General features: G+C 47.8%; 9 protein-coding genes across 19 annotated transcripts; 8 read left to right on the forward strand and 1 right to left on the reverse strand.

Moving 5' to 3' along the window:
* The first annotated feature begins 978 nt into the window (after window positions 1-978).
* On the forward strand, window positions 979-9,044 carry PROCA1 (protein interacting with cyclin A1). Its single transcript, XM_079905263.1, is given in 6 exon segments — window positions 979-1,345; window positions 1,349-1,367; window positions 5,091-5,177; window positions 7,313-7,448; window positions 7,728-7,884; window positions 7,888-9,044. Coding segments are annotated over 6 exon segments (1,212 nt in total). The 5' UTR covers window positions 979-1,279; the 3' UTR covers window positions 8,635-9,044.
* An 809-nt stretch (window positions 9,045-9,853) lies between these two features.
* On the reverse strand, window positions 9,854-41,575 carry SUPT6H (SPT6 homolog, histone chaperone and transcription elongation factor). Of its 2 annotated transcripts, XM_079903639.1 has the most exons (37): window positions 41,424-41,575; window positions 32,768-32,909; window positions 31,830-31,988; window positions 31,655-31,731; window positions 31,133-31,325; window positions 30,809-30,893; window positions 29,685-29,958; window positions 29,108-29,209; window positions 28,744-28,860; window positions 28,305-28,394; window positions 27,961-28,103; window positions 27,144-27,292; window positions 26,889-26,987; window positions 26,295-26,424; window positions 26,058-26,208; window positions 25,731-25,885; window positions 25,335-25,530; window positions 24,785-24,924; window positions 24,555-24,672; window positions 23,564-23,640; window positions 23,169-23,304; window positions 22,739-22,876; window positions 22,493-22,660; window positions 21,315-21,442; window positions 19,981-20,188; window positions 19,304-19,451; window positions 18,727-18,869; window positions 17,665-17,805; window positions 15,918-16,113; window positions 15,279-15,517; window positions 14,610-14,723; window positions 14,313-14,437; window positions 12,466-12,578; window positions 11,987-12,064; window positions 11,724-11,890; window positions 11,066-11,253; window positions 9,854-10,805 (listed from the first exon to the last, which is right to left on the reverse strand). In XM_079903639.1, exons 2-37 carry the CDS (start codon window positions 32,874-32,876, stop codon window positions 10,619-10,621), a joined length of 5,181 nt encoding a protein of 1,726 aa, XP_079759765.1. In that variant the 5' UTR covers window positions 32,877-32,909; window positions 41,424-41,575; the 3' UTR covers window positions 9,854-10,618. The 2 variants fall into 2 exon arrangements, with proteins under 2 accessions (XP_079759765.1, XP_079759766.1); XM_079903640.1 differs by lacking the exon at window positions 41,424-41,575 and having other exon boundaries at window positions 32,768-34,429.
* Window positions 41,576-41,799: 224 nt separating this feature from the next.
* SDF2 (stromal cell derived factor 2) lies at window positions 41,800-50,134 on the forward strand. Its single transcript, XM_079903641.1, has 3 exons — window positions 41,800-42,093; window positions 45,800-45,996; window positions 49,121-50,134. Exons 1-3 carry the CDS (start codon window positions 41,943-41,945, stop codon window positions 49,406-49,408), a joined length of 636 nt encoding a protein of 211 aa, XP_079759767.1. The 5' UTR covers window positions 41,800-41,942; the 3' UTR covers window positions 49,409-50,134.
* Window positions 50,135-51,915: 1,781 nt separating this feature from the next.
* BLTP2 (bridge-like lipid transfer protein family member 2) lies at window positions 51,916-79,376 on the forward strand. 7 transcript variants are annotated; one of them, XM_079906034.1, is made up of 39 exons: window positions 51,916-52,256; window positions 53,117-53,240; window positions 53,760-53,809; window positions 54,107-54,254; window positions 54,440-54,558; window positions 54,791-54,851; window positions 55,035-55,224; window positions 55,818-55,941; window positions 56,102-56,226; window positions 56,466-56,533; window positions 56,640-56,785; window positions 57,748-57,866; window positions 57,978-58,141; window positions 58,301-58,559; window positions 59,067-59,272; window positions 61,194-62,286; window positions 62,720-62,911; window positions 63,053-63,255; window positions 63,402-63,520; window positions 63,642-63,862; window positions 64,179-64,369; window positions 64,503-64,602; window positions 64,734-64,936; window positions 65,820-66,114; window positions 68,769-68,926; window positions 69,202-69,408; window positions 72,579-72,678; window positions 72,912-73,094; window positions 73,594-73,715; window positions 74,192-74,347; window positions 74,439-74,551; window positions 75,127-75,307; window positions 75,879-75,965; window positions 76,164-76,274; window positions 76,409-76,544; window positions 76,649-76,779; window positions 76,965-77,066; window positions 77,648-77,782; window positions 78,216-79,376. In XM_079906034.1, exons 1-39 carry the CDS (start codon window positions 52,189-52,191, stop codon window positions 78,396-78,398), a joined length of 6,693 nt encoding a protein of 2,230 aa, XP_079762160.1. In that variant the 5' UTR covers window positions 51,916-52,188; the 3' UTR covers window positions 78,399-79,376. The 7 variants fall into 7 exon arrangements, 6 of the variants coding, with proteins under 6 accessions (XP_079762160.1, XP_079762161.1, XP_079762159.1 ...); XM_079906035.1 differs by having other exon boundaries at window positions 55,074-55,224; window positions 74,430-74,551; XM_079906033.1 differs by having other exon boundaries at window positions 74,430-74,551; window positions 78,216-79,332.
* A 34-nt stretch (window positions 79,377-79,410) lies between these two features.
* RSKR (ribosomal protein S6 kinase related) lies at window positions 79,411-84,595 on the forward strand. Its single transcript, XM_079906039.1, is given in 13 exon segments — window positions 79,411-79,491; window positions 79,861-79,907; window positions 79,909-80,122; window positions 80,218-80,301; window positions 80,434-80,502; window positions 80,847-80,916; window positions 81,152-81,256; window positions 81,438-81,478; window positions 81,735-81,762; window positions 81,873-81,962; window positions 82,050-82,138; window positions 82,265-82,375; window positions 82,813-84,595. Coding segments are annotated over 13 exon segments (1,230 nt in total). The 5' UTR covers window positions 79,411-79,434; the 3' UTR covers window positions 83,038-84,595.
* A 5,464-nt stretch (window positions 84,596-90,059) lies between these two features.
* SPAG5 (sperm associated antigen 5) lies at window positions 90,060-109,676 on the forward strand. Its single transcript, XM_079905705.1, has 24 exons — window positions 90,060-90,282; window positions 90,542-90,667; window positions 94,402-95,492; window positions 95,582-95,756; window positions 100,993-101,067; window positions 101,316-101,408; window positions 101,504-101,638; window positions 101,851-101,970; window positions 102,093-102,185; window positions 102,288-102,401; window positions 102,747-102,840; window positions 103,000-103,147; window positions 103,227-103,329; window positions 103,517-103,650; window positions 103,859-103,997; window positions 106,840-106,951; window positions 107,119-107,205; window positions 107,467-107,587; window positions 107,704-107,815; window positions 108,197-108,277; window positions 108,439-108,594; window positions 108,675-108,749; window positions 108,880-108,960; window positions 109,199-109,676. Exons 1-24 carry the CDS (start codon window positions 90,232-90,234, stop codon window positions 109,268-109,270), a joined length of 3,588 nt encoding a protein of 1,195 aa, XP_079761831.1. The 5' UTR covers window positions 90,060-90,231; the 3' UTR covers window positions 109,271-109,676.
* A 198-nt stretch (window positions 109,677-109,874) lies between these two features.
* Window positions 109,875-113,645, forward strand: ALDOC (aldolase, fructose-bisphosphate C). Of its 4 annotated transcripts, none has more exons than XM_079905859.1 (10): window positions 110,050-110,131; window positions 110,733-110,783; window positions 111,217-111,338; window positions 111,425-111,636; window positions 111,750-111,804; window positions 111,899-112,059; window positions 112,181-112,264; window positions 112,508-112,682; window positions 112,823-113,022; window positions 113,152-113,645. In XM_079905859.1, the coding sequence occupies exons 3-10, from the start codon at window positions 111,227-111,229 to the stop codon at window positions 113,245-113,247; spliced, it is 1,095 nt and encodes a 364-aa protein (XP_079761985.1). In that variant the 5' UTR covers window positions 110,050-110,131; window positions 110,733-110,783; window positions 111,217-111,226; the 3' UTR covers window positions 113,248-113,645. The 4 variants fall into 4 exon arrangements, with proteins under 4 accessions (XP_079761982.1, XP_079761985.1, XP_079761983.1 ...); XM_079905857.1 differs by lacking the exon at window positions 110,733-110,783 and adding an exon at window positions 110,804-110,889 and having other exon boundaries at window positions 110,090-110,131; XM_079905858.1 differs by having other exon boundaries at window positions 110,091-110,131; window positions 110,730-110,783.
* Window positions 113,646-115,355: 1,710 nt separating this feature from the next.
* On the forward strand, window positions 115,356-126,890 carry PIGS (phosphatidylinositol glycan anchor biosynthesis class S). Its single transcript, XM_079904677.1, has 12 exons — window positions 115,356-115,440; window positions 115,721-115,860; window positions 115,945-116,056; window positions 119,268-119,357; window positions 119,778-119,869; window positions 121,329-121,536; window positions 121,819-121,961; window positions 122,679-122,793; window positions 123,689-123,834; window positions 124,390-124,490; window positions 125,280-125,490; window positions 125,849-126,890. The coding sequence occupies exons 1-12, from the start codon at window positions 115,407-115,409 to the stop codon at window positions 126,122-126,124; spliced, it is 1,668 nt and encodes a 555-aa protein (XP_079760803.1). The 5' UTR covers window positions 115,356-115,406; the 3' UTR covers window positions 126,125-126,890.
* Window positions 126,891-127,521: 631 nt separating this feature from the next.
* Window positions 127,522-134,113, forward strand: UNC119 (unc-119 lipid binding chaperone). The gene is made up of 5 exons (XM_079904992.1): window positions 127,522-128,238; window positions 131,745-131,858; window positions 132,372-132,474; window positions 132,584-132,756; window positions 133,022-134,113. Exons 1-5 carry the CDS (start codon window positions 128,016-128,018, stop codon window positions 133,132-133,134), a joined length of 726 nt encoding a protein of 241 aa, XP_079761118.1. The 5' UTR covers window positions 127,522-128,015; the 3' UTR covers window positions 133,135-134,113.
* The last annotated feature ends 2,411 nt before the right edge of the window (window positions 134,114-136,524 follow it).

Below are 136,524 nucleotides of genomic sequence, written 5' to 3' on the forward strand. Positions count from 1 at the left end.
ACTTTTTTCATACTCTCCTGGAATTGTTTTTCCATCTCTGTTCCCTTACAGGACTGTGATCCCCAACTCTTGCCTTACACAGAGTGTATATGTGTGCGTGTGTGTGTGTGTGTGTCCTGCACCATAGTACTGTGGAGTGTTTGTGTTGTGTGGAGTGTGGGCAGCAGGAGTATGGGTCTGTGTTCTGGGTGGTGTATGTGAGGGGCGTGTGCATGTGTGTGTGTTGCATTGGTCCGTGTGTGGTGAGTAGATTTTTTTACCTGCGCTATGAGTGTGATACATGCATGTGCAGTGTGTATACTATACTTAAGGGTGAGAGGGCTGTGCGCTGTGAGGGGCGTGTGTAGTAGGTGACTATGCGTGTAGCTTGCCCTGCTCCGCGCATGGGGCAAGCCTATGGAGATACGACATGAGGTTGCAAGAGTGAAATAAAGCACTAACGCACAGGAAGAGCTCAAAAACCTTAACTATTATACTAAATATTTGGGGGAAGAGTGACCACGATTCTTTGGCTCTATGTTGACGTCTATATTGGGCAGTATTGTCTCAATACAGGGTGCCCCATGGGGGCTAGGAGGGGGCGCTGTGGGTGGGCGCCGCACGGGGGGGGCTGCGAGCCGACATCACGTCTTCATTAGCTGGGCTCCAGTGGAGGGGCCTGCGGACGGGGAGAGAGCGAGAGCGAGCCCGGCCTCCCGCCAGGGAAGGAGGGACCTTGGAAGAGCCAGGATGGCTGGTTGGAGTTTAGTGGGAGTAGCTCCCTAGGCAAGCGGGCAGGGGCCCGAGTGTAGATTGGGGGCGGGGCTAAGGGCAGCTGCTGGGTTCCGAAGGATTGGGAGGGGCCCGGAGTTTGCGAGAATGGCTGGGGCGGGGCTAAGAACGGGGTTAGGGGCGGGGCTAGGGTCTGGGGGTAGGACTAAACCTGGAGCAGATCTGGAGAGGAACTAGGGATGGGATTGAGGGCTGGGCCTCAGCGGCCGAGCTAAAGTTTAGACCTGAGATAACGGGGAGGTGCTAAGGTTAAAATGGAACAAAGAGGGAGAGGCCCGGAATGAACTGGGAGGACCCGGATGAAGAGCGCAGCGGAAGCTCAGACTTGGGCTAAGACAACGCCTAGAGCGGAGGGAGGCGGGAGACTGGGCAAGCACGAGGCGGAGTTAAGGGCTGGACTGGGGCGAAGCTGAGATTGGGGTTTACGTTGGACTCGGCCAAGCTGAGGTTCAGGGTTGGACTTCTGCGAGGAAGAGTCTTGTAGAGACGAAGAACTAGGCTGAGAGATATGTCGGTTAGGACGACACTGAGGACTGAAAGGTGGACTAAGGAAAAAACTGAGGACAATGCCACCTGATGGGACGACAGCAGCACCGGTAAGGAGGGGACGTGGCAGCAGATTAGGGGAGGGCTTCCAGCTGGGGGCGTGGCATGGGGGCTGGCTTGAGAACCCAAGGTGGATGTGGAACCTGAGAGAGCCCGACGAAGGAGGCGGGGTCAAGGACTGGCTGGGGCGGAGTTAGGATCTGGGGGTGGGCTCACGTCGAGACATGGACCAATGATTGAGGACTGGGGTTCTGAGGACCTAGAGAACCGCCTGCGCGTTCAGTTGGGGTGGTCCGGTTGAAGCCAGAGCTGAGGCCTCTGGCTGTAAGGCTGGAAGGCATTGCTGTGCCGCACCGGGGGCCCAAGCCGCTGCCCAAGAAGTGCGGGGCTTGGCTGGAGCCCATGGTCCAGCGGCCAACTAGTCGCCGGGGCCGGGGCGGGAGGTTTCATTGACTCTGGGGCAGGAAAAAGGCTGGAAGTTCCACAGGTGACATCACAATCGCCTCCAGATGTGGGCGGGGCCAGGGAGGCATTTCCAAGGAAACGGGAGCTGCCCTGCCTTGCTCCGTCCTCTTTCCTCCTTCCCTTCCTTGGTTACTCCCTTCCTTCCTCCCTCTCTCCCTCCTTCCCCAGTTCTGCTGCCCGGGTACCCCACCTGAAACCCTACCCCTTGTGCCGCAAGGTCGGGGGGAGCGCCTCAGCTCTCCAGACTGGGAGGATTCTGTACAAATGAGCATCACCTGTGAGTTTTGAGTTAGGCCCCTGCGCCCAGAATAATGCCCTACTGAGAAAGAGACCACAAGCCTCCCTCTTCCTTTTAAGCTATCACTCTCATTCATTATGAAGTCGCCCCTGTGTCCAACTTCAATCACTTCTGCTGAGGAGCTCTGGACTCTGCTTCAGTCGGAAACTCCGACTGAAGATCTGAGGAGAGTTATTAAATCCCTCCCCTTGGCAGAACTGTAATTGTCAGGGCTTCTTGGGGGTGTCAGGGGAGTTAGTCAGTGGACCCTGCATATAAGCCTCTTCCATGGTGACTGGAGAGAGCAAGCAGAGTTTGAATCCTGACTCTGGCTCGCACTCCTCTGGCCTGACCTTAGGGTCCAGGCTGGATATGGGAGGCTGTGGAGTCAGGACTGAGTAAAACCAGAGGGTGAGGAATTGGCTATATTAGAGTTGAAAAGCCGGCGTAATGGTAAGTGATAGCTGGCAGGGCAGGTTTTGGATAGGACCATAAGTAGACAGGCTGAAAGAGCATAGACTATGGAGCCAGGAAAACAGGATTTGAATCCTACCTCTGTCATCTGTTAACTTGTGTCTTTGGACAGGTTACTTACTGTAAGTCTCTGTCCCCATCCATAAAATGGGCTTTGGTGAGGATTTAAAATCAAAGGCATATTTTAAAAGCACCCCCCCCGCCCCGAAATAAAGCCCAGCACAGTGCCTGATATTAGGAAGATGCTCATCCAAGGTCAATTCTCCTTCCCTAGAAAAGTCCCCAGGTTTGAACCCTGAGCAGAATCTCCAATGCCATAGCTTCTTTGTGGCTCCAGTAGGGGCTTTATTCTCTTCTACTCATGTGTTCATTCAATCAACCAACATTTACTGAGCACTTTCCATGTTCCAGGATCTATAGATACAGAGGTGGATTAAATATAGGCCTTTTTCTCAAGTTGCTATAAACACATGAAGTACATTGGCGTAGGGTAAAGGGGCAAAAGAGAAGTGTGACCCATTCTACTTGGATAGCATTGTTCTTTCCAAGATGAGCAGGTGTTCCTGGGGAGTGGGAGGCAGGAGAGAAGGAATGGAAAAGGGAGGGGTGGGAAGAGGGATGGATGGACAAGAGGAACTTATAACTGAAGAACAAGGGCCTGGGTCCTGGGGACCAGTTCTGTCCTGATAAGGAGTTCTTACCTCATCCTGAAGGCAGTGGAATGCTATTAAAGAGGAGGAATGTGCTGAACCGGTTTGGCTGCATTGTGAGGGCTGGATATGGGTAGTGAGACAGAAGTCAAGGAGGCCAGGCAGAAGGTTACTCCAGCTGTCTTGGTCAGAGATAATGAAGGTCTAAACCAAGACAGAGGCAGATATGGGGGCAGGTAGGCATGGCAAGACTTGGTCATCAGGTTGGTGAGAAGTGAGGGAAGGAATGATCCCTAGATTTCTAGCTGAGGTGTCTGTTGCTCTCTGAAATGGAAGATACAAGAGGAGGTGGTTCATGAAGGGTAGGGAGAAGATGGTGGGTTCATATGGGACATGCTGGTTTGATGTTTTGGGAATGTCCAAGAGGACATTGGCTACATGCTCAGGAAAGCAGTCTGAATTGGAGACCCAGATTTATGTCATTTTATTAGTGGATGTTGAAACCATGGAAGTGGATAACATTATCCAAGACAAGCCTGTAGCTTCTTCTGAGAAGGAGACCAAAGACAGAACCTTGGTAATCACCAATTTAAGGGGTACAGCAGAGAAACAGGGGACAGCAAAGGAGTTAGGAAAGAACTAAAAAGCTGGGAAGGAAGAGAGATGAGAGGCGTCTGTCATGGGAGCCAAAGGAACAGTTTGCAGAAGAAAGAGATTGGTCAACAGGGTCAAATGAGATGAGACTAAAAGAAGGCCACTGGGTTTGGCTATTAGATCACTGGTGGCCTTTGCCTGGGCTATTCTGCTAGAGGGGCTGGGATGGCTGCCATGCTGTAGGTGGCTGGAGTAGAAGAGAGAGGTAGAGACTCTGAGCTCACTAAAGTAGGGACTAGGCTTCCTTCACTGGTGCCTAGTAAAGCTAATACATCCGTTAAATGAGGGAGTGAATAAACTTGGATTGAAAAGGAAGAGGGGTGGGATATGCAGTGGCAGAGTGAGAAACAGAGTTCATAGAGTGTTTTGTTTGAAGATGTTCATAACCTGTAGGGAGGAAAAAAACCCCAAACACTAAAGAGGCAGAAGGCGAGAATTCTGGCTGGGACCTAGAGTTCAGGTGCTTGGGCAGGAGGAAGGAGGGCCACTTCCCCAGGCTGGAAGTTGATGAGGGTGGGGACAGCCATAGATAATGCTGGTGAAATTTTGTGCTGAGAGGAACAGAAGCAGGGTAGGAGTTTCCAGGAAAGTGCTTGGAGTTTCATTCATTCATTCCATTAATTTTGAGTACTTCCTGTGCTGTGGAAAACAGAAGGAGCTCACCAGGGACCAGTAGAAGGATGACCGAGTGCCACTGAAAGCCCAGCTGAAGTCCCCAAGCAGTCAGCTACCTTCCTTAAGCAGGATTCAGCTCCAGTACCCCAAAGGACAAAGCTAAGTGGCAGAAAAAGGAAGCGGCAGAGTCTACCCTGTGGTTGCTGATGGAGCTGCTGCCGGTTGGAGTTGTCTTTGGGAACACCCTGGGACAATTCCTGGAACCGTCCCTTCTTGCCTAGACTCTGGCTCACTCCTATTCATGACTCCAGATTCAGCTCCTATTATGCTTCTTCCAAGAAGGTCACCCCATCCCCATCTCAGTAGGTGTCCTTGTTCTGTCCTCCCACAGGCCTTTGTCCCCACCATTTCCCTCCCTATCAGTGTCTGCCGCACACTACTGTCATGCACTGTTCCACAGACCTCTCCTGCCTCTCCCCTCCTCATGCCCTCCCCCAGCCCCTTGACAGCAGGGACTGTTGTGTCGTTCTTTTAATCTCTGCATCTTCTGGGGACTGCACCTGGAGCTTCTCAGGAAATGTTTTTTGAATGAATGGTATGGGGAGGGGGGCTGCTGTTACCTCTCTGTACTCTCTCAGATAGAAACAGGTTACCCAGCTGGGAGAGAGGACATCTGCTGGCTGGTGTAGCGTCCAGCACTGACGCATCTACCTTCTCCTCTGAAGGTGGGTCTGTCTGGGGGATCTCTGGCCCCAGGGGTCCCCACCACCCCTCACCTGGTGGTAGGCAGGAGGGAGGGAAGTGTTTGGTCCTGAAGGGGTCACCCAGCTGCCCTACCCTGAGACCCCTCCTTGTGCCAGACAGAGAGGGCCACCCCTTCCTGGAAGCCACAATCACCCCTTTCCTTTGTATGGCACTTTATGTATGGTGCACCAATATCTTTGACACATGTAAACTGAGTCCTCCCAACAACCCTGCAAAATAGGTATTACCGTCATCCCCATTTTGTGAGTAAGGAAATGAAGGCTCAGAGAAGTAAAGTAACTTGCCCTAGGTCACCCAGCTAGACTTGGACCCAGGCCTGACTACAAGTTCAGAGCAGTTGCCACCCTGCTGCCCTTTGCTCCAGTTCAGCCGTGCTGGAGAAAGCCCGAGGTGGTGGTGCAGGACTCTTACTCCCCCTGCCTCTTATTTCCCTGAGATGGAGAAAGGGCATGGGAGGAAAGGAAGCAGAAAGGGAGGCCACTAAGTGGATCTGGGGTGTATGGGGGACTCAGGCCCCCCAGAGCCTGGTGGCGGGGGAGGGAAGGGGAGGAAGAATGTAGGGAAGGCTCAGACCAAGCTGCTGTCTCATCTCTCAAGAACTTTAAGGCCACTTGGAGTAACACACCCCCAGCCTGATTAGCTACTAGCTGGTGGCCAGTATGAGGTCTTGCCCCAGTTCTACCCCTTGTAGTGGCTGGATAAAGGCACAGTCCTCCTGGCCTGTTTGGAGGGAGTTAGCCAGCCATAGCACCCCAAGCTGGGCTGGCCTGGAACTTGGGAGTGCCCGCCCCCTTTCTCCAGAGCCCCCTTCCTCCTCTGGGAGCGGGCGGAGCTGGAGTTCAGGGGGAACCTCCAGGAAGGTGCCTTGTCCTCTCGGCACAGGGAATCACTTCCTGGGCTTGTTTTAGATGGTGGCCCAAGGGGAGAGCCATTGGTAGACTGGGGCCTTAGGCAGGGTCAGAGGTGAGGCAGTGAGGGTGGAGGCTGGGAGACACCAGTGTGTGCACAGGGCTTGCATTCAGCTGAGCAAAAGAGGTAGGAACCTTTCTTCAGGCCTTTCCCCTAATCCCCAGGCCTCTCCCCAGCAGCTTCTCCCCTGTGCCCTGGGACACGGTATCTGTGTCGCCTACAAGCGGTGGACTGTTTTGAGTCTGTGGCTCTAAGACTGGGGAGAGAGAATGGATGGGGAATGGGAACTTGATGAGTAAAGAGAAGGGAAAGAATCAAGAGTGAGCTTGGGAAAGGGGAGAGAAGTGAGAGTGAGAAAGGTGTCAGAGGGAGAAGAGAGAAGGAGGGAAAGGGAAGAGTCAGCGGGAGCAGCCAAGGAACATGACGCACTGGAGGCTCAGGCCTAGCTCCCCTCCAGGCTTGAGCTGTCATGCTGCAGCAGGCCCTGGGGATGGAGTGGCTTCAGAGGCTGTGAGCGGTCGGACACTGGCCTCCTGGGCCTGTGTGGGGCAGGCGTAGGAACTGAGGATGCTGCTGCTGCCAGGTTTAACTGCTGGGGACTCTGAAGTGGTGCTCCCGTCTGCCATGGCAAGAGGGCCCTCCCTTACCCAGGTACTCTGTGCAGTGGGGTAGCTGACAACTCCGAGCACAGGGTGAGGGGCAGGCAGGAGTCAGCAGAGGGCCCTGGGAAGGAAGGTAGGCTCCCACAGAAGGCAGGGGAGGGGAAGAGGCAGGTGTCACAGGACAGCAAGGGGGACTTGGTGAGACACTGTCCTGGGAGTCTGCGAGGGGCAGGCAGAGTCACACGCAGTGGACTGGGGAGAGGAGAGCGCTGGGCTGAGTTGTTACTACTCAGCAGTAGAAGCAGCTGTGGGGGGAATCCTGGCGGTCCAATGGTTAGGACTTGGCACTTTCACTGTCGGGGCCCAGGTTCAATCCCTTGTTGGGGGAACTGAGCTCCCACAAGCTGCATGGTGCGGCCAAAAAAAAAAAAAAAAAAGAAACAGCTCTGGGGGAGGGAGGGACGATGGTGGCAGCAGGTGAACCTGGTGAAGCCTTTATATTGAGCTGTGGGAAGGGAGATCCAGGTATGTTGCTGCTGCTGCGCAGTACGACCCACTCTCACCCCAGACTCCTACCCTGTCAGGTGAATTCAAGGACACTGACAGGTGCTGCTGGAAACACAGAAAGTGCACCGGGCACATCATCCATCCCTTCACCTCTGACTATGGCCACCACGACGTGCACCTGCACTGTATCAGCCACTGTGACTGTGATTCTAGGTAAGGGCCCTCCTCCTTGGGAGACCCACAGCCCAGAGAGACTCCTGGGTAGAGCCAGATCCAAAATTTTCACTGTGGTTCCCTGCTTCAGCTCTGACCTGGTGCTGCCAGCCCGGCCCCAGCTTCTGTAAACCTGGCTTGTGTTCCAGGAGCCACGGGGAGGTCTTTTGGCAGACTGGGCTGAACCCAGTGCAAGCCTGCTGTCCCTCAGGCTTCTTGCTCTGGGCCCCTGGGGAGTCGTGGAGGCAGGGGAGCCAGCCTGAGTCCCCTGTGTGGCAGGCTGAAGGACTGCTCAGAGAAGACATATAGCAGTTCCGGAGATGTGGACCTAACCTGCTCCCAAGATGTGGACTCGGCCTGTTTCAACATCATCCAGTGCCCATGCTTTGAGCTCATCCCAGAGGGAGAGTGTGTGGAGCGGTTCTGGTGTGGCTGGTGAGTGCCGGCGGGCCGATGGGGGTCACTGGCCCCCACACTCCGTCAACCATCTTTCCCTGTTCTCCTCTCCCCCGGGTGCAAAAGCTACAGGCCTGTCTCTGTGGCAGTGATCCACCATCCCATCCACCGTGAGTGCGGGGCAGATGACCTAAACCAAGAAAAGGAAGAGAAGGAGGAGGAGGAGGAGGAGGAGGAGGAGGAAGAAAGCAAGCCTCCCATCCCGACCCAGGTGGGGCCCCCTGCCCTCCTCACCAACACAGGTATGGGCATGGTCACAGGTACCCCTGACTTAGCAACTCCCATCACCATCTGGCGTTCCGAAAGCCCCACAGGGAAGTCCCAGGGCAATAAGATGATCAAGAAGATAAAGAAGAAAAAGGGAAAAGAGAAAGACAAGGAGGAGGAGACGGATGAAAAAGCAAAGGTGAAGAAAAAAGTCAAGAAGGGCAAGTTGACTAAGAAGAAAAGCCCAGTTAAATCAGAATCACCTTCAGACTTAAGCCAATCGTTAAGCCCAAGAGAGTTGGCCAGGATGTCAGAGTCCAGCCCAGACAGCTGGCGAGATCTGGACAGTTACAATGACCCTGGGCGGGAGGAACCCTCCAGTAAGGATATTGTGGAGTCTTTATCACCCAGGAAGAGAGAGAAGAACGGGGTCCAGGCCATGAAGCCCAGGATGAAGACCTCACCAGTCAAGAAGGTCAACATGAGGAAATATCCCCCAGCATCAAACCCCAATCTCAGTTGAGGCCAGGGCGACCAGGGCGAAGAATAAATACGATCAAACCTGTAGCTGACCCCCTGCTTCTCTCTCCCTCCAACCTGGCTATTTCGGGGGGGGGGGCAGCGTCTGGGCATAACTGGAGCCAAGGGGCTAAGGAGCTGCAGGTGTTTCTGAAGGGCAATCCGTCTTTCAAGAGGAAGCCCAGAGAAGGCAGGTGGGAGGGCAGGGAAGGGGCACAGCCCGTTTCTCTGTAACATCTTAGGTCCAGGGCAGGAGAAGAGCACCTCTGGGTGGGAAGGCGGCTTCCTGTCTACTGGGAGACAGGTCTGTGCAAAATCCACTTGGTGATAGGCATTGTGTGCAGTGATACCACTAATAAATTGAACCTTTTAACCCACTCTGTGCTGCCTTGCCTGGCCTTTCCCTACTCTAAGTGGCCCTGGGGCAGGTGCTGGTGGCATCAAAAGGAACATGATGAACCTTCCCAGCTGGTGTGGCCCTGCTCCTGCTAGGCCCTTCTAGGCCTTTTGTGCTGAATTCCTGTCAGAAGGCCAGCCCCTTCCCCCAACTCTTGCCAACAAACAGCCAAAGGGATCTTGAATGAAGGAAAGCAAGGCGGGAAGCTCTCCAAGTTTGGGCAGCAGTGGCCTTTTCTGACTTCTCTGCTGAGCCCCAAGCAGAGGAAAGGAAGGGGGAAAGCTTTGCTTTCCCAGAGCTGACAGGCAAAGCTCTGAGGTGAAGCCCTAGTGAAGAAACACAGGGAGATCAGTCCAGAACAAAAGAGGCAATGGGGCTGGGGGAAGCGACTAGTCAGCTCTCTTCGTCAGGGCTGTGTGTGTGTGGGACCAGGTGAGTGGGGGGCCCATCCTGGGGGAGATACACTTGACTCACGTGGAGGTACTGTCAGAGACCAAGGCCCAGCCGGCAAAAAGGGGAGAGAGAGGTGCAGGGTTCAAGTGGAGACACCCAGATTGACTTGTGGCCTTTCTCCCATGTGCCAGAAAAGACTAGAAGGCACAGTGGATGGGGTGGCTGTGTGTGAGTGTAATAGCAGCTGCTAACATTTCCTGAGGCCTGATGAGGTCCCAGGCACTGGACTTAGCACTTCACACATTCTTTCTTAGTCCTCACAGCTGCCCTGCTGAGCTAGGTATCATCATCTCCATTTTACAGATAAGAAAGCTGGCTTAGAGACAACAGGAACTCGCTCAAGGTCACAGGGCTGGGAAGTGGAACAGGGATGTGACCCTAGGCAACATGGTACAGAAGCCACCTGCTCCTCTCTAAGTCCCTGCCTCTCTGATGGCCTGGAAGAGGGAGTCAAGGGAGCCCTCAGAGCTCCAAACACTGCTTTGAAAGCTCCCCCTCAAGAGCTGGAGACTTGGAGAGAGGCTTTGCCAAGTGCTCTGTAGAAACACTGTTTATTCAAATGACGGGCAGGAAGCGTGGCAGCAGGGGGTAGGGGCAGCCAGGTGGGGCTGGGCAGGTTAGCACTGCTCCCCTACGTCCCTTGTGATCCTGCTTTGATAGCCACCCAAGCTGTTGGTATCGGTCAGAAATACCTTCCCTCCTCTCTCCTGTCCCAAACTGAATAAATAGCATTCATCTCCCCACGAGAGCTGGGGGAGACTCACGTGCTGAGCTGGTGCTCCGTCACAGCCCAGAGTCAGGTGAGAGCAGCAGCTCAAAATGGCTTGTAGGGAGTAGAATACAAAACTGTTCCACTCTCATTTTCTTCTTCCTCTTCTTCCTCCCTGCCACACTCCCTTCCCAGCCTGGTCCCAGGACAGGTGGTCGGTGAGGACCTGGAGTGGGAGTATTGTTGCCTAGCGTACACTGAGCTCAAGTGCGCAAGGTCATCCAGACTGTCACCCATCCAGGCTGACCACCAAAGAGAACGTCAATTCACTCCACTTTATGGACAGAAAAGGAGGGGCAAGGAGTGAGGCAATGGGCAGCCAGGCCTCTCCCAGCCTCAGAGGTAACCAGAGTCCTAGGAGCAGGCCCCCTACCGATCCATCTCGTCCAGGAGTGGGGTGGCGTCGCCAGCAATAGACATGGGGGTGCTTTCGATCATAGGGCTGGGGGAGGGCCGAGGTGTCAGCCGCTGCTTCTGTTTCCGCCGTTCTGCCTCCTTCTCCTGCAGCCACTGTTCCGCCATCTTCCCCCAGTCGATGGCTGCATGGCTGTTGGACCTGGGAGGGAGAACAAGGGCCTTTGAGACTGGGACTCTCTAGAAGAAAGCCTTCCCAGCAATCACTGGTGAGCATCCATTCTTGCAGAAATGGACCTCGCCTCTATGGACAGCAGCCATGGCCTGCTGCCACACTGTGTTCTTCCCTCTTCTCCCAGAAAGTAGTCCTCCTGGGGACATCACCTGGGCCATGGCTGTCAGAAGATCCAGAGCACCTCCCTCTACTAATAACCTGTTCTGTGCCACCATCTGTATACTTACTTTGGCTGCTGCTGCCGTTGCCGGGAGCTGGAGGAGGGCTGGGGCTGGGGCTGGGCAGACTGAGGGGTGGTGCTGGCCTGTAGCTGGTGGTACTGTGGTGTGGTGATGGGCTGGCTTGGGGTTGTGTAGGAGTAGCTGGGGGTCATTAGTGGCGTGGCCACCGGCTGCTGGGCTGGCGTCGGGAACACCTGGAGAAAGGTGAACAGTTGAATCGGGACGGGTTTTGTGCTTATTTGGTTTTTCTGTGAATTTCTGGCAAGCTGAAAATTTGGGCTCCATCCAGAGCCTTCCAGCTGACCCTCTCCTGAGCAGTGTGTGGTTCTGAGCAGCAGAGGCAGGCCAACACGATGGGACCTGGCACAACAACACAGTGCACCCTTGACCACTTGAGGTTGCTAGAGGCTTGAGGATTCTAAAGATCCCAAAAGACTCTGGAAAGGTCAGAACTTCTCTCATTCCCGTTCCCCTTAAATGGGCCTGAGAAAAAGGAACATCTGCTGGAGACAGTTCCTAATGCTGTGGTAGCATCCTCTCCTTAGGAAGGCCCTCGTGGTGGGCACTGCAGAGGCCAGTCTATGGACACAGGCTGGTAAAGGATGACCGTTCCCTTTCACCCTTCCCCACCCTCTGCAGGGAGCCTCCTCCCCAAGCCACGTACGTGGTAAGCGCTGCTGCCCCCTCCACTGCCGCCATAGCCATACTGGCTGGAGGCCCACTGCGCCGGGGTGGCATTAGGGTTCTGGCCTTGTCCTGTCACGGCAGCAATGGCACTGAACACCTGTGAGGTCATGTTCTGGGGCAGGGCGTTCACAGCCCGTGTCAGATCTGTAAGCACACAGAGGTGGGAGATGGGCATGTTAGAGGTGACAGTCCTTCTAGCTCCATCCCTCTTACCCCCAGTCCCCAGCACGAGCTCCTTACCTGCAAGGTTGATATTGGCTGGGGTAGCATTGATAGAGGCAGGTGTCCGGGTCCTGCTGCTGCTACTGGGGGTGATGCCTGTAAGAAATGGCCCAAATTATGTCTCACCAGAAACCTACTTCTGGTTTTACAACTGGGGGGCTGGGAGAGGTACTGAGGTGGGTGGAAAGAAGGGAAGCTGGGGGGATTCCCTGGCAGTCCAGTGGTTAGGACTCTGCACTCTCACTGCTGAGGGCATGGGTTCAACCCCTGGTCGGGGAACTAATATCCCACAAGCCACGTGGTGTGGCCAAATAAATACATAAATTAAAAAAAAATAGGGAAGCTGTACAGGCAAAGTGGAAGATGGAATAGGAATTAAGAGAACTACAATGACAGCCTAGGCCCCAGCCCCTCCTGTAGAAGGCTAGTGATTATCTTGACTCAGCACTTAGGTGTCCCTCAACCACACTCCACAAGTCAGAGAGAGTAGAACTCACCTGGTACAGGATCCTGATAATGATCCTTAAACCATCTGAAAAGGCCATTCACAGTCGGGAAGATTTGGCCCCGGTACCGGAATCCTTCTGGAGTCACTGTTACATATTCTATCCTGGGATTTTGGGAGGAAACGTGCATCAGATACCACTTGTGGCCAGCTGTAAGAGAGCGGCCAGAGCAGATTTCCACCATGTGAAGTAGCCACACTGGGTGCTGGGGGAAAGGAGAGATAAAAGAGCCAGTCCCTGACCCTGTAAAAGGAGGCTGCACTCTGGGTGAGGTGAGGAGGGCACAGCAGAGTCCAGGCAACGCCAGGAGTCAGCAGCCCCTGGTGTGCTATGTTCAGGCTGCCGGAAGAAGCCTTGCTGGGGGCTGGGCCACCGTCCTGCGCTGCAGTATGTTGGCAGCACACTGCAGGTGAGGGTTACTGAGATCACAGAGTGTCAGGGTTGGGAGGGGCCTCCCAGGGCAGCAAAGCACAGCTCCCCACGAGCCGGAATCTGGAAGTGCTTCTTGACGGTGGTTGGTCTGCCCTTATTTAACACTTTGCCAGAGCAGAGAGTGGATCAGAGGATGGGCTCTGGGTTCAGACCCAGTCCTTGTTCCAGTTTTGTCTCTGTCACTCATCACCTATATGGCTTTGTACCAAGTTACTAAACCTGAATCTCGGCCTCATTTGTAAAATGAGGATAACAGCACTTAAACCTATAGCGTGGGTATGAGGAATAAATGAGACAACACATAAAGCACTTATCACAACACTTAAAACAGGTTGTGCTCAATAAAGGACAGCTGTCAACAGCCAACAGTCAACGCTAATAAGTACGGCAATGTGCTGACTCATATTAAGCTGAAACCTGCTTCCTAGATCTTCTACCCAACTGCTGTTCATTCTGCACCACAAGGAGTTTGTACCCCTTTCCAAGGGACGCTATCATGTTGCCTCTGCTCCTGGTTAAAGTCCCCTGTTTGTTCAACTGTTGCTCATGGGATAGTTTCCAACCGCCACATGGCCCTGGCTGCCATCTTCTGGAAGCATGCTGGTGAGTCAGAAAAGGCTTCTCAGAAACAAGCACAATATTCCAGAAATGCCCACGATGGTGCAGGGTCCAGAGTCTAGAGCTTCTTGTCCTCTGGCCTCTGAGCCGCTCCTAATAGAGCCCACACTGTGCATCATGTGCGAGCAGTACAGGACTAAGAGCAGAAAGGCACAAGCTGTGGCCAAGGACCAAAGGGAGGATGGGGGAGTAGAGAAGGCTAGTATGGCTATCAGTCTGGGTAAGGGACACAAAGAAAGCAGGCCTAAGGAAATCAGACTTTGTCTGATGCAGGGTGAACAAAGGAGGGACTCCTTTGGGATAGAGGAATACCTAGGAAGGCCAGCCTGTCAGTCATACACAGAAGGGAGCGGAGCAGGTTGGTGACTGGAAGAGATGCTTTCCTGACCTATCCCCGTTCAGCACAGGCTCACCACAGCAACAGTGAGCCACCGTGTGCTGAAAAGCCCTGGTGAGGGTGAAGCAGAGAGTGGAAGGAGTGACCAGTGTGTTGGCCCCCATCTTTGCCAGTCAGGTGGAGAGAGTGTCTGGTAATTTCTATCACTCTCTGGGAGGGAGAAGAGGTGAAGGGAACTCCTTTTCACAGGGTTGATTAAAGAACCTTTCTTATTCAGTCTGCCTTTTGCCTCTAAATCATCACCCTCTTTCCCCACCTCCAACCTCCACCTCCACTCTGAACAGATAAGAGGAGAAAGGCAGTCAAGCAGAACCAGAGAGAGTACTGTTTGGGGGCCTGCTAGCCTATCTGTGGACCCCAGTGGCAGCACCTTCTCAGCACCAGTGCTCACCTGGGTTTACCCCGGGGCTGGTATCCCAGTAGGAACTTGCCGGGCAGTTCCTTGCAGGCACAGATGAAATAGGGAATGAAGGTGGGCTTCTCCTTCTTAGTTTTGATGAGCAGCTCCTCTAATTTCTGGGGGTAGAATGAGGGGGAGAGGTTGGGATAGCAGCATGCTTGGTACACAATGTCTGGCTCACACATGATGTACACCTCCTTCACCAGCTGAGCATCCCCTACACTGAAGGGAAACCATACATCCGTAAGTGACTGGGAGGTGTCATCCCTTGCAGGGCCCTGGGCTCACCTTACGGTCCCCACCACTGCAGTCCTGATAATACTTGTGGTTCAGAAGGTCCCGGGCAAAGGATGCCATAGGCTGAACATAGCGGGCAACAATCTCATCCAAGTCTTCAAATTCCTGTGGGAAGAAAAAGGCCCCGACTGTCATATCCAGAGCTGAGATTCAGCCTTTCATCAAATCCACTTGGAAGAGAACCCACTGGAGGGGAGGAACTTCCCAGCCCTGCTGCAGCCTCACTCTGCTGCAAAGTCCCCTCAATTTATCCATCTGTCTGAGTCATGCCCAGATTTATTAGCTTACAAGGCACAAAATCCTTTAATTCATAACTTTAGTTCTCCCTTAGTGCTTGGGAACAATAGGGGGCTTCATAAAATTTCTCTCCACTGAAAACAGGACAAAGAAATTTGGTGTGTGTGTGTCGTGCACGAAGCGCTTGCATGTGTATTTTCTCCTCTTCCTCCAGCGGTTCTCTAGTCTATTTTAAAATCTGGAGAACAGGGAAAGAAGTGCAAAATATACAAAACTGATATCAAATTACTCATTTCATAACCAACCTCCTGTTTTGTTGCTCTGTGTAGCTAAAATACAATGCATACCAGTAACTAAGGTGAAAGTGGTTTGTTTCTGGAAGCAGGAGTGGGGATGCTAGTGCAGGCAGGGGCTGCCTCTCACCTCACTGTTGATCCACAGGGTGGCTCCCAGGCTGAAGGCATTTTCCTTGCCCTCTTCCCGCACATCCACGTGCTGGTATATGCCGTCACTGACCTTCCAGGTCACTGTCAGGTGATTTTCACCCTTGCTGCTCGGTCGGATGATCACGTCACCCTGGTCCATGGTCTCCATCATTTTTTCTGCTTGCTTAAAATTTATATTATGGAAGGACGGGTGTGCAATCACTCGCTTGATATATGCTGAAGAGAGCAGGAAAAAAGTATAGATCAGGTGATGGGACTGGGAGCCAACATCAATGGGACAGGCCATGGCTTAATCTCTGACCCACTACTGAATTCTGAGACTCTTTCACCCTCTCTGGGCCTGGATTCTCTGATACGAACGATATGTTAACCTGGGCCCCTGGGTGCTGAGAGAATGAAGCTTTAAGAGTCACAGTGCATTAGCAAAGAAAATGTGACCCAAGAAGACCCCAGCTTCCAGCCCTGCCAATGGCTCCCTTTCATGATGCCTCTGGGTCTCAGCACCTCAGAGCTGAGCACTCACTCCCACTGGGAAGCTGAGCAGTCAGCAGTGCATCCTGCAGAGGGAGAGCTGCCAGGACTTGGGGTGCACAGGCATGGTCATGGGCACACTCACTGGTCCGCTGCTGCTTCCGTTTCATGTCCTCTTCCTGCTTGTGGTCTGCTGCTTCAGCGTCAAAGTCATAGTAGGTGTCCTTGGGCAGTTTCCACTCGTTGTTCCTATCCATGAGGTCTGAGGTGCGGCAGGTCAGGTCTGCACTAAACTTCTCGATGTCAATCTTCATGATGCGGCAGTGAACAGTCATTCCCACCTAGATCCACAGAACATTTGAGCTGGAAGGGACAAAGATGGTCTAGCCCGATGCCCTATTTTACATGTGAGAAAAGCAAAGTCCAGGCAGAAAGGTGGAGTGACTGCCCAAAGCCAGCCAGCTACTGAGTGGCAGATTAGCAGGAGTTCAGAGTTCAGTTTCGTCTGCAGACTATAGTCTGTGCTCTGTACTGATGCCTCCCACTCTAGGCAGAAAAACCAACTGAAGCCTCCTGGGACATATTCTGTCACTGGTAATATTCCCTTTTTCTCATAAAGCTGCCTAATTATTGCTGCTAGGATGTGATCCAAGTCTGGCTGCCCTTTCTGGAGGGAAAGCAAAGTAGTAGCTATTTTCTGTACTTTACCCCTGATTTGAGCCCTTCTGTCTAAAGAGTGACAAAACCCAGTCATCTGCATGGCTCTCCTTCTGAAAATCTCCCTAGCTTCATTTACAGGCATACCTTGGAGATATTGCAGGCTCAGTTCCAGACCACCGCAATAAAGCAGATATCACAATAAAGTGAGTCACAAGAATTTTTTAGTTTCCCGGTACATATAAAAGTTATGTTCACACTATAGTCTACTAAGGGTGCAACACTATTATGTTTTAAAAAATGTACATACCTTCGTTAAAAAATACTTTATTGCTTAAAAATGTTAACCATCACCTGAGCCTTTAGTGAGTCCTAATCTTTTTGTAAGACTAACATCAAAGACTACTGGTCACAAATCACCCTAACAAATATAATGAAAAAGTTTGAAATACTGTGAGAATTACCACACATAAATGTGACACAGAGACACGAAGTGATCAAATGCTGTTGGGAAAATGGTACTGATAGACTTGCTTGATGCAGGGTTACTACCAACCTTAAATTTGTAAAAACAAACAAACAAACAAACAGTATCTGCAAAGGTCAATAAAATCAGGTATGCCTGTATTCGGAATGTCTTTCCCCAGCCTTCCTAAGTCCATAGGCTCAGGGGTTCACAACACTTAGAACCAGAGAATTTGGCAGATGTGGTACCAGCTGTATCACTAACAAACCAGCTGATCCTGGAAAAGGCACTCAAATTTCTCTGAAAAGAGAAGGTAGTATTTCCTTCCCCATCAGGCTGTGAGATTTGAGTCAACATATGTAAATGTCAAGGGCTGGTATCTAGTGTGTGCAGAATAAATGGCAGCTCTGACAAGAGAATACTAGAACAGAAAGGGAGCTTAGCCTTTCTGCTTCACAGCATGTAATGCTGGGCCCTGCTTCCTGCCCGCCGGACTAAACCACAGCTTCCCACGCAGGAAGAGAGAGCCCTCTCTCAAAGGGCCGGCAATTTGATGAAATTTCACAAAGGCAGGGCACAAAAGCTGCTCCTCATTCAGGCAGACGGTTCTCGCCCTGACTTCACTCAACTGGTTATAAATCCTCCTGAAATGCTCCCCACCAGGAGCCACTGGGAACAGAGCCTAACTGCTGGTGGGGACAGCCCAAAGCCAGCCTGATTTGGGCAGCTGAAAACTGCACCAGGGGCCTTACCCCAGTCATTCACCTACCTTCACTCGTTCCTCCGGCCGCTTTACCACTTTGTCGCTGAGGAATTTGGTGGGGATGAAGCCAGTGACACCATTGTCTAGCCTTGTTTTGACACCGATGGCCTGGCCTGGGCATGAACCACTGTCAAAGTGGTTCCAGACCTAAAGAGGGCATCAGGAGAGGAGCTTGATCATTAAGATTCTGGAGATCACACATTCAGAAAAGAGCTGCCAGGAGTGCTGTAATTCATTTTACCATTGACACTGGCATCATGATGTGAGAACACAACGACTTAGTCACCCAGCAACACAGAATTTGAATATTCCCGAAGTTCCTTGACTCATAACTCATGTTTGGCACCACTGGCCATCAGACCAATTTTTTATGTTAATCTAATTTATATGTCCCTCCAGCTACAACTGAAGCCCCTCCCTCCCATTCTGTTCTGACCTAGTGGGCATCTCTGTGAAATATCTCTGTCAGTCTCCTCAGAACAACTCATTTCAGTGAACCAGGCACACCTTGGCTCTTTTATAACCTGGACAAATCTCACCAGCTGCTTTTATTGGGTAAAGTTAAGAAACTGTCTATTTTACAGTCTGCCTAAATAACATTTGAGGATCCAGAACAAGCTTTCAGGATGGCTTTTATGAGTTCTAACCATGAGAAAAGCAGATGATGTCTAGAAGAATGTGGGAAAAATTAAGATGTGTGTGGACAATGAAAAAATTGAAGGGAGCCTTACAGATACCTTCTAACTAGCATAGGGACACAGTGCCTACACTGTATGTGAGAAATACATATATCCTCTTGTCTCTACTCTGGTTGAGCTACATCCTCAGAGAATGGGAAACAAGGATTAAGGGTTGAGCGAGAACAGAAAAAACCACATAGATCATTTCTGACTAGCATACAGAGGGACTTCATGTTAGGCCTATATGCATTCCAGCCCTCTTCCTTCTTTGTGTATTCACTTGGTAAAGTGTCATCTAAACTATCCCCATTCTTGGTTCCTTTCTAGGGCACTGAGACCATTCAATAGAGGAAATTCAGAGTTACCATGGTAACAATGCAGCACGTACCTCGCTTAGTTCAGGGAAATTGTCCTGTTGACAGAAGGGGCACTGCCATAGCCCTGTCTCATCGTTGCGGATTGCCTGGTCATAGCTCTCACCCTGTGGACGCCTATGGGCGATGCCAGTGACGTTGCAGATAATGAGCTTTCCTGGAGGAAGGGGAGAGGAGGAGAGGGAAGGGAAGAAGAGAACAGGAAGCAGGCTAAGAGAACGGGAGAGGTAACTCCTTCCCACCAGCCGTTTAATGACAGAACTTCTGTCCTAGAGCATCTCCACTGATTTCCTTCACATCCTCAAAAAGGGAGATCTTCCCCTCATTTGATGACAGGAAAATGAGGCCATAAGACTGACCCCATGAAGACCCCACAGCAGCAGGTTAAAAGCATAATCTGACCTTGAACTCAGCTTTGACTTCCAGCTCAGGGCGCTATAATCTTCTTAAAAGTTTCCCTGGTCTTTCCCACCTACAGTACAAACCTGCCTCATTCTGCTGGAACTGTTGCTTGGTATGAATGTGTACAGTAAACGCATCCCCTCACCCCTATGTATCCTCCTCCAGCTAAAAAACAGACACAGAATTTACCAATGTAGAAGGTCTCTGGTGTTTCTTTGGTTAACATATTGAAGATTTCCTCTGTGTTGGGAGAGCGATAGGCTGTCCGGAGGTCCTTATACCGACAGCTCAGCTCTGCTCGGATGTCATACAGAGTGATGTGTTTGTCACCATAGCCCTGGGGAAGAAGCCCCCGTCAAGAAGAGCCTTGCAACTGCTCCCCAACTGAGCCATCAGGGGTTTCAATGAATGAAGTAGGCCAGTTGGCTCCTGTCAGGGTTTCTCTTCTATCCCCCCAACATTTACTAAAGGACTAAAGGAGGTTTTCAAACTTTTTCTTAGCCACAGAACACTGTTCTGATAAAAATGCCTCACGGAACCCCAATGTGTAAAACAGACAAATGCAAAACCGCACCACTGGAAAGGAGGAAAGAGGGCCTAGAAGGAAATCCTGCTACTCACCCCCTCCCAGCTCCCTCGCAATGTGCCCCCAACAATGACTACAGCAGTCTCCGAGACGTCCTCGGCTCCTTAATAAGCAGACTGAAAACTTCCTTGAGAAACCCAGTACAGCATGGGGAGGGAGAAGGATCAGGTCTCCTACACTAACACTATTAGGGCTTCTCTGAGGACTTGCTGCCTAAGTCTCCTCTCAACTAGGCCACTTGGGATAGTTTCTGTGCCAGGCCTTCTACACTGTCACCCACCTGCCTCTCCAGTTCTTCTGCAAAGGCATCCAAGTCCAGGTCCTTGAGTCGCTCTGGGTTTTCCAAGATCTCCTCAAGGGCCCCTGCAGGGTTGGCATCCTCGGCTGATTCATCATATTCCAGAGCATCCACTGCCATCTTCCTGGCCCACTCATAGGTCTCAGGGTGAACTCGGGAACCATCAAGGACTTCAATATATGAGTCAGTGCTGAAGGAAAGGCAGAAAAGGGGCAGGATATATAACGAGAAGCTTCTAGTAACAACCCAGATGTCCACCAATGGGGAACTGGTTAAATAAATTAGGGTACCTCCATACAATGGAATACTATACAGCCATTAAAAAGAATGAGGTAGATCTATGTGTGCTGACATGGAAAGATGGCCACAATATATTGATACGTGAAAAATGCACTGCAAAACACTATGAACCGTATGATCCCATTTTTGTAGTAAATGGGTAGTTAGTAAATGCATAGCAAAAATAAAATTTAGAAAAGTTGTAGTATACATCAACTTGTTATGGTAATTATCTCTGGGGGGTGGGATTATGGGGGACTTCCACTTTCTGCATAATATTTCTATATGTTGAATTTTATATCATGAACTTATATAAGTCTTATAATAAGATAAAACAAGAAGGGGGAAGAAGACCTTTGAGAATTTGCTGACAGCTACTTTCCCCCATAAAGCCTTCCCAGGCTGGTCTTGCCCGTGCACTCACATGGACCTATGTTATTCGTGGAGTGTTACAGCAAAGCTGGGTGGAAAATGAAGTTTTAGAACTTGAAGCCTATTTCCCCACTGATTTCCATTACTGAATGAGGAGCTATGTGCCCGTGGAAAAGATCCTCCAAAGACTGAGTTGATAACTTCTGGAGAGGAAGAGGTCAATAGTGAAGTCCAAAGTCCAAGTGAATAGAACTTTCTCTCAATAACATCATCTCAAAACATACCAAATCTCTCTCCCCCTTCCTTATGCCTCAGACCCCCACACTGCTTCTCCACTGCCCCTTCTACTCCCACCCTTATCTAGCCACAACAAACCATTAACAACAGAACAAGTATGTGTTTACTGAACCAAGTCTTATGTTTTCTGTCCTTAATTTATAAACTAAGTTGGTTCTTTTTATGTTTCTCTCACAGAAAAGCTTCACATAATTGAACTGATCTTTTCCATAGGTCAGAGGCTCTTGACTAAATAAAGGTTCCTCACCTTTGCTTTAAAACATTTCCTAATTTAAACAGCTTGTGGCCCTTTGACAGCCCTAATCCCTGAATCCCCAAAGCAAAGCCCAAGAGAATTCCTCTTGGCCCACCCAGGCAGAGGGCATCACCTGTCCCCCAGGGAGGCCGTGTCGATCTTGAGGAAGCCAGCGCAATTCATGAAGACTTTGGGACCCATGTGGCACATGGTGACCAGCTGGGTCCGGCTCTCGAGCCTGGTGTTGTTCTGTTTCAGGATCTAGAAGAGCAGACTGGAGTAAGCTGGAGCAGTAGGCAGGCCCCACCTCCCAGCCTGCTTTCAGGTCTCTGGGAAACCCTCCATGATGGGAATTTTGCCGCCACACCCCGATATCTAACTGAGCACTACACCATACTAACTGCTACTAAAAAAATTATGTTAAAAGACTAAACTATGCCAAGCGAAGATATTACATACCTAACGTATTGCTTCAAAGTTAATGATACAGTCAAGTAGCCACCCCATATTAAGAAAAAAAAAATTACAAATACTCTTGAAGATCACTACATACCCTCCTCTGTATTGAAATCTTTTTTTTCCACTAGGGAAAAACCCCCCACTATCCTGGGCTTCCCTGGTGGCACCGTGGTTAAGAATTTGCCTGCCAATGCAGGGAACACGGGTTCGAGCCCTGGTTTGGGAAGATCCCATATGCCACGGAGCAACAAAGCCCATGCGCCACAACTATTGAGCCCGCGCTCTAGAGCCTGCGTGCCACAACTACTGAGCCCGCGCGCCTAGAGCCCGAGCTCTGGAACAAGAGAAGCCACTGCAATGAGAAGCCCGCGCACCACAACGAAGAGTAGCTCCTGCTCGCCACAACTAAAGAAAGCCTGCATGAAGCAACAAAGACCCAATGCAGCCAAAAATAAATAAATAATACACACACACACACACACACACACACACACACACACACACACATATATATATATATATATGAATATATATATACACACACATATAAAAAAACAAATAACCCCCACTATCCTGAGGTCTGTGTCTAGTACACTCTCGCTTTCCTCCATCTCTTTTAAATCATGGCTCAGGTTATCTTTTCCATGAGCCACCACTGTACAGTAGTGAAGACCATGACTGTGGCCACCTGGTCTGAAGTCTGACTCTTGACTCTCTCTAGCTTCATGACTCTAGGCAAAAGGTAAAGTGCCTTTACCTCTCTGACCTTGGTCTGCCTGTCAAAGCATATTGGCAAAGTAAAGTTTCAATGAAATAGAACTTTTCTTTTTTTCTGATTCAACCCAATCCTACCTTTAGGAGATGGGTCCCTTTTCGAGGTCCCAGGCCACAGACATACTGAATTAAGGCCTGGCTGTAGGGGTGGGCAATGGCACGGTTGACATCAACTCCAACCTCATTGACTCGGTTGATAAATTCACAGTACAAGGCATTGAGCAGCTCTTCTTTCACCACATGCTCCTGTCGACACACAGCAGGCAGGGATAAGGTTACTGTGCCACTCTGTCCACTTGGGCCTATCTGTCAAATTCTACTCACCTGCAAGGGGTGAAACTTGAGGCACAGAATGTCTTCATCAGAGCTGCAAACCTGGGCAAATTCAATCAGAGGGTCCTGGATACGCCGGGCGAGGGAGACTGCCTGTCTCAGCACAGGAGGGTAATCCCGGAACTCTGCCTAGAGTCAAACAAGGGTCAGCAGGGCCATAAAGTCTCCTCAGCTCTAACAGCAAGAGGAAATCCAAACCGCCTGGCTTTTTAAGTCAATTTCTCTTCTCTGGGACCATTTTTCCTGGGACCAATTTAATCTCTGGGGCTCCCCATCTGAACCATGACTGGCACAATGGAGGTCCTCTGCATAGGTAAGTGAACAGGTGCAATCCTGTGCCCCCATAATCTTTGTTTCCCCAACTCCCTGGGATTGATAGCTCTTGCCTGTGCAGGGCCTAAGGGTGGGGCTCCAGCATTACCTCTGATTTCTTGCTGTTCATATAGAGAATGGCCAATTCATTGTCAATCAGCTCCACCCCAATAGAGGACAGCTGTTGACCTTGGTCCAGCTCATGCACAATGCGCTTCACATCCTCAATCAACATCTGGGCATCCCTGGAGGAATGAGGGGTGCTGGTCAGGGATATTTCTGGACAGTTTCTCAGGGATGAACAATCTCATGGCTGGGAGTGGGGGAGGAGAGAGCTTTGAAGACAAAGAGGTACAATATCCCCAGGGATATCCCCTGGGGATGGGGATATTACCAAGGCTCTACACAGGCGCATGCCTACTCTGTAACAGGGACAGAGCAGATTCAACAATAAAGGATGAGTGACTTTAAGCCAGGCCTGGCCCAATCCCCTGGTACCCCTACCTGTTCTCTCCTGCAACTGTCACCACATGAGGCTTTTTGTTCAGGAGGAATTTCTTTAGCGTTTCAATGTCTTGAGCCTGGAGTGAAAGAAAATTGGAGCTGAAGGACTTTGAGGATAGGGAGATTTCAAGCACTTCTCTCTCCCTAAGTAGCTTGAGACCTTACAAGACCACAGAACAAAGATGCATCACACGTTGTCAAACTGGAAGACAAAACGAGGGGACTAGGACCTCTAGTTTGAACATTGTACTTCTGTTAATATTTCCTAAGATTATTACACTTCTGGCTTATACTTGAGTTGTGGTTAACTAAACATACTTAGGTCTTTTTTTAACATAAACCACTGCCTGGCAGTCAAGACTATTCTAATCTCCACTTTAAGATTTTTCTTTCTTTTTTTAAAGAGCTGTTTGTTGAAAATTATTTTTTAGAATGGAGCTCTGTCAATAAAATTGAAAGATACCTTTATGCTAAAAAAAAATCAGAAGCATATACACGAGATGAATTCAAATTTCTCTTTCCCTGGTAGAAACACAAATGCTAAAGCAGAGAAAAGATTGGCTTAATGCCACAGTGGCTTTCAGCTCCTGGAACAAGCTGACCCAGATGCTGGTAAAAACAGAGGCAGTTATGGCAGCTCCCAGAAGCACATAAGGCCTAGGAACTGGCTTCAAGCCAGAAGGAAATTCTGCACTAGAACTTGAGTGCCATCTACTGCCTACGGAAGTGAGACTTATCCCAGGACTTAAGAGGTCAGGGACCAAGTCAGAGATAATCAGGGTCTTGCACGGGACGTTGCTTAGGCCATAAACTCTTTTTTTTTTTTTTTAACATCTTTATTGGGATATATTTGCTTTACAATGGTGTGTTAGTTTCTGCTTTATAACAAAGTGAATCAGTTATACATATACATAGACCATAAACTCTTATCCCCACTGAATTATAAGATGTGCTCAAGATGTACACTTGGTAACCTGTCCTAGTCACTTGCCTTCTTCTCCCGTTCTTCCTCTCTCCATGCAGTTCGCCGTTTGGTAAAATGAGGCAGCCGGAGGAAGTCTGTCACTTCTCCTTCACCGTTGACCAAGGCGCAGAACACAGGGTGATCTCTGCCAGCCCAACAGAAAAAGAACCGTGTGATAATCAGCAATATGAGGATATGAGTAAGAGAAGAATGAGACTAGGGAGACAGATAAGGGGTGATGCCAGACAGAAAGTTACCTGGCAGAGGAGAAAGCAATGCCTAGGACTCGGATGCCCTTCCCTTGGTTCTCATCCATAAAGTCATCATCTTCCTCTACCTGTTGATCCGGCCGGTAGGGTGCCACCCTCAACCAGTTGTAGAGCTTCCGACTACAGGCCTGGGGAGGAGGCACACCAGTCACTATGTGCAGCAGGCCCGCCAAGTAGGTTAAGGAAACAGATGCAGGCACACATTCGCAAAGGTCATATTTATATGCATGCACATTCCTAGCCCTCAGCACGCTTACAACCTGAAGGCGTACTTTGCTTTTAGAAATAGGAGAGTACACAGAGGCCAGTCGTATAAACAAAGAGTATGTGTATGCAGTGGGGGAGGGAGGGAAGAGGCTCTTCAAGTGGGGAGGTCTTGGAGTGACCCGTGACCTTGTTTGCACTGCCTCTCAGGTTATACTAAGCCTGCCCCCAGTGTTTCCCCATTAGCTACAGGACAGCTATTAAGGGGTGCCTTCACTCTCAGCTCTAGCTTGGGGAAATGATGTGACTAAAGATCACGAGCTCCTCTCCTCACCTTTATGACATATTCTTTGGCTTCGGCCAGCAGCTTGTTCTTGAGCTCTTTGGCCATCTGCACGTACAGGAACTGCTGCAAAGCTCGCTCGATGGCCATGGTCCGCTGCCGATTCCACTCCTGCACCTGGTGGCTGAACTCATCTCGGTAGTAAAATTGTTTGATTTCTTCAAAATACGTCTGGTCATTGCCATAGCTGAGGAGAGACAACACTGTGGTGTCAGGGACAGAGAAAAGGTGACGGCCAAATGCCCTTGAACACTGGGAGTGACTGAGCCAGGGATGGTGGCTTGCTCAGTTCTGAAAGTGTCGTTCACATTCCTGAGGGACCCCTCCTTCCAACAGACTACTGACCAAGCCCTTCCCAAAGAGCCCCCAGCCCAGAGCTTTGCTTACCCTTCCACCCCCTTCATGTCTATGCTGATGTCAATGGTGAGCAGCCCTTCATCTTCAGCCAGGCATATCTTGAGGAACTGGTCATCTCTCAGTTCCTTAACAGGCTTGTTCTTTAAGTACTTGAAGGAGTAAGCGTAGTGGGCTTCATCCACATCCTGTACACAAGAGGGAATCATCAGTCAACAGACAGACTGGGCTTGACCCTTGGAAAAAAGACTGACTCTCTGCTCTCAGGCAGACAGCTCAGCTAAGTGTGAAGGCAAGAAACTCAGTTCAATCAAACAGAGCTGGACCACATGCTAGATCAAAGCCCCTCAACTGGCTTACCTTTCTGCCTTTCTTGGTGGGGGTTATATTGAGCTTGGCTCTCTCCTGGAAAGTTTGCCTCAGCACCTGCCGGACAAGGGGCTCTCGGGCAATCTGCAGGGCTACCATGTAGCGGGCACCTTCCAGCACAGCTTCTGGTGTAGGGAACTGGCTGTAGGGAAAATGGAGGAGCTGCAGGATGACGACATCTTTGCCCTCAGGTCCCTCCTCCTGCCAGCCACCTACTGCAACGCCTACCTGCAAACATAATCCTTGGCCAGCTCCAAGGGCTCTGCAGGAAACTGCTCTGTCTCGTGCCTCTGGTAACTGTCCCGGAGGTTTTCCCCAAATTGCTCAGGAGTAAGCCCAAACTTTTTGGCCAAGCCATCTAAAGCAAACCAGGAGGGTGAAAGGTGAGCCAACAGCTGGGCCCAGTAAACTCTTGGCTTTCAGTCTAGAGCAGCAATTCTGGGCATTAGACTTTAAAGGGATCACAAATGAGCAGGAGCAGGATGTCTTACAGTGAACAGTGAAAACGCTGACTTTAAATTCCTAACAGGCTGTCACAAAGCAGAAAAAGTAGAAATTTTCTATGTGACTACTGGGGTCAGAACTAAGGTGGAAGTTACCGTTTAGTAAAAGAACTTCTCAAAGATAGGATGAACTCCCTCTCTCTGATCATGTGTTTCCCACTCCTTCAGAAATTATGGGAGAGGCTGGACAATTCCTGTGGCGTGGGTGTGGGTCATGGTAGCAAGTGTTAAAAGTGGACTGGTGACTCACTCAGAGGTCCTTTAGGTCCTCTTCCTACCTACCAGTGACTACTGGGGAACGTATACAGCTCGTTTTTACCTAGCCCAGCGCTCTGGCAGATGGTGTACATATCTCGGCGGGAAGCCTGCTTGAGCTCTGGCCCTCTCTGTTCCTCATCTTCTGCCTCCTCACCATCACCTGCGAAGAAAACATGAGTTAGTCTTCTGGTTTCCGGTTTCCAATCACTCCCAAGGATCTGACACATGTAGAGAAGCCCCGAAGTGTAATCGGCCAAGGGGATCCTTGGAAAGGCCATGGCCACCAAGCCTCTAGGTTTTCTTTTCCAACACTCACCTTCCTCATCTCCCTCTTCTCTTACACGCTTTAGCTTCTTGCGGCTGGCCTTGGCGGCATTCTGCATCTTGGGGATGTCACGACCATAATAAAGCAGGAAATGATTGTAGACATCTTTCAGTTCATCCATTGATTGTACATCCTTGAGCCTGGAGGGAAGGGACATAAGACCTCAACTGTCACAGAGGAAGGGTATACCCCAGTTTTGCTACAAGAGGTCCAATTCCCATGAGGCAAGATCCCAACTAGGATGAGTACCTATATTCTCCAATTATTAAAGACATGCATTGGCCCCAGACCATGACTTAACTGCAATCAAGGTATCTTAAAGGAGGAATATGTCAAATAAGTGGTGGCTGGTGGTGGTTAGAAATGGCAACAAAAAGGGAGAGGCAGATGAGGCAGCATGTCTCCGGTTCAGAGTCCTTGAGACAGTCCTTGTCCTTCTTTCCCAGGTTCATGCCGCTGGCCACTAAAATCATCTGCTCCCCTCCCACACCCCTCTCTGATTCCAGGCTCACCAAGTTACTTTCTGGTTGTAGTTTGGTTTCCCATGTAGCTTTTCACACGGGGAACATATAAATAAACAAACATGACTATCTGATCCTCTTAACCTTTTATACCAAGATGGATAAGTAACAGGAATTTCCCTGTCAGAAAGATCACTTTTGACTTGTTGCTAAGTTGGGATTCTAAGGAACGGGTCCCGTGCTGAGAATTTTGCAAGGTTATGCTGCTCTGGGGTGGGGGTGGAAGGGCAGGGGCCTGGCTTTGGTGTGAGGGCTCCCTGTAATGGAATAAACCCTGCATATGCTACCTCTCCATGTCGGTGGTGTCCAGAGCCCGGATGCCATCAGCAAGGGGCTTGTCAGGGTCAGCAGAGATTTGCTCATACTGATAAGCCTGCATCTTCTCAAACAGCCGTGTTAGGTTCTCCTTACGGATCCTCAGCTGGGTCCACTAGGACAAGACAAAGCAGGAGTAAGGGATGGTATTCAGCCTTGGACACCCAAGACCATGCTGTTCCTTACCAGGAGACCCTGGGGGAAGCCTGACAGGGTCTGGGCTGCCACCTGATATGTACAGGAGAACTTGGGTGCCAGTAGTGGTAGTACCCAGTCCAGCCCTCAACCCCTTGAGGGGCATGGATCCCTATATTACCTTTTCATCCCACTGCCACACCCTCCACAGGTCATTGATATGCAACTCGGGCTCCACGTACTCCTTCCGGTAGAAAGCAATGAAAGGCACCTAGAGGGGCAAGGAGGTGGCAGTCAGCCAGAGAGGAAAGATCTGCAAGGACCCCCTTTGTTAGAGGAATAAACAGCTCCAGGAAATTTAACAGTAGGAAGCTTGGCCTCCCTCACAGGCCCATCAGGACACATGCTCTCCCCCACCCACCCCCAACAGGAGAAGATAATGCTGCAAACGGGGTAGCACTGTTCTCTGGATCGCTAGAGTCTATGGTCCTCACGCTTCTTGAGTCAAGGGACCACTGCTGTGGACAGAAGGGGGCTCCCCACCTGACTTAGGTAGCCACCTTTTCCATCACCCCCAGTTGAAATTCTAACCAGTGGGCGACTAGAGCTTGAGGTGCTACCTCAAAATGCTGATTTCTCATGAAGCCCAGGGCCTCTTTAATCTTCTGAATTGTGCTGGGTCCTTTTCGACTGAAGCTGCTGGTTGGCTGCCCTCGGTCTAGGTAATCACAGCTTTCCTACAGTCAGAAGAAAAAAGAAACAGCAACGACACCATTACTTGCTCTGTCTTACCACACACAAAACTGCTTCTTGTCACAGGATGACCTTCTCAGATTAAATCTAGAAAAATCTCCCTCACATACCCGCACACACATGCTATTCTATACTAGGCCCACAGATGTTTGGAGCAGGGGAGAAGCAGCTCCCCATCCTAATGAAGTAGCTTCTGGTTCATGTCAAAATACAGCATCTTTTTTGGGGTACCTGCAGAGAAATGGTTGGTGTGGCAAAGGCATTCCTGTAGATCCAGTCAGCCTCTTCTTCCAGTTCATCATCTTCAGCCCCCTTGACGGAGATGGAACGGAGCTGCAGGGGATAAGGCATCAGCATGAGACTGACTTTATCTTGTATCTCACATAGCAAAAACATGCACTACTTCTGGACAAAAACGTGTGCTCCAGAGGCACACGTTTCTAGTACCCGGAAGAGTGTTGTCTGGCAAGAAGTAGGCATGTCGTGTATTTGCTCAAGAAACCATAAGCCACTGGAGAGTCTATGTTGAGCTAGACTTCCTGTACGCCTGGTCAGATGGGGTTCAAAGCCGACTTCCTGTATACCATTTTTTGGTGTTTTTTGGCTGCGCTGCCCCAACGAGGGATTGAACCCGCGCCCCCTGCAGTGGAAGCATGGAGTCTTAACCAGTGGACCGCCAGGGAAGTCCCCCTATATACCATTGTTGTTAAGATTGTTGCTAGATTGTTTCTCTGCTATAACTCTTGTACCAAGGAGGCTCAGGGCAGTTGACGACAGTTCAGCAGGACAGACACTGGTGCTTCCTTACCTGGAACCTCTCAGGCAGGTCAGTAGCTCGGATTTCATTGTCCTGATCTGTGAGGTGGCTGCTTTCCAGCTCACTGGGCTCATACATCTCGAAGATGCTCCTGCGGCTCACACGTTTCTTGGTGGTCTTCTTGGGGCGCACTCGGATCTCGCCCTCAGCCTCATCGTCCTCATACTCATACTCTTCCTCCAGTTCTTCATCATACTCATTATATTTCTCAAATTCGTCATAGTCAAAGTCCACACCAAAAATCTCCTGGGCTTCTTGCAGGGCACTGTGGGTGAGAGCAAAAGGCAGTTGGCCCAGATTCCAGTGAGAGGAGACAAATGCAGCCCCTGCAGAGATCCTGTACCTACCCCAAGGGGACTAAAAAGGTTAAGAGAAATGTAAACAAAAAAAGCATATTCACTGCGGAGGAAAGGCTTAGCTGGGGGATATTTCTGGGGAAACTTTTTTTTTTTTTTTTTTGCGGTACGCGGGCCTCTCTCCGTTATAGCCTCTCCCGTTGAGGAGCACAGGCTCCAGACGCACAGGCTCAGAGGCCATGGCCCACGGGCCCAGCTGCTCCGCGGCACGTGGGATCTTCCCGGACCGGCGTATGAACCCGTGTCCCCTGCATCGGCAGGCGGACTCTCAACCACTGCGCCACCAAGGAAGCCCGGGGAAACTATTATTTATTGAGATTAAAAAGCCCATCTTTGGCACGTGCCAGTGACAAGGATCAAACAGCAACAGGCACATGGTTTCATGTCACACTCAGTAGATCCATCTTCTGCTAAGACATTATAGTATTCCCTCAGGGCAAAAGCCTTCTTCTAACAAAATTATATTTAGAAGACTAATAAACAAACAAATGAACATGGAGCTGCAGGTGGAAGAGAGAGGCTGGATCCTTGCCTGTGTGTGCCTCCACCTTCATCCCACCACGGCCCTTGAATGCTGAGAGAGCTATCAAAGCTTCTAGAAACAGTCCGACATCACTGCCTGCTAAAGGATATTACGGGCAGGGAAGCAAAATGCTGAGAGCTGACTGTTCCATTTTTAGCAGAGGCCTCTGACCTCCTCCTTCCTGCCCGGGTCCACTCAGATGCCCTTATCACCACCTCGCACCAGACCCCACTCACGCATCAGTGTATCCAGGAAGCTTTTTCCGCCACTTAGGTTTTTTCAGTGGTTGTCCATCGTCATCCACAATGAAGTCATCAATGTCTGGATAGGGAAGGGAAAGGTTAGTGCCCAGAGGCAAGGGATGAGCCAGGACTGAATGGCTTTAGTTCCTACTGTAGGAGTGGTCGGTGAGGAGAAGGGGAGACAGAGTCCTGAAAAGGAACTTCTTTGTGTCAAATGCTGGGGGCCAGTAGCTGAACAATGGTCTCCCATTCTATTGTTCGGGGTAGGAAATCCCAACACCCCGCCCCAAACTGGCTTCCCTGCCTAATGCTACATACCTGACTCTTCATCATCTTCTTCCTCCTCCTCTGGAGGAGCCATGGGGGCCTCCACGGCCTCCTGCCCTTCTTCCCCTTCCCCATCCTGAAAGATCTCCTCTGCAATAGCTTCTTTTTCATGTTCCTCCTTGCCATATTCCTCTTCGTCATCGTCCTCATCATCTGACATTTTTTTGACACGTCGGTATTTTTGCTAGGGGTGGAAAATCTGCCTCGTCAGGGTCTGAGGGAACTGGCATAAGGATCCCTGCTCTCCAGTCTCACTCCTATTTTCCCACCCCAGCTATACTGACAAGGGAGATGGGAAAGAACACATCAAGTACGCCCCAAGGCCCACCCTTGAAACTTTGACAAGCCTTTAACAGGCACCCAGAACTGGCTCCACAGCACAGTGATACTGAGCCACTTTCTCCCCGCTGACATTCCCCAAACTGTTCTGGATGTGCCTCCTCCCCCCAGAGTCGCTGAATTTCAAGGGCTTCTTCCTTCACCCCAAAGGACAGAGACAAAAAGGGCACTTACTCCTCTTTTGACTTTGACACCCAAATTCTCCTCAATGAGATCAAAATCATCATCCTCCAAGCGGTCGTCAAAAGATGCTAGAGAAGACAGAGTGGTTGCCCATGGTGATGGGGAGGCCCCTTCTCCACTATGACTTAAACCCCATCCTCACCTGACCTAAGGAGAGGCTACTCACTGCGTTTTCTCTTCTTGTGGCCAACATCATCTTCTGAATCACCAGAGTCACTACCCTCATCCTCCTCCCCTTCATCTTCATCGTCATCGTCATTGATAAAGCCTTTCAGGTTTCCTTGTTCATCCTGATCATCCAGGTTCTCCTCCTCCTCCTCCTCATCTGGAAAACATGCATGTTTGAGGCATGCAGTTTGGGAAATAGGCTGGGGCTGGGGCAGGGCCACCTGCTTAACTGTTATTTCTCATCTGCTCTGAACCTAATGACCTGGATGCCATGTTAACTCTTCTGCCTCATCTAAAGATACAAAAAACATGACCACTGACTTAGAGCAGCTTCTGGAAAAGAATATCTCTTTTCCACATTCACCATCTGTATTTAGGCAAGATGAGCTTCCTAATTACTTTGGCTTGTCAAAATCATTACTAGAGGCCTTACAGCCACCAGTAACCTTTGTTTTCCTCTCAGTTTATAAACTCAGTAGCTATATTCCTTCTTTCATCCATAATGCTTTCCATGAAGCTTGCATTTTCCTTTCTGTCTCTAGAGCAATTTCATGTTTGCACTCTGCTGATGATCCTAATGGTTGGATTTGGACAGAGAACTTGGAAAGTGGGTACATAAATACCAACACTGCTAAGTCTCTAAAAGAGCGAAACATTACCTATGTATTTATTTATTGGTTTACTGTCTGTCCCCTCCCACTAATATAAGCTCTACGATAGCTGGGACTTTATGTTGTATTCCTAGTTCTAGGTACAGTGCCTGGCATACAGCAGACAGATGTTCAGTAAATATTTTCTATGAATGACTGAAAATTCTCAAGCTGGTACCTCATGTGTGATAACTTCTGTGCTCAGCCTGAGCCTCTCATCAGCAAGAATCCAACTATCCAAAGCTTAGCAATACTGGGGAGAAGCTTGAGGCTGGGGCTTCCTCACCGTCATCCTCCTCTTCTACAAATTTCTTGGTGACCCGGGGTACCACCTCGCCTTCATCATTGTACTCTTCCTCTGACTCCTCGGCCTCGCTTTCCACAAAATCAGACATTGCTGCAGCTTCTCACGGCCTGCCTGAAGATGACTAGGGAAGGAAAGGAGTTGGGGATAAAAAATGAGACAGAGGACCTTTAAACATTGACACAAAAAGCATTCAGCTACGTGCCACTGATCTGCCCAATCATTTCTACCTGGGAGGAGAGAGTAAGAATCAGATGGCTCCATCTCTTCCATTATCCATTCCTCTCACAATTGCCCCTCTCATGTGTACCTTAAAAAAAGCAATTATACTGGACTGCTCTGTATATACCATCTTGCTTGTCCAAAGAGTTTTACTGCACTTACCATCTGGGGACAGAAATAGGCAAATGAAGAAATTAGTGTAGGAATAATTATATAGGTAGGGATACAGTGTAGTGAGTTTATATGACTCACTCATAAGTTTGGGAAACAATAACTAAATGCCAACTTAATGACAGGAACTTTCATATACACTATCAAAAGGAAAATCCTTTTCGACAGATTAAACAACGTTTCATGAAGTTGAGCCCACTTGTGTGAGTAGTGGTTGGGAGCATTTGGGCAGAGAAGGGGCCTCTTCAGAAACATTAGAACCACAACTCTATTGTGACCATTTACCTCCCCAGCAAAACAAAAACCAAAAAACCAAAAATACAAAAAACACTTTGAAAGAGACTTCCATGGCCTACAAATTAAATGCAACATAGCTAAATACAAAAACTGCTGGGCCTAAGAGTAGAGATCAAATCCTGGCCCCACCACCTACTAGGTATATAAACTTAAGCATATTATTGAACGTGCCTGAATATCAATTTCTTCATCTGGAAAATGGCAACAGCACTACCTACCTCACAGGATAGTTAAGAATATTACATGACATAGGAGAAAGAACCTAGTCTACTATTTCAAAAAATGCTAACTGAGTTTAAATTTGAATCCTGGGCATAATTTTCCTCAGCATTCTGTAATTTTGTACCAACCAATCCCAACTTTGTCTTCTACTTTCCCGCTGTCAGATGCATCCAAAGTCTGGAAATGGCAGTGGAGAACCACAGAACCATGAAATGGAGTTTCCTGGGCTTTAAAACACAGCACTGGGACTTCCCTAGTGGTGCAGTGGTTAAGAATCTGCCTGCCAATGCAGGGGACACAGGTTTGAGCCCTGGTCCGGGAAGATCCCACATGCCGCGGAGCAACTAAGCCCGTGCACCACAGCTACCGAGCCTGCGCTCTAGAGCCCGCGAGCCACAACTACTGAGCCCATGTGCCACAACTACTGAAGCCTGCACGCCTAGAGCCCGTGCTCCGCAACAAGAGAAGCCACTGCAATGAGAAGGCCGCGCACCACAACGAAGAGTAGCCCCCACCCGCCGCAATTAGAGAAAGCCCGCACGCAGCAACGAAGACCCCACGCAGCCAAAAATATAAAAAACAAAACAAAGCAAAAAAACCACACAGCACTGATCACACAAACCATAGCATCAAGATTCCATTCTGGAATCCTGAAGCTGGCTGCTGATCAACTCAGCACCACTCCTCATGTCCTGAATTACGGTCCACTGCATATGTCCATTTTCTCCACTTAGACTATAAGCTTCTGGAAGTCAAAGATGATATCCAATTGAAGGGCTAATAAAAACCATGAAAACATAAACGGCAATATAAGAGGCATTACGTGGTACTTTATTCTGTACCAGATAAGCTGCTTCCCACTAGGTGCTCTATACAAAATAGAAACTGCTAAGTATCTGTTAAATAGATTACTTATTGTTTCATGTCTTCCCAGTTAAAGATGGCAGTGGAACTGGAGAGAGAGGAGGGTGGCTAATGGCTACCTCTAGTGGTCTAAGCTCTAGAAGGAGGCTTAAGTTCTGTGGCTCTAATTCTCCTGAAAATTACCCTTACTGATATCAACTGATACCATAACCAGTTAAGATTAACTGAGCTCAAGGAAATAAAACTGAAGATACTAAGTTCTGGTGGAAAGGGAGGGTCAATGACATGGTCTTATGTTCAATTTTAGGCTGAGGTTTCAGATGCCATTCTTTTCAAACTGTACTGAATGCCTACCAAGTACAAACACTCTGCTAGGAGCTGGGGATTTGAAGAGAAACAGGACTGTATGTTCTCAAGGAGCTGATGTCTAGTAGAGGGCCAAATAAGGACCTTAAAATAATTTTATGTATTTTGACATATATGTAGAGCAGACACAGGAAGAGAATTGGAAAATGAACAAACCCAAAAAACCCACCCAAAACTAATATAGGCCTTTCCTGGGTACTTTACGCAATTAAAAAAAAATGTGCCCTGAGGAATATTTTTTGCACACCTACCAAGTTCCAGACACTTAATAAATAACCTATTAACCCCTACATTGTCCTAGGAGTTACAGCACACTTCTCTCTCCATTCAGCAAAGGAGGAAATAGACTCAGAGATTAAGTCACTTGTTCAAGGCGACACAACTGTCAACTGCAAGAGGTGAGATCTGAGTTAAGGTCTGTCTGACTCCACAGAAACAGTTGTTTCTATCATATCAGTAGTTCTCAAAGTGTGGTCCAGGGATCACCCCCTCCTTTCTCTCATGAGTGTACAGTGGAGTTTTCCAGAGGTTATACGGCAGACATGTAGTATCACAACAGACTGAATGCAGAAGCAGGTAGGAGAATCCAGCATTCCTCTATTAAGGCAGACATTAAAAGGATTTGCCAAAACCAAACCAAAACAAAACAACCCAAACCCAAAACCAAAACAACCCCCCCTCCAAGAACCCAAAACCCAAAACAACCCCCCAAACAAAAAAAACCCCCCAAACCAAAAAAAAAACCCAAACAACGTCACTCTTCTTACTACGTTTTTTATTTTGAAGATTATACTTGTTTTTCATAAAATGTGTTATTTATGCTAAAATGTAGTGGGCTTACATTTTTTCTCAGCTTTATTCATGTGCAATTGACCCTTGAACAACATGGGTTTGAACTGCGTGGGTCCACTTATATGCGGATTTTTTACCCAGTAAATATTGTAGTATCTGTATTTTCATTTTACAGATCTTTAAATTAAATGTGGGAAACCGTTTGTGTTTGATTAGAGATCACAATATGTGGAATCAAAAGAATCAGGGTTTGAGGTTTTTTTTGTTTTTTTTTTTGCGGTATGTGAGCCTCTCACTGTTGTGGTCTCTCCCGTTGCTGAGCACAGGCTCCGGATGCGCAGGCTCGGCGGCCATGGCCCAGCCGCTCCCCGGCATGTGGGATCTTCCCGGACCGGGGCACGAACCCGTGTCCCCTGCAGCGGCAGGCGGACTCTCAACCACTGCGCCACCAGGGAAGCCCAGGGTTTGAGTTTTGATTCTATCCAAATTGTTTCAGTTTCCTGCCTTTGGGTGAGTCATTCATCAATTCCTTTGTTTTTGAGGCAGAGATAGCCGTATGGGATTGTGAGGGGAAGAGAGGTGGGTCAGCACATCAACCCTGTGTTATCCAAGGGTCAACTGTAATTGGCATATAATATTGTGTAAGGTTAAGGTCTATAATGTGTTGATTTGATATACTTGTATATTGCAAACAGGCTTATTATTATGTTAAAATGAATTAACATTCATCTATTTATTTAGTCATTATTAATTTAGTTTAGAAATTAATTTTAATTTCTAATCTGGTTAACATCTATATGTATAAATCTCAAACATCAATAGATATAACTCACATTAACAAAATGTCTTTGGAATCTTAAATTATCTTTGAGTATAAAGGGGTCCTGAGTTCAAAAAGTTTGAGAGCCACTATACTACACCATTGTATAGGTCCCACAGGGTGGTGATACAGGAAGCCTTGGGTTAGATTGATGCCCTTTCCCCCCCCAGGATCTGTATCCTTAAGGTCATTCAGCCCGAGTACAGCCAAAAGTGAATATCTAAAACTTCTGCCGATTAAATGTGGTGCTCTAATTTTAATACTGCTGTCTTTCAGCCCTGAACTAAGTCATTAAAAATAGATTTGGGTACAGCAGCCCCCACAGATAGCTTGCTTTAATTATAGGCTATCAGACCCACAAATTCAGTCTTGTAAGGCCTCAACATCTTCACACTAAATGCCAGCTCCTCCAGACCAGATGCCCTACAGCCTACTTAGCAGAGAGAAACAGACAGCCTACCTGATGAAAGCACAGCTTTATTCTGTTCTGCGGGCAGCTGGTGCTCTGTGCTGCATGCAGCTTTCTTCCCATTCCCTAGGTTAGCAATGAAGTACATGCTGTGCTATAGCTGGGGAATGCCTCCGATCTAACTCATTGCCAAGACTTCTAGTTAAAACAGATTGTGCAAGAAGCAATCCTGATTTGCTGCAACTTGGGGGAGCTAGATGTGCAGAGGGTGCTGCAGCAGCACTGCAGGCTGAGGTTGGCAAACAGCAACTATTCCAGAACAAAAACACTATTTATTAGTATGTGATTATCATTAATATATGATATCTGAGTCTGATGTCATTTGTATTTTGTATTTAGGACTTATGCTCTTGAATTTTCCCCATATTCAGATTGTACGTTAAATTTGCTACTGAAATAGATCCAGAAGGGGAGTGGGGTGGTGAAAAGAGAAGGTTTCTCCAGGCGGAAGCACAGCTGCAGTACAAGATGTGGCTCAAAGGGACAGGCTGGCGGTTACCATGACATTCTCTGGAAGAGCAATGGAGCTGGGATCAGATTGCCACAGGGGAGGCCCTCCACAGTCCCTCCCTTTGAACAAGATGATGTAGGAGGCAATTACAAGGAGACCAGAGCAAAAAGAGATGTCTGTTAATTCCCTCCACTGGCAGCTTCAATTAATGTTTACAGTTTTGTATTTTTAGGGTAAAGCTCTGTGCTGGGACTTGGGTATATAAAAATAAGTAAAACATGCTTTTGACCCTAGTGTTCATATTCATCTCACAAAAAACTTGTAAATAAAGTTACGACAGGGGCTTCCCTGGTGGTGCAGTGGTTAAGAATCCGCCTGCCAATGCAGGGGACACAGGTTCGAGCCCTGGTCCGGGAAGATCTCACATGCCGCAGAGCAACTAAGCCCGTGCGCCACAACTACTGAGCCTGTGCTCTAGAGCCTGCGAGCCACAACTGCTGAGTCCGTGTGCCACAACTACTGAAGCCCGAACATGAGCAAAGGCTTAGAGGTCTGACAGGGCCTAGTGATCTGGAGAATAGCCCTAGAAGTCTGGTGTGGAGTTTAAACTATAAGACGTTCTGCATTTGATGAGCAAGAGCCTAGGACTACTCCAAAGGTGTTCACAAATGACTACCCAACTTGGAATACAAAATCCTAAGAGTTTAATAAACAAAAGTATTCAAAGTCCACTCAAGACAAGTTCTTTTAAATTTGGGATTCAGAACTCTGTTAGGAAAATCTTAATCATATCAAGTCAAGATGTTAGAATACAGAAAATGTTAATTATACCTATAACTATTTTAACATGCACACTGTATTTATAAGAAATAACAGTCTTAGAATCTTTTCAAGAATCTTTTCAATGCCTGGGCGTAAAAAGCACTATTGTTAATGGTTAACATAATAAGTAATTTTAAAATATTAGTTTTTTCTTTTATTTCCATGTTTCCTTGGGGGACAAGGGCAAACGAGGTGCAGGAACAACTAAAATATGTAACCAGATTCAGTATCCCTGCAACAGTACTGAGCCTTGTGCATCACACACTGGGGGAGCAGACAGTTCCTGCTCTAGCACAGAGGGGCTGATCTGCCGTTGTAGTACAAAAACAGACATAGACAGTATGTAAATGAATGGGAGTGGCCTAATTTCTTAGTTTAGTAATCCCAGATCTAGAAGTACAGAAGGTCTTTAAAGAATTGATGGCATGGGCTTCCCTGATGCAGTGGTTAAGAATCCACCTGCCAATGCAGGGGACATGGGTTCAAGCCCTGGTCCAGGAAGATCCCACATACCATGGAGCAATTAAGCCCGTGTGCCACAACTACTGAGCCTGCGCTCTAGAGCCCCCGAGCCACAGCTACTGAGTCCGTGCGCGCCTAGAGCCCATGCTCTGCAACAAGAGGAGCCAACACAATAAGAAGCCTGCGCTTGCCGCAACTAGAGAAAAGCCCGTGCACAGCAACAAAGTCCCAACGCAGCCAAAAATAAAATTTTAAAAATTATTAAATAAATGTTAAAAGAAAAAAAATTGATGGCAAAGGTACCATGGGAGCCTGTAATAGAGGATTCTAACCTGGTTTTGAGAAAGTGACTTTAAATAAAGACCTTAAATAGCGAGGCAGAATTAACTAAGTGGAGGAGCTGGCTTCTTTGGAGATGGTTCGAGAAGTGGTGTTGTTGGAGAAAAGTGCTCCTAGCGCAAGGCCCAGAATATGCTGTAGAAGGAACAGTGAGGGTCAGTTTGACTGGAGAGAGGGTTCATGAGGAGTTAGAGGTGAGGCCACAAGGATCTTGATAGGACAACTTAAGGATTTTGGATTCTATCTGAAAGGTGCTGGGAAGCCCCTACAGGGTTTTAAACCAAGAACTGACTTAGTAATTTACTTGTTAATTAAATAAATATTTATTTAATGAGTGCCTACTACACGCCAGGCACATACAAGACAAACTCCCTGCCCCTAGGATACCTGTATTCTGTAATTTGCTAGGAGACAAACCACAAACAAATAAAATAAAGCTTGCTGTAAGTGCTAGGAAGGAAGTAAACACCCTTACCTTTGAGAGGGTTAGTTTAGGCCAAGAGGTCAAGAATGGGCAGGCTGTGGTATGCAGAGCCAGGGGAGGAGGTTCCTAGCTGAAAAGGTGGGCAAGAACTTGGCATACTGTAGGCAACGTCCTATGGCCAGTGTGACCAAAGAATGGTGAAGGCAGCAGAATGCGAGAGGGAGAAGGGGGCTGCTCAAGTCAGGCTGCAAAGGTCACGGAAAGCCACTGGAAAAGGAAATGACATGATCTGACCTGACCCGATCCTGCTAATGTGGAAAATGGACTGGGAGGGGTTCTGGGTGGAAGCAGAGAAAACTGAAGATACTATTGTGGTAGCTTGGGCAAAAGATGCTGGTGGCTTGGAATAGGGTAGCAGCAGTTGAGATGGAGAATAGAAGAGAGATTTGAAATATATTTTGCAGGTAGAAATGACAGGACTTAATGAAAGACTTGGCGGGGGGGTGAGGGGGGTGTGGATAGTAAAAAAGAATCCAAGATGATTTTCAGAGGTCTGGCTTTGGTAAGCATGTGGATGAGAGTACCACTTAGTAATGTAGGGAAGATCAGGTTTAGGATGATAGGAAAAACCAAAATTTTCTTTTTCTTATGTCAGGTTTGGGATGTCTAAGAGACATCCAAATGGAGCTGTTAAATAGGCATTCTGTGTGATTCTTAAACATAGAGGAGAGAAGGCTGGGCTAGAGACTTAAACTCGGGAGTTGCCAACTTTCAGATGGTTATTAAAGCCACAGGACTGGGTCATCTGAAGGAAGCATGCCGAAAACCCAGGATTAAACTCTGAAGGAAATTCAACTGTAATATGTGACTGTACCACTTTCTGATGTGATTAATCCCAGGATGAGATTTAAATCTCTTCGGGAGTAGCAATACCATGCTAATCTGATCTAGTAGCCGCCCAAACCAACTAAATAAGCTTTCAGATGTTTCAGACTTGTACTGGTTGGAGGAACACAAGTCATGCAAAAGGGCTCTAAATTCACAGTTGATGGGGGAGCAATCATACTTTTGTAATCAATACATAAGACTTAAAAATCAGTAACTTTCATATAAACAGTTAAACTAAAAAAGATCGAACAAAGCTTTTTTTGTCCCAAGAAATGAAATTCAAAATTCTTTACACTCTCCATGTTCATTAATAACAGCAGTGTAACTTAATACTCCCTTGCTACTTCTGATATTACAGTGAAGTATTTTAAGAGAGTTGAGGCCTCCTCTAACAGAAAAATAAGTATCAGCACTTGTAACAAACACGGGAAATGAACCGCTCCAGCTGGTTCAAGAGAGTCCCTGGAGAGAAAGGCAGAAACTGGAAGAATATAAAGTTTTTGTCTTAATAGCCCATTCTCATGTGTGTGGTAAGCGTTTGATGAATGTAGCCATCTACAAAAAGTTCTAATTATATTATTCAACAATATGGAAAAAGACGGAATTTGGCATCGCGCTCTAGCCTGATGGCCGAGTTGCTGGAAGCTCCGTAGGTTTCACATCCCCAGGACAAACAATTCGATCACCTGATCCTGACTCGGAAGCCCCAGGTCCCTTCCATTCCAAACCCTACCGCGCGGCCCAGTTTTCAGAAGCTGCGAGAGAAGGACGGCATCCCAGGAAGCCTGTTGACACAACAGGCCACCCAATTCATGGGTTCTGGGTGGCAGAGGGTTGGGAAAAGCCTTGAGACTCTGAGCAACTACCCCGCTTTCTTCCTCCTCCTCTCTCATAGAGCAGGGCAGGCCGGAGGCCCCCTTCCTCCCGCATACGGCTCCCCAGTACCTCGTCCCTTACGGGACCAGGCCCTAGGAGCCTGGCTCCCCACCTGACCCATTCGAGGAACACGCTTTCCAGTCCAAACTTTACCTGCCTGAGGCCCGTCGCTTCTCCGGTGCGCTAAGCCCCCAACGAGGAAAATGGAGTCCTCAAACCGAGACTGGGAAAAGATAGTACGGACCCACCACACGGTTCCTCCGCCACCGCCGCCGCCGCCGCCGCCGCCGCTGCTGCTGCGTCAACGTACTACGTCACTTCCGGCCCCCTGTCACTGGGAGTGGGCGGACCAGTGCTTGCTCTCTTCTCCCAACCCGGTCTCCGGGCTTCGCCGGGGGCGGGGGTAGGGTGGGGAGGAAGGGATGGGGGTAGCTGGGCTGGCCGAAGCAGTTCAGGAAAGCAACTCTCATAGGGCCCCCGGAACAGAATAAGCTGAACGAGGAGGTCGGAAGCAACCAGACCTAGCCTGTTCCTCAGGCCGCTCTAGCCAAAGGAACCATAAAGACCAGACTAGAGCTCCTTTCCGTCCTCTCTCTGGTTCCACCCGCGGCTTCCGGTTCCGGGGAGGGGCCGAGTTTTCTTCGAAGATTGAGGCTCCGCGCTACAGACAGGATGGATGTGGTGTCGCTGCTGTTGTTCGGGGGTTTGTGGAGTGCTGTGGGCTCGTCCAGTCTGGCTGTCGTTACATGCGGTTCTGTGGTGAAGCTGCTCAATACGCGCCACAACGTGCGACTGCACTCACACGACGTGCGCTACGGGTCAGGTACGGCCACCCGGGTTCGGGTGGGCTGGGAAGGCCTGGTAGGCTCCGGAGGGGGCGGGGCCTAGAGAAACTCTGAGGGGTGTGGTCTGGGAAGGTTAGTGGAGCCCGGGGGAGGTTCCTGAGGTCTGGAGGCGGAAAGTCCGAGAGTTGAGTGGTCCTTAAGCATCTTAATCGTAATCTTAGTTTCTATGTGGTGAGCTTCGTGCCAGGCACATTACATATTTGCTTTTTTAAGACTTACAACATTCCGACGACGCATAGACTAGTATTATCCCCATTTTACAGGTGAGGAAACAGACTCAAATAAATCGCATACTCAAAACCTTGGCAGCTAGTGAATGACAGTGATGGGGTTCGATCCACATCTGTCCAGGGTCAAAGTCTGCTTTCAGTTACTGCAGGCTGGTAGTACTCAGTGCAGGAGAGACAGACATGTAGAAAATTACAGTAAGTGCTGTTATTTCTGAAGTCTTCCAAGACCTCATTCTTTGATTATAATCCTCTGTTCTAGCTCTTTTCCATCTTACACTTGCTCTTCAACTCTTTACCTTTGGCCTCTTTTCACTCAGACCTTATCCTTTTTGTAAAGAAGAACTGAAGCACTCACTGGAATTGGAGAGGAAACTGTTTAGGGGGCTTTTTAACGTATGAAACTAAAATGCTTAGCTTGTGGGTTCATTTATAATTCAGCAATTATTTGTGGATTCATTCGTTCAGTATAAATTTAAGGAATCTACTGTGTGTCTAATATTGTTCTAGATACAGGAAATACAGTAGTGAGCCAGTGAGCAAGTTACAAGAAAATGAAAACAGACAGAAAGGAGAGGAAAAAAGTTCAGGTAGTGAGATGTGAGAGACATCTAAGATGACTGCTGGATTTCTGTCTTAGATAACTGATGATGCTATTAGCTAAGAGAGGAAGGAGTTCTCTTAGATGGAGACTGGTCTGTGGTTTATGATACCCAAAACCTGTCTGGCCAGGTAGACTAGGAGAGGAACTGAATTGTCATTGTTGGGACGTCTTAATAATCCTAGCGGTGGGCTTCCCTGGTGGCGCAGTGGTTAAGAATCCGCCTGCCAATGCAGGGGACACGGGTTCGAGCCCTGGTCCGGGAAGATCCCACATGCCGTGGAGCAACTAAGCCCGTGCGCCACAACTACTGAACCTGCGCTCTAGAGCCCGTGAGCCATTAATGCTGAGCCCACGTGTCACAGCTACTGAAGCCCGCGCGCCTAGAGCCTGTGCTCCACAACAGGAGAAGCCACTGCAATGAGAATCCCGCACACCGCAATGAAGAGTAGTCCCCACTTGCTGCAACTAGAGAAAGCCCGCGCGCAGCAACGAAGACCCAATGCATCCAAAAATAAAGTAAAATAATCCTAGCGGCCATTCAGTGAATACTTACTATGTGTCAGACTTATTATATTTTAATTTGATCTAGTTTCCTATTTTGGATCTACTGAATCAGAATGTGGGTGGAGAGAGGCTGCCAGTAGGAATCTATAGGTTTAAAAAGCTCTTCAGGTGCTTCTGATGGGCATCCAGATTTGAGAACCAGGTTCAGTCTGGAGCTCAGAGAGAGATCTGTGCTGAGCCTGAGATACAGAGTTAAGTACAACATCATTGTCTGGGTGGTGGTTGAAGATGTGGGGAGAGTAAATGAAATTGCCCAGGATGAACTGTGGTTTGCAATCTGGTGTCAATTTGAGTCACTTGAAAAACTTGTTGAAGCACTTGTAAATGCTTCTGTCTTGATCTCCAACCAGTATTTAAGAATGTATAAGGGCCAAGGATGGAACTCTGGGTAATCCTAAAGTTGAAGAATGGGAAAGGAAGGGAGGGTTGAATAGAAAGTGAAAAGTAGGAGACAGAAAGTGTAGACCATGATTTAGTGAGGCATGGAAGTGAGGACCAAGAGAACTGTAAAGCAGTAACCAGAAGTGAGGAGGGAGGGTTGGTTAGCCTTTTTTTTTTTTTTTTAAGATATAACAAAATCATTGAGTAGAAGAAGCAAGAGAGAGAAACTGGTAGTTTAGTCATAAACATTCACCCAGATAACTGGTACAACGCAGTTATGTTAAGTGGTAAAAGGGAAGTGTCATCAAAAGTTTGTGGTCAGGCAGGGCCAGGGGACTGAAGGGAAAGCTAGGAGGAATAGGCAAGAGTGACTGAGGAAAGTGTCTGGGAAATATGGAGTGCCTTCAAAGAATTGAGTAGTGAATGAGGCCTAGGGAAGAGAATATCCCTTGAGTTTATATGAGTGGCCTATTTGGGGGGACTTAACAGAAAATAAAGCTTTGTAGGAGGCCAGGTGGTAGAGTGGTTAAGAGTGTGAGTTCTAGAGTTGGCCCACTTAGGTTTAAACCCTGCATTGTCTCTTAAGATTATGTGATCTTGGGCATATTATTCAGCCTTTTTAACACTCCAGTGTAAAATGGGGGTGATAATAATAATAGCTATCTCAGAGAGTAGATGAATGTATCAATTAAGAATATTCAAGTAAAAAGCCTGGGTTTGTATCTGATACTCAGTAATTGCTCAAGTACACGTTAGCTGGTTAGCAATTATTATTTGTATATATCCACTTTTTTTCAAGCCTGTAGCTACATGTTTAACCTAGTACCTTGTAACCTGCAAAATCGCACCATTTGTAAGTAGTATGAACCAAATTTAGATGACTTAAGAATACTTTTGTGGGACTTCCCTGGTGGTGCAGTGGTTAAGAATCCGCCTGCCAATGCAGGGGACATGGGTTCGAGCCCTGGTCCAGGAAGATCCTGCATGCCGCGGAGCAACTAAGCCCGTGTGCCATAGCTACTGAAGCCTGCGCACTTAGAGCTTGTGCTCCGTAACTAGAGAAGCCACTGCAGTGAGAAGCCTGTGCACTGCAATGAAGAGTAGCCGCAGCTCACCACAACTAGAGAAAGCCCGTGCACAGCAACAAAGACCCAATGCAGCCAAGTTAAAAAAAAAAAAAATGTTGAAATTGTAAATTAAAAAAAAAAACTTTTGTAATATGTTGGATATATCACTTACAGGAATTGGAGAGCTGCAATGGCTTGTTGGATTAAAGTTGACAGCAAAAAACGGTCTCATTTTATTTTATTTTTAATTAATTAATTTATTTTTGGCTGCATTGGGTCTTCATTGCTGTGTGCGGGCTTTCTCTAGTTGCGGTGAATGGGGGCTACTGTTCATTGCGGTGCGCGGGTTTCTCATTGCGGTGACTTCTCTTGTTGCAGAGCATGGGCTCTAGGTGTGCAGGCTTCAGTAGTTGTGGCACGCAGGCTCAGTAGTTGTGGCACGCAGGCTCAGTAGTTGTGGCTCGCGGGCTCTAGAGCGCAGGCTCAGTAGCTGTGGTGCATGGGCTTAGTTGCTCCACGGCATGTGGGATCTTCCCGGACCAGGGCTCAAACCCGTGTTCCCTGCATTGACAGGCGGATTGGATTCTTAACCACTGTGCTACCAGGGAAGCCCTGATATGGTACACTCTTAAACATAGTTTGTCATATAATAACTAATACCATATAAATACATTTAGCATTTTTCATATATATTTTAATGTCATAGAAGAAAAAAATATGAAGCATGGGGTTTTCTTCCCAGCCCCAAAACCTATTTTATGACACAGGGCACGTTATTAGCCATAGGAAAGAGAGGGGTCAGGTTGAGCTCACCCTCTTTTCTTTTTCTTTTTGACTGCAGGTAGTGGGCAGCAGTCAGTGACAGGTGTAACCTCTGTGGATGACAGCAATAGTTACTGGAGGATACGGGGGAAGACGGCCACAGTGTGTGAGAGGGGAACCCCCATCAGATGTGGTCAGCCCATCCGGCTGACACATGTCAACACTGGCCGAAACCTCCATAGTCACCACTTCACCTCACCTCTTTCTGGAAACCAGGTGAGGTGGCATCCTGTGGGTCATTGCTGCTCATTACTCAGTTGAGTTGTTTGATATCTTGGTTCTTAGCCCTTTCTCTTCCAGGTATAGATCTTCTCTTTTGTGCAGACCTGAAGAATTGCCTCTGTCTCATAAGTGTGAAGGAAGTTGTTTCTGGTCAAAATGGAGACTACATTTAGATCAAATCAAGAAATGAGGAAAGAGAGAATAGGTATATGTTAGTGTATCATAAGTTATCTTGATAAATCTTGCAATAAAGAAACCCAGTGTTTTCCAAACTTGCGATAAAAATTATTATTTTTTAATGATGCCAACTAACCACATTAGGAAAATGAATTAGGTATTGTGCCATTTATTTTAAGCCTTGAACTTCTGAAGGATGTGGATCCTTTAATGACTGCTTCCCTCCCACTCCCCCTCTGTACATATTTTTCCCTATTAACATCTTAACATTAGTATGGTAAATTTGCTACAGTTAATAAAGCAATACTGATACGTTGTTATCAACTAAAGTCTATAGTTCATTCTGATTTCCTTAGTTTTTACCTACTGTCTTTTTTCTGTTCCAGGATCCCATCCACATCACATTTAGTCGTTTCCTTAGACTCCTCTTGGCTGTGACAGTTTCTCAGATTCTCCTTGTTTTTGTTGACCTTGATAGTTTATTTTTTATTTTTTATTTTTTTGGCGGTACGCGGGCCTCTCACTGTTGTGGCCTCTCCCGTTGCGGAGCACAGGCTCCGGACGCGCAGGCTCAGTGGCCATGGCTCACGGGCCCAGCCGCTCCACGGCATGTGGGATCTTCCCGGACCGGGGCACGAACCCGTGTCCCCTGTATCGGCAGGTGGACTCTCAACCACTGCGCCACCAGGGAAGCCCTGATAGTTTATTTTTTATAAATTTATCTATTTATTCATTTTTGGCTGCGTTGGGTCTTTGTTGCTGCATGCATGCTTTCTCTAGTTGCGGCGAGTGGCGGCTATTCTTCGTTGCGGTGCGCAGGCTGTTTATTGCGGTGGCTTCTCTTGTTGTGGAGCACGGGCTCTAGGTGCATAGGCTTTAGTAGTTGCGGCACGCAGGGTCAGTAGTTGTGGCTCGCGGGCTCTAGAGCGCAGGCTTAGTGGTTGTGGTGCACAGCTTAGTTGCTCCGTGGCACGTCGGATCTTCCTGGACCAGGGCTTGAACCCATGTACCCGGCATTGGCAGGTGGATTCCTAACCACTGTGCCACCAGGGAAGTCCTGACCTTGATAGTTTTGAGGAGTGCTAGTCAGGTATATTATAGGATGCTCCTCTGTTGGAATTTGTCTGATCTTTTTCTTATGATTAAACTGGATTTATAAAGGTTTTGGGGAGGAAGACCACAGAGGTGCCATTTTCATCCCATCTATAAAGGGTACATAGTATCTTATGATTGTTGATATTGATTACTTGGCTGAAGTAGTGTTTTTCAGGTTTCTCTTGTAAAGTTATTCTTTTCATTTTTTCCCTTTACATACTGTACTCTTTGGAAGGAAGTCACTGTGCACAGCTCATACTTGAGTTGGGAGTTATGCTCTTCTTCCTTTAGGGTAGAATAGTTACATAATTTATTTGGAATTCTTCTGCATGGAAGATTTGTCTTTTCTCTATTCAGTCATTTATTTTCATTGGTATGGACTCCTGGATATTTATTTTATACGTTGAGTTATAATCCAATATCACTGTCTTCATTATGTTGCTCACATTTTTCCAACTTTGGCTGTTGGGAGCTCTTTCAGTTGTCTCCTGTGTCCATTTGACCTGCTCCCATCATTGTGTATGCGTGTGGCTGTGTTTTAACACTTCCTTACTTTCTGGCAGTAAAAGATATTCCAGGCTCATCTTGAATATTTCTTGCCCCAGTCCTAGAATCAGCTATTTGCCTATGGAGTCCTGCTTCCTTTTATTGGAAAAGGGTATTCTTAAACCAAGATCTAGGCCTTTCATGAGCTTGTTGCTAGGGGGTTTTGTTTCTTTTAGGCCCTCTCACCTGACAGAGCAAAGAAATATATGTATGTATGTGTATATACTCATATTTATTGTAAGTGTTCACATATGTAACCATCTATATCTATATTAAGTTAAACATGAGTTCTTACTGATGCCTCCAATTCTAATCCATTGCCACATAGACCATTTTAGCCTCCTCCCTTTGCTTATTTGTGAATTCCCATTCTAACAGTGAGACACCAGGCTGCTCACACTGTCATCCATTTACTTACTTGTTCAGTTCCAGTGTGCAAGTATTAGTAGTAGAATTGTTAATTATGTGCAGTTTCTTTTGCCTTTAGTCTTACAGACTTTATTTCCAAATGACTGATTTTTATCATCTAAAATTTTATAGCTCTTAGTGTATATTTAAATTGTATGTGTCTGGTAGTGGTCATTTTGTAACGTATAGAAATATTGAGTCACTGTGTTGTGCACCTGGAACTAACATAGTGTTGTAGGTCAATTATACTTCAATTAAAAAAAATTATGTATGTCTGAAATAATCAGTTACTTTTAAAATTGTGATAGAAACTCTGAATTTTTGGCCTTATGGGGAATGGGATTAGAATACGAGTGGAAGATAGAATCTGCTATACTCTGCTCAGTTAATATTTATTATTTTACTTAATTCTCACAATTATTTTGTAAGGTATTATTGTCATCATTTTATAGAGGAGAAAATGAAAGCCCAAAGGAGTTACACAGGAAGGGACAAAGCTGACATTCAAGGTTTGCCTGTTTCCAGAGCCCATCCCCTTTCCAACTTGTGTTTCTCACCACGTCACTTAATGTCTAGTTAAGGGAATGAGGCAGGAATATTTAAAGTCAAATAACAAGAGGTAAAGTATTTTAAGACTATAATAGAAAATATAAGGCAAATATAGGAATATTTTCAAAGTAAACGTTTGGACCATAATCTTATGGCAAGTGATTTCATGTCTTTGGTGTCTTTTTTCCACAGTTTTATTTTATTTTATTTATTTTTAAACAACACTGGAAAGCCTCTTATTTATCACTTTTGGATAGTCTTAGTTTTATTCCCATTGCCTCCCTCCCCTTTTCAGGCCTATGTGTCAGCTATACTAATGTCGCTACCTATCTCTGTCTTCCAGGAAGTGAGTGCTTTTGGTGAGGAAGGTGAAGGCGACTATCTGGATGACTGGACAGTGCTCTGTAATGGGCCCTACTGGGTGAGGGATGGTGAGGTGCGGTTCAAGCATTCTTCCACTGAGGTTCTGCTGTCTGTCACAGGAGAACAATATGGTCGACCCATCAGTGGGCAAAAAGAGGTGCATGGCATGGCCCAGCCAAGCCAGAACAATTACTGGAAAGCCATGGAAGGCATCTTCATGAAGCCCAGTGAGTTGTTGAAGGCAGAAGGCCATCACACAGAGCTATGAGTCTGGAGGCTGTGAGCCACTGTCACCACACAGTGTTCATAGACATCTGCTGCTCCTTCACCCTTTGGATCCCTGCCACAGGTGACCATGTCACCACTGAGATGAAGACACATGATAGGAAACAGTGGATGTGTTTGGAAGCCTCAGCCCTTCACACTTGAATTGGTTGTTCTCCCAGACTTGGGTCAGTTATTTCTGAGTACAAGACTTGTTGGTGAAGGAGCAGATGCTTTTTATTCATATTAATAAAACAAAAACGGAGGGAGGCATCCCTCCTAGCTGGGAAATTTTTATTCCTCAGAATCTTGGCATCATGGATTATTAATGTGTGTGACTTTTCTCCCACTTTCTCCAGAATGATAAAAAAAATTTCACTGTTAGTCACTGTATTGTCATTTATTAGGCATGCTATGTCATAATCTGATTAATCCTTGAGTCCTAAGAGTCATTGCTAGCACTCTTTTGAGATGATGGGAACCTTTGGTGTGGGCCCTTTTGAAAGCCTTACTTGCATCCCACTTTTTCTATCTTTACTTTTACTTCTCCCTCAGCACCTCATCTTTATTAGTTTTTTGACTAATTATGGCTATAGACCCTTAATAAATAGCCAATAAAATGTTTTACTTTGGATATGTTAATTGTACTTGAGAAAAAAGGGTAGGGGTGGAAAGTGGAACCAACATTTATTTACTGCTTGCTAAATACTAGGCACCATATTATAGATCTTACCTCATTTAATCTTCACAGATATGTTACTGGGTATATACTACGATTTTACCAATGCAGAACAGAAAAGTTGAGTAACCGCCTGAATTCTTAAAGCTAGTAAATAATTTGAAGACAAGAATTCATTTTTTTACTGCAGTACAACTGTGTTTAGTTCTTGGATGATAACTATACTTTTTGGACAAATGTAGATATCTTTCTCTGAAAAGGGGATTAGAAAGCTTTTGTCCTCTACTCACCTCACTTCTTCCTTTCCTCTGCTTGGCAGTTCCAGGAAGTTTGCTTCTGTCCTTCAAGGATGGTAGTGGTGAACAGAAGTGTTTGTCATCTGCTGGAATTTCAGTGACTAGCGGGCCTTTTTATTTTTAGAAACTTCTGGATTTTTTCCTTACTTGCTTTAGGGAGTTAATGTTGAACATTTGGGGGTACCAGGTCTGTGCCAGACGTGACCTGTAACATTAAAAGACTTGATCTCTTTTACAAGGGCTTGTCTCAGTAAGCTGAGACCAGGAACTAGTTGAGCTCCATCTCTGCCTTCTTCCCTCTTTTTCCACTTCAGTTGTATTGCTCCATTGAGAGCTCTCCAGAAAGAAGTAGACAAGTGATAAAATCAACATTTCGTGCCATTGAGATAGTTGGGAGTAGGGTGGTTAACAGTCTGGGGAGAAAGAAAGGAAGTGATAGAAGCAGCTGAGTAAAGGGATCAGCTTTCACAACATGAATGAGAGTAGGGAGTTGTGTTGCAAGTACCCCTTCGTGGCTTGGTCAGAGTTTTTACTCAGTTGTTGGGCCTTCTCTGAAGGTTCACAGACAGAACATACCTTGAAACTGCAGATTACAAGGTGGATGGCGGAACTATAGCGCCTGAGAGATAAGTAGGAACTTGAAAAAAACAGTGGTGGAGCCCTTGGGAAGATTTCGTGAAATGACCAATAAGAGGCTTAGATGAGGAAGGAAACCAGTTGGAGGGGTAAAAGCAACTTTGGGTAACCTAGGCGAAAGCTGAAATGGTGCTTTATCTGAATAAGTGAAAAAAGCCTCCAAGAGAAATCCTGAAGGATGTTTATGGAGATTAGGATGTCAGAGCAAAGGGATATGAAGTACTTATTTTGAAATAAGTATGTCAAAGAATCTGAAGCTAAAGAATTCTTTTAGCTTATACTGTATTAACATCACTGTACTAGGGTTGGAAGGAATCTTTGTCCAATGACTTCACAGAGAAGGAAATAGGCAAAATAAAGTTGGCCCTGAATTCTCTATTTCATATAATTATGTTTGCTTCCTAGATAAATTGTTGCTGAAGAGCAAGAACAATATTCTTTACTTCTGTAATACCCCTGGCCCAGTGCCTGGTTTGTGCTATTCACAGTAGAAACTGAAAACTGCAATGAGGGGTCCAGAATGGTGCAACTCATTCCTTTGTGGATGGAATGAGGTGGGATTTTTGAGGCCTTTTAATTACCGCTTGGTTTCCTCCTTAATGATGTTCAGACAAGACTCGAATAAGACATGATTACTTCGTGTGACCCAAGGGTATAACTTCCGCAGTAGCCTCAGCATGAGCCCTAGGTGGCCAAGCAGACTCTATACTCCGGGAAACTGCTTTGAAAGTGGAACTCTCCGTGGCCCAAACGACCCAGCCAAGTCCACTGCCAGCGAGGCAGCGGGCTCAGGCCCAGGTCACTGGCAAACCCCAGGTTCCCTTTTCCGGGTCCCGAAGGGTGCGCCCGGGGGCGGGGCCTGTGTGTCAGTCCGCTTGAGGGCCGCTCCCCATCGCTCCCCATCGCTCTCCTTCCGGAGCCACGCCTTCACTTCGCGCACGCAGCCGGTCGGCCCCACTGGATCGCGGGCGCCGGGCGGGGCGCGGCAGGGAGACAGCTGGCTGGCTGGCGGGCTGTGGGGGGGGCGGGGCGCACGCGCGCCAACGCTTCCTCGCCCAGCGCCATCCCTGCGCGTGCTGCCGGTCGGCCCGCGGCGGCCCAGCTCGGAGCCGGCGGGGCGGGAGGGGCGCCCCGGCAGGGCGGGGGCCGGAGCCAGGCTGGGCCGGGGCCGGAATGCCCCTGTTCTTCTCTGCGCTGTTGGCCTTGCTGTTGGTTACGCTTAGCGCCCTCTTCTTAGGCCGGTGAGGGGATCCCGGCTACGGCGTGTGTGGGGGGGATGGCGGGAAGGGAAGGAAAAGAGACTGAGGGGTGGGCGCGCGCTGGAAAGAGGCGCGCGGGAGGGGGAAGGGTCTTGGGGGAGGTGGGCGGGCAGCGGAGGGGGAGGGGCCGAGGAGGGGGCGCGCAACGCGGGGAGGGGTCGAGCCGGGGCGTACGACCGGAGCTGGCGCGGAGGAACCGAGAGTGGGGGGAGACTGAGCAAGCGGGCGAGGCCTGAGAAGATGCTGAGATTGGGGAGCGGATAGGGGTGTGAATGAGGGGGGCCCCGGCTGGCTGGTTTTTCTTTCCCCATCCACATGCCCCTGAACGTCCCCCTCCCCGAGCGCGAAGGGCACCTGCAGCCTCGCCCTGGGGAGCCGGAACAGGTTTGGCTGCCCAGGGAGAGCGGCATTTGAGCCGGGCTGGTGTGAGCCCGCACTGCCTTCCCGCAGACACCTGTCTGGAGGGCGGAGAAGGAGACCTTTTGCGGGTTATGTGATGGCACATCTGGCACGGATGCCTGTACTTCGACTCCTGTTGGGGCCTCTTCTCTCTACCTCTGGGGTTCCTGAGGATTTGAGGGGTTGCTTTCTTTTGTCTCCAACTTAAAAGGTGGAGTTTAGTTCGGCTCGTTTCATCTGGGTGGAGGGGACACTCTGGGGCTAGGGTCCTGATCAGCGTGGCTGAATGTATGTGACAGAGTGGTGTTTTGGGAGACAGGAGGGTTGCCAAGAAGATCCACCTCCAGTTCATGTCCCTTTGCATGGCCTTCTAGGACCCGCAGGGGGTGACGGAGGCGATAATTGGGAGAGGGTCCTATGAACTCACAAGGATTTTTCTGCAGGTGGCTTGTGGTCCGGTTGGCCACCAAGTGGTGTCAGCGGAAGCTGCAGGCAGAACTAAAGATTGGCTCCTTTTTTTGGATTCAAAATGTCAGTCTTAAGTTTCAGCAGCACCAGCAAACAGTGGTGAGTCCTAGGAAACTTCCTGGGAATGTATTTGGGTTGATCCAACTGAATTTCAACTTTTAATTTCCTTTTTTAAAATATTCTGGTGGCTTTCCTAGTTAACCCCGGCCTTGCCATCCCTTTGCCAAGATGATTTTAGAGCTAGTTTAGGAACACTGGAATTGATGCAAGTTCTTTTATAAATGCTTATAAGGCACAGGGTGTCCAGGGCATGTAAGAAAGATACAGAAGTAAAGCACAGAACAAAGATAACAGAAAGTAGAAGAGCTTACTGTTCTAATGTAAGAGGGGAAACAGGGCAACATATCCATAAAAGAGAAATACTAAACAAGTTCAATCAGTGTCATTAGAGGAACAGGATATAGTGTCGAGGAGAGAAGCTGGTGGAAATGGGATAGAGAATATTTAGTGGAAGGGCTATAGCACGTCCTCCTCTCCTTAGACCCCTTCCTATCTTGTCACGCTGCTCTTGGCTTGCCTAGCAGCTAGTGTACAAAGCTTCTTCCCACACTGTTTTAGGAAATTGATAGCCTGTGGATTTCCAGCAAACTCCTTAGCCATGATCTGCCGTGAGTACCCTATCACCTCACTCTCCTCCTGGGGAATATTTTGGGATTGTGGTTTGCAAAATGAGATTCTGTTACAGAGGCCTCACAGCCCAAGGAGGGAAGTGGGTTCTTGCTGATGTCTCTGGATTAGCCTTGAAGCTATTGTTTTGTGGGACAGATATTGATAACTACTATGAGACTATCTTCCATGATTTGAGCTACATTTTTAGGGAGGATGGGAAGGTGAATGTGAGGGAGGGGAAGAGACTGCTATGGAAGGGATGGACATGATGGCAGTGAGATTTCTCTTCTGGGCAGACACTATGTGGCCTTGTGCTTCGGCGAAGTACGTATCAGAACAGACCTACAGAAGGTTTCTGGCCTGTTTGCCCCATTCTCCCAGAGTCCTGGGGTGCACCAAAAGGAGCTGTCCTTCAGCCCATCCTTATTGAAGATCTTCTGCCAGGTGAGACTACTTTCCCACTTTGCTGGACTGAAGTAGGAATGGCTGGCTGTGGAGTCATGGGTGGATTTTTTTTTTTGCTGTATTTGAGGCATAATACTAAGAGCTGCCTCTTATTCTTTTTCCACTGGAAAGGAAGGACGTTGCCTTGATGTTAATTATCGTTCATTTTTGCATCTTTTTTTCAGCTGTTCTCCATTCATGTAGATTCTATAAACATCATGGTTCTCAAGGTGGCTACTTCTGAATCCTTGTGGCATATTCAGATCAGAGATAGCAGTTTTCTTTTGGATAGTGATGGGAAGAGGTAAGCACTGGGTAGAAGGTTTGCTAGTCCCTTTCTTGCCTTTTAGTTGTTTTAGGGTGGGTGGATGTCAGGGCTTTCTTATCAAGGTGTCAAGTTCTCATTCTGTGTAATTTGAGGAGAGAGTAAGATTAGGCACTTAATGCTTGCCTTGTGCCTTCCAGCCCACAAAGCCTGATTGAAGGTAAATGGTGAGGAAAGGGGCCAAGTGCTGTTAATCTTTTTCCTTTCCCAGGCTGAAATGTGAGGTGAGCCTAAGTCAGATCAACAGCAAAGTTCTAAAGAGTGGCCAGTTGGTGAGTATGCCATGGTCATTCAGATGCCTTGTTTTCTTCTGGGCATGAGGTATGAAGGAGCTTAGGGCTTACATTCCAGATTCTGTGTGCTATGGGGTTCCCTCAAGGATGTGTTCCAGATCACAGCATTTTGATCCCAAGCTCCCTACGCGTTCACACCTTAGAGGAGTATCTTCCCTATAGGAGAACACCTGTCTAGCGGAGCTCTCACTTACCCTAAAGCTGTGTCTAGAGGTGGGCATCAGAAGCCGGCAGCTGAAGGCGATCACTGTGGATGTGTGGACACTCCATGCTGAACTGCATGAGGGCCTCTTCCATAGTCAGCTGCTGCGCCAGGGCCCAGGCCTGGCATCCAAGCCTGTTCCCTGTTCAGGTAAAGCCCCAGTCAGTGAGCTTCTTAGCTTCCCTGTTCTCGGGTTATTTTGGAAGTAGAAAAGAAATAGTGGTCTCACCGCTTGTTCAGGTGTGATTTGTTAGTGCCTTGGCCTTTGACCCTGGCCTTTGAGGATAGCTAGAGGAAATAGGGCATTTGCTTGTGGTGCGTGAAAGAACTAACATTTAGTGGGTAATTATCATGAATTAGACCTGTACTTTGTGTTTTGTGTATGTTCCTGTACTAGCTCCTTAACATTTCACAAATGAGGAAACTGAAGCCTAGGAAGATTAGATAGGTTACTTGACTGAGATCACCTAGCTAGTCAGTAGTGAAAATGGGGTTTAAATTATTTGGCCCGAAAGTCCATATTCTTTTCATTGTAACAACCTGCTTTCCATACTGTTTTTTAGACTCTGGGGAAGGAAGTACAGCAAGTCCCTGGATCTCTGGGATCTTTGCGTTATGACCTAAGATTGGGTGTTTGCTTAGCCTACTTTATATGGGAGGATTTGGCCAAAGAGGGCACAGCGTGTTGGGAGACTTGAGTGTTAAGGATTGATGGCTCTTGTCTTATTCATTCATGTTTTCAGAGGTGATAGAGAACTTGGCTGAGCCAACTCTGCCTGGCCTGTACCTCCTTCAGCAGCTGCCAGACCAAATCAAGGTGAAGATGGAGATCACAAGTGTGGTGCTGTCCATGAATAGTCAAAAGAGGTGAGATCTCTCCTGACAGAAGTGTGGAGAGAGATAGTCGGAGCTATGTGCTGGGGTCTCCATAACCAGCCTAGTAGCTGCACTGAGCTTGTCTGAGGGGATAAAGGGAGTAGGAATAGCATCCCACATATTTCTAAGCCAGAGTCTGTCTCTGGTCCAGGCACCTCAATTGGACACTGAAGCTGCTGCATTTCCTGTACCACCGTGATGAGGATCAGCTGCCCCTTCGAAGCTTCACAGCAAACTCTGATATGGCACAGATGAGCACTGAACTCCTTCTGAAAGGTCCATGGGTGGGGATACTGGTACTGAGAGAGAATGGGAGGACCAGACACACTCTTCCCCAATGCCCCACTTGGTCTTCTTAATTTAATATCACTGTAACCGAGGAAGGGGAGGTGGCAACATACTGAAAGAAAATAGTGTTGGTGACCTGTTCATCTCCTTGCCTGCCTCTTACTCTCTCCTAGTCTTACCTCTTGCCCTCCCAGTGTTTCCTTCTGATCTGCCCTTTGCCCTTACAGATGGGTTGTTGCTGTCCCAGAGCCGCCAGCGCATTGTCTGCCTCAACTCCCTCAAAGCTAGTGTGCAGGTGTGTTGACCAAGAATCATTCCTTTTCTTCTTTCTCTGTGCATCGTCGCATCATGAGCTAATGAAATTAAACCGAAGCCCACAGTTCTCGTGTTCTTATTTCCAGGTGACCACCATTGACCTCGCAGCCTCCCTGGTTCTGAACACTTGTATTATTCATTACCGGCATCTGGAATTCTCTCACTGGCTGCACATGCTAGCCCTGGAGACCCAAGAGTCTAGTTCATCTGTTATTAAGCAAACGAAAAAAAGGTCAGTGTAATCTTTTTCAGCCACCATTTTATCAGGTGGATTCCTGGATTTTTTGGTCTAAAGTGGCATTTTGTGTTAAATATGTATTTGATTGTTTGATCTTTTTATTTTTTATTTTTGGCTGCGTTGGGTCTTTGCTGCGCTTGAGCTTTCTCTAGTTGCGGCGAGTGGCAGCTACTCTTCGTTGTGGTGTGCGGGCTTCTCATTGCGGTGGCTTCTCTTGTTGCGGAGCACGGGCTCTAGGCGCACGGGCTTCAGTAGTTGTGGTGCGTGGGCTTATTTGCTCTGCGGCATGTAGGATCTTCGTGGACCAGGGCTTGAACCCGTGTCCCCTGCATTGGCAGGCGGATTCTTAACCACTGTGCCACCAGGGAAGTCCCTGATTGTTTGAGCTTTTTAAATCTCAGTTTCAGTAGCTCAGACTCGGTAGCAAACCTATTTTATATATCTTCCCTGTTAGACTAGACTCTGGTGGTAGAATGACATCCTCTTTGCTTTTATGTCCTCAATGCCCAGCACAGTTCCTTGTTATACGAAATGAACATTTGTTGAACTGAACTTAAATGATAACAGTATCTCGTCTGCCTTAGATTATAAGGTGACAGATCATGTCAGCAGTGCCATGACTCTGTGTAGTACTTGCATTGTGTTGGCATAGAGAACTTAAGGTCAGTTCGGAAGCGATGCTTTTGATTGTAGTAAGTTAAATCATAAGATATACTGATTTCATCACATTCGATCTACGAAAATGGCAGTTTCATCTGGTTCAACCTAATAAGTCTCTGGATTATCACTGGGAGTGGGAGCGAACTGATGAATTCAGTCTGTTTTTTTCTAGTTGCCTCCCATCCTGAGAATCACAACAAAACTCACCCTGTCTTTTGTGAGATTCAGGAGTCTGTTACATAGTAGGAAGTTGCAATTCTTTCCTTATCAAACAGTGATGTCTTATCCCTATGCAGAACCTTCCCTCAAATCCTGGCTCCTATCATCTTTAGCACCTCCATCTCCAATGTCAACGTTTCCATTCAGCTTGGAGATACACCACCCTTTGCCTTGGGATTCAATTCCATCTCTCTGGGTAAGGCTGTGCAATGGAAGAGGAACAAGAATCTGTTCATTAGTGGAGCTCGGCCCAATTGATGGCCACTGTGGCTCCAAAGAACTCCTCTCTCCCACCTTCTTTTTTCAGATTACCAACACCTGAGACCACAAAGTATCCATCAGCGGGGTGTCCTGACTGTGGACCACCTCTGCTGGCGGGTGGGCAGTGACTCCCACATTCAGCGGGCACCCCACCCACCCAATATGCATGTTTGGGGTGAGGCGCTTGTCCTGGACTCCTTCACACTACAGGTAGGTGGGGACTTTGGTGAATAGTAGCCGGTGAAGTTTCCTCATCCTACCATGCTTTAGAGCACTGAGCATCTTTTTTTGGCAGCAGACGATGCATCAGTGCGTTACGGAACTGTGTGTTGGCATGCTTCTGATGGAGTCCTTCTGCTTCTTTTCTAGGGTAGCTATAACCAGCCTCTGGGCCTGTCCAGCACTCAGTCAGACACCCTGTTTCTTGATTGTACCATCCGAGGTCTGCAGGTAGAAGTATCAGATACCTGTGCTCAGTGTCTTTCTCGGATATTGTCCTTGATGGGCCCACAATCTGGGAAGTCAGCTGTCTCTAGGGAATCTTCATTTGGGGAATCTGTGTCGTTACTGTGGAAGGTGGACTTGAAGGTGGAGGACATGAACTTGTTCACCCTTTCTGCCCTGGTCGGTAAGTGGGACAGGAAATCTGTACTGAAGTGGGTGGCTTGTAACCTAAGCAGATTATGCTGCTCCTTCTCACTTAATAAGACCAATTATATGAAAATTTTCTAAATTAGAGGCATGAAATGTTGGAAGGTCTTGCATAACTATTGGGCTTCTTGATGTTTCTTAAGGGTTTACAAATAGCAAGGTGCATGAGAAAAAGACAGCTTTGATATCTGATCAAGAGAATGAGATGCAGTTAGTTTTTTATTTCTTTGTGTATCTAGTTCTAGAGAGTAACTGGTATACCTCTGGGGAATTGGTAGGAGTTTGGGAACTTCTTTGGCCCTGCCAGATCTAGTTAGGTTAAAATGGGAGAGGAAAAACTTCCCTAAAACATGAGAAATGAGGTTAGGAAGGTGTGGGGAGTAAGGATAGCTAGAGTGAAAGGAATAAGGAAGGAGGGAGAGTGAGGACTAAAGTTGCCATTTGAGAGCTGAGAACCAAGCCTGACATGGTTTCTGGATGTTAGGTGCTTCAGAGATCCGACTGGACACACTGACCGTCCTGGGAAGTGCTGAAACCTCCACCTTGGGTGTTCAAGGACTTGTGCTTGCGCTGGTGAAGTCGGTCACAGAGAAGATGCAACCCTGTTGTAAGGCTCCTGACATCCCCACTCCAGTGCTCAGCCTCTCCATGCTCTCCATCACCTATCACAGCAGCATCCGCTCTCTAGAGGTAATGCTTCTGTGGGGAGGTGGAGTCAGGTTGGTTTTTTCCTAGGCTTAGAGCATTTTCCAGTCTTGAGTCATGTTGTGAAACTCACCTGTGAGAAATATAACACCTCGTGTTGGGTGTTGGGTGTTCGTAGCTGCGCGTGGGCTTTCTCTAGTTGTGGTGAGTGGAGGCTACTCTTCGTTTCAGTGCGTGGGCTTCTTATTGCAGTGGTTTCTCTCGTTGTGGAGCACGGGCTCTAGGCGCGTGGACTTCAGTAGTTGTGGCATGCGGCCTCAGTAGTTGTGGCTCACAGGCTCTAGAGCACAGGCTTAGTAGTTGTAGCACACAGGCTTAGTTGCTCCGCTGCACGTGGGATCTTCCCAGACCAGGGATTGAACTCATGCCCCCTGCATTGGCAGGTGGATTCTCAACCACTGCGCCACCAGGGAAGCCCTTGTTCTGTACATTTTTAACTGTTAATGTGGAGTTTAAAATATATATAAAACTAGAGAGAATATACGAACTTTCATGCATCCATATCCAGCCTCAATAATTACCAACTTACGACGAGCTTCATTTAGCTAAACTCTGAGCAGTCATCCCTGCCTTCTTCTCTGGGATTATTTTGAAGCAGAAACCAGACATATAATTTCAACTGTAAAGATTTCAGTGCATATATCTGAAAAATATAGGGCTTTTAAAGGTCACGATCTGGTATCATTTTACTGAAGCACTCAGCTCATCAAAAGACTGGAAGAGATCTGAAGATGGGGGCACTGGAAAGTTTTGAGAGGCTCCCCAATATCTTTCTCCTCAGAGTATCAGACAGATGTAAGGCCCTCTTGAGGGGAGAGTGGGATATGTTCCTGTTCATCAGACTTCAGCTTCCTTTGGAAACTGAAGAGTTTCCTTTTCAGAGATTGGAACTCAAAGGAATTTTTTTGTCTTGGGATTTAAATTTTCTCTGCTTAACTATTGAGAATTGACTTTGTTTTTCAAGCTGACAAGGTCTTTACTCCCTTGTTTGAGGCATACTTTCCCATAGGTCAATTGCTGTATTAACTTGTGTGACCAGTACTCTTTATACATTTTAAGAATTAAGTCAAGGTGCAATCAATGCATGAAACATTTTCCAGTTGATTGTTGCAATGGTTATTTTACAGAGTGTGGTTGTTATAGAAAGATAACTCATGAGCAGAAACATAAAGCCAAATAACTTATTGAGTACATGTATATATACTGGATGTACTGTGGTAGATACCAGAATTAAAATATGTGGCCTCGGGACTTCTCTGGAAGTCCAGTGGTTAAGACTTCACCTTCCAATGCAGGAGGTGTGGGTTTGATCCCTGCTAAGATCCCACATGCCTTACAGCCAAAAAACCAAAACATAAAACAGAAGCAGTATTGTAATAAATTCAATAAAGACTTTAAAAATGGTCCACATCCAAAAAAAAAATGTTAAAAAAAATAATAAAATACATGGTCTGTACTCTCAGACAATTTAGAATCCAGTTGAGGAGGACTTAAAAAGTGTAAGTGGGGCTTCCCTGGTGGCGCAGTGGTTGAGAGTCCGCCTGCCGATGCAGGGGACACGGGTTCGTGCCTCGGTCCAGGAAGATCCCACATACCGCAGAGCGGCTAGGCCCGTGAGCCATGGCTGCTGAGCCTGCGCGTCCAGAGCCTGTGCTCCGCAACGGGAGAGGCCACAACAGTGAGAGGCCCGCGTACCGCAAAAAAAAAAAAAAAAAGTGTAAGTGCTTGTAAGTATAAATTAAGAACTGTTAGCTCAGTTTATTAGTGCAAAGAGGAGCAAAACAAGGGGGTAATTAATGTGATGACTCAGGAGAGACTTCTGAGTGGAGATGGTTCTTGAGCCAGGTGTGTCTCTTGTGTTCTGGGACATTGTAATTGATAGATCCTTTTCTCTTGCTCTCTAAAGGTTCAGTGTGGTGCAGGGCTGACCTTACTCTGGAGCCCTCCAGATCACATGTACCTGTACCAGCATATCCTGGCCACCCTGCAGTGCCGAGACCTACTAAGAGCCACTCTGTTTCCTGAGACTGTTCCACTTGTTGCACTAGAGACTCCAGAGACTGCCTGTGAGCCAGAAGGCTGTCCCCCTGAGCCCTCTCCCCCAAAGCGGCTGCTAAACCTGACTCTAGAGGTGAGCACAGCTAAGCTGACAGCTTTTGTAGCTGAGGACAGGTTCATTACCCTGGCTGCAGAGAGTGTGTCTCTGAGCCGGCACGGGGGTTCACTGCAGGCTTACTGCCCAGAGCTGGCTGCTGGGTTCGATGGCAATAGCATCTTCAACTTCAAGGAGGTGGAGGTGCAGCTGCTGCCTGAGCTGGAGGAGATGATCCTCCACCGGAACCCCTTCCCTGTGCTGCAGACCCTCCGGAACCGTGTTTGGCTCCTCTCCCTGGGTTCAGTCTCAGTGGAGTTTCCTTATCAGTATGATTTTTCTCGAACTCTGGATGAGGCTGTGGGAGTTCAGAAATGGCTGAAGGGACTGCATGGAGGAACTCGTTCTCAGGCTTCTCCAAGCTCTGCCTACCTCCCACCTGATCTACTCTTGAAGGTTCAGCACTTCTCATGGGTTTTCCTGGATGATATTTTTGAGGTGAAACTTCGTGATAACTATGAACTGATGAAGGATGAAAGTAAGGAGAGTGCCAAAAGGCTGCAGTTGCTGGATGCCAAAGTGGCTGCTCTTCGGAAGCAGCATGGGGAGTTATTGCCTGCCCGCAAAATTGAGGAGCTCTATGCCTCTTTGGAGCATAAAAACATCGAAATCTACATCCAGCGCTCCCGTCGTCTCTATGGCAACACACCCATGCGCCGGGCACTGCTCACTTGGAGCCTGGCAGGGCTAGAGCTGGTGGCTCTGGCAGATGCCTCCTTCCACGGGCCTGAGCGTGTGGTAGAGCAGGTTCGAGAGCTTGATCCAGGCAGCCCTTTTCCTGCGGAGGGGGTAGATCTTGTCATCCAGTGGTGTCGTATGCTCAAGTGCAGTGTCAAGACATTTCTGGGTAAGTAGTACTTCCCTATTTGCAGGGCCTAGTGTTGCCCCTTGTCCAGGGAGGTCTTTGAGTGATTACAGAGGAGCTCAGTTATATTGGGAAATGTGGCTGTTTTGGGGTGGGTGGAGTGGGATGGGTGGACTCCTCTTCCCTTTCTTTGTTCCTGAATTTCACCCTGAAACCGCTTGGCTAAACACAAAGGTACTAACACAGTCATCTTCAGGGTTAGTGCGGCTCTTGGGTCTCAGTGTTATTCCCCTCACTGTCTGCTCAGGGTCTCCGTGCACTTTTTCAGTCTTGCTGCCGACTGCCAACTCTTATTCTCTCAGTTGATCTTGTAAAATATCAATAGATGGGTAAAAATAGTAGCGGGGGGGAAAGTGCCCGAGAGTGCTAAGACAGTTTCCTGAGTAGCTGGTGTGTATCCTCCCTATAATAACAGTTCGGATAAGAGACTATCCCCGGTACTTGTTTGAGATCCGTGACTGGCGGCTGATGGGTCGACTTGTGGGCACCGAGCAGAGCGGTCAGCCTTGCTCGCGTCGGCGTCAAATCCTGCACTTGGGGCTTCCATGGGGTAACGTGGCAGTGGAGAGGAACATGCCCCCACTCAAGTTCTATCACGACTTTCACTGTGAGTAGAGGAGGGCAAATGATTTGACTGAGATGTTGGTGATGGCTGGGGTGGGAGATGAGCTGAGGCCTTTCTGGAGTGAAGGGAGAAGGGAGGGATGAAGTTGTATAGCAGGCTGTGCCCTTTGCTCCTCTACCCCAGCGGAAATCTTCCAGTACACAGTGGTATGGGGCCCGTGTTGGGATCCAGCCTGGACACTGATTGGCCAGTCTGTGGACCTCTTGACCAAGCCCTCAGCTGACCCCAGCCCACCCTTGCCCTGGTGGGACAAGAGCCGTCTTCTGTTCCATGGGGACTGGCACATGGACATTGAACAGGCAAACCTGCACCAGCTGGCTACTGAGGTGAGGGGTCCAGAGGAACTGTTTTCTTATTAGGATGGTATGGTTGGGGCTTGTACAGCACATGGGGGAAGAGAGAAAGGTACTGATTTGGGAGGTGAAGGTGATATGTTTATTCATATCTGACCAAGTTTTTGGGGTGGTTATAGGATCCATACAACACAACTGAAAATATGCACTGGGAGTGGAACCAGCTGTCTTTTCATTGGAAACCTGGTCAGTTTGTGTTCAAGGGTGACTTGGATGTCAACGTGAGAACAGCCTCTAAGTGAGTGGGGTGATAGATGGGGCCTCAACAGGGTGTGGGACTCAGGGTGGGGGGAGAGGGGAAGAGCCGAGGGGCTGCAAGTGACCAGGGCACTAAGGGCCAGGGCTCTGTTGTGAGCCAGGTATGATGACTGCTGCTTCCTTCACCTGCCTGACCTCTGCATGACACTGGACCTGCAGTGGCTATGTCACGGGAACCCCCATGATCACCATGGTGTCACTCTACGGGCCCCAGAATTCCTGCCTGAGGTGCCCTTGGGCCAGCTTCATGACTCCTACCGGGCCTTTCGCTCTGAGAACCTCAATCTCTCCATCAAGATGGATCTGACTCGGCACAGTGGAAGTGAGGCTTGGATCTGGGGCAGCGGGGAGGAAGGGCTTGGGAGGATGAACTTTAGACACCAAGGACTTCAGCTGACCCTCTGGAGAGGGGATAGGAAAAGAGCAAAGGAGGGTTTGGGTCAAGATGTTTTTTTGGAAGAGGATTGGTGAAAGTAGGGAGCTTGGGTCTTTGAAAGGAGAGGGTGTTGGGGATATTGAGTGTGAGGCTTGAGTGCTGTTTGGGTTTTTAAATCTCTAAAACCTGAAGCTAGGGAAGGATTTAGCTTCGTCTCTGTGTTTTAACCACAGCTAGGAAATGTCTGTCGTTTCCTTTGCAGCAATATCCCAGCCCCGAATTCTGCTGTATAGTAGCACCCTGCGCTGGATGCAGAACTTCTGGGCAACTTGGACTAGTGTCACAAGGCCTATTTGTAGGGGAAAGCTCTTCAATAACCTGAAACCCAGCAAGAAGAAACTTGGCCAGCACTACAAGCAGCTTTCCTATACTGCACTCTTTCCCCAGCTGCAGGTCAGCTTTGACGGTGCTGCTGACATCTGCAGTTCTGTTCCCCTTCTCTAGTTTTCTTGTTTTCTCTTACTGGGTCTCTGAATCGTCTCTCTGATGCCATCCTTCATTCAGTGTTATGCTGTCTTGTTGCCAGGTGCATTATTGGGCCTCATTCGCCCAGCAACGTGGCATCCAAATTGAGTGCAGTCAGGGCCACGTCTTCACTCGGGGAACTCAGCGGCTTATACCTCAAGGTAAGATCAAAGGCTCCCACCACTTGTCCTTGCCTATTCCTTGTCCTCTTTCTCAGTTCCCTTCCCTCCTCTTTCTGTCCCACACTGTTCTGTACTGGTTTGCATGGGCTCTGTATGCCTCTTTTTCTCAGCGGGCACAGTGATGCGGCGCCTCATCTCTGACTGGAGTGTGACCCAGATGGTTAGTGACTTAAGTCAGGTGACTGTTTACCTGATGGCCTCGCCCACTGAAGAGAATGCTGACCACTGCCTTGATCCCTTGGTAACAAAGACCCACCTACTGAGCCTGTCCTCCCTTACCTACCAACGGCACAGCAATCGCACAGCTGAGGAGGTACCGCCTGACACATTCTCTTTACTGCCTTTTCTGTATCAGTAGGTGTCTTAGTCGGCTCACGCTTCCATAACAAAATACCATAAACTGAGTGGCTTAAACAACAGAAATTTCTCACACTTCTGGAGGCTGGGCAGTCCAAAATCAGGTGCCAGCATGGTCCTGGTGAGGACCAGGTTCCTCCAGTGAGGGCTCTCTTTCTGGCTTGCAGATGGCTGCCTTCTCACTGTGACCTCACCTGGCAGGAAAAGCAGGAAGCTTTCTTATGTCTCTTCTTATGATGACACTAATCCTGTCATGAGGGCCCCACCCTCATGACCTCATCTAAACCTAATTACTCCTAAAGGCCCTATCTCCAGATACCGTCACATTGGGGATTATGGCCTCAACATACGAATTTGGTGTGGGTACACAATTCAGTCCATAGCAGTAGGTTTCAGGCTAAGTCCCTGGTGATGTTCCTAAACTACACTCTAATTATATATGTTGTTACTTTATGATGCACTCACTAGTATCAGCATCCCTCTTTTTGAAAATTCCTTTCTTTCCCTCTCCTTGTAAAGATAGTCTCTTGCTCTTCAGGAAATAGAGTGAAACTTTTTGCTTCTAGTGCCTTATTTGGTGGTCCCCCCACCCCCACACACACAATTAAGGAAGGATTTTAGTTGAAATTCTCTGAGTCATTTAAAATACAGTGGATATAGTCAGAGTGTAATCTAGTGCACACACTAAGACCACTTAGGTTTTCTTTCTCTAGGGTTGTCTTGTATCCCTCAGAACAGGTCTGTTACTCAACAAGCATGTTTTTTATCTCTGCATTTGTGGTCTAGGAGGAATGTTGGGAATTTCCATGCTACTCTGAGGTTCTTTTCCTGTTTCTTAGGAGCTCTCTACTCGAGTTGGGGATCCTGCTTTTCACACACATCAGCTGCACTTGGTAGATTTACGGGCTTCTTGGACAACCACCAATCGGGACATTGCCTTTGGTTTATATGATGGCTACAAAAAGGCAGCTGTACTCAAACGTAATCTCTCTACTGAGGCTCTGAAGGGGTTAAAGATTGATCCCCAGATGCCAGCCAAAAAGCCAAAGCAGAGTGTTCCGACCAGCGCCCCAGCCCCACCTCCTGTCAACACTCCCAGCTTTAGTGGACAGCCTGATAAGGCGTCTTCAGGAGGTAAGCTGGGGGAGACGAGACTCCATAGGGTTAGGTTTAGAATATGTATGTGGGCTCGGACAGGAGTTTGAGAAGGACTAAATAATGACTGGTTCGATCTGTGTGTAAAGATGAAACTTGTTTTTCCATATTAGGCCACCTAAGTCTTATATAGCAGTGATGGGGGCATTAAAGGGTCTGGTCCATGGGACTTCCCTGGCGCTCCAGTGGTTAAGACTCCACGCTTCCACTGCAGGGGACACGGGTTCAGTCCCTGGTTGGGGAACTAAGATCCCACATGCTGCGCTGTGTGGCCAAAAAAAAAAAAAAAAACTGTCTGGTCCTTTGGCCAGGAGAAGAGGATCAGGAAGGAGTGATGACTTACAATGACTAGGGAAAAGAAAGGATTAGAGAATTGTTTTGTGTTTTGATGAATTAATTTGTTCAGTCAATAAGTGTTTATGGAGTACTTAATAGGCACAGAGCACTGTGCTGGGTTTAGTGAGAGATACAGAATATATGATATTTTACTTGACTCAACAAGTTTATCGTCTCTGGATGAGCTAAGATTAGTTCATTCATTCACTGACTCAATCACTCCAATTCATTCATAGATTCACTTTTTAGCTTTACTGAGGGTTTATAATGTACCAGACATGACCGTAGACATTAGGGATGTAAAGATGAGGGGGAAGCTCTGAAACTAAGAGTCATGAGGGACTTCCCTGGTGCTCCAGTGGTTAAGACTCTTGTGTTTCCACTGCAGGAGGCACGGGTTCGATCCCTGATCAGGGAACTACGATCCTGCATGCTGTGCAGCACAGTTGGGGGTGTGTGTGGGGAGAGTCATGAAGACGCTTTATAAGAATGTTCAAGAAGAAAGTATTTAAATCAGCATAGGGAAGTCTAGAAAGGCTTCACAGAGAAGATAATATAATTGAGATGGGTCTTAAAAGATGAGTAAGAGTTTGATAGACAAAGAAAGAAAAGAGGGCGTTTTAGGGAGAGGGAACAACAAGTACAGAGGAATGCAAGTTCATGGTGAATTTAAGAACAAGGTGAAAAATGATAAATGCCGCTAGAGAGAAATTAAAGAATATGTGAGCTGTTCTTGACTGTAGTGAAGGAGGGACTATAATCAGAGAAGGGTTTATTGAGGAAGTAGCATTTGAGCTGGACTTTGAAGGCTTAGTATGGTTTGAACATGTGGAAATGAGGAGCAAGGGCATTAAAAGCAAAGGGAACATCCTGAAAAGGAGTGGAGTTGGTCAAGCTCAATGTGTTCAGAGCAGAGTGAACAGTCTGGGTTGGCATAGAGTAGAGCTACAGGTGAAGACGCTGGAAGGGAAAACTGCAGGTAGACCATCAAAAATACAAGGCTAAGGAGTTTTTGTTCTTTATTCAGTAAACAGTGGTGAACTACTGAAGGTTTTTGAATAGAGGTGTGTCATTAGAATCTTACTTTTAGGAAGATAAATCTGGCAATGGAAAGACGACTGGAAAGAAACTGGAGGTGGGGGAGACAAATTAGGAAGCTATTACGGTGTCTCAGCAAGAGGAAAGGAGAGCCTGAATTAGGTAGAGGCAGTGGGAATAGAGATGAGGGGATGAATAGAAATGTTATTATGTGTATAAGAGATTTGGCAGCTGGTGGGAAGAGGGAGTTAAAATAGGGATAAAGTGATAATGATTGAGGTTTTGAGCCTGGTGACTGGCCTGATGGTAACTAGGAGAGCCAGAGGCTAATAAACAGGTTTGGGGAGGTATAGGTTTGTTAAGTTCGTATTTGGACATGCTAAGTTTGTGGTGTAAGTAGTACCTCTAGGTAATGTCTAAAAAACAGGTGGAAATGAGGATCTAAAAGCTTAGGGCTAGAGGTAGAGACTTAGGAGTTTCAGCATAGAACTAAGAGTTAATGCCAAGGAGATAATAGTTGCTTACTGTGTGGCAGGTACCCTGCGAAATACTTTATGTATTATTATTCCATTTAATTCTCTCAACAACCATATTAGATAGTTAGTGTTATTTTACACACGAGGAAACTGAGACAGAGGTTAAAGCAAGCAAGGTTACAATCAAGTAACTGGCAGAGATAGGATCTTGAACATAGGCAGACTAGTCTAATTCTGTGCTCTTAACCACAACACTGTTGGACAAACTCTAGAAAAAAGAAAAGGGAACAGGCCAAGGACAGACCTTAGGGGATATACTTATCTCTAAAACCTGGGAGAAGGTAGAGGATCTAAAGTCATAATCAGAGAAAGCAGTAGAGCTAGAACAGTGACACTGATGGCAGGGGAGTGGTTTATGTGGAAAGGAGTGGTCAACAAACAAATAGCATTTAAAACAATATGAAATGAAAAGGAGAAGGAACAAAATGGAAGGAAAAAAGATCCTAGAGTAATTCAGAGGTGGATATGCCTAAGAGAAAGGATTGCTGCCACTTAGATGGCATTTCTAAGTCGCTCTTGGGAATCTGTTACTTTTATTAAAATTGAAGGAAAGTGAAATGACAACCCTTACCCAGGGGTCAAGGGGTGGAGTGGGCTGGGCTGGAGTTGCAGGTTGGGGAGAATACATTCTAGAGAAATTGAAGGAAGATCAGTTTGGCCCTGGATGTGTTCTCTATCCCTTTGACTCTGTGGCTTTTCCCCCACTTCATATTTCTCTGCCAGGTGCCTACATGTTGCAGAAGCTGATTGAAGAGACAGATAGGTTTGTAGTGTTCACAGAAGAGGAGTCAGGTGTGAGTGACCAGTTGTGTGGCATTGCTGCCTGCCAGACGGATGACATATATAACCGAAACTGCCTTATTGAACTGGTCAACTGCCAGGTACCTTCTCTTTACTAGAGCACCTAAAGATAGGGCTAGATCATAGTCATATGTGTTTACCTTCTCCCACCTCTAAATAAGAATAGGTGGGTAGAGCTCCAAAAAATTGTTCTAACAGGTATCGTGGATAATCACTTCCATTACTAAAAACCAGTAGCGTGCACTCAGTAAGCCAGAATTAGACCCAGCTGCAGTCATTGGTACAGGCCCTTTCACTAACCTTCCATATTCTTTGTGGCCCTGGTGCTGTGACTCTGCTTCTGTCTCTGGCGTAGATGGTTCTTCGTGGAGCGGAGACAGAAGGCTGTGTCATTGTGTCAGCTGCCAAAGCCCAGCTGCTGCAGTGCCAACACCATCCAGCCTGGTATGGTGACACATTGAAGCAAAAGACATCCTGGACTTGCCTACTGGATGGCATGCAGTACTTTGCCACCACTGAAAGCAGCCCCACTGAGCAGGATGGCCGACAGCTCTGGTTAGAGGTTAGTCAGCAGGGCTGGGAAGGCCCGTTGTATCTCCAGTTTTCCATAGTTGACCCCTTTCGCCAAAATAGCTTGCAAGATCCTTGACAGTACCTGTTGCTACCAGGTTGGCAGAATAATGAGGCTGATGATAACACTTGAATGTAGAAACTGTTGGCAGTCTCTGGCCTGTGATCTGTGAACACATAGTGCTTTTTCTGTTTTTTAAATCTCATACTATTCTATTTCATTGCAAGGGAGATTCTCAGTTCCCTACATGAGAATAAAATGGGTTAGAACTTTTTTATTTTTGAGATTGCTGACCCCTATTAATAAGATCACACTAATCAGCAGGCAGCCGAAAAAACAGGCAGTAAGTCAGAATTTTAGATAAGCTCTCTATCTGCCCTTTCTCTCATCTCTCTGATGAAGATGATTGGTCATTTCAGCAAATCGGTAAGGTTGAGTAGAAAGACTGCTTGTCTAGGAGGCAGGTTATTATGTGAGTTCTGATTTCACCTTTGCTGTTTTAGTAGCCATGAGCCCTTGGGAAGTCACCTTTATTTGTAAAATTGAGTTAATACTTCACTCTCAGAAAACTGTTGAAAGGATCAAATGAGAACGTACTTTGAAAAATACAAAGCTTCATTCAGATGGAAAGTAGTCTTATTTGTTTTTTTAAATTTATTTATTATTTATTTTTGGCTGTGTTGGGTCTTTGTTGCTGCGCGCGGGCTTTCTTTAGTTGCGGCGAGTGCGGGCTTCTCATTGTGATGGCTTCTCTTGTTGCGGAGCACGGGCTCTAGGCACGCGGGCTTAGTAGTTGTGGTTTGCGGGCTCTAGAGCACAGGCTCAGTAGTTGTGGTGCACGGGCTTAGTTGCTCTGCGGCATGTGGGATCTTCCCAGACCAGGGCTCGAACCCGAGTCCCCTGCATTGGCAGGCGGATTCTTAACCTCTGCGCCACCAGGGAAGTCCCAGTTTTATTCTTTTAAGTCAGTATGTTTGAGGAAGTCTTAGTGTATGTCAAGATAATGTTTTTGTTAGAAGGTGAGATTGTGAGCAGTTGGCAGGGACTAAGCTATAAATTTTCTTTTCAGCATCTTGGTAAAACTAAATTTGTACTATAATTTCTGTGATATAATTGCATCAGATTTATTGGGAGATCTAATGGTTATGAGATGTACCTAGCCAATATTCTGCATTGTGGTTACTTATTTAACAGGTGTTAAGTGTCCGCATTGTGCTGGGCATGGTACATTCAGATGAGTTACTGGATCCAGCTACATCCGATTAGGACCAATGTGAATACTTCATTTTTCATTCTACTCAATGGGGATAAAGCTAATCCCTCTTCCCTCCTCCCTGGCTGGTACTTCTTACTCCAATGACCTTAAGGCTCAACCCCAAGTATAAGTTATATGAGTTATATAAGTAATAAGCATTTAATCAGATGTCAAGCCAAGTAAGGGTCAGGTTGTTGGTAATATGAAAGGTCCTGCTGGTATATTACAGTTGTAGTTCAGGCAAGCAGTACCCTTTACCAGTAGTCTCAGGAGATAGGCACAGAAGGTGGTAACTACTCACGCAAAGATAAGCAGGATGAACTATGGAAGATCTGACATTTTCTGGGCCTCTGCTTCTTTTAGGCATGCGTTCTTTTGCAAGTGAACTCGTTTTTTCTCAGGCTGTGATATTAGCATTAGAGTGGAATGTCCTTGGCTTAGGTGGGAAAGACTTTGATCTTGCCTTTCCTATATGAATTTTTTGGTGACTTGACAGATTGTTTATGTTCTTCTCATATCACTCATTCTATTCACTTTGACTTCAGCGTGGCAGAGAGTGTCAAAAGAATTCAGTTCCCTTCCCCCATGGCAACAGTGTCACAATGGTCTGAAGACAGAAAACAGCAAGAACACAAACACACGAATACCAAAATGGGTGGGAAGTCATTGGTTTCGATGAATTTTTTTTGCCCATGACATGATTTGATTTTTTTCCATTTTTGAAAATTGTGATAACATATACATAGTATAAAATTTATAAACATTTAAAAAAAAAAGAAAGAAAAGAAAAAGGGACTTTCCTGGCGGTCCAGTGGTTAAGACTCCGTGCTTCCACTGCAGGGGGCAAGGGTTCCATCCCTGGTTGGGGAACAAAGATCCTGCATCCCACGCAGCGTGGCCAAAACGAAAGAAAGAAACTTAACATAAAACTTATCATCCTAACCATTTTAAGTGTACAGTTTAGTGGTATTAAGTACATTCATAATATACAACCATCACCACCATTCATCTCTGAAACTATTTTTATCTTGAAAAACAAACTATACCCATTAAGCAGTAACTCCCCACTTCCCCTTTCCCCCAGGTCCTGGCAGTCACCATTCTATTTTCTCTCTCTGTGATTTTGACTACTCTTAAATACCTCTCTTTTATATATATATATAAATTTTAGGTGTCTCATATAAGTGGAATCATATATATTTGTCCTTTTGTGACTGGCTTATTCACTTAGTATAATGCCTTCAAGGTTCACCCATGTTGTAGCATGTGTTAGAATTTCCTTCCTTTTTAAACCTGAATTCCATTGTATGTATAATACCACATTTTGCTTCTCCGTTCATCCACTGATGGACACTTGGGATACTTCCATATTTTTAGCTATTGTGAATAATGCTGTTATGAATATGGGAGTACAAATTTCTCTTTGAGACCTTCCTTTCAATTCTTTTGGGTATATAACCAGAAGTGGAATTGCTGGATTACACAGCAATTCTGTTTTTAATTTTTTGAGGAAATTCCACAGTGGCTGTATCATTTTACTTATCAACAGTGCACAGAGTTCCAATTTCTGCACATCCTTGCCTTATTTTCTAATTTTTTTTGGTAGCCATCCTAATGGGTGTGAGGTGGGACATGATTTGGTGTTAACCTAGCTTGTATTTTTCTGGCCTAAGGCCTGGCAAAACGTGCATGTAACTCAGTTGGGTTTGGAGAATTGGGTGGTTTGGGTCAGGAGAGAGGGACATATGTCCTTTACCCTGGGAGATTCTTCAAGCTATTCCAGGCAGTGAAAATCTAGATAGTGTTAAACTTGTATAGTGGATATAATGGAGATATATAATGGAGCTTGTGCAGGACAAGCTCCTGGTCCCCCAGGAGTTAAAGGTGCCTGTATCCCTGTCTTCAGGTAAAGAATATTGAGGAGCACCGGCAGCGTAGTCTGGACTCTGTGCAGGAGCTGATGGAGAGCGGGCAGGCAGTGGGAGGCATGGTTACCACTACCACAGGTCAGTTCTCACCTCTTCCCCCATTACGTGGTTAGGAGCAGACATGCATCCTTAAGGGGCCTCATTTCCTTACCTGTTTGTAAGATTAATGTACGTGGAATAGGACCACTTTGTGTTAGGCTATGTTGAAAGCAAGTGTCTGGAGTTCCCTAGACATCACGCATAGCTGGGAGGCTCTCACAATACCTCTTCTGAGAATGTCTTTCTCTTATCTCTTTCCTACCTCTTCGCAGACTGGAACCAGCCAGCTGAGGCGCAACAAGCCCAGCAAGTCCAGCGGATCATTTCACGCTGCAGCTGCCGAATGTACTATATTAGTTACAGCCATGACATTGATCCTGAGCTGGCAACTCAGATTAAGCCACCTGAGGTTCATGAGAACCAGGAAAAGGAAGATCTCCTAAAGAAGCAGGAAGGTATTCAGGCTTTGAAAGGCTTTTAGGAGAGGACTAGGGAACTTGTGAAAGCAGTTATTTCCTTAGTGGTTTTGAGGCAGAAGTGTTACTAAGAGTCCCAGTGTGCCTAGGGCATTAACATTTCACTTTGCTTTACATTTTTAAAGTTCTGTTAGGAGAGAATAGAACTGGTATAAATGGGGGACTTCCCTGGCGATCCAGTGGTTAAGATTCCGCACTTGCACTGCAAGGGGTGCGGGTTGGATCCCTGGCTGGGGAACTAGGATCCCACATGCTGCGAGGGTGAGGCACGGCCAAAAAAAAAAAAAAAAAAAAACTTACTGGAATGAATGGATATTGTTTGACTCTGAAATAAGCACATGTTTCTACCCATGAGCATATCTCACCAAGACCTTTTATGGGGTTAAGTAACATAAGTGGTTCTAGATATGGGTTAGGAGATGGGGTAGACATTTAGGGAGAAACTGAGTCTCTTATTTAGCTGCTAACAATTACCTAGGGGCTGTGGATACCTTCACCCTCATCCACCATGAGCTGGAAATCTCCACAAACCCGGCTCAGTATGCCATGATCCTGGATATCGTCAACAACCTGCTGCTCCATGTAGAACCCAAGCGGAAGGTGAGTATGGGCCCTTATAGAATGCCAGTTAGTCTCACAGGAATCACCAGACCTTGTGCTTTATTTGGGGTCCAGTAAGAAAAGCCATGCTTCAGACTGAAAAAGGGCTTTGTGGTTAGTACATCCTCTTTTAGTCAGCAGCAGCAGTTGAAATTTTAGTTATTTAGGAAAGGTCTGAGTGTCCCTAAGACTGTAGAGGTGTTTACTTGTTTTTCTTGGTCAGTTCTTTACTCAGTCACTTACATACCTCTGAAAACAAACTACTTCCCACTTCCCACCTCTACCCCTACCCTGTGGGACTGGCTTATTGTGAAATCCACATTGTCAAATCTTCTGCATTGGCTCACCCCTTACTCTCACTAATGGTGAGAGAGAAAGATGAGCTTTCCAGAAGAGATCATCATTTCTTGTTCCTTTCTCTGTTTTACTTTACTACAAGACTTGTCTATTGTTCATTTCCTTTTCCATTCCTTTAGGAGCATAGTGAAAAGAAGCAGCGGGTCAGGTTCCAGCTTGAGATCTCTAGCAATCCTGAGGAGCAGCGCAGCAGCATATTACACCTACAGGAGGCTGTGCGGCAGCATGTGGCCCAGATACGGCAGCTGGAGAAGCAGATGTATTCTATCATGAAGGTAGTCTCCCGGGCAATCTAAGGACAGGGAAGTCTCCTAGGACAAGGGAAATCTCTCAGTTTCTCCTTATCTGGCTCCCTAGTCTTTGCAGGATGACAGCAAGAATGAGAACCTGCTTGACCTGAACCAGAAGCTTCAGTTGCAGCTAAACCAGGAGAAGGCCAATCTACAGCTGGAAAGTGAAGAGCTTAACATCCTCATCAGGTGCCACAGCATTCTTTCCAGCCCTTTTCCAGTGCCCCAGCTGGAGTCGATTTCTTTTGCCTGTGTTCTGATAAGTCTTTAGGTCTAGTGTGTATTATCAAAGGCTGATGTAGTAGATTCAGGCACCTTTTCCTGAATGAGTCTTGTTGGACTTGGCCAACAGGTTGAGAACAGGAGAGCCCTTTCTTAGGATCCTTACTAGAGTACCTCCGGGGAAAGGAGAAAAACAGGTAGTTCGGAAAGATCATTTTTGTTGCCTTGATACTGTGCAACTAAACTAAAAATAAAATGTCTTGAAGTTGATCAGTAAGGAACACAATTGCAGATACAATCTTAGGGGTTACTAGTAGGAACAGACTACTTTTTCAAGAAGCTGTAGAACTAAAGATGGGATTTGTGCTCCCATGGCCCAGGGTTTGAGGAGCAACAAATCCAGTGAAAAAATTTAGGGAATAGCTGTTCTAGAATAGGTCCATCTCTGGGTTTACCTCCTGCATCATTCTAGGGCATTCCGCCCCACCCCTAACCCAAATGCTGTTGCCCTTATTGGCTTTGACCCTCCTATCTATTTATAGGTGTTTTAAGGATTTCCAATTGCAGCAGGCCAACAAGATGGAGCTGCGAAAGCAGCAAGAAGATGTGAGTGTGGTCCGCCGCACCGAGTTCTACTTTGCTCAGGCACGATGGCGCTTGACAGAGGAAGATGGACAGCTGGGAATTGCTGAACTGGAGCTGCAGCGGTTCCTCTACAGCAAGGTATTGGGTGTATACAGTCACACAAAGACAGCTGTATTGAGAGGCATTGACCTTTCTCAGGAGTCTTAACTCACAAAAAGAGATAAACAAAAAGGGACTGATTATTATATGACTGTTAATGATGGTATTAATGGTTATTAATAATGATAGAAACATGAGCAGAGAGTGCCGCTCATACACATTTGCTTGTAATATTAAATAATATATAGATGAGCTTGATCAAATGCTTCCCTTATTGAATAAGGTTATCCCTAGAAATGTGGCTCAGAGGGAAGTAATCTTCCAAGTCCAGCTTAGAATAGAATCATTAATTCTATATTGGCATTCAGCTTTCCTGCAGTTACCCATGGCGTGGAGGACAGGACATTATTCATTATTCTTCCAACCCCCCAGGGCCATTTGGAAATAAGTCGAGACCAGTTTTGAATGTCACAGTGACTGGAAAGTACTGCAGGCACTTAGTGCCCTGGCCATGAAAACAAATGATATATGTAGCAGTACTCTAGCAAGCTCCTGAGAAAAGCTTATTATAGTGGTTTGGGGGTGGGGGTGGGGGAATCTGTCTTTATAGGTGAATAAATCTGATGACACAGCAGAACATCTTCTGGAGTTGGGCTGGTTCACTATGAACAACCTCCTCCCCAATGCTGTCTATAAGGTAAGTCTTATTTCCCTATTCCTAGCCCATTCCCATGCTTCCTAACACTGGGCATTTGCAGTGACCCTTCCACATAAACCTACTATGGGAAACAATGGGATCTGAGATGGTGGAAGCTTGCCCAGCTTAGCAAGACCATTGCTTCGTCTCTCCTCTGCAGAGGATTTGTGGGTTGATTTATTACTCTTTATTCTACAGGTAGTCCTGCGGCCCCAGAGCTCCTGCCAGTCTGGGCGACAGCTAGCTCTTCGCCTCTTCAGCAAAGTCCGGCCCCCCGTTGGGGGTATTTCTGTTAAGGAGCACTTTGAGGTTAGTAAACAGTCCTTTGGGGACCCAGGAACAAAAGGCAGTTAAAAACTATCTGTGCGTTTTTATGTTAGGGGTAGGTAAACAGAGGGATGATGTCTGAGCTTAATTGCTTCTTCAGCCTTTTTCCTCTTTAGGTAAATGTGGTGCCTCTCACCATCCAGCTGACACACCAGTTCTTTCATAGAATAATGGGCTTTTTCTTTCCTGGACGAAGTGTGGAAGATGACGAGGTTGGTGATGAAGAAGATAAGTCCAAACTGGTGACTACTGGTGAGAACTTTAATGGTGGAGCTCCAGAAGACTGAGGTAGCAGCCCCAGAGACAGCTGAGGCTTCAGCAAGAGGACAACAGCTAGTGTACTTGCTTTTTTATAGGAATACCAGTGGTGAAGCCTCGGCAACTGATTGCAACAGATGACGCAGCACCACTGGGCCCTGGGAAGGGTGTGGCACAGGGCTTGAATCGGAGTTCTGGGGTCAGAAGGTCATTTCGCAAAGCACCTGAGGTATCAGACATGCCCCTGATGATAGAAAAATGGGAGAGTCTTGGGGTACACTGTTTGGCCTGGCTGGGGATTTCTTTCTGTTTCCTTTGAGTCTATTCCAGGGGTGAAAGGAGATGGAGATGTTTGGGGTCCTGAGTTTCCTGTGATGGCTTCAGGGGCACACTCTTCTTTCCTTTCTTTCCTAGCACCCTGTGGATGATATTGACAAGATGAAAGAGCGAGCTGCCATGAACAACTCCTTCATCTACATAAAGATCCCACAGGTTCCACTGTGCGTCAGCTACAAGGTCTGCCCTTCCCCAGCACTTTTTAAATTTCATTTATTTATTTATTTATTTTTGGCTGTGTTGGGTCTTTGTTTTTGTGCGAGGGCTTTCTCTAGTTGTGGCGAGCGGGGGCCACTCTTCATCGTGGTGCGCGGGCCTCTCACTGTCGTGGCCTCTCCTGTTGCGGAGCACAGGCTCCAGACGCGCAGGCTCAGTAGTTGTGGCTCACGGGCCTAGTTGCTCCGCGGCATGTGGGATCTTCCCAGACCAGGGCTCGAACCCGTGTCCCCTGCATTGGCAGGCAGATTCTCAACCACTGCGCCACCAGGGAAGCGCCCCCAGCACTTTTTAGAACAGTATGGGAACGGCACCGCATAAGATCAGAGATTAAAAACAGAGATAGTTCAGCTTGTGAAGCTTGTCTGTGGGTGATAAATCTGTTCCCTCTGCTGCCCTCAGGAATCAGTACCAGACTGAGATAAGGGGAAATAGGTATCTGTAGGTTGCTGCTGCAGGAAGGTACTAGACTTGGACTCACTGGCTTGGACTAAAACTGGCAGCTGATATATTTTTTTCTCTTCTCTTCCCTCCCCCTCCTGCAGGGTGAGAAGAACAGTGTGGACTGGGGCGACCTTAACCTGGTGCTGCCCTGTCTGGAGTACCACAACAACACATGGACATGGCTAGACTTTGCCATGGCTGTCAAGAGGGACAGCCGCAAAGCCCTGGTTGCCCAGGTATCCCGGCAGAATTCATGGCTGTTTGGTTAGCAGGGGCTGGCAAGCAGATCCTCTGCTCAGGAGCATTTCATTTTAAGATGCATGTATTAACAAGCAGCCTTGGGAAAGGGGCAGGTGAATGAAGTGAGTGACTTTTATCCCTGTCCTCTCCGTGACTTTGCTCAGATGGTTAAACTGAATGTTTACTGACTGCTGTATATATGTTAACTACTGTTGATTTTTAGGGAAGTGAGGGCTGGCACAACTTCATGTTTAGAGTGGGTTCTAATAGACTGTAAGCTTCTTGAAAGCAGAGATCATTTTATAATTTGAATTGCCCCATTGTGCCTTCATGTAAGTTTGATAAATCTTTACTGACTTGGTCCACTTGATTTATTTTGCCTGTCTCATTAATATTTACCTTCCCTTTTACTCCTCTCTAACCTATCAGGTAATCAAAGAGAAGCTAAGGCTGAAGCCTGCAGCAGGGTCTGAAGTCCGGGGAAAGCTGGAAACTAAATCGGACCTCAACGTGCAGCAGCAGGAAGAGGAGGAGAAAGCCCGGCTCCTCATCGGTTTAAGTGTGGGCAACAAGAATCCTGGGAAGAAGTCCATCTTTGGCAGGCGCAAGTGATCCGGCAATTCAAGAGAGGCTGCAGTACAGGATCTGACTCTGGCTCAGGCCACAGGGACTTGTGGGGTGGGAGGTGCTTCCCTTCATCCATTAGGATTTGTGGGGGTCAGGAGCCCACAGGGTACTGTGGATAGAGGCGCTGTTCTTTAGCAGCTGGCCTGTTCCTTGCAGAACATGGTGGATAATAATTCTGAGTTCTACCTCACACTGATCAGCAGGCCCAGGGCCAGAGAGGCATCAAGAGAGCAAGGCCCAGGGAATGGCCCCACGGCTAGTATCTGGTTCCCTTGGGTTCAACTGAAAGGGTGGGGGGACAGCTCTGATCAAGTGTGATAAATTTTTATAAATAGACATATATAAAAAATATATATATATTTGTAAGTGTAACTGCTCTCCCTCTGTGCCAGAAAGTGGAGGGGAGGGGCTGATCTTCTGTTCCTCATTCCACTGCCTTGTATGAAAGAGGTATTAGTGCTGTGGGGGGAATCAGCCCCTCCCCAATCTGTGCCAAGCTCACTTGGGAGAATGGCAGTAGGAGACACAGCTGGCTATGGGTCCCTCTCCCTGGGGTATCCCCTGAAAAATGGTAAAAAAAAAAAAAAAAAAATCATTTAAAGAGAAAAAATATATTTTAAATTTGATGCTGGTTTTTTTTTTTTTTAATTGTATTGAGTGCATGGTTTCAGCCTATATCCTTTTCTCCCCATCAGTCCAAGACACCTAGCTGCCACCCTAATGAGGGTGGCTTCTTCCCTCCTGCCTGAAGCTGTGTCACAGATACTTCCCAGCTCTGACGTGACATTGGTCCCAGGCTGATAGGTCTCTGCACATTTTAGTCCTGGCTATAAGCCATTCTTAACCAGGGGCGATAGCATTTGGGGATAAGGGTGAGGTTTGGCTGCATCATTTGCATCTCTAGTCATGAACAACAAGGGAAAGAGGCGGGGCTCATGTGTAATGCAGCATCAGGGGAGGAACTGCTTATGTAACTGGGACAGCAGATTTAGCGGGAGAGAGGAGGCGCAGAGGCTTGGGGATGGGAGCAGTGAGTTGTCGGAAGGGGCAACATGCCCAGATGGCTGCTCCTCATAAGGTAGGGTGTGGGGCTCTGGCAGCTTGTTTAGGGGAGGTGAAAGGCATGAGCTTGAGGCCTGGGAACTGGTAATAACAGTGTTGTCCACTGTGGGGGTGGGGCAGGGAGGTGTTACCATCAAAGTATTTATGGTAGGTGCAGTACTGAATCTCTGATGCCTTATCGGGAAAATATCCAAGTATTACTTTCCTAGAGGATTTTAATTGTGTGCAGGAAATCCAGACGTTGGCGTGAAGCAAGGACAGTAGCAATTTTGCCTGGGGTTCAAATTTGCATCTCTAGGGTTGAGATTTGAGGGAGTGCCTGCTAAATGGGCAGAACCTGTAATGCCCCAGGGGCAGCAGGTTTAGTGGCTCCCTTGGTTCTCAGCAGGGTGGCAACATCCAGGGCCCCTGGGTCCCCCTGGGTCCGAGGCTAGAAGAGCCTCTGGCCAGGTGTGGGGACCACCAGGTCAGGTCTGAAAGAGTTGCTGTGGGGACTACAGGGGCATCAGTTCCTGCACCAGGAGCCCCTGGAGCCAGCCCCACTGCTAGTAGAGAAGCCTCTGCCTGAGTGGCCAGTGCCTCAGTTCATCAACCTCTTTCTGCCGGAGTTTCCTATTAGGCCCCTTAGGGGCCATCAGCAGCTGAAGGTAGGTCAGTGGAATCCCTGGAAGGGGTCTCAGTCTTGGGGAGAAATCTAGAAACAATCAGTCTCAACTGCCCTGTTCTCCACTTCTCTGTACAGATTTTAGGCCTTGTGGCTAAAGGCTCCTTTGGAACTGTCCTGAAGGTGCTAGACTGTGGCCAGAAAGCAGTATTTGTGGTGAAGGTAGGGACCTAGATACTCTTCCACATTATTCTCTAGTCCCTGCCTCCAATCTTTATTCCAGAAAGGTTAGGAGGAATAAACAATTTAATACACTATTCCCCACTAGGAGTCATCACTCCTCTCCTTTTATAGGTGGTGCCCAAGGTAAAGGTCCTACAGAGGGACAACCTGAGGCAGTGCAAAGAGGAGGTCAGCATCCAGGTATGCACAGAGCCCTGGAAAGGATCCTAGGAAGAACCAAACCACAGGCGGAGAAAGCACCTTTCTTGTCCAACTGTCCTGCTTTTCCTGACTCTGACCCCTCCCTCTGCTTCAACCAAGAGATCCCAGGAAAAGTAGCTATCAGTAGAGTAATTCTAGGTCCTGCCAGGGAAATCTCTCCAGCATGTCCAGTGTGTTCCTTAGTACTGGGATTACCAGGCAGGCAACCTGTACTGAGAGGTGGGGCAATAGCGCCCTTTCTGCACAACAAGGTAAATCCTGACTTCTTGGCTGCCTTGATCCTCAATGACCCTGATCCTAACTTCCTGTTTTCTTGTCCATAGCGACAGATCAACCATCCTTTTGTACACAGTTTGGGGGACAGCTGGCAGGGAAAACGGCACCTCTTCATGAGTGAGTGACTGGATTCTCTCCTCATTCCCAGGGGTCCTTCTACCATACTCCCCACCTGAGATTACCCATCCCTTTGGCTTGTTCTGCCTTTGCTCTGTTCCCCTTTTCATAGTACTTCTCTCTCCCAGAGGGAGAGGGAACAGCAGGTGGCATCAGTTTGGGCAGGAGGCATATGATGCCTTGAGCCCAGGCATAGTAGCCCCCGAATACTGCCTAGACTTCTGTTACTTTGCAGTGTGTAGCTACTGCAGCACAGATCTGTACTCCCTGTGGTCCGCTGTTGGCTGCTTTAGTGAGGCTTCCATCCGCCTCTTTGCTGCTGAGCTGATCCTGGTGCTGTGTAAGTGAAACAGGAGTGGTAATAGAAATGAGGGAAGAATTAAGCAGGGAGGGAGGCAGAAGAGAATTGATATTAACTCTGGAGGTCAAAGAACAGGGATAGGAATGAGGTGGGAGCTATCAGGGAAATTGGAAGGACAGGAGAGCCTCAGCACACACCCCACGCTTGCTGTCATCCACAGGCTATCTCCATGACTTCGGCATCATCCATCGAGATGTGAAGGTAGTTAAATGCTTTTTCTTTTTGTTTAAGGAGGGACTTCAGTAAGATGTTCCAACAGGTCCAAGAAGGCGGGAGGAGTTGCTGAGAACAGTTGACCTTGGGGCCCTCATGGGTGTTAAGGATTTGGGCAAGGGCCCTCCAAGTATAGACTTGGATGCTGAGCTAGGGCATCTTCTTCAGCTGGGGGGTATAGTATACATGATGAAAGAGGACTGAAAGGAAGGGGATGAATAACTTCTCACCTGTGATTTTTCAGATGGAGAATATCCTTCTGGATGAACGAGGTAAGTCCTTTTCTTTTCCTAGTCCCAGAATGAGAGGTACCTCAGTTTGGAAGTAAGTCATGGCTGATGACGGTTGGAACAGAGTGGTGCTGATGGCTTGCTTTTCACAGGCCATCTGAAACTGACAGACTTTGGCCTGTCCCGCCACCTGCCCCAAGGAACCCGAGCCTATACTATCTGTGGCACTCTTCAGTACATGGGTGAGAGAGAAGCTAAAGCTGGTGGGTAAGCATTGGGCAGGAGGATAGCCAACAGATATCAGTGACAAGTATCTTTCATATCCGTAGCCCCAGAGGTCCTGAGTGGAGGGCCTTACAACCATGCTGCTGATTGGTGGTCCCTGGGTGTCTTGCTTTTCTCTCTGTCAACTGGAAAGGTGAGAGAATGGTAGTGATGTTGGGCAGAGAAGATAGGAGTTGCCCTGCGGTGGGAAGAAAGGCCACCTTGGGAAGCCTTGCCTTATTTTTACTAAGCAATGACACCTTCCCACCCCTTAACTCAGTTCCCAGTGCCCGCAGAGAGAGATCATGTGGCCATGTTGGCAAGTGTGACCCACTATGACTCTGTGATCCCAGCTTCTCTTAACCAGGGGCTCTCACTCCTGCTCCATGAGGTAAGGGTGGGCATGACTTTCCTTCTTGACTACAAAAACCATTCACTTCTTTCCCTATCACTGAAGTGATACCCCCCATTCCTCTGATTAATTATTAAGGGGGGATTCCAACTTGATCAAGTACTACCTCACTACTTGCTTTCTAACCAACACTTCAAATTTTATTCGAGTTCCTGGTCCTCCAAAGCTCATCCCCATCCACAGCAGGTCACTTCTGAGAGAGTGGGCTAGTGCTGCTCTCTTACCACTACTACTACTTTATTCCTACCTTTGCCCCCAGATTAGCCTGTTTCTCCCACTTTTACATATCCTCTACTCTTTTGGGTTCTTCTCCCTGCCCTCCACAGATCCATGAACTTCTTTCTCCTTTTCCAGCTTCTCTATTCAGTCCCTTTCCTATCCCAGTCTCTCATCCTTCATGCTCTATTTCTCTTCAGCTGTTATGCCAGAATCCCCTCCACCGTCTACGTTATTTGCATCACTTCCAGGTCCACCCTTTCTTTCGGGGTGTGGCCTTTGACCCAGAGCTCCTACAGAAGCATCCAGTGAACTTTGTCATGGAGACACAAGCTACCCAGCTCAGTCCATCATCGGAGTCCACGTTCTTCAAGGACTTTGACTGTAATCTGGAGTCCTTCCTGGTGCACCCCAGCCTGGCTTGAGCTCCTCTACTGTAGTTGGGGCTCATCTGGGAACCTGAGGACCTCCTCTGCTGCCAATTCAGTGTGACCACCTTGATGATTCAGTTTGTTTTTACGCTGTAGCCTCTTATCATTCTGTTCCTCTAGGTGTTGGACCAGAGTTCACACTGGGCATTCTGTGGTTGGTAGTCACAATGCCCTAGTCCTTACCCCATCATACAACCCATCTCTCAATTCAACATCTCAGATCAGAGTGTGGACCTTTTCCTTTGTTTCATTTCTCCAGTGTTTATACCCCGCAGTTTTTAGCCAGAATTTTATTCCACTTTTCCTTCTCCTTGTTTCTGTGCCATGTTTCCTTTTGTGAGCAATAACAGCATTTCATGGGTTCCCAAGGTGCTGCTACTTATGTGTTTAATAGGCTTGTCAGAAGCAGTATGAATGTTTTTCAGAGTTCTCAAAAGCTGGTATTTGTTTCAACCCCTAAATATGCAGGTAAAACATATGATCTGGGGGCTCAAAGTCAGTCTAACTTTTAAAAATTTAAAAAGTGAATCTAATAGCCTACTGTGAGGAAGAGAATAAGAAGTGAAACATGAGTGGGTTAAATGTCTTCTCTAGGGGGTAATTGGAATAGCTATACACATTTTTTCCAAAATAAAACCTCTTTGAAGGACACAAGGATTCTTAAACTGATCACTTCCCTAGATGGCCCAGGTTTCAGTTGGTGATGGGCAAACCAAGGGATTAAGAGGCATGATTAAGATCAGAGATGTAACTCAAGAACCTTTTCCTTTAGGAAAATCATCTGGACCTTAAATCTGTATACATTTCTGGCCTTTGTGACTTCTTTTCATTTTTCTTAAACCAACTTCTTAAAAGTTTCATTTTCGTTATTCTTCAGTTATATCTGATCTCTCTTTCCAAACCAAAGAGAGTCTGGGAAGTATTCTGAGTACTATTTATTAATTTTGTCCCTGGATTAAGCCAGATTTGCCCTGTACATAGCTGGCATTTTATTGGCCTCTGCAGAACTGCTTTTTCTGAATTGTACTTTGGCAATCCATATGAAAATCCCTATGAAATTTAATTGCTGTGGATACTGCAAAGGGTGTTTATCATTATAATTCATAATGTTCTATATAAGGATGCATGGAAGAAATTTTCTCTGAACCCAGTTATTCTTTTCCTGAATTGCTGGTTGGTTTTTACCTTAAAGACAGTAAATATTCAACTGACTCTATTTTTCTTTTCATATTGATGCTAGACCACTTAGAGCCCAGTTTGTGGCCCACTTCCAGCAAGTGTTTAGGACCTCATGTTATGTTTTGTATGCTAGCCACATTCTTGGTTCCATCATCTTCCTTTTTGACCTTTACTTTCCTTATTCTCTTCTCATTTTTCTGTTTTAGTCCTTTTTTTTTTACATCTTACTAGATTATCTCCATCTTTGTAAGCCTTTTAGAATGAAGTTGAGATATAAATAAATAAATGAATGTATCCTTGATCCTTTTGATTATCTCACTTGTTTCTCTTTAGAGACTTTTTAGGCTTTATTACATATTTTTAAAGTTGTAATGACCAGAACTGCCACATTGGATAAAAACCAATACTGGGGGCTTCCCTGGTGGCGCAGTGGTTAAGAGTCTGCCTGCCAATGCGAGGGACACAGGTTCGAGCCCTGGCCCGGGAAGATCCCACATGCCGCGGAGCAACTAAGCCTGTGCACCACAACTACTGAGCCTGCGCTCTAGAGCCCGCAAGCCACAACTACTGAGCCCACGTGCCACAACTACTGAAGCCTGCGTGCCTAGAGCCCATGCTCCGCAACAAGAGAAGCCACGACAATGAGAAGCCTGTGCACCGCAACAAAGAGTAGCCCCTGCTCACTGCAACTAGAGAAAGCCCGTGCACAGCAACAAAGACCCAACACGCCAAAAAATAAATAATTAAAAAAAAACAAAAAAACAATACTGAATACTAGAAATGGGAATCAATGGCTTCTAAAATAGTAGTTAAGAGTATTAGATTGGGGCTTCCCTGGTGGCTGGGCCCGTGAGTCATGGCCGCTGAGCCTGCGCGTCCGGAGCCTGTGCTCTGCAACGGGAGAGGCCACAGCAGTGAGAGGCTCGTGTACCGCAAAAAAAAAAAAAAAAAAAAGTATTAGATTGGAATTTAGGAGACCTGGTGCCTAGACTCACCAATAAATATTTCAGTGTCTTTATACAAGTCATTTTAACTCTCTGGACCTAGTTTCCTAATGTATACAACCACTGGTTCTTCATTGTGGGAGATAGGTTTCAGATTTCTGTGATGCTTCTTCAAAGGGCAGATGCAGATGATTTTATGATACTGTGTGTCTGGCCCAGTGTTAATTAATGTTCAGATCGCCCAACATTATATAGCCTCTCTGGTCACAGCAGCATATTGGTTTAAGGTCTTTAGGACATGGTTAACATAATGTCACTAGGGTCCCTTTCCTGGGTCATGTTAGATAGCTTAGAGACCAGGATCATGTAAGTGTAGTTTGAATCATTTCTTATCAAATGAGGACATTTTTAACATACTCTCTTCAATCAGTGGTGCTTACAGCAGTGTTTCTCAGGGTAGAGTGGAGGCAGTGACAGAAAAAGTTTCACAAAGTATAATTTGAAAAAGCACTGCCTCCACCCCACACCTACCCCAGTTTTGATATGCTCTTCCCTTGAAGGCATTCTTTCCTGCCACCCTCCACCCCCATTCGGAATCACTGACCTAAAAATAAATACCTTCTACTTATTCACATGAAATTCATTTAAAAAAATTTGTTTTATATACAACCTGAAATGATCTTTTAAGTTTAGCCCTACATTTTGATTTTTCATTACCTAGAAGAAATCAGATACACTTTTAAGTATGGATATTTTGCTCTGTACTCCCTTCTATCTTTTCTAAGAATTTAAGATTAGTCTTATAAATAACAAGGACCTACTGTATAGCACAGGGAACTATATTGAAAATCTTGTAATAACCTATAATGGAAAAGAACCTGAAAAAGATTTTATATATACACACATATATATATATACCTGAATGACTTAGCTGTACACCTGAAACAACACTGTAAACCAACTATACTTTATTAAAAAAAAAATTAAGTCTTAACACCAAACCTTATATTCTTCTTTTAGAAGAGTGTCCTTTTAGTTCTACTCATTGTTTCTTACCTCTAACCTAAGTTACTTTATCATATATTGACCAGTTCATTTGTTCACTTGTTCATTGATTTAACAAACTGGTAATCTCAATTCCTTGGTTTACTTCTTTAAATAGAGTCTTCAATGTAAAAGTCTTGTCAAAGCTTTTTTGAAAAATTGAATAAAATCATATTCACTGTATTATTAGCCCCTGTTACAGGCTGAATTGTGCCCCCTCCCCATTGATATGCTGAAATCCTAACCCCTGTACTTCAGAATGTCATGGTATTTGGAGATAGGGTCTTTACAGGTGTAATTAAGTTAAAATGAGGTCTTATGGGTGGGCCCTAATCCATAATCCAATATGATTGGTTTCCTTATAAAGCAGGGCGGGGGGAGGGGCGCGGAACTTCCCTGGTGGCCCAGTGGTTAAGAATCCGCCTGCCAATGCAGGGGACACGGGTTCGATCCCTGGTCCGGGAAGATCCCACATGCCACGGAGCAACTAAGCCTGTGCACCACAACTACTGAGCCTGTGCTCTAGAGCTCGCGTGCCACAACTACTGAGTCCTGTGCCACAACTACTGAGCCCACGTGCCACAACTACTGAAGCCCGCACGCCTAGAGTCTGCACTCTGCAACAAGAGAAGCTTCTGCAATGAGAAGCCTGCGCACGGCAATGAAGAGTAGCCCCTGCTCGCCCGCAACCAGAGAAATCCTGCGCGCAGCAATGAAGACCCAACACAGCCAAAAATAAAAATTTTAAAAATTAAAAAAAAGAAAACATTTACATAAAAGATGAATGAATCAATCAAGATAAGAAGTCCAGATGCTTTGAAAGGAAAGATAACATCTTAACCTCATAAATGTTTTATCTTTGTATAGCCAAAGATACCATTAATAAAGTCAATGGACAAAAAATAGATCTAAAGAAAAATATTTGCAATGTGATGGCAGTTAATGTCTAAATACAGAACTCTTACAAATTAGAAAAGAGAAATAACCTATTTTTTTAAAAAGGACATGGAATATGAAGTGATGAATGAGTTAATTAGATCTATATCAGTTGACTTAGAAGGCTCAATACAAGACATTGAGTGGGAAAAAAATGCAGAAGTGTAAGAAATGATGCCATTTCTGTAGACGACTCTCAATGCTTACTTCCCCTCCGCGTGTGTGTGTGTGTGTGTGTGTGTGTGTGTGTGTGTGTGCAAGAGAGAGAGAGAGAGAGAATGAAAAAGAGAACCTGGGAGGGAGAGGGGAGTAATGCAAATGTAATGAGAAGAGGAAAAAAAAGGCACTAGCTCTCAATCCCAGACACCCCAGTCTGCACGTCAATTAATTTGGGTAAAAAAAAAGCGTGTGTAAATAAAAACAAACAAAATCCTTGCGTGTGTGTATACATATGTTGTTGTTGTTGATTTTTGGCCGCATGGCTTGTGGGATCTTAGTTCCCTGACCAGGGATCGAACCCCGGGCCCATGACAGTGAAAGCGCCGAGTCCTAACCACTGGACCACCAGGAAATTCCCTGCATATGTTTTTATAAAGGCATACACACTATTCGTTACCTCAGGCAGGTAGAATGGATGGGGGAGGCTGTGCCTTTAATATGTCTTTGCATTGTATTGTTTCACTTGCTACAACGAGCATCTCTTATTTTTTGTAATTTGAAAAACGCCAAATGAAAAATATCATGCAGGGAGTTCCCTGGTGATCGAGTGGTTAGTTAGGATTTGGCACTTTCGTCTCCGTGGCCTGAGTGCAATCCCTGGTTGGGGAACTGAGAGCCCGCAAGTCACGGAGCATGGCCTCCCCCACAAAAAAAATTCATGCAAAACAACACCAACAAACTAATTCTGCTTATGTTGCCTATTTACAATAGTATTGTCCCTCTAGTCTACCCTCCATATCCCTCCTAATTTGCTGCTGGAAGCACTATATCTCTTTGGTTACTCACCTGGCATCTGACATACCAACTGCAACAAGGACTAAGCATTCCAAGTCACACTTTATATAATACAAGCTTTTACTACTGGCACTTAAGAGTTTTCTGTCTTGGTTTTTCTGCCCCTTTCACCCTTGTTTTATTTGTTGGACCTTTTTGATTGACCAGAAGTACATATACCTTGGGATTCCCTCTGCTAAGTCTGGGGGAATCCCAGGCTCAAGTCTGTGTTCTGTTGTCTTTCTCCCAGTTTTCCAGTCAAGCAACTGTTCTCTCTAGCATCTTTAGGTTGCACCATTATGTTTCTAAAGCGGTGTTGTCCAACAAATAATGTAAGCCTCATAAGTAATTTAAAATTTGCTAGTAGCCCCATTAAAAATTAGGTAAAAAGAAACAGATGAAATTAATTTAATGTATTTTATTTAACCCAATGTATCTAAAATATCATTTCAACATGCAATCAATATTTAAAATAAGATATTTTATTCTTTTCTTTTTTCATACGAAGTCTTCGAAATCTAGTTTGTATTTTACATCTATAATACATCTCAATTTGGACTAGCCACATTTGAAGTGCTCAATAGCCACATGTGGCTAGTGGCTATGGTACTGGACAACACAGTTCTAGAAGAGCCCATCCCCTGAGGGCCCCGAAGTTCGTAACATTATAGTTTTTCCTCTCCGGGTTATTGCCTTTTCCAAATTCATTATGACTTAAGAGTGTAAATAAGGTGCCGTGAGCGTTCAAAGGAACATACTTCATCATAAACTAACTCTGGGGACTTCCCTCGTGGCGCAGTGGTTGAGAATCCGCCTGCCAATGCAGGGGACACGGGTTTGAGCCCTGGTCCAGGAAGATCCCATATGCCGTGGAGCAATTAAGCCCATGTGCCACAACTACTGAGCCTGCGCTCTAGAGCCCACGAGCCACAACTGCTGAGCCTGAGTGCCACAACTACTGAAGCCTGCGCACCTAGAGCCCGTGCTCTGCAACGAGAGGCCACCCAATAAGAAGCCCGTGAGCCGCAACGAAGAGTAGCCCCCGCTCACCTCAACTAGAGAAAAGCCCGCACGCAGCAAGAGACCCAAGGCAGCCAAAAATAAAATAAATTAATAACGTTTAAAAAAATTATATTAAAAAAAACCCTGTAACTCTGAATACTTAACTTTAGGCTGTTTCCAAAAATCAATCCCACCTCCAGTAGCTAATTTCCCACACAGACGGGTTTCAAGCGAGAGGAGAATGCAGTAGTCGGTAGTATGGGTGGCAATCTTGACTCTGCCATTTTACTACCTGTGGGCATTAGGCAAAAGACATTATCTGTGACTCGGTTACTACGTCTGTAAAACGGGGATATTTACGGTGCCTACTTCATATGCCCTTTTGGGGATTAAAGGAGTTAAGATATAAAAGGCATTTGGAAGAGTGCCAGGTGCCTAATAAATGTTCAATACTTGTGAGCTATTATCGTTCCAGTAAACTTGTTGCGGACCCTGAGTTAAGTCCCAAGAAAAGCCCAGAAATTCTGAAGAGGCTAAATGACAGCGCAGGCTGAGAACCACGTCTCAGGCCATCACGGACGCAGGACCTATGCGCGGACCGAGCAGCCTACGTAAAAAACGCTCCACTCACCTTCCCTTCTATACCCCCGACCGGCTCCTGCCGGTCAAGGCTGAGAAAGCTGAGGGAAACCCGAGGAGAAACTTCCTAAGGCCAGGCCACGGGGACAGCTTTTCCGACAGGGTGTGAGACTGGCTTACTCGAAGCAGGAGGGATGGACTCCTCAACTGTCCAACTTCCCGGTCACCCTCTCGGAGGTGAGGCCGAAAGGCCGGCTTTCGGGCTGGAGCACGTCCCGGTGGGTTGGGGGTCGGTTCGCAGAGCGCGCGCGCACAGGGGACCGGGCGGGGCGGGTCCAATACAGGCCCCGCCCCAGCCCGCCGGGCTCGAGCCCGGAGCGGACGCGCCCACCTGACGCACTGAGACTTCGCAGCCAATCGGGAAGCGCGGAGCAGGTTCAAATAAAGACGGCGGGTGAGCATGGCGTCGCCTCTTGCGTCTAGGAGGTGATCACCCTGTGTTGTTTTGAAGATGTGGCGGGTGAAAAAACTGAATCTTAGCGTGTCGCCTTCGCCCCAACCGGTGAGCGGGAGGGCCTCATGGAGAGAGAGAGCTGGGCCGGGGTTTTGGGTCGGGGTCGCTGGCAGTGCCGGGCGTCGTGGAAAGCAGGGTCGAGCCTGGGGACGGGTGCATGTGGAGTCTAATGCTGGTCCTGATGTTCAGAGGACTGGGGTTGGAGCCTACTCTTGTTATTGCTCGTGAGCTTCTTAGGGAGGGAGGGGAACTTCTTAGGGCAGGCTGGCAGAGCCCAGGCTTTCTCACATTCTCTCTTCTGTTTTAGGGAAAAGCAGCTATGAGAACGCCTCTCCGAGAACTTATCCTGAAGCCTGGTGCCCTCACCAACTCGGGAACAGGGCCCCCGATAGCCTACTCGTCCACCTCATCACTGTGCAAGCTAGGGCTGCAGGTGAGATTCGCCTGGCCAGCCTCTCGACTGGGCTCTTTGCCGAGGCGGAGAGCTCAGAGGAACAGAGGGCCAGGGTTGGAACGTAATTAATAACGATAATGAAGTTTCCTTCTTCGGTGACATCCATTTACAGCTATTGAGGCCAACAGAGAGGTACCCTAGGGTCGCTAAAGGAAGTCCATTGAGAACCCGCACCTCTATTTAGCTGTTAGTTTTTTTTATCACCACCTCCCCCGTTCAGTCTTTACCAAACGTCTCAGAAATAACTATCACTTTGGTTAGTGGTCTCCCTTTTTTTTTTTTTTTTTTTTTTTTTTGTGGCACGCGGGCCTCATCACTGCTGTGGCCTGTCCCGTTGCGGAGCACAGGCTCCGGACGCGCAGGCTCAGCAGCCATGGCTCACGGGCGTAGCCACTCCGCGGCATGTGGGATCTTCCCAGACCGGGGCACGAACCCGCGTCCCCTGCATCGGCAGGCGGACTCTCAACCACTGCGCCACCAAGGAAGCCCCGAGTGGTGTCCCTCTTAATAGGGACTCACTTATGGAGAAGTCAGTCAGTTTTAAGAATGAGGCAATGTCCATCCATTCCCAGAGGTAGTCAAAACTCCCCTGGGATCAAGTTACACCCCTGAACCACCGGAGTTTAAACTAGCTCCTTGTAGAACTGCCCTCACTGAGCTGTACTTTTGTGAAAGGTCTTGAGAGACATAGCTATGGTAGAAAATGCTTTTCAGTTCAAATAATGAGGATTGACTGTATACATTTCTCTGCCTGTTGCTTTTCTCATTTAACAATGTGGTTTAAATCCCTCCATGTCAACTAGTGTAGCGCTAATTCATAAGATACTGTGGTATGCGTCAATCATAATTTAGTCATAAATGGTCATTTATCTTTCCGCTTTTTTTTGCTAATGCAAACAATGCTAATGTAAATATCTTTGTACTGATACCTTTATTTCAATGAGATACATTTTCAGGAGTAGGATTATTGGTTTGAAGGAAAGATATTTTTAATTTTAAATTTTGTCAGATTGCTATCTAAGAAGCTATTACAATTCATATTCTCTCCAGCATTGTATGACGATATCCATTTCCCCACATCACCTCTTGTAGTAGTTGTTAGAGATCTTTAAAATTTTAGCCAGTCTGATGTGGTATCTTATTGTTACTTAAATTTGCATTTTCCTGACTACTAGTGAGTGTATCTCTTACATGTGAATTGGTTATTTGGGTTTGCTCTTTTGTGTAATGCTTATTTATATTATTTGCTCACTTTTCTATTGGGTGGTTAACTCTTTCATCATTTTCTATGTGTATATTATAAATAGTCATCATTTGTCATGCTTTTTAGCTAGTTTGTAATTTTCTTTTGATTTTTACCTTTAATCCAGGGGTTATCTAGGAGGGGTTCTTAATTTCCAAGTGCTTAAAAGCCATTTTGTGTCACCTTTTAAATTTATTTTCTTGCATTATGATCAGACTGTAATCTGTTGTCTTTGTAGCCAAGTATAGGATGAATTTTTCTGAGTGTTCCATGAACATATGAAAAAAAGCATATTTACTATTCAAAGGATGTCACATTCTATTATATCCAACAACAGATAGTTAATTACTCTGTCCTTGCACTTTTTTTAGTCTGCCAGATCTGTTGAGTTCTGCGTTGTCCTTGTCTGGTTTTGGTATCAACATAATTTTCGCCTTGTAAAATGAGTTAGGAAGTATTTCCTTCTCTTTCTTTAATTTTTTGGAAGAGCTTGAGACAAATAGGTATTAAATCTTCTTTGAATTTTGGTAAATTCAACCTGTGAAATAATCTGGTCCTGGACTTTTGTTTTCTGGGAGGTTTTATTTTTTAATTAATTAATTAATTAATTAATTAATTTTGGCTGCTGTGGGTCTTCATTGCTGCGTGCCGGCTTTCTCTAGTTGCGACGAGCGGGGGCTACTCTTGGTTGTGGTGTGCAGGCTTCTCATTGCGGTGGCTTCTCGTTGCGGAGCGTGGGCTCTAGGCACACGGGCTTCAGTAGTTGTGGCGCGCAGGCTCAGTAGTTGTGGCTCGTGGGCTCTAGAGCGCAGGCTGAGTAGTTGTGGCACACGGGCTTAGTTGCTCCGTGGCACGTGGGATCTTCCTGGCTCAGGGATCGAACCCATGTCCCTTGTATTGGCAGGCGGATTCTTAACCACTGTGCCACCAGGGAAGTCCCTCCTTTAGCACTTTGAAAGAAAACTTGAAAATTTGAAATAAAATACATGAAAGTACATAAAACATTGAGCCTAACAAATTTGTATAAAGCACACATCATTGTAACCTATACCCAAGGACATTGCTAGAATGTCAGAAGTTTTAGCTCAACTTTATGTTTTAAAATTTCATCCACTGCTGTAAATGAGAAATTTCATGTAAGTCTAATTCTTTTTCTTTTTTTTTTGTAAATAATTGGTCTTTATAATCTAAAGCTTCTAAAATAGTTTTGTTGTTCTGGTAGTTCAGAAATTTTATCATTTTTTGTCAGTCCTGCTTGGAACTTGGTGAGCCATTTTAATGTGCAAACTCAGATCTTTCTTTACCTTAGAGAAATTTTCTTCTAATACTTGTTAATCAGTGCCCCACCTGTACGTGTTCTCTTTTCTCCTTGAACTTCTTTTATTCACATGTTAGGTTTGCTGGCTTTATCTTCCAGTTCTCTTAGCTTTTCCCTCAGATTTACCTTTCTTTGTATTTTTGTCTTTAAGATATGTCTTCCACTTGATTGTTCAGGCCAGTAATTCTTGTCTTAACTCTGATCATCCTCTTTCAATGAATATTACTAAAATTTTTTGTTTAGAAGTAATATTTATTATTTCCAGAAAGTCTTTGTGTGTGTGAATTGTACTCAGATCTTCTTATGTATGCATATATTTTTTGGTGCAAATTGTTTTCTGTTTCTTCCGTCAGCTGTATTTTGGTAGGACCTACCTTTCCTAACTGTCTTAGGATTTGTCCTTTCTCTGGCTACTGGATCCACATAAGTACATTCATATTGTCCTTTTTTTGTTCATTGAGTCTCAGGACCAGCAGCCCTGCAAGTGGTAGAAAGTGCAGTGGTCTCCATCCCTATGAACCAGCAATTGGGAGGTTGTCACTCCCTTTTCAAGGCACCAGGAAGAGTCTTTCTGCTCTTCATTCTCCTTTGCTACAAAGGCTAGAGCTCTTCAAATCCCAAGGATTGAATGGCTTCAACCCATGTGTTCAGGATACCCTCAGTTCTTGCGGTCAAGGAGACTAGGTCACTGGCACAGGTTGATGTTGCCCTTTCTTCCTACGGTACATGGATCTCTGTGGGCCAAGTGCTCTCTCACTCTAGTCCCCAATTTCTCATCTGTTCCAAAAGGACTAAAATCTTATACCAACTGTAGAACTTGAGCCAGGGATCCCTCCTACCCTAGAAGTGGGTTGGAGTTAGGATTGGAGAAGAGTGGGGTCACTTTCAAGCTACCATCTTCCCATGACATGGATAGATTATCTTAGCCTTGTTTATACTGTAACCTGGTTCACTTGGAAGGACCCAGAATGGCTTCCCAGCTTTTCTACTGGGTCTCTGTAGTAAGTAGCAAGGCTTAGCCAAGGTCTTACCTAAGTAAAGGTAATGAGAACTCTTTCCTTTTTTGAGTTCAGACAGTATCCTGCACCCATAACTGTATATTGGGAACCAGAACTGACAGTATTAGTCAACTACTTTTGTTTCCTTTGGCAGGAAGGCAGCAACAACTCATCTCCACTGGATCTTGTCAATGCTAAGAAGACAGACTCCCCTTCAGAACAGTTCAGCCATCCCTCAACATGTCTAGAAGCTTGTCAACATGAATCAGATGAGCAGCCCCTAAATCTGATTCCCCAAACCAATTCTACTCCCAGAACATCTGAGGAAGCAGTAGACCCCCTGGGCAACAATGTGGTTAAAACCATGGTCCTTGTGCCTTCTCCAGGGGGCCAGCAGCAAAACATTACAGTCGAGGCCCATCTAGATACCATGGCAGAGACACACAGCTTCTCTCTAGATGAGCCTTTGAGGACAGGAGATCTGCAGAGAAAGGGGGTGGCCCCCTGCATGGAAGACAACTTTTCAGAAATTGTTCCTGCTATGCCTGAGAAACCTACATTTCAGAATCCTCCATCCCATCTGTTGGAGTACCCACAAAATTCCTGTTCTGAGCAACAGCTACACTGCTCCAGGGAAAGCCTGAAGGACAGTAGGACTGAGGCTGTGCCTAAGGACCTAGTCCCTTCTGAAAGTAATGCCTTGTTGCCTTCCTCCCCGCTCTGGCTTTCCCCTTCAACTGTCTTAGCAGCAGACTTCCCTGTCAGCCTTGTGGACCCAGGGGAGGAAATTTTAGAGCACAGAAGTACAGAGGAGAGAGAAATGAGGTTTCCCACATTCCCTGAGGAGGCTGAATTGGGAGATCAAGCACTTGTCTCAAATATGGACGATATCCCATCCACAGACCTGACCCCAAATCCAGGAGAAATGGAATCCCAGGCAGCTCCAGGGCCAGCAGTAGAAGATGCTGGGAGCATTCCCGTCTCTGATATGGGGCCTTGGATGTCTCCCCTGGCCTGGTTGGAAAAAGGTGTAAATACCTCCGTCATGCTGGAAAATCTCCGCCAGAGCTTATCTCTTCCCTCTGTGTTTCGAGATGCTGCGATTGGCACTACCCCTTTCTCTACTTGCTCGGTGGGGACTTGGTTTACTCCCCCAGCACAGCAGGAAAGGAGTACAAACACATCCCAAATAGGCCTGGTGGGCACCAAGGACAATACTTCTGAGACAGAGCACCTTCTATGGGGGTAAGTATCCCTGTATCTTTGTGCTCCTGGACCTGCCACTCCCATCCCTTTCCCTCTCTTCTCCTCATGTTCTTCTCTTCCTACTGCAGCCGTCCTCCAGATCTGACTGCCTTATCTCGACATGACCTGGAAGATAATCTGCTGAACTCTCTTGTCATTCTGGAGGTACTCTCCCGCCAGCTGCAGGACTGGAAGAGCCAGCTGACTGGCCCTCACCCAGAAGTTCAGGACAGCAGCACACAGACTGACACCTTTTCCAATGGGGTAAGAAGGTTCTTCCCAAAGTGTGGAGGATCCCAGTGGGCCCTCTTCCTTAGAATATGTATAAAAGCTGAGGATCTGGAAAATCCCTTAGAGCTGTTGGTACTCACTATACCCCTGGGGTACATCAAGACCTTCCAAGGGAATGCAAGCAAGGAAAGTTTTAAAGGAATCGGTTTCTAGATCTTCATCTTCCAAATGCACTCTTTACTAATTTGTTTTCTTTCCTACTTCCCCATTCTCAGTTACCCTTGCCCAATTTACTAACTTTACTATAAAGAAGAGCATATTTACTACCTGTCCTGAATCTTACATTGTCAAGAGGCAGCATTCAAAGGACAAATAGAAAATATTTGTGTACGTGCTGAGAAGGCAAATGACTGCAATGATTATGTAACATGTCATTTTTGTGTGCTTTCAACAAAATTGAAGGAAGACTCCAGTTATGTCAGTGGATGGAAGTTCACTGTGAGATTTTCGGCGTGTATCTCCAAAGGAGCTCCTAGAATTGGGTGACATGCCCTTCTTCCCTTCTTTCATTCCTACTTATTCCCATTATTTATGTGAAGAAATTTTCTCACAGAAATCTTTTTTTTTTGGCTGCACCACATGGCTTGTGGGATTTCATTTCCCCAACCAGGGATCGAACCCAGGCCTTTGTCAGTGAGAGCACGGAGCCCTAACCACACGACCACCATGGAATTCCCTCACATAAATCTTGTATCTGTAAGAATGGAAAATAGGCATAAAATTCTTGCTGAACTACGTCTTATTGTAGGAATTATAGTAATCACAGACACGTGAACTAATAAGGGGAGGGATGCTCCATCTATTTCATTAGTAGATGGATCTCCAGTAAAATTTTACTGGATATGTTTATGATTTTAATTAAAAATTATATTATTACAGTGATTAGTATACAACTGATGAAAATATTTCTCCATCCAAAAGAGAGTTTTCTCACTTAAAATCTTATGTGGGACTTCCCTGGTGGCGCAGTGGTTAAGAATCCACCTGCCAATGCAGGGGACACGGGTTCGATCCCTGGTCTGGAGAGATCCCACATGCCACGGAGCAACTAAGCCCGTGTGTCACAACTACTGAGTCTGTGCTCTAGAGCCCACGAGCCACAACTACTGAAGCCCGCACGCCTAGAGCCTGTGCTCTGCAACAAGAGAAGCCACTGCAGTGAGGAGCCTGTGCACTGCGACGAAGAGTAGCTCCCATTTGCCACAACTAGAGAAAGTCTGCGCACAGCAACAAAGACCCAATGCAACCAAAAATAAATAAATAAATTTAAAATCTTATGGTCAGAGGAATTAAAAATTTTTTTAAATTTATTTAAATTTAGATGAACTTTTGTTGTCATTGCAGAGATACTAATAGAGTTTAAAGTGTAAAAGTATGTTTTATTAGGATAAAATTCTGAGAGGAGTAAAAGTAGAGGTTCAAGGAGAAAAAGGGATGATATAAAATTTCTGTTAAAGAAGAACTTCGTGTATTTTTTAAAAATTAATTAATTTATTTATTTTTGGCTGCGTTGGGTCTTCGTTGCTGTGCAACGGGCTTTCTCTAGTTCCAGTGAGTGGGGGCTACTCTTCGTTGCGGTGCGCTTCTCTTGCTGTGGAGCACGGGCTCTAGGCGTGTGGGCTTCAGTAGTTGTGGCACGTGGGCTCAGTAGTTGTGGCTCGCGGGCTGTAGAGCACACGCTCAGTAGCTGTGGCACATGGGCTTAGTTGCTCCGCAGCATGTGGGATCTTCCCGGACCAGGGCTCGAACCCATGTCCCCTGCATTGGCAGGTGGATTCTTAACCACTGTGCCACCAGGGAAGTCCCCTTTGTGTATTTTCTAAAGGTATCAAATAGGTATTAAATCATTATGGTTTATAAAGCAGAAACAAACACACCATTGTAAAGCAATTATACTCCAATAAAGACGTTAAAAAAATCATTATGGTGTATGTAACATTTATACCATTGGGTATATTTAAGACTGATGTAACAGTTTTATTTCAAACTGTCAATGTTTATAAGGTCGTGGAAATTACAGCCTTTGTAACGATTTAAACGTAAGGGTACTCCAGCTTTCAAAATTACTGTAGGAGATATGAGAGGAAAACAGTTTAAAGACCATTGTTCTAGAGGAGTCTTGCTGTGAGAGCACAGGCCGAGGAAGTAAGGGAATGTGTCAGGGAAGGAATTGAGGTCCTTAGTGTTGTGCCTGTTGAGGTAATAGGTGGCTGCTGCTAAGAAGAGATGGTCTCGGGAATTCCCTGGTGGTCCAGTGGTTGGGACTCCGCGCTCTCACTGCTGAGAGCCGGGGTTCAATCCCTGGTCGGGGAACTAAGATCCCAGAAGCCGCGCAGCGTGGCCAAAAAAAACCACGATGGTCTCTAAAACTCCAAAGACCTCCTTTGAGTTGAAAATATCCTCAAAATAATGACTTTACTTTTTGTCAAAATCCTGGAAGCCATAGGCTCATCATTCCTGTATTTTCTTATTTTTGTATCCTTTCCTCTTGTCCTTGACCTTGTTCCCCATTCCTGAGTTGGCCTTGTACCCTCTTTCCTTGAAGCTTGCCAAATCCTTTTAGAGACCACTGGAGCAGAACCAAAGAGAGGAAATGACAGTGCCTTCAGCCATTCCCCATCACAGTGCCATGTCCTTGCCGCTTGGCTGCCTCATTCACGCTAATCTCATCACCTGCCTGACTGGCCAGCCCTGAGCAGTATGTGTGCCCTGTTCCAGGGCTCCAGGGGTAACTCTGTGCCTTACTGCATGATGCAGTCGGGAACAATGTCTGCTTTGCTGGGGAGGGGAGCGATGAACTCCAAGAGATCTGCGTCCTTATATCCAGGCTGCTGCAGCATCGTGACTCAGCACTGCTGCTCCAGCACTAGGCTTTTTCCTAGACGATGGCTGCCTTGCAGCAGTAATGAAGGTTCCCCACTTTTCTCTCAGAACTTCAAAGTTTCTCTACGGCTCTGCTGCCTTTGAAATCATACTTATCTACTCCACATAGCACACTAAGATTTTCGTCTGCCCCAAGATAATGAACAGACCATTAGAGATTAAGAAAATTAAAATGAGTAGTAAATAAATATTTGAGAAGGTTACCATTACTGGTAATCAGAGAAATGCAAATTGCAACATGAGATGCTATTTTCTTCTGACAAAAGAGCAAAGAATAAAATAGATAATAGTGGTAAGCATTGTCCTGTCGTCAGTAGGGCATAAATTGGTTCAATCTTTTTTTTTTTATGCTTTAAAACAGTTATATTTAATATTACATTTAAAATTTTTTTCTCTTGTTTGAACATTATGCCTTTAAACGGGTTCAGCCATTTTTGAAGGCAATTTCAACTGCTCAAAGCAGTTCAAACTTTTTGATCCAGTAACCCCACTTCTAGGGTTAAATCCTAAGGGGAAAAAAAAATTCTGCATAAAGATGATAACTTAAAAAAAATGAAAAATAATGAAAAATAATGGTACATCCATAAGATGGGATATCCTAGTTATTTAAAAGTATATTTATGAAGAGTTTTTTTTTTTTTTTCCAGCCATGCAGTGTGGCATGCAGGATCTTAGTTCCCCCACCAGGGATCAAACCCATGCCCCCTGCAGTGGAAGTGTAGAGTCCTAACCACTGGACTGCCAAGAGTTTTTAATAGTTTAATAAGTTTAATGTTCATGGTTTTTAAAGAAAGGAATTCAGAATCCGCCTGCCAATGCAGGGAGCATGCGTTCGATCCCTGGTCTGGGAAGATCCCACATGCCGTGGAGCAGCCAAACCTGTGCGCCACAAGTACTGAGCCTGCGCTCTAGAGCCTGCGAGCCACAACTACTGAAGCCCACGCACCTAGAGCCAGTGCTCCACTGCAATGAGAAGCCTGTGCACCACGACGAAGAGTAGCTCCCACTTGCTGCAACTAAAGAAAGCTCACACACAGCAACGAAGACCAAACCGTAGCCAAAAATAAATAAATAAATAAGACCCCACAAGCCCCATGGCCTAGCCAAAAAAAGATACCTAGAGCTCAACATACATACATAAATAAATAAATAAAAAGAAGAAAAAAGAAAAAAAGGAGTTCAGAGTTCATATAACCTCTAAGAGGCTTTGAGGTGAGGTAAAATATCAGCAGAGGTTAAAAATGAGTGATGCTCCACTTTGATAGGTCTCCCTAAAGCACACATCCCAGTCTCAGGCTCTCAGTGAGGAGACTAAATGTAAACTCAGGGCTAAATAACATGAGTATAATAAAATTAAGTAAGAAAATCAGGGCCCCACATTTATTTATATATTATAATCACAATTGTGGTTTTTCTTAAGCATTACTGTCTTTCATCAAATCTAAGATACTATCAATATTGAATGCATACCAATGTCAGTGGTGTTAAAATGTAAAAAGACAGGGACCTCCTTGGTAGTTCAGTGGCTCAAACTCTGTGCTTCCAATGCAGGGGGCACGGGTTTGATCCCTGGTTGGGGAACAAAGATCCCACATGCTGCGCAGTGCGCCAAAATAGAAAACAATTGTAAAAAGGCAATCATCTTAGAATTTATTAAATATAGTTCTTTCTTTTTTTTTTTTTTTTTTCGGTACGCGGGCCTCTCACTCTTGTGGCCTCGCCCACCGCGGAGCACAGGCTCCAGACATGCAGGCCCAGCGGCCATGGCCCACAAGCCCAGCCGCCCAGCAGCACGTGGGATCTTCCCAGACCGGGGCACAAACCCACGTCCCCTGCATCGGCAGGCGGACTCCCAACCACTGCGCCACCAGGGAAGCCCTAAATATAGTTATTTCTTTGCAAATCAGTAGTCTACTACTTTTTTCTCCCCCTGACACCTGAGGGAGGTAACATACTCATCAGTTACAGCAAATCTCTATAGCAAGGAAATCTGGTGTGGAGGTATATTGAAATCTCTTGGGGTGGGTGCTGTACTGTTGGTTGAGAATCACTGCTCTAGGGGTGAAATTGATAATGATTCTTTTTCCATTTTATTCACTTTCCTATTTCCAAAATTTTACAGTAAACACATAATCAGAAAAAAAAGTTATTTTAAAAAGTAATTTTTCTGCCTACCTCTGGATTTTTTCTGACTTGGCTTCATCAAGCTGTGAGCCTTGCTCCTGATTTTAATGGGAAAGGTTCCTGTATCTCGGTGGGAGGGGGAAAGAGCTGCTGGTGGTGCATGTTGCCTATGCAAGAGGGGCAACTCTGTTTCTCCAACTAGATGAGTAAGAAACCTCAGCATCTTCAGGAGAGCCAGGAGATTGGACAGGCTCTGCGGCAGGCCAGGAATGTCATGGTAAGTGTTGATTGACCTTACACCGTTGCTGGGTCTCCTGTGAAGATCAAGAATGGCGACTCCTGAGCAGTTAGCAGATGATGGATGGTACTCAGCCATGGTAGTGAAGGGAGGTTTCCTTTTGTTAAGAACATCTCTTCCTTATTGGGAGCGTGAAATTGGGGTTGGTGGCTTCCTCCTCAGTGTCCCAGCTTACTTCCTGCTTAATGACTTTATTTGATCTAGCCTAACCATCTCTCCCTCTACAGCAGTCATGGGCGCTGGTCTCTAAAGAGCTGATATCCTTGCTTCAACTATCTCTGCTGCACTTATATGAAGATAAAACTGCTTTGAGTCAGGAGGTAAGCAGCATGCAGATGGAGGCAGAGGCCTTTGGTGGGATTGAAATTCAGCCAAATAAAGAAACCAGACACAGTATATGATTCTTATCTTATAGTCTTGGCGTACAGAAACCTTGGTGTCCCGCTGTTTTGATGTGTTGAAGAAACTGAGGGCAAGGCTCCAGAGCCTCAAAGCAGAAAGGGAGGAGGCAAAGCACAGAGAGGAAATGGCCCTCAGAGGCAAAGATGCGGTAAGGTGTCAGGCTTTTGTTCCTGGATGTAGGAGGTCTCTTCCTAAGGTTCCTGCAGGAACATAAATTGACTTGAGACACAGATGGGTGGCCTGAGAACTGCTTGCCCTGGGGAATAATGAACTAAACTGCTGGTGTGATGGATAGTTATGGCTTTTTGTGCTGTATCCTTCCTCTGCCCGCAATGTCCTCTCAACCTCTTCTCTAAACAGGCAGAGACAGTGCTAGAGGTTTTCTGTGCACACGCCAGCCAGCGCATCAGCCAGCTGGAACAGGACCTGGCATCCATGGGGGAATTCAGAGGCCTTTTGAAGGAAACCCAGACCCAACTGGTAATTGAAGGCATATTCTTTCCTGGGATCCATACTGACACACTGGGAGGATGGTCATGTACCCGTACTTCCCTGTATCCACAGGGAAAGGGCTCCCTCCATTGACAATCCTTCTCATGTAGGTCGGGCTTCATACTGAGCAAGAAGGGTTGGCTCAGCAGACAGCAAGTCTTACTTCAGCCTTGCAGCAGGACTGGATATCCATGCAACTGGATGTGAGTATTTGGGGCCATTATACTGCTCCTTTGCTCACAGCCAGCCCTGTTAGGAGTCTTGTCTCAAGGGTGCTCTTCTGACCTGCTTGCTTCCCCTGGTAGTATGTAACATGGACAGCTCTGCTGAGCCGGTTTCAGCAACTCACAGAGAAGTTTACAGCCAAGAGCCGGCAGACCCTGCAGGAACGTGATGCTGCAATTGAGGAAAAGCAGCAGGTACAAACCAGGAGTGGGGACTGCTTAGGCCTCATTTCCTCCTTCTTCTCTACAGAAGGCCTTTCTGATGAGTGGTGTCATTAGCCTCTTCCCTGGGACCTGTCTTCTTTCCATCTGTGGGTTTGGAGACCAGCCAGTCCCTTTGCTATAAGATGGCCTTCAGCACCTTCTTCAGCAACTTTCCTCCTGTTTCTACTTTTTCCTGAAGATCAGACTCATTTGCTGCAGTGTTTTTGCCCAGGAACAATGTGGTTTATTGTCCTGTCCAGAAAGAGAAACTGGACTAAGTCTTGGGACTCTTGATTCAGGGGGAGCTGTGGGAAGAAAACTGTCTTTTTCTCCTAGGTTTCCAGGGAGCTGGAACAAGTCTCTTCCCAGTTAGAGGACTGCAAAAGCCAACTAGAACAACTGGAGTTGGAAAACAGTCGTCTGGCAACAGGTGTGCGTGTGTGCATGCGTACAAGCAGTTGTACCCTGCTGAGGCTTGGGGTGTGGCAGTAGCGTAAGAAAGTGCTCTAGGGCACTTGTCTTAGAGCAGAAGTGTGGGGACGTTTGGGCCTGGTGACCACATGGTGTCATTAGGATAATTTTGGTCTAGATCTCCGGGCTCAGCTGCAGATTCTGGCCAGCATGGAGAGTCAGCTAAAAGAGCTACAGAGTCAGCATGCCAGTTGTACCCAGGACCTGGCCATGAAGGATCAGTTGCTCTGCCAGCTTACCCAGAGCAGTGAGGAGAAGGCTGCTCAGTGAGTTCCTCTCAGGTTATTGTGGCAGTAGGCATCCAGGATGTGGGACCAATGGGATCTAACGTAAGGTCTCTGGCAGATGGCAAAAGGAAGAGATGGCATTAAAACATATGCAGGCAGAGCTGCAGCAACAACAGGCGGTCCTGGCCAAGGAGGTGCAGGACCTAAAGGAGACCCTGGAGGTAAGGAAGATGGCTTGGGGCAGGGGAGCTGCAGGAGTGTGACTCTTCCCTGATGGTATTGAGGTGAGGTTTGAGACTCTGGACTGGAAAAAGCCTCTGTTCCCAGGACTCTAAAATTTCCCACTTAGATGCATTTTCCCCCTCCCTTCCTTTCTCCTTGCCTTCCTTCCTGCTCCTGTCTCCCCAGTTTGCAGAACAAGAGAATCAGGTTGCTCACCTGGAGCTGGGCCAGGTTGAGTGTCAGTTGAAAACCACCCTGGAAATACTCCGGGAGCGCAGCCTGCAGTGTGAGGACCTGAAGGACACCATGGAGAACCTGAAGTAAGACCTCTACCTTTCTGTGCTTCCCTGTTAGTGTTTATCTCAGGACTGCTTCTAGAAGCTAAAGTCTCCAAGAAGGGAATTGTGACAGGGTCTGAGAGCCTCTTGTTTCCCCTCTTTGAACGCAGTTCTGTGTGGGGATTTGGAGAAGTGTTCAGGGAAGGTCACCTGGTGTTTGGCTGTCTTCTCTGTTCCTTCCTTATTTCAGGGCTAAACTGGCCAGCACCATGGCAGAGAAACAGCAGCAAGACCTGGAGAAGACACGCCAGTATTCCCAAGAGCTAAGGGTGCTGACTGAGCAACTCCGGAGCCTGACCCTCTTCCTACAGACAAAACTGAAGGAGAAGGTAGGGTCCGGGGTTTCCTTCTCTTCCCTTACAATTGTATCAATATCTTCGAATAAAGACGGTTTTATTTCTTCCTTTCCGAACTGTATACCTTTTATTTCCTTTTCTTGTCTTACTGTGTTAGCTAGAACTTCCCCTATAGTGTTGAAAAGGAATGGTGAGAGGGGACATCCTTGCCTCGTACCTGATCTTAAAGGGAAAGCTTTGAGTTTCTCACCTTTAAGTATGATGTTAACTGTAGGCTTTTTGTAGATATTCTTTATCCAGTTGAGGAAGTTCCCCTCTAATCCTAGTTTACTGAAAGTTTTTCCACTTGTATCCTTATTGTATAGAATGGTCTTCCTAAAATTCTACTCTCGTCCCATCTTTGTGACCTTCAGTGATTTTCAGTTGCCTACAGGATGTCTTCAAGCTGTCACTCAAACTTTTCTTCTTCTGTCTCCTACCTCCCTGTTATGAACCGTTTACTCCCATAGACTGCCTACGTACTACACACACGTCTCATCCCCATTTGCACCCAGATGTGTGCTGTTACCACGTCTGTTCTCTTCTATCTTCAAACTGGAAATACCTTTTCCTTCCTATTAAAATCCTCCCTGGTTCACCTTCTTCTTTGAAATGTTTCCAAACATCAGTGGACTCAGTGATCTCCTGCTACATTCCTCATGAACTTACTCTCCTTTTGCACTTGTATTAATTTTCCTTGGATGTTTGGTCTCTTCAACTAGACTGTATTTAAAGAAAGCAGAAATTTAGCCTTGCTTCTTTGGCTTCCCCACAGTGCACACTGAACAATAAATGGATATTTTTTAGAATGCAGCGTTAGTTAGCTTATTCAACAGTTAAAGACACAGCCAGAATCCTGAAATCGAATTGCTTATGATCTCACCCCATTCCCCAGTGTGTGCCAAGCACAGGAATCCAGTCTTGCAGGGAAGACAGACAGATGTAAACTTGTCATCTTGGCTTGTGATTATGATAGAGGTTGCCTGGATGGCCACTGAGGGTTGCTTGGATGACCACAGAGAAAGGAGCATCAGTTTTACCTTTGAGAGTTAAGATGTCTTCTCAGAGCAGGTGACTCTTGGTCAGAGTCTTGAGGTTAGAAGTTTGTAGGGCAGGGTTGGGTATATAGGAAGGCCCACCAGGCAGAGGGAATAGTATGAAAGTCATAGAGGCACTATGGGTACTTTTTGTAGTGTCTACCTTGTGACAAGACCTGGGTTAGGTGCTGGGACTACAGGTGAACAAGGCCAAGGCCCTGCTCATGTGGAATGTGGTGAGTTTGGGAACTGGGAGGTAGCTCTTTATGATTGGATTATAGGAGCTATGTGGGGCAAGGATGATAAGCAGAAAAGGCTGGCGAGCTAGGCAGGAGGCCAGATTTTTGAAGGTTTGAACTAAAGGGATATGGAGGAGGGGATGAATTGGATGAATTGAATACATATTTAGGAAGTAAAAGTAACAAAATGGGGACTTCCCTGGCGGTCCAGTGATTAAGACTTCTCCTTCTAATGCAGGCGGTGCGGGTTTGATCCCTGGTTGGGGAGCTAAGATCCCACATGCCTCGCGGCCAAAAAACCAAAACATAAAACAGAAGCAATATTGTAACAAATTCAGTAAAAAAGACTTTAAAACTGGTCCACATCAAAAAAATCTAAAAAAAAAAAGTAACAGAACGTGGTGACCAGTTTGATATAGGAGTGTGGTGGAAGAATGAATGATGATCTCTAGATTGCTGGAAAGATGGTGACACTCTAGAACTGGGATTGGCAGACTTTTCCTGTAACGTGCAATATGATAAATATTTTCGGCTTTGCAAGCCACATGGTCTTTGTCTCAACTACTCAACTCTGCCTTTGTAGCTCAACAGCAGGCATAGAAAGTATATAAATAAATGGATGTGGCAGTGTTCCAATAAAACTTTATTTACAAAAACAGGTGGCAGGCCACATTTGAACCACAGGCTGTAATTTGCTGCTCCCCTGCTCTAGGATCTTAAATACAGATGGAGGAATAGATTTTTGGTGGGGTGGGACAGGAAAAATGGTTAGCTCAGCTTTATACACACTAAATTTCAGATGAACTGTGGAGCAATCTGGTAGATTTTTCACAGGTAGTTGAGCCTTTGGGCCTGGAGATTGGGAGAAGGTCCAGTTGAGAGAGACAGATTGAAGGGTCATCCATGTAGAAGTGGATGTTTTTGTGGAGCTCCTGAGGTGAGGCCACCTGGGGAATGTAAAGAGGGTCAAGGATGAACCAAAAGGAGCCCACAGTTAAAGAAAGACCTGTGGATAGAGAGAAGAGATAGCCAGAAAGGTATGAGTCCTACCTGTGAAGGAGAGAGAGTCATGTCACACAAGTGAAGAAAATGAAGTTTCTAAAAGAACATGGTCATTGGTTATCACATAGGTCAGGTAAAATAAGACCTGAAAGGTGTCCGATGCCATTGCTGTACCAAATAATGAGAATTTTTGTGGAATGGTCGGGCAGAAGCCTGAGTGTAGTGGGCTAGGGAGTCCATACATGGTGAGAATTTTAGGCAAGAAATGTAGGCTTTTCTTTTCTTTTCTTTTTTTTTTTTTTAATGGAAGAGAAAAGAAAAGGCAGTAGCTAAAAGCATACTTAAGGTAAGAAGAAGGGTTTTTGTTTTTTTTTTAATTGTTGTTCTAGTGAGAGAGAATTAAGTTCAGGGAAAGGAGCTAATGGAGAAGTTGAAGATAGAGAACAGAGGTGACATATAGAACAGCATCCCGAGGAGATGGCCGGTGAATACCTGGAAGTTCAGGGAACCCACTATCCCTGAAAAGCAGCTGACGTTTTTTTTTTCCTTTGCCCTTAGGCTGAACCAGAGACCCTCCCGATAAGCACAGCCTGTGCTCCTTCCCAGGAACACCCTCTGCCCAGTGACAGCACCTTTTTGAGAAGCACCCTGACAGCAGTGGCAGATGAAGGTTAAAGGCCCTGGAATTCAGGGGTGGGAAAGTTGTGGCGCTGCTCCTGATATCTTCAGCTGTTGAAGATGCCGCCAACAGACCCTGTCTCTCCCTGGCTCCCGTGATGGCCGACCCTTGACTGGGTCACCCGAGGGGCCCTCTACCATGGTTGCATTTTGTTTTAGAGCCAGAATCAGCTCCTGTGCCCTTGCTTGGAAGTGACAAGAGTGCTTTCACCAGAGTAGCATCAACGGTTTCCCATCAGCCTACAGGTTAGGATGGGCTCCAGGGATCCTGCCTCATTTCTAGATCTGGTAGTGATGATAAAGACTAAAGCAGTGAGAAGTGCTTTGCTCTAAAAACCTCAATTTTACTTGGGCTCATTTCATTTCTGCCTTTTGGGATCGGTAGTGTTCCAGACATTCAGATCCTGTGGGTGGGGAACATGGATAAGAGTTGTGGAAGTGATAGCTACACACTCCTTCCTTCCAGAGCTAAAGGGCTCTACCTCTATCTAGTACTTTGTCTTTCAGAAACCCCAGGCATCGAGAATAGCCTGGCAGAAATGAGTACTATGACTCTGGAGCTTCAGAGCCTGTGTTCCCTGCTGCAGGAGTCTAAAGAAGAGGCTGTCAGGACTCTGCAGCGAAAGATGTGAGTGGAGTGCAGTCTTGGTGAGAGGGGGCAGGTCAGGTGAGCAGCCCCTTATGTTAAGGGCCCAGGCAGCCCCTGGGGGGACCGGAATAATGCTGAATTCTTCCCTCCCCTAGATGTGATCTGCAGGCTCAGCTGCAGGCCCAGGAAGAACAGCATCAGGAAGCCCAGAAGGCAAAGGAAGCGGACATAGAGAAGCTGAACCAGGCCTTGTGCTTGCGCTACAAGGTGGAGGAGGGGCCTGGAAGTGAAGCGATGAAGAACTGGGGCAACTGTGAGGGCCCACTGGGAGCTGTTGTCTCTCCAGGAATCTGGGTGGTGGAGATTTTCCAACCATTGCCCTAGTTTTGCCCTTCCTGGGGTCAGACAATTCACATGTTTGGGAACCAGCTATAGACTGACCCATCTTCCAGGCTGACCTAGAACTCCAGGAGAGCTCTCTCAACAGGGAAATGTGCCTGGCCTGACGTAGCCCTAGAGGAAGAATTGGAGTGTTACCAATTGGTATCACCTGGGCTGAGCATGGTCCGGCACAAAATCCTATCTCCTGGCAAGGGCTGCAAAGAAGCCAGCTCTCCCACTGCCTTCTTACCTCCCTTTTCCTCACAGAATGAAAAGGAGCTCCAGGAAGTGGTACAGCAGCAGAATGAGAAGATCCTAGAGCAGATAGACAAGAGTGGTGAGCTCATAGTACGTTCATCATGATGCCCAGCCTCTGCCTTCTATGTCACTGGTAGCCAGGGTCCCAAATGTGGGAATTGGGTCCCCTGGTCTACCCTTGCTCACCACATGGGAGAAGGATAGAGAGGACCTTTGAGGGCTACTAGATACCTCTCCATTCTCATCCCCAGAGGCTTAGAGAGGAGGTGACCCAGCTCACCCGTTCACTTCGTCGTGCAGAGACAGAGACTAAGGTGCTCCAAGAGACCCTGGCAGGCCAGCTGAACCCCGACAGTCAGCCCATGGCCACTAACTGGATCCAGGAGAAAGTGTGGCTCTCCCAGGAGGTGACTCAGAGTTAACAGAAGAGCTGGGCAACTGGTGGGAACCCTAGGCTGTGCCCCTACTGATCTGAACATATCTGTAGGTGGACAAGCTGAGGGTGATGTTCCTGGAGATGAAAAATGAGAAGGCAAAACTCATGGTCAAGTTCCAGAGCCACGTAAGAATTTCCATGTCATTCTAGGGCTATTTCCTGTCACCACTAGCAAGTGCCCTGCCATATTTATCTTTCCCCACAAGCTATGTTGTTCTTTTAAGCATAGAGCTTATGCATCCTATTTGCTTTTTAGAGAAACATCCTGGAAGAGAATCTGCGGCGCTCTGACAAGGAGTTAAAGAAACTAGATGACATTGTTCAGCATATTTATGAGGTAAAGGAGGGAGGGAGTGGATGCAACTAAGGCACTTGGTATAAGGCCTGGCCCAGGGGGTACTGATGAGTATAGTTGTGGTTCCCAGCCTTTGCTGAGAGCTGGGCCTGACTCACTATTGCAGCCTTCTCTGTGGCTTCCATTTTCGCCCCTCTAACTCAGTGGGTGCTTCTTGGGGCTGGGAGCCTTGGGCCTTTGGCCTGTGACCCTGAGCTGCCTTTTCTGTATCTCTTGCCAGACTCTGCTGTCCATCCCAGAGGTCGTGAGGGGTTGCAAGGAGCTACAGGGATTGCTGGAATTTCTGAGCTAAGAAACTGAAAGCTGGACTCTGTTTCACCCCTTTTTACCTGCAGTACTCCCTTACCCCAACACCAGGACCAATTGGCTTAGAGCCAGCTCTGTTTAATGCTATTTAAATAAAGTATATTTAATGTATTTCTTCAGGCTCACTGAATCTTATTTCTTGGGTAGGAGGTGGGTGGATGAGGTCAGGGGAGAGGCAGCTTGGCCCTCTTGCCTGGGCATCCTCCACACACCCCTCCCACTGCATCCAGAGCCAAAGCCAGTCTCCCCCCACCACCCCGACGCCTTTTCTTCCCCAGATACTCTGGTAACTGGACTGCTTGTTCCCTGGCTCACTGCCTGTAGCCCTGGTGAATAAGGGGGTGAGGACAGAGAAACTCAGTTCCTTACTCTCTGCCCTGGACTCCCACACTGTTGGTGCCTGTGTCCCATCTAACCCAACCGTTGTGATTGTTTAGGTGACCCTCCTTCACCAGACCAGGCTTCGTCCCCAACAGCCATCACAGTGCTCTGCACATGGTAAAGGCAATTGTGGCAGAAATGAGGCGAGGCCATTTCCTGCCCATGGGGCCTTGGTGGCTGGCCCGCAAGGTGGGAGGGGGACAGTGCGCAACCACCTCGGAGATCCCAGCAGAGTAGTCACTCCACCTCGTCGCCCCGCCTCTGTGGGCGTGGCCTCGCCGCTGACTCCAGTCCTGGGAGAGGGCGTGGCCAGGGCGGGGAGGTGCTGGCCCCGCCCTCCGGGGGAGTCACGTAGCTCTGCAGTCGCCACAGCCTCATTTACAGGAGCCGGGCTTGGAGCCACAGCTGCTGCGGACCTGAACCCGAGCTGCTCCTGTGGCTGCCGCAGCTAACTCGCCGCGCACAGGTGAGGCCCGGGACGAAGCGGGAGTTGCTCAGCATCTCCGCTTCCTCTCCCTGACTCTTCTTTCTGCCTTCCTTACCCTGCTCCTGGGGCCCCTGGATGTGCCTTCTCAGCTCTCTCCTTACATTCTCTCTCCTTTCTGTCCACTGGAAACCCCACACCACTGCTCAGCTTCTCCCACACCACTCCTTCCTCTTAAGCTCTTATGCAGCTTTTCCAATCCTAAATCCGCTGCCTACTGGATTTTTCCTTGGGGTTAGCCTCTCTCACCCAGACCATTTTAATCTCAGCCTGCTGCCTCTCCTAGGCTGAGTTCCCTCTCCAGTTCTCCTCCCTTCATGGTCCCCCCGGTCTAGGTCCTTCCACCTGACTAGTTAACCTGTCTCCCCATCATCTCCCCACAAGTCTCCTCCCTGCTGCTCCTGCATGTCTCCCTCTCTCTCCTCTCAGGCTCTCTCCTCATTCCTTTCAACCCTGATCCTCTGCTCCCATTCTCCTGACTGCCTAGGCAGTTAGGTTCAGGGAATGGAGGAGAGGTTATGGAAGCCTGTGGCCGTGTTTTGTGCCACTCCTCCTCCCTACCCCCACTCTTTTCCTCCAGAAGCTGAGGGAAGAGGGGTGATGGGTAATTTTGCCTCATTCTGAAGCCTCTGAAGTAAGTGCATTTTCCCTCAGGGCCCTGCTGAGGATGAGAAGAGGGAAGGTGGAAAGGCCAGTGCTTACGCCCACCTGAAGAAGGGGCCAAATTCAGTGAAAAAAGGGTTGGCATCTTTATTTGGGCAGTAGTTTCATAAGAAGACCTACAGCTTTGGGGCTGCTCACCTCCCCACCCCCACCCTGGGGCTGGGAAGGGTGCCCAACAGGGACAAAAGGAGATGTGGGAATTGGGGCCCTGAGCCTGCTGGCTGTCAGAGGGATTGGTGCCATTTTAATGCCCAGGACCCATGCCAAGGACTGCTGCTGCCCTGTTCCCAGGCCCTCCTTGTTGGGGTGGAAGGAAAAGGCCATTCCTCTCCATATGGACAGGAGAGGAAGCAGAGGAGGTAGTGGGTGGGGTCCAGCTTTTATACCTTGTCTCCATTCCACAGAACTGTCACCATGCCCCACTCGTACCCAGCCCTTTCTGCTGAGCAGAAAAAGGAGTTGTCCGACATTGCCCTCCGGATTGTGGCCCCAGGCAAAGGCATTCTGGCCGCAGATGAGTCTGTAGGTAGGTGGGGGCCTGTGGTCAGGTGGGGAAGAAGTATCCAGGGAGCCCTGGGGATGACCTTCCCACGCTACTTCGTTTGCCCCCAGGCAGCATGGCCAAGCGGCTGAGCCAAATTGGGGTGGAGAACACAGAGGAGAACCGCCGGTTGTACCGTCAGGTGCTGTTCAGTGCCGATGACCGTGTGAAGAAGTGCATCGGAGGTGTCATATTCTTCCATGAGACACTCTACCAGAAAGATGATAATGGTGTCCTCTTCGTCCGTACCATCCAGGATAAGGGCATTGTCGTGGGCATCAAGGTGCAGCCACTGGCCCTGGATGGGGGCTGAGCGTGGAAATAGGTGTGTGGGTGTGAGGGGTGGCAAGCGGAATCCTGCCTGGGTTCAGTTCTGTGCCTGTGTTTCCCCTTCAGGTTGACAAGGGTGTAGTGCCTCTAGCCGGGACTGATGGAGAAACCACCACTCAAGGTACAGGAGGGGTGGGCTTCAAGACCACAGGGTTGTTGGGTGGTTGCTGCTGGCAAAGAGGAGCAGAGTAATGAGGCCGGCACTATGCCTGCAGGGCTGGATGGTCTCTCGGAACGCTGTGCCCAGTACAAGAAGGATGGCGCTGACTTCGCCAAGTGGCGCTGCGTGCTGAAAATCAGTGAACGCACGCCCTCAGCACTTGCCATTCTGGAGAATGCCAACGTGCTGGCCCGCTATGCCAGCATCTGCCAGCAGGTGTGCCTGTGTGTGTGACAGGGGGTCAGATGGGTGCTCTGTGCCTGGGGGTGAGAGGGTTACATGGCTTTCTTCCATCTTACCTACTGCCCATCCCAAGATACTCTGCTCTTACCTGCAGAATGGGATTGTGCCTATTGTGGAACCTGAGATCCTGCCTGATGGAGACCATGACCTCAAACGTTGCCAGTATGTTACAGAGAAGGTGAGTCCACACCTGGGCACAGACATATACCACAGAGAAAGCCTGACAGGGAGCCTGTTCCCCACAGTCCCTGGCTCAGGTGCAGGCACCTTCCTCAAGCACTCTTTTACTTGATCCCAGAATGTACCTGTGAGTCTGACCTATACCCACCCTCACAGTCATGCCCACCCAGCCCTAGACAGGGAACATAATGTAGTGAGTGGCAGGGGCCCAGAACCTTAGTAAACCTCCTCTGATCCCCAGGTCCTGGCTGCGGTGTACAAGGCCCTGAGTGACCATCACGTGTACCTGGAGGGGACCCTGCTCAAGCCCAACATGGTGACCCCTGGCCATGCCTGTCCCATTAAGTATAGCCCAGAGGAGATCGCCATGGCAACTGTCACTGCCCTGCGTCGCACTGTGCCCCCAGCTGTCCCAGGTACCACCCCGCTTCCAAACCTGTTCCTTTCCCTAAGACCCATTCTCACGTTCTTCCCCCGTTCTTGTGGCCTCCAGGGGTTCCTTACCCTGGAAAAATAAGGAGTGATCAATCAGTTTGTCTTCTCTTCTCCACCCTAGGAGTGACCTTTCTGTCTGGGGGTCAGAGTGAAGAGGAGGCATCTCTCAACCTCAATGCTATCAACCAATGCCCCCTTCCCCGGCCCTGGGCCCTCACCTTCTCCTATGGGCGTGCCCTGCAGGCCTCTGCACTCAACACCTGGCGAGGGCAACGGGATAATGCTGGAGCCGCCACTGAGGAGTTCATCAAGCGGGCCGAGGTTGGGAGCTAGAGGTGGTGGGTGGGGAGGTAGTGTGTAGCCAGGCAGGGTCAGCACCCAAAGGCTGTAGTCTGGGAAGGTTCAGCACCTGTGGACTGGGTCAGCCTACTTACCCCCTTCCTTTTGCAGGTGAATGGCCTTGCGGCCCAGGGCAAGTATGAAGGCAGCGGAGAAGATGGTGGAGCGGCAGCACAATCCCTCTACGTTGCCAACCACGCCTACTGAGTACCCACTCCATACCACAGCCCTCGGCCCGGCCACCTGCACCCAATTTTGCCTGTAGTTACGGCCAGGGCCAAGTAGCCATGAAGAGTGGAGATGCCTCCACCCAGCACTGAGTCATCTTCCTTTTTTCTCCTCCCCTCCCCTCTCCGATTGTTGCACCTGGGACCATTGGATGGGAGGATAGGGAGCCCCTCATGACTGAGGGCAGGAGAACTTGCTAGAAGTCAGAGCAGGATGCCTGGGTCTCCCCCGTGCCTCTGCCAGCCCCCACAATTTCCCCATGATGGGGTTGCTTCTCCTTGGGCTCTCCTTGCCCGCCCTCTCTCCTGGGATCAGAGGGTAGGGCACCAGAGCTGACTCATGCTTTGGGTACATACCACATAGCAAATAAATGGTAGCAAAGCATGCTACTTTGTCTGTCTTCTTTACACATCCAATTCCCACCTCCCAGTTTCTGATCTCTGCTGACTACTGTCTCTGAGCCCTCTCCGACTGTGGAGGTGGAGAGGGTGGGTTTTGAGTTTTACTGGGCTTTAAGTTTGGGTGGGGAGGGGCACACCCAGTCACCATTCTCAGCTCAGCCTCTTGCTGTTGATGTCCGAGGCTGGAGCGTGGCAGTGTGGAGGGCTGTGAGTCTTTCGGGAACTGCCACTTCAGAGGCACTTGGCAGCAGGTGCAGAAGGATGGAGTGAGGCAGGACTCAAGCTACTTCTGAACGCAGCTTTTGCACATGGCCCCAAACTGGGATAAGAGGCGATGGGAGGAGTCTCTCACCTCTCAGCTGTGTTAAGCCCTAATGAGGCTTGACACATTTCACCAGGGGGAGCCACTGCAGAAGGAGCACCTGGGTTGCCCAACAGGGAAAATCCCCAGGGCTCAGCGATGCCCGACACAGCAGGTTATCTAGCAGGTTGCCGAGAGCTGTTGCTCACGCCCAGTTGGGATACATAGGGGCACAGAGGGAGCCAATTTAAGGGTCTGGGCAAGAGCAGACCTGGTGAAGTCTCATAATGAACTTTGACCACTTAGCTTGGACGTGGGGCTGTAGGTGGAGCACCTGGGTCTATCTGAGCAGATGAAAAGATGAGAGAACCTGCTGTGTGTTCTGTGTGAACTGGGGAGGCCATGCTCTGTGTGAAGTGCACAACCAATTAGCCCAGCTAATTATTGCAATATGGGAGTGTAGGCCGATTGTGGCCTGATCTTGTATTAATAAAAATAGCTCAAACTTACATAGCAGTCTCCTGCCAGGCCCTATTCTAGTCACTTTACAGTTGTTAACTCATTTACTACAACAATTGTACATAAAGTAGATACTATTGCTATCCCTATTTATTTATTAAAACAATTTTATCTTTCTTGGCCACGTCACGGGGCATGCGGGATCTTAGTTCCCCGAATCGAACCCACGCTGCCTGCAGAGTCCTAACCATTGGACCGCCAGGGAATTCCCTGCTATCCCTATTTTAATATGAGGAAACAAGCACAGAGAGGTTAATTAACTTCTCAAGCTCACTCAGGTAAAGTGGTGAAGCTGGGATTTGAACCCAAGTGATCAGGATCATCCAGAATTCTGTGCTCATGAATTTTCAAGAATTTTAAGTGAGGTATTCAGACTTTAACAAGTTGCAAATGAATTCAAATTAATTTTAAAAATATTAAATGAGCTAAATATCCTAAAAACGTACTATAGCTTGCTCCTCCGAAAGAGCTCTATAATAGGGATGATAAACAATGATCGTGATAAGCGACTTTCCGTGTGCTCTTTCCATGAATGACCTCATTTTAGTCAAGAATCTCCATTTTTCATATGAGAACACTGAGACTTACAGCTTCCCGTGGTCTCCCGGCTAGTATTTAACAACTGCAGAGTTTGCACTCTTATTCCCTGGGCTAGGAGTGGGTTCCACAAGGAAGCGCAGGGTGTCTTCCAGCAAAACCGAAACCCGCACAGCTCCTCAATCGCCGGGTCAGCGTCCTTTCAAGCTCTGGGAGAAGCTCTCTGCGCACCCCGCCCACCCTTCGTCGGTTTTCGTCTGGAGTGCCGCTCGTGATTGGTCGTGATCGCTGCCGTGGGCGCGCCCACTCCTTGCGGGTTTCCGATTGGGGGAGGCCTACGCAGCTCCTCCCCTCGGCAGCAAGAGTGGTTGGAGGCGAGTATGGCGGCCCCGGGGGCCGCAGCTACAGACCTAGGTGCGGCGGCATTCGGGAGGGGGCTGCGGCTCGCGGATTGCGAGGAAGGAATGCGGGGGTGGGGACTGTGTTGTGCCAGAGGTCCCGCGGATGGGGGTTCGGGGTTCGTCTCAGACAGCATCCCTTCAGACTAGGGTCCGGGCCCCTCGCCGGGGAATCCCTTCGAGTGCGGGCTGAGAGGTTCTGAGTACAGCTTGCCGGGGCTCCTCCGCGTCGGGGGTGGGGCCGGCACCCGAGCCCACCTCTGGCGGCGCCTCAGTGGATCCCCCCGTGTCCCCAGAGGTGGTTCGAGGCAAGCGCGCCGCTCTCTTCTTTGCCGCGGTGGTCATCGTGCTGGGGCTGCCGCTCTGGTGGAAGACCACGGAGACCTACCGGGCCCCATTGCCTTACTCCCAGATCAGTGGGCTGAATTCCCTGCAGGTAAGACCTCGGTGGTGGAGGACCACGGGACAGCCCACCGGCAAGATGGAGACTCACTGATGGCCCTGATGCTTCTTCCCGCAGCTCCGGCTCATGGTGCCGGTCACTGTCGTGTTTACCCAGGAATCAGTACCATTGGACGACCAGGAAAAGCTGCCCTTCACCGTTGTGCATGAGAGAGAGATCCCTCTGAAGTGTGAGTTCCTGATCAGGGCTGCCTTTCTGGTCTGAGTTCAGTCCGCAGATAGGTTGGATAGGCGGAGCATGGGTATCCCGTAAAGGTGATTACAAACTTATTGAAAGGCCACTTTGAATGAACAGTGTGTTTGCTAAGAAAAAAAGCAGCTTTAAATTCAGTATTCACCATTAAAGGGGCAGTTTTATTCATAAAACAGTTGTGCTACCTGATCAGAAGTAGGTGATGCTCATTACGGGTTAGGGGAGGATGTGGGATGTAGTGGAATGAACACAGGGTTTGGAATCAATTTGGACTTACATACAGACCTTATTCAGTTTAACATTAAATACTTTACGGAGTGTTAGGCACGTAGGTATCAGGAATTTGGGGATGAATAAGAAATTGATATTGGTTTCAAGAAATTCATAGGTAGGGGAGAGAGACAAAGAAATCTCAGAAGTATATAAGTATATAAGAAACAGAGATTGTACTTAAGAAAGAGACTATAACTGTCTGGAGGAAAGAAAGGTAGAGAAGGTTTTGAGAGCTGTAATTTTTAAGCCAGATTTTTAAAGGATATGTAGGAATTCAAGTTAAATAAGGAGGAGAGGGAAGGATAACACTAGTTAGTAATAATGATAGCTAATATTAGTTGTTCATTATATGCCAGAAACTCGGTGAAACACTTTACACGTGTTGCCTCATTTAATCCTAACATTATGATCCCCATTTTAAGTCTCTTGTCTCTTTTATTATATACCAGCTCTCCCTACCCCATCCCAATATACTTGTTTTCATTGATTTGTTGGAGAAACCAGGTCATTTGTTTGATAGAACATCTCACATTCTGGATTTGGCAGATTTCTTCCTCTTGGTTTCATTTAATTTATTTCTCTAGTATCCATATTTCTTATAAACTGGTAGTTAGATCTAGAGGTTTACTTAAAATCAGTTTTTTAATTTTTTAAAATTTATTTATTTATTTAATTTATAATTTGGCTGAGTTGGGTCATCATTGCTGCTCGTGGTCTTTCTCTAGTTGCAGAGAGCGGGGGCTACTCTTTGTTGTGGTGCAAGGGCTTCTCATTGCAGTGCCTTCTCTTTTTGCGGAGCATGGGTTCTAGGTACACAGGCTTCAGTAGCTGCAGCACGCGGGCTCAGTAGTTGCAGTGCGTTGGCTCAGTAGTTGTGGCTCGAGGGCTCTAGAGTGCAGGTTCAGTGGTTGTGGCGCACGGGCTTAGTTGCTCTGCAGCATGTGGGATCCTCCCGGACCAGGGCTCGAACCCGTGTCCCCTGCATTGGCAGGCGGATTCTTAAGCACTGTGCCACCAGGGAAGTCCTAAATTTATTTTTTGGCCGCACTTTGTGGCATGCAGGATCTTAGTTCCCCGACCAGGGATTGAACCCGTGCCCCCTGCAGTGGAAGCACAGAGTCCCAACCACTGGACTGCCAGGGAAGTCCCTAGGTTCAGTTTTTTTTTTTTTTTTTTAACATCTTTATTGGAGTATAATTGCTTTACAATGTTGTGTTAGTTTCTGCTGTATAACAAAGTGAATCAGCTATATGTATACATATATCCCCATATCCCCTCCCTCTTGCATCTCCCTCCCACCCTCCCTATCTCACCCCTCTAGGTGGTCAGAAAGCACTGAACTGATCTCCCTGTGCTATGCAGCTGCTTCCCACTAGCTATCTATTTTACGTTTGGTACTGTATATAGGCACATATATACAATGGAATATTACTCAGCCATAAAAAGAAGCGAAATTGAGTTATTTGTAGTGAGGTGGATGGACCTAGAGTCTGTCATACAGAGTGACGTAAGTCAGAAGGAGAAAAACAACTACTGGATGCCAGCACATATATATGGAATCTAAAAAAAAAAAAAGTGGTTCTGAAGAACCTAGGGGCAGGACAGGAATAAAGACGCCGACGTAGAGAATGGACTTGAGGACATGGGGAGGGGGAAGGGTAAGCTGGGGTGAAGTGACAGAGTGGCATGGACATATATACACTACCCATGTTCAGTTTTTTAGGCAAGAATACTTCACAGTTGGTGTGTTGTACTTCCTATCGTGTTATATCATGTAGTGGCCTGGTTGTTTCACTTTGGGTGATGCAAAGATGATTATTTAGTTCAGATATTGTCAGCTTGACTTCTGTATTTTAGTTCTCGGTCAACCTTTCACCTGATGATTTTAGCATCTGTTGATACTGGAATCCATTTCATTAGGTTGCAAAATGGCAATTTTTAAATTCTGCCATTTCTTCTGCATTCTTCTGGAATTCTGTAAAGAAGAACTTTCCCAATAAATTTTAGGTTCAGCTTGTCAAGTTCCAGGTGGCGAAAAAAATCCCTTTGGGATTGCCTTACATGTTTAGATTAACTTGGAGAGAATTGATATTCTGAGAATATTTAGTTTTTCCATCTAGGAGCCTTGTATGTGTTTCCATTTTATTCAGATCTTCTTTTATGTCATTGAGTAAAGTCTTGGTTTTTTTTTTTCTTACAGTTTTGTACATGTATTCCTGGATATTTTTATATTCTTTATTGTTACTGCAATTGGGATTTTTAAAAATATTGCTTTTTTAATTAGATATTGCTGGTATTTATTAGAAAGCTACCCATTCTTGCATTTTCTTATAATAGTTTTTTAGTTGGTTCTCTTTGATTCCCTTTGAAAATAATTATACTACTTCAAAAAGTGGCCATTTTGTCTCTTTCTTTCAAATATTCATGTTTCTCTTTTTTCACTTATTGCATTGGTCAGGAACTTCAGGAAGAACAGTGCTGAATAATAGGGGAGATAGCAGGCATCCTTGTTTTCGTGCTAATTTTAATGGAACTATAGTGTTTTGTCATTAAGTGTGCATCTTATTTTTATCAAGAATGTTCACTGAGTTTATTTTGAGACATCTATTGAAGCGATCATATGGTTTTCCTCCTTTTACCTACTAATGTAATGAATATTGTAATAGATTTCCCTGTGGGGAGGGTACTTCAGGTTGAAGGTGCACAGCGAGAGGCAAGAGCTGGGCAGGTGGAAGAGGTGGAGTGTCATGTATTTATATCATCCATGCAGAAATCATTAGAATTGGCTGTTGCTTCTTGGTATTTCTCTGCAAACAATCATCTTGCTCTCCTCGGACACTGGACAGCATTAGGGCTGGAAGGGTGGGCAGAGTCTGACATTTGCTCTTCTCATCATGCTTCTTTCTCTCTCTAAGACAAATTGAAAATCAAATGCCGTTTCCAGAAGGCCTATCGGAGGGCTTTGGGTCATGAGGAGGAAGCCCTGTCATTGGGCAGTATACAAGGTACTAGGAGGGGTGATCATTTAAACAGGAAGCCCTCTTTTTCCTTCTGATCTCTAAGTGTGTAGTTTCCATATCTTGTCCTTTTTTTTTTTTTTTTTTGGGCCTGTGCTGTGTGTCCTACAAGGATCTCAGTTCCCTGACCAGGGACTGAACCTGGGCCACGGCAGTGAAAGCCCGGAATCCTAACCACTAGGCCACCAGGGGACTCCCTCCATAACTTGTCTTAACTCCAAAATCTCTCTGGGAAGGCTGGGAATGAGATACCTTGTGTCTCAGCCTGGGCCACCCAGGGCCAGACCTGGCCACAGTGTCAGCTGGGTGTGAGCGGGAGGTGGAGTGATGGGTTAGGCACCGTGTGGGAGCCAGAGGGAGAGGGAATGGTGTTTGCGCTCCTGGTACACCACCTGTTCTTGTCCCCAGAGGCAGAAACCATGTTTGCTGAGCCATCGGAGCAAGCAGAGGGCTCCCTGACAGTGTACGTGATCTCTGAACACTCCTCACTTCTCCCTCAGGTAGGGTGAGCAGAGAGGCTGCGGACATGCCTTCTCCCTTCAGCGTGTCCTCTCCTAAGTCTCCTTCTTGCAGTATTGCTGCCCATTCCTTCCATTTGCTACAGAAAACTCTCCTCAAGTATTTTTTAAAAAGAATGCAAATAGGGATTGTTTTCATTGACTCTGGGTCTTTCTAAATCCAAGGCTTGTATGTGGTTAAAGTTCCATTTTTAAAAAAAATAAATTTATTTATTTATTTATTTGGGCCGCATTGGGTCTTCTTTGCTGCACGTGGGCTTTCTCTAGTTGCAGTGAGCGGGGGCTACTCTTCGTTGAGGTGCGCGGGCTTCTCATTGCAGTGGCTTCTCTTGTTGCGGAGCACGGACTCTAGAGTGCAGGCTCAGTAGTTGTGGCACACAGGCTTAGTTGCTCTGTGGCATGTGGGATCTTCCCGGACCCGGGCTCGAACCCATGTCCCCTGCATTGGCAGGCGGATTCTTAACCACTGCACTATCAGGGAAGTCCTAAAGTTCCAATTTAAAGTGGAAAAAAAATCAATAGGGTTAAAGAAGCTGGTTTGAATGGGCTGTGATGATAATATGAGCAATACATTGACCTTTTCAGTTTCTGAGCAAAAGGTTTGGTGGGAGCTGTACCAGCTACCATTTTATTTTTTAATTTATAATGAAATGTTAATTATTACAAAAAGATGAAGGAAAATTTTAATAAACATCCATGTACCCACCCCTAGCTTGCAAACTATAATACAGCCCTGTGCATCTCCATGATTATATCCCACTCCCTTGCAGCCAAAGGTGACCATAGTTTGTATGTATCATTTTCATATTTTTCTTTCAAGTTTTATCACATATATCTCTATAAACAATATGTTTAATTTTATATATTTTTGAACTTTATATAAATGAAGCGCATGTTCTTCTCTAGTTTTCATTTTGCTTGACCTTTATGTTTGAATCATCTATGAAAATATGTCTAGTTGAATCTAATGCATTCATTTAAAATTCTGTCTAATGTTTCATTGTATAAACATATCACAGTTTATCCATTCTGTTGCTGACAGGCATTTGGATTGTCTCCAGTTTTATCCTATTACAAATAATGCTGATGTGAAAATTCTTGTACTTGCCTCTTTGCCATTTGCCATTTACTTATATCAAACTTTCCAGTTGTTTGTTTATTCTTGCTCAGCATGCCGTCTCTTAGTTTCCAGCCCATGAAGATATAGCTGTTGCCTGCACCTATGTCATCTGGGAAGGAGAAGGGAACTGAAATGAATGAAAACACTCATATATACCCATAGCTCAGAAATGTTGACATAATAGTTCCCAATGAGTCTAGAGAGAGGTGCAGTCCTGTTGGTTGGTGGCAAAAGGCCAGATTCTCAAAGACAGGAGCCAGAGTGCTCTTCTGCTTTCTTCCCTGAGCCGTGGGCATTCTGTCCCTTGCTTGCCCCTCATAGGACATGATGAGCTACATTGGGCCCAAGAGGATGGCAGTTGTGCGGGGGATAATGCACCGGGAGGCCTTTAACATCATTGGCCACCGTGTAATCCAAGTAGCCCAGGCCATGTCTTTGACTGAGGACGTGCTTGCTGCAGCCTTGGCTGACCACCTCCCAGAGGACAAGTGGAGCTCTGATAAGAGGCGGCCTCTCAAGTCCAGCTTGGGTAGGGTGACCGGGCTGTGCCACGGGAAGGGAGAGGGAAATGAATTATGTGGAGACGGTGGGGCAGGAGGGGAATCTGCATGCAAACGCTTCACTCCTTTCTTCTGTGGTTTCATCTTTTTCTTAAAGCACTCGGTGTTCCTCATCCCAGTTTTATCCTCCCTTTGCGTCCATGATGGCAACCAGCCCCATTTCAGAGGAGAACCAAGTTCAACTCAGCCAGGGGTACAGGCTGCCTTTGATCCACAGATGCCTCTGGCTTCCCTGACTCCTGTTTTTATAGGCTATGAAATCACCTTCAGTTTACTCAACCCTGACCCCAAGTCCCATGACGTCCACTGGGACATCGAGGGGGCTGTCCGGCGCTACGTGCAGCCCTTCCTGAATGCCCTCAGAGCTGTGGGCAACTTCTCTGTGGACTCTCAGGTGAGACTGGGAGCAAGTTGAGGAGCCCTTTTCCCCGCTGCACCATCCTTTCCCAAGTCCCTCCATATTTGGCATTTACAAGTGTAGTCTGTTCTTCCAGCTCTTTGAGCTTGCTGATTTGCCAGGAAATTCCTGTGTATGTATATGGTTCTGGGGTCTACTTTTCCTCCTTGGTGTCCAGCTTGGGGAGTTTTGTCAATGCTTGTTAAAAAAGTAACTTCCTTATGGCTCCCTCTGGAACTGTATTCACCAGTTGTGCCATCCTAAAAATTTATTAAAAAACAAACAAAAAAACTTCCTGAGATATGTTAATGTAGTAACAACAAAGATGTGATGAATGTAGTCTTCTGAATTACACAGTGTCCTTTTAGGGAAAAGGTGGGAGAAATTTTTATCAGGTCTTGGTAGTGGGAGAAATTACTTCTGAATAACTGATTTGATTTGATCTTGTGGACACTGAATTATGCTATTCTTTGTTTAGGCTGTGAGAAAGCCTGGTAAAATAACGTGGTGTTCAAAACCTGGATTTAGTGTGTTAACTTTACCCTTGGCTTTGTTATTTTTTTCCCTACTCCTGCTTTCTCTCGGCCTTGATTTTTGTCTCTTATATTTTGCCCTGCCTAATGGTTATCTTTTTAAGGCACCTCAAATCTTTTGGGGGGACAAATTGGAATATAGCTCAGTAGACAAATAGCGTGCTCCCTCTTTGCTCTACAGATCCTTTACTACGCAGTGTTGGGGGTAAACCCCCGCTTTGACCCAGCTTCCTCCAGCTATTATTTGGCCGCACACAGCCTCCCCCATGTCATCAACCCAGTGGAGTCCCGGCTGGGTGAGTTCCTGACCATGAGGGTCTTTCTGCCAGGCCGGGGAAGGACCCTGAAGGCTCAGCCTGGGGTGGGAGGCGGGTTATATATAGCGATGGCTCCCAGGTTGGGTTGGTCCAAGGGCGTTGAGGAGGTGCTGGGCATTTAGGCTCCTTTTTCACGATAGTCTGTTGACATCTCCATCTCCACACTGTCACATCCAAAAGCATTGATTAAACATTCCCAACACTTTTTATAAACAAATGGATAGGCTGCGTCTCCCTCCCTGCAAGCCATCCAGGAAAAATATGGCCACACGTGTAGGAAAGACAGCAGCAGAAGTACAGGAAGGCAGAATTTGAGTCGACAGTTCTGCTGATTGAGGCTGAGGAACCTTGAAGCTGGGGTTCCAGTTTTTCACTTTGGCGCTGGTACCTCAGAAGAGTAGGTAGTACAGTACAGTAGAACTGTAATAGAGGCAAACCAAAGGGAGTATATCACTAGTTGTGGAATTTTAGGCACCAGGGTTAGGCCAGTGTGGACCAAGGGGTATGGGTGGGGCAGCACATGAGGCCTTGGCGAATTCCTCCTCCCTCCCTGCTTCCCTCCTTCCCTCCCTTCTTTGCTACAAGGTCCAAGGGACTGCTTTATGGCACTGCCGAAAAAGGTGGGAGGCTGTTGGAGGAGAGGCGATTTGGGGGCAGTTTGAGGCTGAGGACTGCACTTCATGTATGTGGCACATCTCGGGAGAATGCTGAGGTTGTTTAGCACAGAAACCCAGGCCTGGAGGATATCCTAGTGATTATCAGTTGGGGAAAATGAGGCCCAGAGTGAGTGACCAGCAAGTTAGAGGCTGACCTAGACCTAAGATCTAGACCCAGCGTGTTTGGTGTGCTGACTCCCCTTCTCTTTGTGCCACAGGATCCAGCGCTGCCTCCCTTTACCCGGTGCTCAACTTTCTACTCTATGTTCCTGAGCTTGCCCACTCCCCCCTGTACATTCAGGACAAGGATGGCGCTCCAGTGGCCACCAACGCCTTCCACAGCCCCCGCTGGGGTGGCATTATGGTATGGTCACACCACGGAGACCCCAGAGCCCAAACGTCAGGGGTGTTCGTTGAGACTGTTCTTCTGTTGTTCCTCTGGTGTCCTCTGTGGCCCAGCCTGGGTTGGGGGGTGGTGGTGAGGTGCTGTGAGCTCGTGCCCCCCACCGCCCCCCACCAGCCCCACTGCTTCTTATTTCCATCAGTGTTTATAGTAGGACCCTTTTGCACTTGCAGTTTGCACTGACTTAGGACTATTCTGTGTATAACTTAGATCTTGGCCCTGTTTGTGGGAGTCTTAACAAGGTTGGGAATGTTGTCTCCCCTGTTAGATTGGAGTTTCTCATGGGTAGGAACTTTAAAATGGAATTAAAAATATTTCTTTAACAAGATTTTTGAGGGAGTAGAGGAGATAATTTATATAAAGCTCCTAATAGCAGGTATTCCAAAAATATTAGGTTTGTAATTTTTAAAGAGCACAGAGTATGTCTTCCTTTCCTCTCATGGCCTCCAGAGTGTCTAGGGCAGAGCTGTGCATGGTCCTGGCGTGATGTTGAGGCACCCTTATTTCCCCCTGCAGGTATACAATGTGGACCCCAAAGCCTACAATGGCTCGGAGCTGCCGGTGAGAGTCAAGGTGGACATGGTGCGGGTGATGGAGGTGTTCCTGGCTCAGTTGCGGTGAGGTCCTGGGGGATCCACTTGGGGGCGAGGCCACTGAGACTGACCACAGTCTCCTGGGCTGAGTGCAGTAAACCCTCACTTGGCAGGGACACCTTGGCTGTGCCTGGAGCCCCAAGGAAACCAAGAAAGGTTTCCAAGGATCACTTCATCCTTCTCTTAAGAAAGACTAGTTGTTGACAAAAAGCGTTTTAGGAAAAATAGGCTCATGAATGTCAGGTCCATAGGCTGTGATTAGGGATGCTTAAGAAAATAGCTGTTAATTCTTGTGCGAAGGGATCTATTGATAGTGGCTTCCTGATGCCCTGTGTTGAGTATTCTAAGGTTGTGTCTGGGCTCATCAGGAAAGAGGATTCTGATTGATTAGCAATGTCTGCCATGGTGCAGGGATAGAGAGGCACAGCACGCATGCCTTGTCAGAGGTGGTCCTGGATCATCCCTTAACTAAGGCTCAGGGGCCCCGTTTGTCCAAAGAGAGGGTAGACAGGGTGAGGGGATTAAACTAGTTGGTGTTAATTAGAAATATTTTAGCCATGGAACCTTTTTTCACACAAGATCTTATAATATAGAAACAATATAGAAACAGGTAAAAGTGAAAAACCACTAGTTAAAGTGGGGCTTGGGGCTCTGTGTTACTTAGTGTTGCTGCTCACCCCCTAAGACGCTAAGGCACTTCCTACAACCCCTGTGGTTCTGGGTGAGATCGAAAATCCTAATAGTTATTCTAGGAATCCTAACCATCTTCTCGACCACCTTCTGCCCCTTTGACCTTCTTTGCTGTTCCTACAGGCTACTGTTCGGGATTGCTCAGCCCCAGTTGCCTCCAAAATGCCTGTTTTCAGGGCCTAAGAGTGAAGGGATAATGAGCTGGGAGCTGGACCGGCTGCTCTGGGCTCGGTCAGTGGAGAACCTGGCCACAGCTACCACCACTCTCACTTCCCTGGCCCAGCTTCTGGGCAAGATCAGCAACATTGTCATCAAGGACGATGTGGCATCTGAGGTAAGCAGGCAGGGGATGGATTCTGTGGCCTAGGACTGGAGTGGCCAGCAGGGCCCAGGGTGTGGTGAAACCAGAGAGCCGTTTGAGGTCCAGAGGATGTGTGGGCATGCCATCCTTGAGTGCCCAGGCTTCCTCTAGAGGTCAGTGCCAGCTCCCTAGTAAGGAGTCTAAGTGCGGGTGTGAGGTGTTAAGCAGGCACTAAGAAGATACCCCCTAGCCCTTTTCTACCGGCCTCCATATATCCTGGGCAAACTCCAGGCAACCTGCCTGGTAGACGGAAGACACAGTGAGGCCCTCTCCCACCCTCCCAACCAACCGATGCCTAGGACGTTTTGGTAACTCCCTGCCCCCTTCCTAGGTGTACAGGGCTGTAGCTGCAGTCCAGAAGTCAGCGGAGGAGTTGGCCTCTGGGCACCTGGCTTCTGCCTTCGTTGCCAGCCAGGAAGCTGTGACATCCTCAGAGCGTGCCTTTTTTGATCCCTCGCTCCTCCACCTCCTCTATTTCCCTGATGACCAGAAGTTTGCCATCTACATCCCACTCTTCCTGCCTATGGCTGTGCCCATCCTCTTGTCCCTGTTCAAGATCTTCCTGGAGACTCGCAAGTCCTGGAAAAAGCCTGAGAAGATAGACTGAGCAGGGCAGCATCACAGTAGGAAGCCTTCCTTTCCAGCCAGGAGGGGAGGTGTTAGATTGAGAGGCACATAATGGGGCCTGCCACAAATGACTTGTCTCCAGCCTGCTCTGTTGCTACTCCAGCAGTCAAAGTATAACACTCCTTCCCGTTCTTCTGACTCAGGTCCCTCCCACTCTTCATCCCCCCACCCCCCACCCCCCTATCCTCAAAAGACACATCATCTGGGCCTCCTTACCCGGCCTGAACTTGAAGGCCCTTTTCTGTCTCCCTCTGGAGCAGGGGCAGCTTGTGCTTCTGCCCTGTTCCTCACAGTCCTCTTGCACTGAGAGGGAGCATTAGGGGAAAGCCCTGGGTTGGATTCTAGGTCCCTTCCCTCCACGCTTCTCTCTAACCCCTCAGGGAGAGCCCTAGCACTGCTCTCATAGAAGGGGCCAAGCACCTGTCACCTCTGGGACCTTCTCCTTGACTCCCCTCCCTCCTGGCTGGCTGTACCTGTTGTGTGCAGCCTGATGCTGGGTGTGGCAGAGGTTCCCTTCACCCTTTCATAGAGGCAGTGTGGTGAGCGGGGAAAGTTCCGGACTTGGGATTAAACATGCCTGAATTCAAACCCTTGCTTCTGTACTTATCATCTGGGGAGCTTTGAACAAGCCACTTAATCCTCTCTGAGCCTCAGTTTTTCATTTGTTAAAATAGTACTAATGATACCTCCCCTACAAGGTGGTTGTGAGGATTAAATGTGATGAGCATGTGATAGTATCTGGTATATTCTGGGCTCTCAAGAAACATTGGTTGAATGTGAATTGGAATGATATGAAGTATGAGCATACCTTTCATTCTTCATTCGTGTGTAAGTAATGGTTTCCTGGTGTCTGTCCTCCTGGGCTCACTGGTCCATTTTGCTTCCACCTGGCCACGTGCCCTTCTTGCCTCGATGTCCTGGAGGGCCCTGTGGTGGCTGGACATTGTAGGCTATTGTCCTTCGATATGTCCTGGGTTGTCTAGCAGGGGGTCTGGGAGAGAATAGCTTGTACCAGTGTAAGCCCTCAGATACTAACTGATTCATAAATTCAAAAAAAGAACATACAGTTGACCCTTGAACAACATCGGGGGTGGGGTGCCCACCCTCTGTGCATTCAAAACTCAGAGTATAATTTATATTTGGCTCTGTTGATCTGCAGTTCCATATCCAGAGATTCAGCCAACCCATCGTGTAGTACTGTAGTATTTTCTACGAAAAAAATCCACGAATAGGTGGACCCACGCACTTCAAACCCATGTTGTTCAAGGGTCAACGGTATTGAGCACAGGCTGCACGGGGCACTGTGCTAGGTGCTGGGTATTATAGAGAACAAAGACAGGATCTCCACTTTCACTGAACTGGTCCTTTAGGAGGCGGAGGCAGTGAGCAAATGAAACTAATTTCAGATAATGCATTAGAAAGAAAAAACAGGCTGATCAGATAGTGCCTGGGGGTGTTTGAGAGGGTCTCTGAGCAGATGACATTTGAGCTGAGACCAGAAGGACAAGAGGAGGCCATCTGGGGGAAGAGCATCCCAGGCAAAGACCCTGAGGTGGGAACTTGCTTGCGGGCAGAGGGAGAGGCGGAGTGGCTAGAGCACAGCGAGTAAGAAGGAAAAGGTAGCCAAAACCCCTTAAAATCCCTATCGAGAAAATGAAAGAAGCCCAGGGCGGGCCGCCTCCCTGCCCCGGGTGAGTAGCCCAGGTGGGCGGGAGGTGGGCGGGGCCAGTACCGGGCCCACCCTGGGGGCGGGGCGGCACCTGGGGCCCCTGCCCGGCCGGGGGCGGGGCTGCGGACGCTCCCCCTTCCCTCGGCTCCAGCTGGCGCAGGCAGCCGCCGCGGCAGCAAGCTGGCTGCGGCCCCGGGAGGCCATGAAGGTGAAGAAGGGCGGCGGCGGCGGGGCCGGGACGGGGGTGGAGCCCGCTCCAGGGGCCTCGGGCCGGAGCGTGGAGACCAAGACGGAGCTGCAGGCGGAATCCGAATCCGGGTCCGAGTCGGAGCCGGAGGCAGGCCCGGGGCCCAGGCCGGGGCCGCTGCAGAGGAAGCAGCAGATCGGGCCGGAGGACGTGCTGGGGCTGCAGCGGATCACGGGCGGTGAGCACCCGCGAGGGAGCGCCACCCGCGGGCGGGAGCGGGAGAGCACGAGAGGGGGCCCTCGAGGCGCGCGGAGCCCGGGCCCCCGCCCCCTTTCCCGCCCTCCCCCCGCCTCCCCTCCCCCACCAGAGTCCCCCTCCACGTCTGACTCCAGGCCTGAGATCTCATGTTCCCCCTTCCCTTGATCTCTCTCTGCGTCCCTCTTGTCCCTTTAGAGATTTATTTCCACCCCACTCCTTCCTTTTTGAGGAGTCCATCCCCCTTTCCCAGGTGGAAGTGGAGCAACACCTGCAACTGTGACCCCTTCCCCACAGAGTCGTCAGAGCCCTTTGAAGATTTTCTCTGCAATAATGAGGAAGGGGGCTGAGTGCAGTCTACCCTCAGTCTCCTCCACCCTGGAGGCTAGGTGGAGGCTGAGTTACTAGGGTGGTATCAAAACCCTCAGTTCTCCCCGACCATTAATGCCTTCACCCTGGACACCCCAGGAAGTCTGGGGCCATCCCCCTCCCCAGGAAAGGACCTGAGGAGGAAGCTTCAGTGGGTTGGCTCTGGGCGCTCTCAAGGGAGTGGGTTAATGCCCACCCTTAGCCTGGACTAGGGCCTGTCCTGTTTTGGGAGGCCAGGTCTCCACTGTGGTTGAGTTTCTGAGCTGGACTGCCTAAGTTGAAGTTCCAACTTTGCCATGTTATTGACTGTGTGACCTTGGGCTAATAACTTCACCTCTCTGAGCATATTCATCTGTAAAACAGGGATAATGATACCTACCTTGCAGAGCTATTGTGAAAATAAATCCTCTGATTTTGCACCATGCCTGGCATGCTGTGCATGCCCTGTAAATAGGGCTCTTTTATCAATAGTACTGAGGGCCCCACAGGACTGCTCATGGCTGCTGCCTAGAGGCAGACAACTGGGCATTCAGGGCAGGGGAGGGGGTCACCATAGGCAGGGAACAAGGACTGGAAAGTCTCATGGCAGAGGCAGTGGCTGAGCCTCAAAGAACAGAAGGCGTTTGGAGTGGCCTACTGCCTTGGCCTCATTGATTAGTAACCCTGCCACAGCTCCCTCTGAGAGAGCAACTCTTGGGGCTCCCCTGTGGGGGTAGGGGGCAGATGCTGGGGTGGAGCTGAGCTCTGGAGCTGCAGGAGCAGCAGAGCCCAGGGCTTCCAAACAGAGCTGTGGAGGAGACCATGGTGGCAGGTCTAGGCCTGTGCGTCTGCGTCCTCGGGGGACCAGCATCTCCCGTCTCTCTGAGCCAGGCAGCAACCATTCTTGGCTAGGCCCCCAGAGCGCTGAGCTGCCTTACCCAAGCAGGCACTGGTAGAGGGAGGGGGCCCGGGCCAGTCCGATGTTGGTGCCAATTGGGCTGTAATTGGCAACAGCAGCATTTAGGATTCAAGTTAGCTCTGGGGCAGAACTTACTTATAGGGTGTCTAACTTGTCCAGGTCCTAGGTAACTTTAGAAGTTATTTTGCAACTATGGGGGCTTCCAACCCATGTACAACCGTGTGTCTCTGAATTTGGAGGAAATTTATAGCCCTTAGAGATGCGGCATCTGCTGTAGATGAGCAGAGGAAGAGTCTTCACAGGAGCCCTTTCTTTTGTAAAAGTTGAGAACAGGCCTCCAGGACTCTCCTCACTGACACCCCTGCCTGATCTCTTCTGACCTTAATCGCACAGGTCTGAGGTTTTTTGTTCCTGGATTACTCAGCCCTGAATCCAGCTTAGGGAGCTATTTGTGGCTGAGGGGAAGGGAGCAGTTGTGTTCTGAGCCCTCGGCCAGTCTGCCCCTTATCTGGCCTGACCCTCGGTCCCAGGCCTCATCCTTCTCTAGCAGAGGGAGGGAGTGGAGGTGGTGTCCTGAGCCATGGGCCTCTCCTGTTCCTCACTTCCTCTAAGGACAGAGGAGTCGATAGGTTGAGTTTGCGGCAGAATAGACTGAGGTCATACTGCAAGTTGTTCTCAAATGAGAGGAGAGGCTCCAGAAGTTAGAGAATGGGGGAAGAAGGAGGACTTTATGCGGAGCTGGGAGTTGGGCAACTAGGATGCTGTTCCCAGTTCTGCCACATCCTCTCCTTAGGCCCCGCACCCTCCTTCTACATCTTTGGATTAGTGCTTACTTTCTGTGGAAATAAGGTGTGTACAGCGTGAGGTAGGAGTTGCCTACTTCCATTCCTCCTCCTCTCCTCTCACCACCATGGGCTGTGATGGGCAGGCCAGGGCTCAGGCCCCTCCACAAGCCCTATGTAGTCCCTGCTGGACCGCAAGGTGCCAGGTGGCTACCAGGAGGGCTTCCTGGAGGGGGCTGCCCCAGGCTTGAGGGAGAGAGAATGACTTTACATTCACTTCCTCTTCCTGCCCCAGAGGAATAAGAGGTGGTCTAGGGACCTGGAGGGTGATTTCCGGGCCTCTACGTGGAGGATGTGATGCTATGCAGGCTGACAGCACCAGAGCCCCCACTGCACCTCTCTGTTCCTTCCTATTTGCTGCCAGGGCCTCCTTGAGTGCTTGCAGTTGCTGCTGCATGAGCGGTGAGGGTTGGATCAGGCCCTGCTATTTCTAAGCTTCCTCAAGCAGGGCCCACCACTATTCCTCGTTCCTCTTCTGGGCTCGAGGACTTCCCTTACCCCATGCACACCCCCGAGGCACCTGCCACACCCTCTTACTGGCCTTGCCTGTACTCTTCTCTCTGGGGGTGGCTCAGCATCAAGGCTGGATGGATGACCTTTGAGGGGGTTCCCTCTGTTTGCTAAGATCTCCTCCTGCTTGAAGATCAACAGGGATGGGAGCAAAGGTGGCTCCCTTCCCCCCAATATTCCAGGCTCTGGGCTTGAGTCAGCAGAGCTTTGGCTAAGCTGCTTAAGGGAGCTGGGTTGGTGTAAGCCTCTTATGGGGAGAGGAGGGGCCGGGGTGGGGGCTGAGGAGGGATAGGGAAAGGGTTGATCGCTTGCCCCAGCACTACCCAGGTCAGAGAAAGTCCTTGTTTGACACACCTAGATGTGTGCCAGGGGTGGCTATGGGGTGGGGGCGGGGGCATCCTCTCCCGAGGTAGAGCTGTGTCACCCCTGTTAGAGTGAGGTTACTAAAAGCAGGGCTCTATCTTCCCTCTCATGGTGGCGGGGGAAGGGCGCCCCATCAGATTAGAGACTCATTTGGTTAACCGTCACCGAGCCAGTCCTGGCAAAGCAGAGGCTGGAATAAGGGCCCTCAACCCCTGGGTGGGCGGCAAAGTGTTGGCAAGCTGACCTTGTCCTCCACCCTGCCCCTCCCTGACCCCAGAGGCTACCAGGATGGAACGATTTGTCTCTCATTAGATCCCAATGGCAGAGCTATGTCTCCCGCACACTATGGGGGCTCCCCCAGGGTGGGGGCTCACTTCTCTCTTTCTGCAAGGCAGTGACCTTAGGAGCAGGGAAGGTGGTAGCTAGTTCAGGGTTCCACTAAAGCTGAGTTGGCAGCAGGGGCTTCTGGGCAGGCTCCTTCCTTGCTCAGCTGCCTGTCTCCCCTAGACTACCTGTGCTCCCCTGAGGAGAATATCTACAAGATTGACTTCGTCAGGTTCAAGATTCGGGACATGGATTCAGGCACTGTTCTCTTTGAAATCAAGAAGCCCCCAGCCTCAGGTGAGTGGGTTGGGTGGGCCATCGACAGAGGGAGGTGGGCGAGGGCTGTGAAATGGGCTGCCCAGGGACTCCTCAGGCTACAGAGGAGTCAGACCAGAGCTGGGATTTGCACCCAGGCCTTCTCAGGAGACACCAGGCAGGGGGGCCTCTGCCTGGGGCTGGGCCTCTTCTTTTCCTTCCCTGTGCTCCTGGGGTTAGACATCTTGGGAAGACAATCCTGCCTCTTCAGTCCCTGCCAGCCTGCCCCCTGCAGGCCCCCTTGGGAACTGCAGTCCCAGAGGCCCCAGGTCTTTTTGTCTCTTGCGGCTCAGGGAATCTCAGTTGAAATTGGTGACCCGCTGACCAGTTGGAAGCAATTAGAAGCATTCAGCCAGTGGTCTGAACCCTCATATACATCAGGATCTCCTGAGGAGTTTTGAAAAATTCAGACAGATGAGGGCCCTGGGGTGAAAGCCCGGGTGGGCATGGGCCCCAGCCTGAAACCCACTGAGCCCCAGCTGGGATGCATTACAGAGCGGTTGCCCATCAACCCACGGGACCTGGACCCCAATGCTGGGCGCTTTGTCCGCTACCAGTTCACGCCTGCCTTCCTCCGCCTGAGGCAGGTGGGAGCCACGTGAGTCACTGGGCCGGGGTGAGGGCTAGGGGTGGGGGCTGAGGTGCGGGTGAGGGTGGTAGGGAGCCCTTCTTGAGTCCCAGCTCAGCCCCGCCCCCTTCTCACTCAGCGTGGAGTTCACAGTGGGAGACAAGCCTGTCAACAACTTCCGCATGATTGAGAGGCACTACTTCCGCAACCAGCTGCTCAAAAGCTTTGACTTCCACTTTGGCTTCTGCATCCCCAGCAGCAAGAACACCTGCGAGCACATCTATGATTTCCCCCCTCTCTCTGAGGAGCTGAGTGCGTGGGCAGGGCCCTGTGGGAGGGATGCAGGGGGACTCAGAGAGACCAAGTTGTGGGGAGTGTGGGTCTGAGCCCCTTTCTCCCCTCCCTGGGTCTCTTGTGTCCGGCCACCATTCGTGTGTCATCTGTAGGGAAACTGAGGCTCAAAGAGGCTGGGGGAACTCTTTGTTCAGCTTGTCCGCGTCCCCTAGTCCTGAAGCCCCTGCAGTGGCCTGGCTCAGGCTTCTGACCTTTGCCCCAACTGGCTGGGTCTCTCTTGCAGTCAACGAGATGATTCGTCACCCATATGAAACACAGTCTGACAGCTTCTACTTCGTGGATGACCGGCTGGTGATGCACAACAAAGCAGACTATTCCTACAGCGGGACGCCCTGACCCCCAAACCAGCCCCTGCCCCAGGAGGGTCCTGGGCCCGCAGCCGTGACCACCCCAGCACTCACCTGCCAGCCCCAGGTCTTCTGCCTGGGCAGTGCTCCAGAAGCCCTGAACCCTTAGTCAGTGTTGGGAGGGCGGGTGCCTGACGTCCCCCGTCCAAGTCTGTGCAGCCCATGGGGCCTGGCACGTGGGGTGGGGTGGTGGGGGCTGTTTGCCTCCATAGCCAGGAAGACCTCTCGTGGGAGGAGTAGCCAGGACTTGCGGACAGCCGAGCTGGGCCTCTTGGGCCCAAGTTTCAGAATAGTGTTCCCCTATCCAGGCTTTGACTAGGTCGGGGCAGGGACCCATTCCCTGTCCCCTGCCCACCACTGACAGGCCATTTAGAGTTGTAAATTCACAGAGGAAGGTCCTTGTGGGGTCTGGCAGTCAAGCTTCCCAAGGGGGTCTGGGCCCTGACCACAGCCCCGGCCTCTACCATCAGGGGCTGAGATCCTGCCTGAGGTGTGGGAGGGACCTGCCCAGATTGCAGCCTGGGGTAGGGGTTGGACCAACTGTATATAGTTTTCAATAAACTCTTTCTCCTTTTCTGTTCTCTGGTTGTGGGCCAGCATGTGCGTGTGGTGGTGGCTGAGGGGGCCGTGATGTGGTCCCAGGGCCCTCCTGTCTCCTAACCCACTGCAGCCTGACCCCCACCCGGCATCTAGAGTCAGGACTTAGTATGTGTTGCAGCTGGAAAGGGTTTTTCCTTTGATAAGGAAGGAGACCCAGGCCTTGAGAGGGGAAGCTTTGGCCAAAAGTCGTAGCCAGCCCTGAAGAACAGAGAGAGGCTGGGACAAGGGCCCCCGACTCTGCGGTGGGAGGGGAGGTGTTGGGGAGGTGGCCTTGCCCTCTACCCCACCTTCCCTGACCCCCAGAGGCCACTAGGACCATTAGGTTGTCCTTTTAGCCCTCATCAGTGAGAGAAGGCTGAGGCCTGCAGCCATCTTGCCCTCAGCTGCCTTGGGGAGGCCCTCTGGCCTGGCTGCCCTGCATATAACATCACCCCCAGTCCTACCCCAGACCCAGCGGAGGTCTTAATGGAGGAAATTCAGGAACTGAGATCGGTGGAGAGTTTACTGCAGGGTTTGCAGCTTACTGTTCCAAGTGCCAATTTGGATACACGTGGCGCTAGTCTGCCCTCTCCCTCTCTGGGCTGAGTTCATCTAACCCTGAGGGGCCTAGAAGGGCTGGAATTCAACTGGGTTCTGTGGAGCACTTGCTGGAGGCCAGGACCTGGGCTGAACTCTGGGATTCTAAAATGAGAGAGACACAGGGAACAAATACCTGTCCCTAGAATGAGATGAACTGGGCATACAGGGGAGCAAGAGTCGTCCTGCTTCGAGGGTCCTAGGGAGGATTCTTGGAAGAATCTTATTCACCCCAGCATTCAGGGCACAAACAAGGGATTCAGTCTCAACTCCTCCCTGTTTCCAGCTCCATCCAATCAGTCACCAGTCGTGGAGATTTCACCTCTTAAAAATCTCAACTTCATCTACTTCTCTCCAGTTCCTTCACCTCTCACTCGAATTCCTACAGTTACACTCCTCAACACCCCTCTGCCACTACTATGCTAGTATGTGGACTCTGGAGCCAGACTGCCTAGATTTGTATCCTGACACTGCCACTTAATAGCTGTGCAATGTTGGCAGTGCAAGTTAACCTCTCTGGGCCTGCATTTTCTGAAAAATGGGTATAATCCTCAGAATTGATTGTGGGCAGTCTAAGTTAACACATATAAAGCACCCAGGCTTGGGCCTAGCACTCAATATCTATTGGCTATTGTTAGCTTCATTCTTTCCAATCCACCCTTCACTCAGCTGCCAGAGATAATCTGGCCGGGCCATTCCTGCTTAGTCCTCCTCAGTGGCCCACCATTGTCAGAAGCCCCAACACCTGAACCACAAGGCTCCACAGGTCTTTCACGTTGTAAATATTCACTTTGTTGAATGCAGCTGATAAATCTTGCCTCCAAACCTTTGCTTTATGCCGTTCACTGGGCCTGAATGCTCTTCCCTCATCTCTTCCTGTCAAAGTCGTCCTAAATTTTCAAGCATGTGTGGTGGTGGCTACCTGTCTCTACTGGTGTTCAGTGAGCAGGGGACCGGAATGCCAAATGTGCTCCACTTAATGGGACACTCAGTGCTAACCGTCCACCCCTCACAACGGAGGGTCACTGAATGAGCGTGTGTAACCCCAGGGAAGGCCAATGAGCATTTGAGAGCAGGGCAGAGGGAGAGGAACCAGTGATGGAGACGGGAAGAAAAGCCGGAGAGGTGAGGACGGGAGCCTGTTTGGGAGCAGGCTGTTTTAAAACTGAGGGAAGAAAGAATTTCACCAAGAAGTAAGTGGTCAGCAACTGTCAGCTGTCACAAAGGGGAGGAAGGGGCGTGGATGGGAGGGGATTTTGGTTTGCAGATGAGGCTGTACAGGTATACAAGTGTTTGGAGTTGGAAGTGTTGTTTTGGAGGTTACAAGTATACAGAGAAGGTATAGCAAGCAAGAGGGACTTTTAGGCCAACACAGGTGTCAGGAAGAAAACCCTCCCCTACCACTCTGGTAACAGTCCTCACTGCACCCGCTAAATCGAATCGGGTTGGGGTCCTGGATCGGGCCTGCTGTACTTCCACCTTCAGATGGATAGGGAGGTCCCTGTTCTGAGGTCCTCATCCTGGAGCATGTACCAAAGAGGCCCTCATCTGAAGAGGTCTGTGTCCCCTGGGCCTGGAGGAGCCTGGCTGGGAGAAGCCTTGGCACCCTGCCTCCTTTTAAGTCTTCATGCCTCTGGCACTGTTCCTACTGCTAATGGTGCAACTTGATGCATTTGGTTCCTGGCACTTTTCCTGGGAACCCAGAGGATCCCTGGGCAGTAGAAGGAGGAAGAAGACAGGGCCAGGTGGGGCTAGTCCTGGCTCTGGTGATGACGAGCTGTTGACCTTGAAGGCTGATCTGGAGGCCTCAGATGCTGTCTCTTTGAAGTCAGCCAGATATTTTTGCTTTGACTCCTTAGGGGTGTCACGAGGACCTCACCCCTGGGTTGAGCAGGAAAACCCAAATTCTACAGGGAGACCCACCACACGTGCCCACCTGGGCTGGAGCCAGGGTGCATATGGGGACTGCCACACCCTTTGTAAAATATTGAGATGCTTCCCTTCCAGATGGTGAAGAGCTGCTGTCCCAAGCCCCTAGTGCCTTCCTCCCTAGGCTGGCCCCTCCCCTGAGAGCCACCCTCCATTTCCCCACCACCTGGCAACTAAAGCAAGGGTGCTCTACTTTTTTGTGTGTCATGGACCCAATGTTGTCTCTACTGAAGCCTGTGGACAATAAGGTTTTGTGTTTTTTTTTTTTTTTTAA

This window comes from Stenella coeruleoalba, assembly GCF_951394435.1.
Source record: "Stenella coeruleoalba genome assembly, chromosome: 19".
NCBI lineage: Eukaryota > Metazoa > Chordata > Mammalia > Artiodactyla > Delphinidae > Stenella > Stenella coeruleoalba.

What these genes read in the sequence shown, in the direction of transcription:
- BLTP2 (XM_079906033.1), top strand. Translation starts at nt 52,189, where the DNA reads ATGCCCCTGTTCTTCTCTGCGCTGTTGGCCTTGCTGTTGGTTACGCTT. An exon ending in CACCCTTTCTGCCCTGGTCG is followed by an intron (nt 58,560 to 59,066) that starts GTAAGTGGGACA and finishes TCTGGATGTTAG; the next exon opens with GTGCTTCAGAGATCCGACTG. An exon ending in GCCGACAGCTCTGGTTAGAG is followed by an intron (nt 69,409 to 72,578) that starts GTTAGTCAGCAG and finishes CCCTGTCTTCAG; the next exon opens with GTAAAGAATATTGAGGAGCA.
- SUPT6H (XM_079903639.1), bottom strand. Translation starts at nt 32,876, where the DNA reads ATGTCTGATTTTGTGGAAAGCGAGGCCGAGGAGTCAGAGGAAGAGTAC. An exon ending in ACCTGCCTGAGAGGTTCCAG is followed by an intron (nt 29,210 to 29,684) that starts GTAAGGAAGCAC and finishes TATCCCCTGCAG; the next exon opens with CTCCGTTCCATCTCCGTCAA. An exon ending in ATTGCTTTCTCCTCTGCCAG is followed by an intron (nt 24,673 to 24,784) that starts GTAACTTTCTGT and finishes TTGGGCTGGCAG; the next exon opens with AGATCACCCTGTGTTCTGCG.
- UNC119 (XM_079904992.1), top strand. Translation starts at nt 128,016, where the DNA reads ATGAAGGTGAAGAAGGGCGGCGGCGGCGGGGCCGGGACGGGGGTGGAG. An exon ending in CAAGAAGCCCCCAGCCTCAG is followed by an intron (nt 131,859 to 132,371) that starts GTGAGTGGGTTG and finishes GATGCATTACAG; the next exon opens with AGCGGTTGCCCATCAACCCA. An exon ending in CTGAGGCAGGTGGGAGCCAC is followed by an intron (nt 132,475 to 132,583) that starts GTGAGTCACTGG and finishes CTTCTCACTCAG; the next exon opens with CGTGGAGTTCACAGTGGGAG.
- SDF2 (XM_079903641.1), top strand. Translation starts at nt 41,943, where the DNA reads ATGGATGTGGTGTCGCTGCTGTTGTTCGGGGGTTTGTGGAGTGCTGTG. An exon ending in CGACGTGCGCTACGGGTCAG is followed by an intron (nt 42,094 to 45,799) that starts GTACGGCCACCC and finishes TTTTGACTGCAG; the next exon opens with GTAGTGGGCAGCAGTCAGTG. An exon ending in CACCTCTTTCTGGAAACCAG is followed by an intron (nt 45,997 to 49,120) that starts GTGAGGTGGCAT and finishes TCTGTCTTCCAG; the next exon opens with GAAGTGAGTGCTTTTGGTGA.
- PIGS (XM_079904677.1), top strand. Translation starts at nt 115,407, where the DNA reads ATGGCGGCCCCGGGGGCCGCAGCTACAGACCTAG. An exon ending in GGCCGCAGCTACAGACCTAG is followed by an intron (nt 115,441 to 115,720) that starts GTGCGGCGGCAT and finishes CCGTGTCCCCAG; the next exon opens with AGGTGGTTCGAGGCAAGCGC. An exon ending in CCCAGTGGAGTCCCGGCTGG is followed by an intron (nt 122,794 to 123,688) that starts GTGAGTTCCTGA and finishes TTTGTGCCACAG; the next exon opens with GATCCAGCGCTGCCTCCCTT.
- ALDOC (XM_079905856.1), top strand. Translation starts at nt 111,227, where the DNA reads ATGCCCCACTCGTACCCAGCCCTTTCTGCTGAGCAGAAAAAGGAGTTG. An exon ending in GCCAGTATGTTACAGAGAAG is followed by an intron (nt 112,265 to 112,507) that starts GTGAGTCCACAC and finishes TCTGATCCCCAG; the next exon opens with GTCCTGGCTGCGGTGTACAA. An exon ending in TGTGCCCCCAGCTGTCCCAG is followed by an intron (nt 112,683 to 112,822) that starts GTACCACCCCGC and finishes TCTCCACCCTAG; the next exon opens with GAGTGACCTTTCTGTCTGGG.
- SPAG5 (XM_079905705.1), top strand. Translation starts at nt 90,232, where the DNA reads ATGTGGCGGGTGAAAAAACTGAATCTTAGCGTGTCGCCTTCGCCCCAA. An exon ending in GGCAGGCCAGGAATGTCATG is followed by an intron (nt 101,068 to 101,315) that starts GTAAGTGTTGAT and finishes CTCCCTCTACAG; the next exon opens with CAGTCATGGGCGCTGGTCTC. An exon ending in GACAGCAGTGGCAGATGAAG is followed by an intron (nt 106,952 to 107,118) that starts GTTAAAGGCCCT and finishes ATTTTGTTTTAG; the next exon opens with AGCCAGAATCAGCTCCTGTG.